General features: G+C 34.6%; 1 protein-coding gene across 1 annotated transcript; it reads right to left on the bottom strand.

Annotated features, from left to right (window-relative positions):
* Nucleotides 1-28,128: 28,128 nt before the first annotated feature.
* On the bottom strand, nt 28,129-109,463 carry LOC126979395 (uncharacterized). Its single transcript, XM_050828674.1, has 2 exons — nt 108,336-109,463; nt 28,129-29,959 (listed from the first exon to the last, which is right to left on the bottom strand). Exons 1-2 carry the CDS (start codon nt 109,060-109,062, stop codon nt 28,548-28,550), a joined length of 2,139 nt encoding a protein of 712 aa, XP_050684631.1. The 5' UTR covers nt 109,063-109,463; the 3' UTR covers nt 28,129-28,547.
* Between the last annotated feature and the right edge of the window lie 23,509 nt (nt 109,464-132,972).

The following is a 132,972-nucleotide window of genomic DNA, read 5'->3' as shown; positions in this document are numbered from 1 at the left end:
TTAAAGTGAAACTTTTATTACATCGTCTCAAACTTTTTCGTCTGTGTATTGCATGTAGCGTGACGGTCGGGCGGCGCCTATAGTTCGCATATTGGATGCAACTGCGTTCGGGTGGAAGAGTAGGTTCGAACTCCAGACACTTGATAATGGTTTTTTTTATTTTATGAAAATGTAAAGCATAATATATAAATTTGTTTTTTTTTCAATGCTGATATTAATACCTATGTTACTCTGTGAAAAAAGTTTCACTTGAATCGTGGTTTCATAAAACCACACAATTGCTTTTTCTTAATATTACGATTGTTCATCTTCTTGGGGGTGTTTATCTTTTGGTTCCACTGCCTTTATAATAATTCACATTTTATAATCTTGTAAGTTAATTTAAGTATTAAATATTAGGCCTCGGCAGGAATTGAACCCCTGAATCAGAGTCGACCGGCCGTGACATCAAATGACGTACCGTTATGCTTGTTACTAATACCGTACTATTATAATATATTGTACTCTAACATTTGCTTATTAATGCTGAATCACCGCAATGTTTGACAGACATGTTACTTTTATAGATATCATGGTTATTAAGAATTTACCAGTGGGAGGCTCCTTTGCACAGAAAGGCGGCTAGATTATGGGTACCACTACGGCGCCTATTTCTGGCGTGACGCAGTAATGTGTAAGCATTACTGTGTTTCGGTCTGAAGGCCGCCGTAGCTGGTGAAATTACTGGGCAAATGAGACTTAACATCTTATGTCTTAACGTGACGGGCGTAATTGTAGTGCCGCTCAGAATTTTTGGGTTTTTCAAGAATCCTGAGCGGCACTGCATTGTAATTGGTAGGGCGATTCAATTACAATCAGCTGAACGTCCTTCTCGGATCGTCCCTTATTTTCATAAAAAAAATTCAATAAAAAAAAAATGTGGTGTCGTGGGACACCAGGTAGGAACGAAGTTCCTTCGGCTAATGTAGAATCGACACAATTTGTAAAAAAAAATCGTGTTCAATTTTATGTAGGTTTTCTTGATTTTTCTCTTAAATTTTGCAGATTAGTTTTTATTTAACTACACGAAAGTATTTAGGTTTAGTTAATTCAGCATTTTAGGAAATAATAAGTTACGTAAAATAAAAAAAAAATCGTAATCCAATTTATCAATTAAAATAACAAAATATGTCTCTTTATTTTTGTTTGACAACATAAAATTACATAGAAATAGAAACGAAACGCCTGCGCACGTCTCATTTAACGGTTTTATTCCACGGACTTTGTCGTACGGTTTTACTATCACATTTTTTTCAGTTCGGTCCCGCAGCAAAATCCCTATCTCCTCCAAGCCTGCCGTAAGGAACTTCGTTCCAATAACTTCAGTTATTCGGGAATAAGACGTTTGAAATAAGGTTGGTATATCAGGGAGATTCAAATATATAATGAATTACTCGTTAAAGATGTTGTTATAATATTATATTTTTGATAATGTTATGAATGTACATTGGCACATATGTGAATGTGCTAGAAACTGTCATAACCATAATGTTAATACCAGGAACAGACAAACTTATAATGCCTACAACTCGGCTTAGTCGAGTTGGTAAGCCTTTTGTGGGGCGTTGTATGTGCTTTTACAACAAGATCCGCGATAATGTTCAAAACAAATGTTTTACGAAATTCAAGAGAATTGTTAAAAACGCTTGTGTGGCAGATATTTTTGAATGAGTATTACGAATTCTTTCTTTCTTTGCAAGCAAGGTTTAGTAGATTTTTTTATTATGTTATGATATATTTGTGATAAAGTGAAGGTCACTATAACATAAATGACTTTCTTAATGATACCACAGATTGGGAGTAGAGTGACCGCCCATAGGCTAATAAATTATTAATTTAATTGTACGATTTTCCATTGTAACCTTACTTTTATAAATAAGAAGTCCGCTGAGTTTGTTGCGCCTTCTCATATCTGTTTTGACTTTTGAATAAGTGATTTTGAATAAAAATATTTGAATTTGTGATTGTTTGATAATCAGCAGCGTAGTGGTGGCGCTGCAGTCGGTGGTGGCGGCTTGTTGGAGGTGGTAAGTGGTAACCCACAATGCAAGTAGAGCGAGCGAGTCGCGACACAGTTTCCAATAATTTGGAACTAGTAACGCTTTACTTGACCACCGACACAGCAATGTGGACTGGTGGTGTGACTGCTCACCGCCTGAATGTTGACATCAGGCGACATACAGCATATTACTGATTTCAGGCTTCTTTTAGATGCTACGTTAAATATTTTATGACTTTTGCCGTAACAACGACATCTATCGGCCACGGCTTGGACTAAATGTTTGCAAGAATAATCTTATCATGAAGTTAACGTGTGAAGCTAACGAAGTGTAAGTTAACAAAGCTTAATGATTGGTTGTATTAAAAAATAATGGTATTAAACATTAAATTGAATTACAGAAATAACCTAAGCCTCAGGCGTCTAATCCTTCTAAGATATAACCAATTCAAATTCAAATATTTTTATTCCAAATAGGATTTAAAATCACTTATTGAACGTCAAAAACTACCACCCATACCCATCAGACCACTACAAACACTATACTAACTTGACGGTGTAAACGTAAAGTTAATGGGGTCATATTATAATATTTCACATAGCTTTGCCCCGTCGTCTCACCCACGTATGATTACTTGCTGTAAATCTGAAAGCTGCACGGATTTTTAGGGAGCCAGTACTCTGTGAACTGCTAAATCACGTGGCGTTGCTTAGAGAGGTCGCTTCATCGTATATCTTCTACCTCATCTATGACGGGGCCTTTCGAAATGCCTGAAAACATGACTTAATAAATCGACTTAGCCGAGTAGTCGGCATAACAACTTTATGTTTGTTACTAGTGTCAACATCATGATTATCATAGTTTCCAGAAAATTCGCTAATGTGCCTCAGTAGATACATATACGTACATAACATCACCAAATATATAGAGAGGCAACAGACAACATTTTTTTTTATTTATTTATTGAAATACATATTTTATAAACAGTGAACAAATAACATTCATTTATCTCTTTAAATTTTTCCCTTAATGATTCTTTCGGACCTAGGTGATAAATAGCGCAAATAGACCACTTCTGCGGCACAAAGATGGTATTAATATCGGCTGCATTGCCCCATAACAATATACCATAGGACTGTATACTATAAAAATAACTAAAGAAAACTAGTCGCGAGTTACGCAGGCCCAACACGGCTAAATTGTGCACCCATTGTCTTTTAGATTTCTTTAGTTTAATTATGATATTGTTTAATCAGTCTAGTTTCAATTTATCTGTGAGTAACATTTAATATTGTTAAATGAAAGTGCTTTTTAGAAACTTAATTCCCGACGCCCGATACATAAATCGCGCCATACATATATTGTACTTATTAATTAATAACGTTGGTTTAGTAAACAACAATTACCAAACGAAATTAATTAAGTGGCAATCGCGTTAGATGGGCGCAGAGTGGTCTATCACTTGCAGCGGCTCCCAAGATCCGACACCTTTTGGCATTCTTATTTATTGTACACTTTGCGCAATGTACACGTCGACAAGGAGACCACCTTTTATCTAATTGTTGCAACAATTGAGACAAACAATAGTATGAGCTAGATCGGGCTTCACGCCGCGCTCTTGTTCTACAACAATTGTTCACCAAAATATTTACCTCCGGAGAGCTACTGGTATAAATTTGTTCTACCTGACATTCAAAATAAGATTTATGATTAGTAAACTTAGTTAAGAAGCGTTGACAAATATTCGAACCGTGGTCGACAGTGAAATAGATACAATATTCTAGTAATGCATTGGGATTGTTTGATAATTTTTATGTAATAGCGAAAATAATTACGTATCTAAATCGTATTAATGATAGATCGTCATATTCGCTTAAATGTTACTGCTTGTGGCGGAGACGTGGGACGGGTCGTTCCCTTCGCCGGCAGACTGTTACGAGAAGCTCTGCTTCAGATTCTTAAACGTTATTATTTTTTTTTATAAAATCGTTTATAAAATGCTCGCAAATGCCTTTATTTGTTTGCGGTGTGTGTGGATGATGTAGATACTTTTGTTTTGTATTAATTCCATTTAAAAAATGGCTTTATTATTATTATAATTTACATTTAGTATTTAGACTTACTAGTGTAAGGCATTAACGATTTGATGTTTGTTTATGTTTGTTGCATCACTTTACATATTATATTGTAATTGAAATGATTTGTAAAACGATGAAAATGTTAATCTTGATTTAAACGAGTGGCTATAAGTTTCTTGTACTTCTTCTCATTAGCTTAACTCTTTACAAAGTACTAGGTAGATTCAATAAGAATTTTTTTTTCACATTCATAAGTGTCATTTTCGTGACCTACATAGGTAAAGTGATTTTGATTTAATTTGATTTAATATATTTTATATGAGGAATTCTAAGTGTTTAAGTGAAGTGAATTTAAATAGTTAGCAACCAAATTGTCTTTAAAGTTGACATACATAACACTTCTATAAATTTGAAATTCCACTGCAGAATTCTGCTCCTAACTTTAATATTGACTACAAGACAAAAAGGGCACTATCTACTGACTAGTAAATATTTAAAAATACACTTTTAGGTTCATGCGAGTCCTTAATACTTAAAACTTAATATGTCAAGGCTGTTCCGATAGAAAAAATATTCAACAGTGTAATAACAAGTTGTGACGCGTAAATACACCTTTGCTATTAGTATATTGGCAGGCGTTAAGGTCCGCTAACTTAAAGCATTGCTAATACTCACTCTGTCTTCTTCTATTGACCTAAGTCAGAATGAGAAAAAACACTCCTTAACGGCTGTTTTAGGTTAGCGTACCATTATGAATATATAATATATAATATCTTGATCACACGCCAACAAACTTGGGATATTATGTCAAGAAATGAGGATTGTAACTGTGAGACCTTGCGACTCGCTAAATTTTGTTGAGTACTCTATATATTTCAGGTAGGTACACAGATCAAGGACACTAGGCTTAGAAATATCCGCGGTAAAGTTTATTGTATTAGGCTTAAATTACCGTGTGACGTGTTTTGATTGGGTATAATAATACAAATATATTTATTTAGTAAAAGAAAAATCATAAAAACTTACAATGGACCCGCACTGATTAAAGTTATGTATTTTAATTTTGATGACGTTTATTTTTACAGATTCAAGGGATCTGTAGACGTTAATATTTGTTGTTAAAGAATTCGAAATGTCGGTCAACGCTGTTATCTTTTTTTGTTTGCGGTATCAAGCCTATAATAATTAAATACGAAAAACTATTCAATAAGCGTTTGTTTTTTATATGAGCATTTTTTATTATAATAGGTATATCGATGTTAGTAAATGCTAATTCGTATTAAGTAAAACTAAAAAAAAAAAAAATTAAACTCAAAAAAATGAATCCCATGAAAAAGTTAATCACTATCTTAAGCTTTATAGTGTTTAAAGAGATAAACAAAATAAGATACAATAACACAAAACAATTATTTTTTCATTACAATATGAGTCCGATAACAAATAAAACCAACTAAATCAAACTATCAAAAGCTTAAAAATAGTTTTGTACTAGTGCCACCTATTGAAAGTTGGTGATACGTCTATAGCAAATTCAGCACACACAAGTTCTGTTCGCAAGCCTGTAAGACATAAAACAAGTAGTACTTAACAATTACAGATGGCGCTGAACACTTAAATATATCAAATTGAACAAAATACTTGGAAAAAATAATTGTCTATTATTATTTTATTGTTTTTTTTTAATTAAAATAAGGGACGAGACGAGCAGTACCTTCAGCTGATTGTAATTGATACGCCCTGCCCATTACAAGGCAGTGCCGCTCAGGATTCTTGAAAAACCTCAATCATTCTGAGCGGCACTACAATAATTGCGCTCTTCACCTTGAGACATATATTACTGGGCAAATGAGATGTTAAATCTCATTTGCCCAGTAATTTTACTTGCTAGGGCGCCATTCATACTGAACTTAAATTAAAATTATTATTATAAATATATGTAAGGACTTCACTTACTTGTTAAGATACATACATATATCACCGCACTCGCCGGCGAGTGCGAAGTCTCGTCAAACCTAGAGTCCACTGGACTAACAGATATATTAGATCGTTAGTGATCTTCTCTCCATCCAGCTTAGTGAGCAGGCGGTCCGAGGTTCGGGTCTCAGGCTTCGCTGTAAAAGCCTTCAGAGCTATCAGCACAGAGGAGGTTTTTAGTCGGTAGGGGGTGCTTACACCCGAACCCGACATATGGGCCCTAGCAAGTAAAATGTGTATGTACTTTACTCCTCTCGGAAAAAAAAACTTGTTAAGTTAAAATTTAGATTGCAAATTGCATTGTTACAAACTTTAATCCAGAACCAACATTTATTTTGTTTGAATATTTCCAACTAGATGGCTCTCACTTGGAAAATCCTGTTCTGTTAACTTACAGTAATAATTATCTTCTATAATAGGTAATTAAAAACAGCTACTTCTATTATTTCATATATATTATTGGCTTGAAGGTTAACGAACTTTGAACACCCAAAAATATGTTATATTTAAATATGCAATTAAAAAAGATCATGATGCAAAAACTACTTCAGTACCAAGTAGCTACAGAGCTATTTATAATTTATTAATTTTAAATGTAAGTCGTTATCTAATAGATTGATTTTATTCGTTTTTTACGATTCCGAAATAAATTACAATTTGAAGCCTTAATTATTGTCTGGTTTTTGCGGAAGAGATTATCAAACGAGCGTGAGAGTCATCCGATGTTAAGTGATCACCGCCGCCGCCCATACTCGGATTTCGTTCCGGTATTCTCCGATACTAGCACCAGCTGTCACCTGATAGACGTGAACACTTCAACAACACGAGGTTAAGAGGAAACATTTGTGGGCTTATTCCAAACGTTTGTTCTTGACTCTTTCTTCCTTGGTTCAATCAAAATTATTTACAATTCAGATGAATAGCATCTGTGTGTGTAAAGTAAAGTAAAGAAAAGTATTCATTTTTTCTTGACAACACAGAACATATCATATACATAGTAAGATAAAAAAATAAAAATAGGATGTCATGAAAAGGACACCAGCATATTTGGAATTGATATAAGGATGACCCCTATTCCAATACTGATTTTCAGTAGGTACCTACCAAGTTGTCTTGTTGACAGCAGCCGTAGACAACATGTTTCTTTTGTTATTGGTCTTTAAAGTGACCGTCTAAAAATAGTGTGTCTCTCTTTTTTTTGCTTTCTTTCATATTTTTGTTTTTGTAAGTACTAGAGTACTTCAGAAAGTGGTAGCAACGGCTTATAATATATTATAAAGGCTATAAGGCCGCAAACCAAAGACTATACTACTAGACAAGCTTTGTGGCCTTAAATAATTGCTCACTGAGTTTCGGTTCCGACGCCGCAACTCTTTTAGTCCACTGCGATCAACCAAGAAGACCAGTGCACTTTTGTAAGCCGTGAACATTGTTTACAACAAACTAACACCAATTATGTTTGAAGTGACCATTAAAACATTGTTATATTATTACATCTACGTTTGCAAGGCATATTTACCATGTCTGTTCCCCTCTCTGACCGTCCGCGCTACGCATACTACAATTGCGCTCGTCACCTGGAGACATAAGAATATATTCAGTCGTATTGCCCAGTAATTTTACTAGCTACGACGCCCTTCAGACCAAACTCAATAATGCTTACACAGTACTGCTTCACTGCAGAAAAAGGCGAGTCATTGGGATTATCTAAAAGCAAAATACTTCACACTTCAGTAAGTCACTTACCCATCTGTAAAACTAGCACACATTAACTTTTTTTTATCTCGCCGTAATGAGGAGAGTATTTGTCTATTAGAGTATTGTACGTAGGTCACGATCTGAAGGCATGTTTTCTACGTGCTGATTGAACGCTATCACTGCCTTTTCGAAATCAGTAAAAGTGAAACCTCTAATCAAATCTTTGATTTTGGGGAAAATACAGAAATCACAGGGTGCTAGGTCGGAAGCTAAAGATGACTTAGTTTTGTTGGACGTATGTGAAGAAGCGTCATGATGTAGGAGAACCCGGCTTTTTGGTTGTCTTTCGCGAACTTTTTTTAACACCCTGGGTAACAAAATGGTAGAATAACACTCGGCAGTAACACTCTTTTGATCTTCAATTGGAATTGTGGAGTTGGGACCCGTAGCTGAGAAAAAAAAGCAATAATTTTTTACCAACGTATCTCGCCTGCCTCACTTTTGTTGGCCTGTTCTCCTTTCCAAACAGCGAATCGGATCGAAACAATAAATGCACGTTTCGTCTCATGTGACAATGTCATAAACAGCATTAGAATATCCATGGTCGTACTTCATGAGGGATCCAACGACAACATAGTTTCCGAATTTTTAATACATCTTGTAAAATTTTCTGAATTTAGCTCATACTAATTCCCAGTAGTCCTCGAATTGTCTCATAGGTGAAATGAAATGAAATGAAATGAAATGAAATGAAATGATTTATTTGTATGAATCGTGGTAACATAGTTGTTAACAATTAATTGGTGTACAGCACAATTCGCCAATATATCGGCATACAAATATTTGATTGTCAATATTGGAATATCATATTTAATTTATACTTATACGTTCTTAATACACATTACATAGCTTTAATTCAATGAGATTATATAAAATAAACATTAGTTTGTAGGTACCTCTAAAAAATTACATTTGAATACTATTATTTTTGGCTAAAGAATTCTTTTAAACTATAAAAGCATTTATCTATTAGCCATAATTTTAATTTTTTATGCATTAATGTTTTAGACATCTCTCTAATATTCTTTGGAAGGTGGTTAAATACCCTAATACACATAACATTTGCGTTATTTTGATGAAGCGCTGTTCTACAGTATGGCATCAGAAGGCGAGTTGGATCTCTTAATCCTAATATGGAATAGTCCTTTGCTGGTTTAAAAAGTTCACCATGTTTTTTAATGAACATACAAATTTCTAATATATATAGACCAGTAAGCGTTAACAGACGGTGCTTTTTGAATAATGGTCTACACGATTCTAGAGGACTGACATTGCATAAAGCTCTTATACATTTTTTTTGTGCCAGAAAAACATTTGAAATATTAGTGGAGTTTCCCCATAGTATTAACCCGTACCGTAAAACTGACGAAATATAACCGTGGTATGCAGTAAGTGCAGCATTAAAGGATACAGTTTGTCTGAGCCTTCTTAAAGCGAAAACGAACTTATTTATTTTGCCTGCCACTGTATCACATTGAGCTTTCCAGTTACAATTGCAATCTAATATAATGCCTAAAAATTTTATTGTGTTTGTTTCTTTAATCGTTAGGTCACTGTGTGTTATATTTAGAGATTTATGTATTGTTTTATAATTAGAAAATTGTATATATTTAGTTTTTGTCATATTAGCGAATAAATTATTCTCATTAAACCATGTCAATATAGTTTCTAAATTTTTATTAATAGTCATATTATAATTATTTATCGCTTTATGCTCGTCAGGAATAATTATGGATATGTCATCTGCAAATAATACACAGTTATAGTCAACCACATCGGGTAAATCATTCAAATAAATTAAAAACAGTAAGGGTCCCATAAGACTTCCTTGAGGAACTCCAAATTTACTAATTAAATAGGGTGACTTGTATGTAGTCATCTCCAGTTTCTCATTTATGTTATTTATTTCTACAATTTGTTGTCTATCGGCTAAATAACTTTCAATCCATTTTAGAGCAGGGCCTCTTATACCATATTTTTCACATTTATATATTAAGATATGATGATCAACAAAATCGAATGCTTTTGACATATCAAAAAAGGTTGATATTACAGGTACTTTCTTGTTAATACATGTAGTTATTTCTTCTATTAAGTAATAAGCAGCCAAAGTAGTTGATTTGTTAGCTTGAAATCCAGTTTGTTCTTTTTTTATAATATTATGTTTATTTAGAAAATGCATTATTCTTACATACATTGCTTTTTCCATTATCTTTGAGAAAATAGATATAAGAGTAATTGGCCGATAATTATTGATATCGGTTTTAGTACCCTTTTTGAGTAAAGGCTTAATAACAGATAACTTTAAGCTTTCTGGAAAGACACCCTGTGAAAAGGATATATTAATTAAGTAAGTCAAAATATGAGAGATATTGTGCTTGCAGTGTTTGAGTATATGTGTAGATATGGAATCATAACCTGTTGCCTTTGTATTTTTAAGAGAATTTATTATCTTTATTACTTCGTTTTCGGAACATGGAGAGAGAAATATACTATTATTGATTGCATTTATTTTGTATTTATATTGATTATTCCAATTATGATTACAATTTTTAGTCAAATCAATAAAGGAATTATTAAATGTTTTTGCAATGTCTGATGGATTTGTTATATCAACGTCGTTATAATGAATTAGGTCAATACAATTTTTAGCTATCATATTATTATGACTACCTTTTTTCTTTATTATATCCCATGTAGCTTTAGTTTTATTTTTTGAGTTTTGTATATATTGATTATTTAGGTGTCTCTTAGAGCAGTCAATACAAGACCGTAATATTTTGCTATATTTTTTTAACTTTATCTTACTTTCATGAGACTTTGATTTGTAGTGATTAAATCTCAACTGTCTTTTCTTAATACAAGCTACCTTAATACCTTTTGATATCCATTTATTATTGCCAACATAATTGGACATTTTCTTATTATATATGGGAAAGCAAAGATCGTATAACAGGCAGAAAAAATCATGAAAATTTTTGAAGGCTGTATTGGCATTTGACTCATTTAATACATCGATCCAATTTAGAGATTGTAAGTACATATTAAATTTATGTATATTCTCTTGACAATAATCCCTAATTTTTATAGACCAATTTTTCGGTTTATTTATAAATATTTTCGGTAAACTTACTAGTTGGCATGATTCATGATCCGATAGAAAAAGCTTAATTACTTTGCCTTCCGCTGTAGGAATATTTGTCGCTATTATATCTAGGCATGCTTGTTGTCGAGTTGGTTCCGTTATATTTATATTAATATTGAAATTACTTAATAGATTTTGAAATAATTTTGATATCTGATTTTCTTTTAATATATCAATGTTAAAGTCTCCGGCTAGTATAATCTTTTTATTATTATTGATGGTTAATTTATGGAGAAGTAGTTCTAATTTTTCAAAAAATAAAGTAATATTTGAGTTTGGTGTCCTGTATATACAAACAATGTAGCAATTTATCGCTCTTACTTCAACAGCACAACATTCAAATATTTTTTCGGTTGAGTATTCAGTACACTGATCGAGAATCTTATAATCTAGAGATTTCTCCAATAAAATACAACTACCTCCTCGTCTTTCATTCAATCTACAAAACGTCGAAACGACATCATAATTTTGCAGTATGAGATTAGATTCTTCTCCCCTTTTTATAAAAGTTTCAGTAAGACAAATGATACTTATATCTACTTCTATTTCAGACAACGCTAGCTCAATCCATTCTAGCTTATTTAAAACACCAGCAATGTTTTGGTGCAAGAGATACATTTCCTTACATGGTTTATGGTCGAAAAAAATTAGCTTGTGTATTATTTTCTAGATTAATTGTTTGAGTCGCTTTATTACAATAGTTTTTAACTGACAATATCGTTTTATCATCTTGTGTAGACATTTCTTTTTGGTTTCTAACGCTTCTATTTTTGTATTTTAGTTTATTTAACCAATCCTTGCATACCAAAAATTCCTGTTTATAATGCTGACTTTCTAATTCGTTGTTGATGTTGTTGCAAACTTTATTAATATAATTATTTTTAGCATTATAGTATCCAGTATAATTTACATTTGAATTCAAATATTTACAATTTGGATATTGTTGACATATTTGTTTTAAATAGTTATTAATAAGAATTTCGTTAAGATGAGGATTTTTCACAATATTCAATATTATAATATCAGTACCTTTTAGGTAGCGTAGGAGGGCAGCAGTCTCAGACATAAATACGAACGGATTTCTATCGTGTTCGCCTAAACTAAGAATGAATTGGTCCGTTTGGCAAGTTTTTATTTTGAAACACGATTCGATTATATTTTCTGTACTGGCTGAAGGTTTTGTTTCTGCTGAGATTTCATATTTTGAAGTCAAATTAAACGTGGAGAGTCGAGAAGCCATACCCACACATTGTTTACCTCCAAAGATAAATAAACGTTTTTTCTTTTTGGGTTTATTTTCCTCATGTTGCATGGATGTCGACACACTTTTTTTAGGCTTGAGATGATTATCATAGGGATTTACAATATCAAAATCAATCCTACGTTTAGCTTTTAAAGTTCTAACTGATGAGAACTTTTTGAATTTCTTATTAGTGCTATTTTGGTCGGTGTATATATTCAAAGTAGTTATTTTTCTTTCCAGTTCACTAATTGTCTTCTTTAACAAATTGTTTTCTAAAATTAATTCTTCTATTTCTCTATTTGCCTTGTCTAATAAACATTGCAACGTGAGAATTTTTTCTTTGAAATCATCTAATTCGCAATATATTGTAGACAGGTCCGGTAAGCTTTTAATGTCTTCACTAGTGCTAGGTGATGTTTCTAAATAAAGGTCATCCATACTCTGATTCTGTTTCCGTTTGCGTAAAGTGATGTATTCTTTTTCCATAATTACTGTTTATCCAATTTAGAACTACCTTCATGAATTCACTTTATTTATTATCACAAAACCAAAGCTAAATTTAGTTAAGTATTAAACCTCGTGAGTGTTAGTTTCGTGCTAAAGTGGTTTATGCAAAATACATATCGGTGATAATTCGTTCAAATACACGTATAAATAATCAAAATATAATACTCTCACTATTGTCACACAGCCAATCCAAAATAATGTATGTGAACGTCGAAATCGTGTGTTGTTGCATTTATTCAATATTTAGTGTTAGAATCACTCGTAATGTATTTGTGATAACGTTTATTGTTGAAGCACGGAGTACTTTTAAAAATCAAGGTAACACAGATTTATTTCATTAAAATTTTTACAAACTTTTCTTTACTCGGAGATCGGAGACACCAACACGATAGGAGTGTTTATATGTTTATTCACTGATTTTAAAGCTTTGTCCACAATATATGTTGTTAGTCGCGTATGTATTATTTCACTGCACTTGTTTTTAATTGAGAAATTTATGTTATATGATTTTTAATATACAATAAATACGGAGTCAATGTTTACAGTGGCTCGCTGGCGCCCTCTTTTACTGCGCGAAGGTAATACACGGGTTTTTTTTTCAATTAGCCGCTTAACAGTAGACACAGTATTTTCGTTGACGGCAGTTGAAGGCATCCCTTCACGAAATTCGTCACGCAAAGAAACCCGACCTCTCTCAAATACAGCATACCATCGTCTCCCAGTGCTCAGGTAAGGTGCTTCTCTCCCAAAAGCATGTTGAATACGAGCGGCACAGTCTTGCGAGAGAGAGAACTTTTAAACTCATAAAAAGGTCATCGCTCTAAAATCTATTCGACTTAATTCCATTTTCATTGCATACGTAGAAGTTTGATGTGTGATAAAAAACAATTGACAAATGATTTCCCGCCATTTGTTTTTTTTTATTACTAAGAAGGTTGCAACGTTACAAAAAATGTAACGTTCGAAATTCAAATAGTTTCGATTTGCTAGCAGTGCAAAACTTTTAGTGTGCCCTATGTATTATACTAAGTTTATGACTAAGTTTATTATGTTTACACCGATCAAACTGGGAACATTTTACAGCAAATGTTAGTAAAATGGCTACGAAATGAATATTGATAATTGTTACAATAGTGAGTTATAAAATATTTAAAAGGCTGTAACGTTTACCTTGACCGGAAATAGAAGCGAGTCGATACCGGCTGCGGGCCACAACACACCGGCGTTACACAAGTGTGGCTCGAAGCCCAAATTGGCTTGATGTTATGTAAGTATGTAAGTGACACCATTTGGTAATCTATACATATAAATAAAATTGGAGTGTCTGTTTGTAATATTGAAATAACTGTTTTTTACTACATTTTAGAATGAATATATTATATACGGCACATGCACCAAAATAACATTTTTTTACTATTTTTGTCTGTCTGTTTGTTCCGGCTTATCTCTGAAATTGGACCGATTTTGACAGGACTTTTATTGGCAGGTAGCTGATGTAATAAGGAGTAACTTAGGCTACGTTTATTTAAAAAAAATCTTTTATTTTAGAAAAATAAAGTAATGTTGCAATGTCCAAGAAACGGTTTAACTCTAAAATAATTTATATGGCAAAACAACGTTTGCCGGGACAGCTAAGTACTTAATAAATTCCATGATATCAGTCACTGAGCTTTGTGTCGCATAGAAGATTGGTTGTTTTACAAGTGACGTTCTCACAGAGAATGAAAGAATATATCCCTACTTACCTACTAATACTATAAATGTGAATGTAAGTTTGTTTGAACCGAATCGATTTTGATGGAATTTAGTACTGAGATAGACTAGAGCTTGAAAAGGACACATAGGCTACATTTAATTGCGAAAAAATAAATGGAGGGGTTGAAATAGGGGATGGAAGTTTGTATGGAAAATCGTCATTATCGTAGATAAAACCATGAAACATTATATTTAGGCACTTGATAAGAAATAATTTATAAACATTTGTTCGAGCATTTTTGAAACTTTGACCTACATGGGGATGAAATAGGGGATTAAAGTTCACAGGGAAATACTATTAAAGAGACTGTCCACAATGACAAGGGATATGTGCTGTATTATAAAAGAGCGCTGCCAGCAGCGGAAAGAGCAGTTTGTATGTGTATTATTTGAAAAATATCCTAAAAGATAAAAAAAATTCTCAAAGTAACTATTCAAAACGGACGAAGTCGCGGGTAAAAGCTAGTAATATATAATATTCCTCTTTGGCGGTTTACATAAAATACAATTTATAATATATTGTTTTGCATGAGATATTTTTTTTTATGGAATAGGAGGACAAACGAGCGTACGGGTCATTTGGTGTTAAGTGATCACCGCCGCCCACATTCTCTTGCAACACCAGAGGAATCACAAGAGCGTTGCCGGCCTTTAAGGAAGGTGTACGCGCTTTTTTGAGATATTGCAAGTATTAATCCTATAGTTGATTAATAATACAGGAAAGCTTTTGCATTTATGTTTAAAATTTACAAAAGATTTTTGTATGCATATAGCATAATATTATCTTTAAATTGAATAAAAAGTTGATTTAAATAATTGACGATCTATATTGCCCAGTGCTACTGCACGATCCTGGAATAGTATCCTGGTAGATGCAAGCATTTGTGTGATGATTTTTTTTCCCACTGTTGATGGATATTCTTGTGCATATTAATTAGTTATTTACGTACGTATATATTTATAAATAACTAGTGGACCCGACAGACGTTGTCCTGTACACACATCTTAAATTTGAAAAATCCAGCCGGTACGAGGAGTCACTAACATACACATGAGCAGGAGAATTATATTATATGGACGGAATTGAGAATCGAAACCAATCTTTAATTCACTGCAACACACAAAAAATCATCAAAATCGGTCCAGCCGTTTAGGAGGTAGTTCAGTTACAACAGACGCACAATCGAAATAAGGGAAAAGTTATTTCGCATATAGTAGGCATAAACTTATAGATAATAAAATCTGTTCCGCTGTACTTATTGAATCGGTCTAGTGTAGATAACGAACTTTGATACATTTAAAAAAAATACGATGGGGCTGCGGCGGGAGGACACCGATTCCAAAAATAACAATAATCGTAACTAGTAGTATTCGATCACTCGAACGGTTGGCTGGGTGGAGTGGCGCTCGCACCGAACGCGAGGGGTCGCGAGTTCGAGTTCCGTATCGTTCATAAATTGTGTTCTCAATTTAAATTTGTGTTGATAGACAATGTCAGGTTAACATCAAAAAGAGGACTGCCAAAACCTACAAAATAGTAAAAAACAGCGAACAAAAGGATACAAATGTATTTTTATTAAATGTCAGTATACTGTGGAAATAAATGTCTTGAGATTTCATAATATAAAATGCGAAGAAACATTTTCCCCACCCGGCCCAGGTGTTTCGCAAGATTATTTGTGTGAAAGTGTGTCAATATTATTTATTATTACGATTTATTAAGTCTCAAAATTAACTGGGATTTCAATAAAAGTGTTAATATTACTTAAAAAATCTTTTCTTTCATATAACCTACTAAAATAGTATTAATTAATTAAATTTATACATTATCGTGTAATAATTTTAACTTAATAGAATTGTACGAAGTACCAATAACACTGGCAGCATTTCCGCACTGGATAGCTAGGCTGATCCGTTGACGAAATTTGTTTGTTACGCTTCCACTTCTAAACTACTGAACAGATTTTGATGAAATTTAATACAAAGATAGCTTGGAAAAGGGCATATGCTATCTTTAATTGCGAAAAAATAAATGGCAGGGGTTGAAATAGGGGATGGAAGTTTGTATGGGAATTCGTCATTTTCGGAGATAAAACCATGAAGCTTTGTATTTAGGCACTTGATAAGTAGGAATTTAAAAACATTTGTTCGAGAATTTTTGAAAGTTTGACAAACATGGGGATGTAATAGGATGTTAAAGTTCGTAGGGAAATACTATTAAAGAGACTGTCCACAATGATAGGAATATGTGCTGTATCATAGAAGAGCGCCACCGGCAACGGAAAGAGCAGTTTGTGTGTGTACTTTTTGAAAAGTATTCTAAAAAATAAAATAAAGTAACTAATCCACGCGGATGAAGTCACGAGTAAAAGGTAATACTAAATATAGATACTTACGGTACTCATAATAAACAATATCACATGCAAATCTCACCACTACGTCCATTGTTGTACTCGATTGTGACGACCTGTATAGCCGAGTGGTTAGTGATCCTACCTACTAAGCTAGAGGTCCCGGGTTCAAATCCCGGTAAGGTGCAAGCATTTATATGATGTTTGTTTCCGAATCATGGATGTTTATATGTATTTATGTATGATTAAGTAAGTATAATGTATTAAATATATCGTTGTCTTGCAACCCATAACACAGGCTATATATGCCTCACTTGGGGCAAGACAATTTGTGTCAAAAGTGTGTCAATATTATCTAATATATAAAATTCTCATGTCGCGGTGTTTGTAGTTAAACTCCTTCGAAATGGCTTGACTGATTCTCATGAAATTTTGAGTGCATATTGGGTAGGTCTGAGAATCGGACAACATTTATTTTTCATCCCCCTAAATGTTAAGGGTGGACCACGCCAATTTTTTTTTTAAATTCTTATGACATTTTTTTTAAATTTGTTGATTATGAGTCAGCATTAAAAAATACATACAACATCAAATGTTCACCCATCTACGATCAACAGTTACTTTTGTATCGCGATTTTATTATCGGCAATACAACGTTTGCTGGCTCAGCTAGAATTATATATGATTGTTGCCCGTTGGAATTTATTTGGCTTGTACATAACTTAACATAACATTAGGTGTAATGTTAAAGTGTCTCATATTTTAATTCATGCTTGTGACGGGGTGAATGAACTGGAAGGTCGTAACTTAGTATGTGGCACAAGTAACTCCCGCTTGACTTGCTCACAGCCTGTCGATACTTAATTACAGTTTCGTTTAACTAATCTATTTGTAAATTTGACGCAACATACCGTATTACAAATCAATTAGTTATCTCTGTTACGGTGTGATTCTGTTATCACCAGCGTCCAATGTAAAAGATATCCTCTTATAAGTTTATAACACACGGATCTGAGGTGTGGATTGGATTAGGATTTAGTACTGGGATGAGTAGATCAATATTTTATTTTGTCCATCCCTATATCTATTTTTATATTCCTAAAGATTCATTGCCTACAGAATATGGAGGACATGCCGGGACTACACAAGAAATTATTGATTACTGGCTCAATGAAGAAAACAGCTCCTGGTTTGAAGAGGAAATCCAATACGGCACTGATGAGAGCAAGAGACCGGGGAAACCAATGAATGCTGCAGACATGTTCGGTGTTGAGGGGTCCTTTCGGAAACTTGAAGTTGATTAAGAGATATTTATTAACTTTCACAACATTATAAATACATTAAATATATCACTATAAATGTAGCAAAAATAAATAAAAGTCTAATGATCGCTTTCGATACCCGATGTCTTATCTAAGATTATTTAGACTTACGAGAGGTCGCGGGTTCGAGTCCTCGCATCGTTCGTAAAACGTTGTTTTCAGTTTTATTTGTGTAATTTATCCCAGGAGTGAGGGTTATCACTTTAAAAACATAAAAAAATATTAGGAGTCCAGATTGAATGTTATCCGAACAATCATGTATCTACAATACAATATGGCATAAAAAGGCATAAAAGGCATTTATTTTCTCAAAATTGATTACTTTAGAATTCTTTCTGATGTCATTTCTAATATACCTAGATACTACTCCCGCTTCGGACACAAATGGCGCTCTGAGAGAGAAGAAGCGGCGCAAGAAACTTTCCTCTATGCCAATCTTTATTTGCAAATTCATATAAAATATAAAAAGTTTACCTGCCTGAATATTATGAGGTTTAATCAATAATAATAAAGGTATCCTTGCAAATGATAAACGGACATATTCTAAACAGTGTGATTTTCTTGACCTTTTTTTAATGTCACTTTAGCTCAGAATGATGTGTTAATATTGGTTGAGATTGAACCCTGAAACTGATAGCTCACAAAACGCAATGTGAAAAATAAAAAAAAAACTTCCTATGTTCAAAATTAAAGTACATAATAAATACTTACAGTAACGCTACGCAATGGCAATATGGAGATATTGTCAGCAGTTATTTGCAAACTTAATATATTTATCTACAGTTCGTAGATCCATTCATCGCAATAACCCGCTGGTCAGTCTATGCCATCAATATCGAATGGTGCAGAAGATATAATTGCTTTACCGAACACCAATACACCCGCATCTATTACGCACTATAGTTCATATATTAGTTTAGAGATAGCAAAAAGTAAGTAAGCTATAAAACAAAAACATAGAATGGAAAATGGAAAAGAAGGAGTCAGGTACCACTAGAAAATTGTATGAAGGAGAAGCTCTTGTCTGGCGTTCCCCAGTATCAACTCGAACCATTTGACCGCGTGCAACGTAGAGCTGCTCGAATTGTCAGGGATCCAGTGCTTTGAGAACGGCTCAAATAGCTAGCGTTGCGCAGAGACGTCGCTTCATTGGGTGTCATCTACCGAATTTATCACGGGGATTGTTCAGAAGAGCTGTTTCACTTGATTCCTGCCGCCGTATTCCAACTTCGCACGACACGCTACAAATTAGTATATCATCCCCACAATCTGGATTTCTGGCGTTCCGCCACAGTGTGGTTTTCAAGGAACTTTCTTCCACGTATGACTAAGCTGTGGAATGATCCTCCTTGTTCAGTGTTTCCACGTCGATACGAGATGGGTATATTTATAAAAAATCGCGGAAACCTTCCTTAAAGGTCGGAAACGTTGTTATCCAATAAAGAAGGGATTATGCCAGTGAAACAAGCTAATAAAATGTGTCATGACAACTAGAGTTTCGGAGAGTTATAGAGTAAGCCCATATGAAAGGCATAAAAGGCATTTATTTTCTGATCTTTTCTTAGATATTCATTCAAGGCACAGATTAAAGAACTCCCATTTAAAGCATGAATATTAAAATATTAAACCCTACTTGTTTACAGTTTGCAGTCTGTTGGCCCGTTACACTTGGTCACCGGAACAGGTGCTCCCCGCGCTCCTCACGCCATATGGTGGTTCAGTTATTGGTAATGAGGTGTAAGTAGCACAGCATGTGCGGTTAAACAGACGCCGATACCCAGTACTCGTACAACAATAATAACAATTATATTGACACACTTGGACACAAATTATCTTGCCCCAAACTAGGCATAAGCCTGTGATAAGGGTTGCAAGAATACGATATATTTAATACAACATTAATATACATAAATACATGTAAACATCCGTGACTCTGAAACAAACACACATATTTATCATAAATGTTTGCACCTCTAGCTCAGTAGGCAAGGTCACTAACCACTGGACTATATGGGTCCTCAATTATTGAACTGAATATTTGCACAGAGAAGTACATATCTTAGATCATTTATACGTCTAAATCATAGTTTCTCAAGCTTATTTTGCTCACCGCCCACTTTGAGAATATGTTTTTTTCTAGAGTATTTTCGTGTATTTTTTTGCCTTTTTAGACTATATTTTTTAATCTACCCACGCCCCATCTGCGCCATCTCAATGCCCCCTAATTTCTTTGGGTCTTCTACTGCCCCCCCGAAAGTCTCAAACGCCCACAAGGGGGCGTTATCGCCCACGTTGAGAACCTATGGTCTAGATAGACTATGACAGCTGTGAAAATGCCAAAAATAATTGAGCTTAGAACTAACCTCTATTTTGAGAAATGCACGAACACTAACACAAAGTGTGACACAAATCGCGAGTGTAAGACGTAGCTTGTCACGCACATTAAACTAATATTCCTGGCCTGTTTTTGTTATTATCGGTTTGCCAACAGCAGTATAAATTATCTAAGGTACATTAATATAGTATGCTCTCTTCTTCAATTAAAGGTGGTCTGAAAAATAAATAATAGTAATAAATAAAAATATTATTACCCTAAATTTTAAATATCCTATGTTGTGATTTGTTTTAGAGCAAGTCTTCAGAGCCTTACACTGGAAAGATAAGGGCTTCAACTTCACGGCAAAATTCTCTCACACCTCCGGTTTGAAGATGGTATTGTATTATTCTCAGAAGTACCAAGCGAAATGAATATAATGATAAACTCACTCAGCCACGAAAGTAAGAAAGTGGGCGTCAAAATAATTCAAGAGAAGACAAAAATAATGACTAATACAGAACAGGAACCAATGACTCTTAACGCAAAATTTACTGAATAAGTTGACGATTACATCTACCTAGGGCATCTAATATCATTCAAATCGTGCAATGAAAAAGAAATAGAACGTAGAACTAAAAGCACATGGAATAAATACTGGTCGAAAGATGAAAGAAATTTTAAATCAAAATTAGCTTAAAACAAACGCCATAGAGACCTGTTTAATGCCATGCCTCAGTTACGCCTGCCAGACAGAGACATGGCCTCTGACCGATAGAAACTTACAAAAAAAAAAAAAATGTCAGAGAGGAATTGAGAGAAGTTATATGAGATTACTAAGACTAAGAGACAAAATCAGTAATATAACAATATACATGAAAACCAAAGCATATATAACAATATAAAAGAAAACCATAGTCTTATCTGTTCTACGTTTTAAATGGAAATGGACTGGAGATATACAAAGAACAAAAGACGAAAGATGGTCCAAAGTAGTAATACCCTATGAATAGGAAAGGAAATCGAGGCAGACCTAATAAGAGATGCAGACATAGTAGAAACAGCAGGAAAGATGAGGACAAGAATTTCAAGGAACGAGTGGAAATATATGGAGAAGGCTTTTACCGTTAAAGGCCATGGTCAATAATAAATAACAATACTCTCAAATATTTTATTTAAAATACAGAAACATTAACACATAATAATAAAGACAATTTATAAGTAAATACCTAAATGTAAGGAAATAAAGCTCTGAATAAAATAAATAAAAATTTTTGCTCTGATTGTGTTGAGGTTATGAATAAATGAATTCAAGTCCGTCCACTCCACTCGATTTAAATGCTTTAATTTTCAATAATAAATTAGATAGGATGCAATTTATGATTGTCGTGCACAAAATCCAAAAATAATAATTAATATTTTTTTATTAACGAATAATTTGCCAAATAGGTTTCTTAAGAACAAAACATCTGAGTAAAAAATACCCACGGATTGAGAATATCCTCGTTTTATCAATAAACGACCATAGAGTAGGGAATAATATCTTCTACGAATATATCTATATAATATATATAATGAAAATGGTCTTTGTTTGAGGCTCTTTCACGCCTAAGCCACTGATCGTATCGACATGAAACTACCACCTTTCGATGCGATATTTATCCTAGATGGTCACAGTTTATGGTCACTTATTTTTTTATTGTATTTGTAATAAGATGAATAAAATTTAATTTATTTCCTTTAAAATTCGCCCAGCGAAGCGGGCGGGAACGACTAGTTTCCAATAAAGAATAACTATAACATAATTTTACACAGTAGATGGCCTTAATGGCATACTTATACAAAGAGATATAATTATTAATTCCGATAAAAATAAAAAGGAAATCTGGAAGCACTCACTTTAATCAGAAATCTAAATAACTTTAAATAAATATGCAGCCTATTAGCACCTTATTAAATATTTATAAGTAAAAAATCTGTTTTGACGAGAAAATATGTAGTTATCAGTAGATCTTATCAGAATTCGGTTAATTGCCGTAATACTGCGAGTTGGCACAGGAAAGAATTAGGGGAAAATAGGGTTAATCTAACTAAAGTTGATCTGGAAGAGAAAATGAATATTTTTTTTTTAGAATCTTTAGAATTATTTTTGATGTCATTTATAATATACTAGATACTACTACCGCTTCGGAAACAACTGGCGCTCTGAGATAGAATAAGCGGCGCAAGAAACTCTCCCAACATTCTTTTTTTTGCGCTCTTTTCAATAACATTGTACAGTCATTTCTATCGCTATAAAACAATCATAATCTAGTCCCAGGCTGTCCGATCACTTAGATATTCAGCTGTGGATTTACGACCGAGCCATTTTTTTTATAAAACATTTATATTTATTTATAGAGAATGCTTGAACAGTGGCTGGGACTTTATTATAAAAGTGTATACATTTACCCTTAAAGCTATTATGTATCTTATGAAGCCTACTAGATTAGTTATTATAATGAAATGATGAATTGTTTCTGAATTAAAAATCTTCTTTTCATTGATTGTCTCTAGTCGTAGATTTTCCCGTGGTAACATCGAAAGCCAAACGTGATAATCCTGTTCGTGTCCGCAAAGCCTCAGGGTAAAATAGTTTTTTTTTTTCACTTTGTGGTCTTTCATTTTTAATTCTGTGCGATAAATTAGGCCAAAGGGGTCTTTAAAAACTTCAGAGTGATTCGACGTGCCGCCGCAAACCGAAGAGCCAAACTGTATAAGCCCTGGATTTCCGACACTTCACGCAATACTAAGTTTTAATAGTTTTGATATTGGGTGCATCAGAACGGAGATCTATTTATCTGTTTTAACCGTTTTGAAATCGGTGCCAAACCAAATGTAATAATAGGTTGGTACCTACACTCGCCACGCGTGACTTTGAGTGGGATAGCTTCGTCTAGAACAAAACAACCCAAGCGGGCAGGTTGATAATTACAGTAAGTGAGCTGTTTATAATATTAAGATTTATTTTGTTTAGGGCTTGGGAATGACGACCTATCAATATGTAACACATATTAGAAATTGTATTTTATTAATATTCAAGGTTTGCATAAGAGGTTATTTTTTTCTTTAGTTTTGTTTGTTTGATGCATCACTTTACATATTAAATTATAATGGAAATGATTTGTATAACGATGGAAATGTAAATCTTGATTTAAAAGAGTGGCAATGAGTTTCTTGCTATTTCTTGTCATTAGCTCAACACTTTACGAAGTAGTAGTAGATTCAATGAGAAAAAATACTTTTTTTTTTCATTCATAAGTGTCATTTCCGTGATTAGACCTATCATTTATAGTTTTTGAAGTCTGTTTCTTTAAACGTAGTTTTTTGTTAATATTTAGACACAACAAAAAAGCCAAGAAATACTTTATCGAATATCTGCCTGTTCGTCTGTTTGTTCCTTTGTCTGAATGTCTGTCCGGAAAAAACGCAATAACAACTAAATAGATTTAATTTTTATTTTAATCACGCTCAATTCAGGTATAAATTTTGTCGCGGGCTAAAACTTTATATTATAAATGGGATCGGAGAGAGTGTGTGGGAAGCGTTAAGTATTGTGTCGTTCTAATGAAGATACCAAGTTTAATAATCTATTCAACCAGCATTATGTACGTAAGCTTTATGTCGGATTTTATAATTTTAGGCGCGGACTGACTAAGATTGTAAATGCTTCGACCAACCATACAATATTTGTATTGATCATGTGGCTAAGCTGCAAACGGGCATTTATTTCGGGGGGTGTTTTAGGGTGAAAAACGGTTTTTCTTGTTTAACTATGGGAAAAAGTAAAATGGCAAAGTTGTAGGTAATAAAAAGATCTACCATTTAACACTGCATCATTATCCTTTTTACATTTATAAATAGATTTGATTAATTGTAATCCATATCTTTGCTGCTACGAAATAACAGATATGAATTCTTTATGAAATGCCTTTTGATGGGCTTCAATTTTCCGAACATTTACCATTGTAATGTATATTTTTTTTGCACTATCGGAAAGTAAATATTTCAACGAATAGAAAGCACACAAACTTTTTGAAAAAAACTGATATTTTCGATTTAAAATTATGGTCCTTTTCGGATATTATAGTCAAAATAAGGTGAAACAATAAATATTTCAACTCAAATAAATTACAGTGTATTTGGGACAAAAAAGGTAACTTTTTACAATATTTCGTGATTTTTTTTTTGTAAAAGATAAAAATAATAAACCCAATACTTGGTTTTTTTGAAAAAAATGTATAAACAAAAGTTGTAGATCTTTATATTACCTACAACTTTGCCATTTATTTTTTTTGTCATAGGACTTGTAGTTTTGCCGGAAATCGGGATCAACCGTTATTTACCCTAAAACACCCCTTTTCCACTTCCCGAACTGAGATCGCCCGTAATTTATTTTTCCTTTCATTTATGTTATATTCTCCTCCTTTTCCAATGGGTTTCATCCTACTTTTCTCTTTTTTTTTTGGTTTCAAAAATTATCGACCCTGGTCTACCAATCCATAAGCGACTGCAGAATACCACCGTTGTGGCTAATTTATAACATAAAGCTGAGTAGACCTTTTGGTTCAAAGTTTATGTCAAAATAAACATCCTTTTTTTTCTTCTTCATTAAGTTAGAATAAGTGTTACCTGCATACAATTTACCTGAGTCCCGGGTTGCGGTGAATTATCTTGCCCCAGTGTACCCTCAACAATAATGGCCGCCGTTAAATACCAAAAATCTCGTTCAATCAACTGGTTCTCGCAGCGTAACCTGTTCTCCTGAATATTAATGCGATATTCTAAGTTGCTAATGCTGATGATGCTAACAGAAAACATCTTGAAGCATTTAAATATTATTCACCTTTATTTCTTAAAGTCAAAGTTAAATACAGTTTATTCAATAAGACTTAAACTAAGCACTTTTGAATCGTCAATTAAAATATGTCTTTTAAATTACCTTACCATATTATGTCCGTAAAAAGTTGAGCTCGTGAGAAGAACGTACAAGAAACTCAACGGCCACTCTTTTTAATCAAATAGAGTATTTTACAATGTCTGTAATATACATAACAAATTAATTTGTAAGGTGCTGCATATATGAGTCATGTTTAAATAATATAGGTTATTTTATAAAAAGTAATATAGAATTAACTGTATAAATATAAATTATCGTATATTGGGAGCATCAACCTTTAGAGCTTGATTGTGTTCTCATTATTTGTGTAAGAATGCTTCGTGAACATGATGGTCGTGATTACTGTCACACTTGGAAATTGCATCCAACAAATATAATTATTTATTAACTATAACAGGTCGACCTGGAACAACAAGCAGCACCCGTTCACGAGTTCAAGCATGGACCAGCCATCGTTTTAAAGCAACAAGTTGATGGCCCATCTACACCAGAGCGTTCACTCGGGTGAATGCTTCTTTTCTTTCATTCTGTATCCACACGGCTTCGCTGTATTGACACGACAAATTACCGACTCGTGCGCCTTGGTGCCACCTCGGATGGCTACAAGATAATGAACTTCTTTGCACAAGATGTCGGCTATATTATGGGTACCACAACGGTGCCTGTTTCCGTCGTGAAGCAGTAATGTGTAAGTAATTATTGTGTTTCGGTCTGAGGGGCGCCGGTAGCTAGTGCAATTACTGGGCAAATGAGACTTAACATCTTATGTCTCAAAGTGACGAATGTAAATGTAGTGCTGCTCAGAATTTTTGGGTTTTTCAAGAATCCTGAGCGGCACTGCTTTGTAATGGGCGCGAATCAATTACCATCAGCTAAACGTCCTGCTCGTCTCGTCCATTATTGTTATAAAAAAGTGTATGAGCTTCAAGTATATTGTTGCTAGAACGTTGCAACAAGCAGCAATGTGCCACCACTCGTGTGTGTCTTTCTTAAGAAAGCCGTAGCTGGTGGAACTAATGAGAGCCTCATTACATCTTATGTCTCAGTAACGAGTACAAAAAAAGAAATATCTCTTAATCATATTGCCATTAAGTTGTATGCTGTGCATTTTGATTGTTCTACTTGAATAACTCTCCACCATTACATTCCTGCTGATCTTCATCTGTAAGAATTAACATAAAATAGCAGAATCTCTAGTGTTCTCTGTCATCATATGTTTATTTTACTTCATGTACTGTGGGAGACAATGATGCAAAATGATATGTAACTTTTTAGTGTGGCATATTGACCACCCATATAGCCCAGCTAGAGGTCCCGTATTCGAATATCGGTAAGTGCAGACATTTATTTATATGTTTATATGTATTTATGTATGTTTAAGTAAGGATATTATCATTATTTCCATATAAAGATGTTTTTACTTCTGTCTTGCAGTACAATACAATACCATCGACATTTGGATGATTTATATAAATATGGAGCATTTTCGTGGTCCATAACCTGATTGTTTTTATATGGAATAGGAGGACAAACGAGCGTACGGGTCACCTGGTGTTAAGTGATCACCGCCGCCCACATTCTCTTGCAACACCAGAGGAATCACAGGAGCGTTGCCGGCCTTTAAGGAAGGTGTACGCACTTTTTTTGAAGGTACCCATGTCGTATCGTCCCTGAAACACCGCACAAGGAAGCTCATTCCACAGCTTTGTAGAACGAGGAAGAAAGCTCCTTGAAAACCGCACTTTGGAAGACCGCCATACATCCAGATGGTGGAGATGATATCCTAACTTGTGGCGTGTCGTGCGAAGGTGGAATTCGGCGGCAGGAATCAGGTTAAACAGCTCTTCGGAACACTCCCCGTGATAAATGCGGTAGAAGACACACAATGAAGCGACGTCTCTACGCAACGCCAAGTGATCCAGCCGTTCACCCCGAAAATTCGAGCTGCTCTGCGTTGCACGCGGTCAAATGGATCGAGCTGATACTGGGGTGCGCCAGACCAGAGATGACAGCAATACTCCATGTGAGGCCGAACCTGCGCTTTGTAGAGCGCTAGAATGTGGGCCGGCTTGAAGTATTGCCGTGCTCTATTCATGACGCCCAGCTTCTTCGAAGCCAATTTGGCTTTGCCCTCCACATAGCCACGGAATTGGCAATCGCTCGAGAGTTCGAGACCCAGTATTCCGGTACTAGGCGAGGCTTGGCTCGAAGATCGGTGATACGGCAAATGGGGTTTTTTTAGTGGTAAACGCGCAAACTTGAGTCGGCTGGGGGTTAAATTGGACAAGGTTCAACTTACCCCATTCCGCGACCTTCTCGAGAGAATTCGATAGAAGACACAAGTTTCTCCCAGCAGTGGTCGACTTTTTCCCGAGAGAGACCTGCATGGCCCGTGTATACGGCATCACCAGTGCTGTCGTCTGCATAGCAATGTATGTTGGCGGTATCCAACATATCATTGATATGCAGAAGAAACAGCGTGGGAGATAGCACATAGAGTTGGGGCACTCCAGCGTTCACGGACTTGGGATTCGAGCAATAATGGGTCCCCGACAATTCGAGCTGCTCTGCGTTGCACGCGGTCAAATGGATGGAGCTGATACTGGAAAAGTGCGAGATGGATTCACGAACTTTTTTAATTATAACTTCCTTCGCCCCATCGACGTTCTCGTCAGAATTTAAGGTCATATTTAAACAACAATACACTTTCCAAAATTTATTAAATGATTTTTTTCTACATTTGACTATACATGATCCAAGTTATAAATGTATAAATATGGAATGTGTACGTACAGACCGCGGTAAAAGGCCGATTATAATGATCTTACAATAGCAATAAATCTTCTTTGAATAGAATACTATATAGTCCTCTTATACACTTTGTACATTACAATCATCTAACAAAACTTTAATATACATACTTCAATCTTGTAAATCATTTAATTCATTTTATTAAAATCTCTTATCCACTTGCAACCACTCATAGTGTTGACATTAAAATCTTATGATTCAATATTTACAAAAAACATATTATATATTACATTATATATATTATTACAACGGACACGATGACTACGATGATATTCTAACTTTTATTATTTATAATACTTCATATTCAAAAATTACACCATTATAGTATTGCCAATAATGCTATCTTTTCCATCAAGAAGTTCAGAATATCCAGATTCATCACTACACGCACTGTCATTGTCACCGACAGTTTTAAACATGTCTGCTTCAGTGCTTGAGTTTAAACTTTCTATATCAGTTAAATTATCGATAAGAGATTCAAACTTTCCTTCTAAATTTGATATAGAACTTGGGTCAACTTTAAGCGGAGGATAAGTTGATCGTCGTCTGAAACCGTTGCGTTCTCCAATTGGTATGTGATTGATTTCATTTGGATGATCCATGCTTGGAAAATTATCCTCATTGCATACATCTTGGATGGAATTCGAATTTCTGATGCTTGCTCGCAATTTGGATTGGTTAAAAGATTGAACACACTCAAATGATGTTCGTTCTTCATCACTATCAATTTCTTTGTGTGCATCATCATGAAACCGCAATTGTAATGATGATGGTTCAGCGTCTGATGAGGTGACTGTGCTAGCTGTCTCACACCCAGAAGAAACAGATCCATCGTCACTGTCAGTGACGAGGTAGTTACTATCCTTATTACTGCATTGCGTACTATCATTATATCCAGCCGTTTCACCAATCGATTCTAAAGGCTTCACTTCAGCATCCAAGTGATTTTTATCAATATGACTAGTACCAATTTCTGCTTCTGATATTAGCTTACTCTCTTGTACTAGCAAGCTAATGATATTATCGGTAGTTGCGGCAATATATTCTTTTGATTCCTTCTCAACTCTTTTGATAACATTTTCTGGACAAGATAATTTTCGGGGTGATTTTATTTCTGATCGCCGTCTATCGAGTGTTTGCATGTCGCACATATCGAAATGATAGTCATCCCTTCCTTTATTTGTCTTCATTTCGGCTTCTTCTTCATCCTCTTCGGAACAAAGTTCTTCAATAGCACTCAGCTTCGGGGCTGATTTAGATCGTTCTAAAGGTGGCCTATAGTTTAACGCACCTACACTTAACATTATCTTTCTGCGAGGCATACTCGGATTATCGTACACGCTGTTCGCGAGGCTAAGCCTGGCATTTTGCTTGGAGATTCTATCTTTTTTGAATTCGACTAGGGCCTGTTTTAACTTAACTTGTAACTCCTCAGTAATTTGCTTGGATATTGATTCTTTGGTGCAAAGAACTGCGTGGCAACGTAGTTCATGTTTCAGTTTCTTTCCTTCGTGACGATAAACCCAACAAAAGAGTTTAGCGTAATGCGGCGGACTGTTGCAGTAGGTGATGCGGTGGGACCAGTATTCTGTGAGTCCGTGTTCTTTGGTAAAGCCTTTTAACCCCGAATTAGTGACGGAGAGTTTCATTATTACATCTGGTTTGGTGGATTGTTGATAATTGCGCCACAGGGTTGCCAGCGGCTTCTCGATACAGCCTTCACCTGAAATGAGAAAAATATATTAAACTTCAAGCTCATTGCCAAATAACGCGCGAATAATAAAAAAATAATGCTAATATTATAAAAGCTCTAATTAAAATTATGATCACTATAACTGAATTATTATTGGGATTGTCATAAATTTTGAGTTCAACATCAATTTTTATTGAGGGCAACTATGTGCGTAGGTCTATCACCAAACCCACTTGCAATATGTCATCTTGTATTACAATACAGATTTAACTCAGTCAACCAGCTATTCAGGAGAAGGTAAACTGCTATGACATGGATTACTGATATATTTACATATTCATCTATAATTGGAATTTATATTAATTGGTGCCATTTACTGAGTAATTTCAAGTACATGGGTACTATAAGGTTATTTCCCTGTATAATTTACATAACATTTTGGTGGGTTTACATTTTTATTAAAAATGATTAATATTATGTTGTTAATTCACGTATGGATAAAGCAGGGTCTTTGAACTTTGACAGTAACACATTGTATAAAATAAATTGTTGAGAAACTTGAGGGATGCATCAACATAATATATATTATAATTCTTATACAAAAAAAGGACACTGCATACAAGATACTTGAAGGTAAGTTTGGTTGTACTTGCATATCAGGACTATGGTTCTATTCACGATACCTACTGCTGACCTGTCTTCTCTTCAGTGCATATACTTAGTCTGGCCATAAATACTGTTACAATTAAAAATAAACAAAATATTACATTTAAATTTGGAATCTGTCATTTGTATATGATTGTTCATTGGGTTTTCTTATTTTGGCGCCAATACATTGTACAATATTTTGCGATATTAAAATGGAGTGGGGTGACAAAGAGAACTGAACCGAAGAGAACAAATCGCTGTGATTGCATAACACAAAGCAGGTATAGAGCCAAACACAATTTTTAAAACTCTCCATACGCTTGTTAGTGTAGTAAAATGTTTGTATACCGGGCTATTAATAGGTACAATGAGGCCTCCTCTATTTGTGACAGAAAAAGATCTAGCCATCCACGTAGTGTTCGTACTAAAAGGTGGTCAAAGCAGTAAGGGAAAGGATTTGAAGGAATCCTGTTCGAAAGAGACGTACTGGTCATTTCTCAACCGATAATTTAAAAAAGAATAGGGTGTTAAAATCTAAACAACTACTGATATGTACGCAAAAAAAAGTCACAGAAAATTTTTGTGATGATGAGATTTTTTTTTACAATTGAGCAACATTTTAACAAAAGAAATGACCGTATTTATGCTCAAAGCTTAAGCTTTGAAGGAAGCTTCCCAATTAGTCGACAGAGTGCAGAAGGAATTAAGTGATCAACTTGTGCGTAAATAATAAGGTTAAAGTTAATTTACTTGCTTTTGTGAATGTAACTAATCTGTGTAAGATTTTACGAAAAAAAATACTATTCTATACGTACATCTAGTACAAGTTAAATATGCTTATAATTTGTTTACTAGTGTCTACATAATATTCGAATACTATATGAGAATATAATACAAATACATGGTCAGATCGTTACAAGAAACTAATGCAAACGTAGGACTAGAAATAAATTTAATAAAGACTATGCATCTGCAACTGTACGGTGCACTTACTACTACAGCTCACAGCTCACTTACAACTCAGGATAAACAGTCAGTTTTGATAGAAAATATAACAAAATAGGTAAATGTCATATGGAAAATTTAAAAAGTAACAAAAGTGGCAATATGTTTGAAACCAAAGATAAATATGAGACACCCAGCCTTATACACTTTATGCATGCATACAACAGACATGGAATTTCACAATCAAAGCCAGTCATTAAATAACTACCTGCCAACGAATGTTGGAGCACAACATGCAAACAAACAAAGCTATGAAGTAAAACAACACAGGCCGCTCAAAAAAAAAAATAAAAAAAAACTGACTGTGGAAATGGAAAGCAGATTTAGACAAATGTCTCGATGGAAAAGGTTATAAAACCGCAGGTGAAAACTGAAATTGGTATCTTTGACTCCTCCAAATATAGAAAAGTAACAGTTATTTTATGACATTATTATGCTATATATAATACTGTACAACTGCGAAGAGCGTACGAGAAATAAAAGATTTATTGTTTTGTTTCATATTTGAATGTGGAATAAAAATCCTTGAACCACTTCAAATTATTGACCCTTGACTGAAATAGGGGTTCTACACTCAGCGCTCCACGCGAGTAGAAAGAAACCTATTGAGAGTCAGCGAAGCGGGACCCTGGCTGTATGTAGGAACTGTCTACCAGACCCATGAGGGTCATTGAATACGATAGAAGTGACCTTTTCTGTATTAATAAAAATGAATTATTAAAAATTTTGTCAAATCCAAATGTTTTGAGTTTTCTTTAGTGTTAATTCCGCCAATATTTGTCTTTTAAACAATTCGACACGTGTTTCGCGTCACACGAGGCATCCTCAGGAAGTGTTAAATCGCCAAAATCTGGCACGAGTCAAATCATAATACAACACAAGTCACGTCACATAAAAAAAAGGTTAAAAAGTACTGTTTTAAAAACGTATTATACTCTATACAGAACTCTCGTTATTAATTTTTGGAGCTACTTATTAAATAAAAGGCATAGAAAAGGCATAAAAGGTATTTATTTTCTCAAAATTGATTCATTTAGAGTTCTTTTTGAAGACATTTGTAACACTACCACCGCTCCGGAAACAAATGGCGCTCTGAGAGAGAAGAAGCGGCGCAAGAAACTCTCCAGAATTCTTTTTTTGCGCTCTTTTTAATAAAATATACAATATTGTATTGTCACTGTTATTGCTGTAATATAATCATAATACTAGTCCCAGGCTGTCCGATCACTTAGATATTCAGCTGTGGAAGAAGTAGAAGTATTTACGACAGAGCATTTTTTTTTTATAAAATATTTAAATTTATTTATAGATAATGCCTGAACAGTGACTGGGACTTTATTATAAAAGTGTATACATTAACCCTTAAAGCTATTAAATTGTATGTAATAAAATCGGTTTTATATAAACAATCAACTTCTATTTAGCCTTTAGTGATGGATTTTGCAATAAAGTTGAAACTTGAATGATATTTTTCAAGAACTTATTTTCAAGCAACAAATTAATTACCAGTTTTCAGAAAGCCTGTCCAATGATCAGCGTTTTTTAAAACAATTTTTAAAACTTTACCTTACCATTAAACAATTTAATTATATATAATATGTATTACTTGTGTTTTCATCCGACGGCCTAGCTAATCCATTTATTTGAAATATAAAATATTTTCAATATTGATATGGTCACATTAAGATGTTGTTAGGTTAGCTAATTACGTTATAAATTTAGACAGAAGGACCCTCAAGTAACTAAATAAATTGACTGACTTAGCATTACATGGATCTCACAACTGTTTACGGTCGAAGAACTGAGTTGCGAGACTTGGTTTTTTTACATGTTTTGATGGCATCTAGTAGTTGACTTAATAATAATATTTTTACTGTTCATATATTCAATAATGTAAGAACGCAAAGAATATTTAATTTGTCAAACTCGTTCTGGCTTTGACGTCATATTGTTAAGAAGTTGTCGTGCAGAATAATCTATTCCATTAAAATAATATTATTCTAAATGACTATATAACTGCGTATCTATCGTCCACACACATCCATAGATACATTATTTCTACGACTAACGTATGGATTATATGTATGTATGTATTGGCTACAGGATTGCTAAACATGACACTGAATGTTCCCCTTACAAGCAACTTCAAAAAGGGAGGAAATTCTCAATCCAATTGTATTTTTTACCGACTGCAAAAAAGGAGGAGGTTATGAATTCGACGGTATTATTTTATGTTTGTTACCTCAGAACTTTCGACTGGTTAAACCGATTTAGATTATTCTTTTTTTGTTTGAAAGCTGGTGCTTCCCGTGTCATCCCATTTCAATCAGTACACCAGAACAATTGGACCAGATCTGACTGAATGGCTTTCATGAGAATACCATAAAAGGTCTTAAATTTGCATTAAGTATGTGCGCGACGAAACGCGAAATGGACGAATAACTCAATATCACGCCAACCGATTTCCATTATTATTTTTACTGGAAAGGATATATAATGAATTTATTACAAAATTATTATTTATATTATCTAGTATCTCTCGTCTCGTTGAATTAGGCCGAATTTGGAATACATAAATAAATAGCGAAACAATTTAGATGACATTCACCATAAAGAGGCCTCAGATTGAATATCACATACACGCTCTACTAATAGGTACTATTAAAATGTAACATGGTAATCCAATAAAGACCGAAATAAATATTTATATAATGTAGTCAGTGGAAAGTGGCAGCCCTAGGGCGAGAAAGGCCCAAAAGGAAAACCGCAAATAAACCGAGCTCGCTAAAGCAAGCCTTATGAAACATTATATTAGAGTTCTACGTGTGTTGTCGCACCAGAATAGCACCAGCGCTGCTCTTCACGTGGGTGTCGTAGGAGGCGACTAAGGGATTCAAAGAACGGAAAAAGGATGGGCAGCAGCATTCTTCCGAGAATCACCAACTGCGATCGCCAACCCGCCTGTTAAGCGTGGCGATTATGGCAGAAACCCGCCCAAAATGAAAACAGACACTGTAAGGCTCCGGCCCCCAGTCCCCGGCTGCCCCGCTCGTGGTATCCACGGTAGCAGCCACATAAGCGATAAGGCAAGGGGGTGCTAAGAATAGATCTGGTCAAAATCACCGAAAATGAATGAGGACAGCGCAGAACCGGTCGTCATGGCAATGTTAGGGGGAGGCCTTTGTCAAGTAGTGGACGTCTTCCTTAAGAAAGACTAATATAGCCGATTTTTGAAATAAATTAGAATATAGCAGTAAAAAGAAATATAACAATCAGCATGGAAAATTGTCCCGCTACACTCGTCACCCCTACATTCGTATTAACGTCGAATAACGAACTGGTACACGACAAATGACCGCTGTTATGCAATGATAAGATGCAATATCTTGGTCAATGATGAGCGGTTCTTGTGCAATGCAGGAAATAATTCGTAATGTACATACATCATATTACAAGTAGCGTTATGTGGGATTGCTTGCACAAGTACTACTACCTCGTGCCCATCTCCCCTCGAACACTCACTTACAGTTCCACTATTATGATTTACAATCAGTTACTTGAAAGCTAACATGCGCGTCTTTTCCCGCGCGCGGTTATTTGAAGTCTTAGTATAAAGCGAGCGAGAAATTTATTATCAAAGTTCTAAAGCTCGCAGATATCATAGGACTGGGGAAATGACGCAATTCATATTTTATGCTTTAAATTATATTTAGCTGGAGGTCCACTAACTAGTAGCGGAATTAGTTCCAGAAGACAGAAACTATTTAACGATCGGAGGTGGCTTTAATTTATAAAAAAATTGCTCTGTCGTAAATCCTACTTCTCCACAGCTGAATATCTAAGTGATCCGACAGCTTGGGACTATGATATGATTATTTCTAGCAATAGCAATGACAGTACAATATTGTATATTTCTATTAAAAAGAGCGCTTGCTTGAAAATAAGTTCTTGAAAAATATCATTCAAGTTTCAACTTTATTGCAAAATCAATCACTAAAGGCTAAATAGAAGTTGATTGTTTATATAAAACCGCTGTCATTACATACAATTTAATAGCTTTAAGGGTTAATGTATACACTTTTATAATAATGTCCCAGTCACTGTTCAGGCATTATCTAATAATAAATTTAAATATTTTATATAAAAAAATGGCTGTGTCGTAAATACTACTACTCCACAGCTGAATATCTAAGTGATCCGACAGCCTGGGACTATGATATAATTATTTTATAGCAATAACAATGACAGTACAATATTGTATATTTTTATTAAAAAGAGCGCAAAAAAAAGAATGCTGGGAGACTTTCTTGCGCCACTTGAGAGAGAAGTCTCTCAGAGCGCCATTTGTTTCCGAAGCGGTAGTAGTATCTAGTATATTAGAAATGACACCAATTAGGTAAGGATAACTTGTAATTACAAGTTAGATGATACCGCATATCAAGTAGATAATAATCTGCTTATTGTCTCATAAAGTGATACTAATATGAACATTTATAAAACTTAGAATTGACTTTATTAACTAAGTTTGATGAGTGTTTTCGAAGATCAATGAATTCAAAAAGGCGTTACTCACATACCCTAAATTATTATTGATTATGTACACAAATTCGTGAATACACGGAAACATGAAAAATAAATCATAATTTTGGTAAATGTCGAATCCATTTTGACGTAAGTATGAACGCGCGGCCAATAACGACTAGTCAGTGAAAGCTGTTACCTACTTCCCAGTGCACGCCGGTCTGACAACCCTACGTGTACGGCCAGGAAACTAGCGGCCCATAATAAAAATAAGCAGATTAATAATTTGCCTCTTATAAATTGTATCGGGGGCAATGTTTATTGCAACATGAGTCAAATTTACTCAGCCGTGAATGACGGATTCGCGCCTCGAATCCAAGTATTATACTTGATTTTAAATAAAGAACCTCAGGCCAGGATTCAGTATTCATACTCTAACCCGCTACGCTGTGACCTTGAAAAACATATTAAATGATTATTTCCATTGTTTACAGAAAATTATGAACTCAGCTTTCGTTAATGTTAAATAAATTTTAACATACTTTGTGTCAGATGCTTAATCATTCATATAATATCTGGTTGTTTACAATATTACTAACGTAATGCCAATAGATTATTAAGCAAAAAAGTCTTCAATACACTTATTTAAATTAGGACAGCCACAAACCATTGGTATACATTGTAATTATTATCTGATAGTAAACAACATGTTACGCAATAATAAAAGAACCACTCCGTTAATGTAGAGATTTATGAAGTTCTTTATGGTAGCAATACACAACGTACTATTAAGTCGCGTATTTAGGAGCGCTATAAGGTGCGATAGTTGGGCAGTGGCGTACTCACTGTATATTTACGTTTGTGAGTAAATCTGTAGGCTTGGTCTGCATATTCTTTTATAAGTCAAAAACAGCTTTACAGATCTTGATGAAAACTGGTGTAGTAAGAAATTGTGACTATGCAAATATTATGTGCAGCTTAAATACGATGTTGCAATATAAGACTACCTGAAATATATCGGCCACAACAAGCTTTTATGATATTAAAACACCGTAACACATCAAGTCTGTAGGTATCAAATATAAAAAAATGTACGGGAAGTTGTTATAAAAAGTGACCAATATTATGTAATCCGAGCATGTTACCTGAAGCTCTGGCGGGTCAACGACACGAAGGCTCTCACGGACACTAGTGAAAGTTAGACCGCAATTAAAACTGTAACAGTATAATAAACCATTTGTTACGAAATAATCTTCCAAAGCTGATATTATTATCTATCACGTATCTATTATTATTTTTTATACAAGACGGCTCAAATGGTTAAGACTGGCGTCATGGGAAGTGATGAGGTTGCCGGCCTTTAAGGTGGAAGTATGCTCAATCCCTTAGTCGTTTCTATATTGGAGCCTGCCAATGTTCCTAAGATAAGTTCTCTGGTGATGCAAAACTTGCCACCAATATATCCATACCTAATGGGCCTCTTTTATCCTGCCTCGATAAAGAAACATTAAAACGCAAAAAGGCATTTATTTTCTCGAAATTGATTCATTTTCGAATTATTTTTGGTGTCATTTCTAATATACTAGATACTACTACCGCTTCGGAAACAAATGGCGCTCTGAGAGAGAAGAAGTGGCGCAAGAAAGTCTCGCAGCATTCTTTTTTTTGCGCTCTTTTTAATAAGACTATACAATATTGTACTATATATTACCAATTGGTATACAAACAATTTTTCAAGAATCCTGGGCGGCACTGCATTGTGATGGGTAGGGCGTATCAATTACCATCAGCGAAATATTAATTTATATATACATTTCTGGCTTACTTGTGTAAGGTATTCAGCGCTATTTAGTATTTAGCGTTTGAGTATTTTTGTTGCATAATTTTACACAATATATTGTACTTGAAATGATTGGTAAAACGATAATGCTGTAAATGTTGATTTAAATCAGTGGCAATGAGTTTCTTGCCACTTCTTTTCATTTAAGCTCAACCTCTGTGAAGTGGCGATAAATTTAAAAGAAAAGAAAACTTGACATTCACAAGTGTCATTTCCTTGACCTACATGAATAAACTGATTTTGATTTGATTATATATTATAACGTTTAGAATCAACATAAAATTTTTCCAAAAAATATGCGTCAGGTTATTCAAGGCGCCAACATTTTAATTTGCTGTCGTGTTTCTGCTCAATGATTGATATGCTAAGCCGATTTTGGAGGTCGATACTCCCCGACATGGCGTTCCCATTGTCGCGGCCGCGGCGCCTGGCTCGCTGGGATGCCATCGACCTCGAGAGCAAACCTTGACATCCTCACCCTGCTTACCACTTAAATATCTAAATGGTTATTTAAGATCTTCTTCATGAATAATACGACGTCCTGATCGTCACGTCCCTTATTTTCATTAAAAAATACCTAGGACTTTCATCTGAGAAAGTTAATCATAATAAATACATGTCATATCAAAATGGCTTTTTCATGGGAAAGGGCTAATGCACTTTATATGTAATAACAATAACTTATTACACTTAAAAACATAAGTTTACAGCAACTAGCTGCCGGTGTCACCTTTTAGGGAAATTATACTGTACCAGGTAGCTCCGCTCTTCCATTTCAGCAATGTGTTATTAAAAAAAAGTTTTATTGATATACTAGTGAAACAATAACAAAGTAATGAAATGAAGAAAAAATTACAATTTAAATGCAGCGACATAGCGTTACAAATATTATGAAAATAATTTAATTCTTTAAGATAAATAAATGTATCTAACCAAAATATTGACTACACCAGTCTTAATGCAGTTAATCTAAACATTTAAATAATATTTACAATCTGCCCCTTCTGCTATTTATTAATCCTAACAATATGTAACTGAATGCAATTACGTAATAGAAATTTGTAATTATTACAGCATCAAACCCCCCAACAAATTAGAAAAAAATATTTTAAAATTAAATAGTAATAATATGTTACTACATTATTAAATGAATCCCGACTCATTATTATATTATTACGTTTTCCAAAATAATCTAAACAATTAAAATTAAAGAGTCTAATTTTATATAATAACTAGCTGACCCGGCAAACGTTGTTTTGCCATATAAAGTATAATTCATGCGATAGTTTTATAAGTAATAAAATATTACCTATATTATAGCATGTACATCATTTTGTTCTATTGTCAATAGTTTTTGCAGCGCACGCAAAAATAGGTTTTCAATTTTACACCTTGTGTTACAAAATAGCAATTTTATTACGGATCCCTAATTTTGAAAAAAAAAAACATAGCCTTCCTCGATAAATGGACTACCCAACACTGAAAGAATCATTCAAATCGGACCAGTAGTACCAGAGATTAGCGCGTTCAAACAAACAAACAAACAAACAAACACTGCAGCTTTATAATATTAGTATAGATATGTATTACTTTTAATATAAACATTGTGTTTTTAATAAAAAAATATCAATTTATAGCCAATTTAATCTATATATATAGAGATTAATATGATGAAAATGGTCTTTGTTTGAGCCTCTTTCACGCCTAAACCACTGATCGTATCAACATGAAACTACCACCATTCGATGCAAAATTTAGCCTAGATGGATTATGGCTACTAATTTTTTTATTGTATTTGTAATGAGGTGAGTAAAATTTCATTTATTTCCTTTTAAAATTCGCCCAGCAAAGCGGGTGGGAACGGCTAGTTTAAAATTATAAAAGATTTTTAACATTTATATGGTCACTATGAGATTTTGTTAGGATAGCTAATTACATTATAACTTAATGCAAAAAACCTTTAAGTAGGGACTAAATAAATTGACCGACTTAGTATTACATAGATCTTACAACTTTTTACGGTAGAAGAACTGAGTTGCGAGAATTGTTTTTTTTACTAGTTATGTTTTTGATGGCATTACCATTAACTATAAAACCTTTGCTAAGACAGTGCCACTGGGAGGCTCTTTTGCACAGGATCCCGGCTAGATTATGGGTACCACATTGGCGACTATTTCTGCCGTGAAGCAGTAATGTGTAAGTATTACTGTGTTTCGGTCTGAAGGGCGCCGTAGCTGGTGAAATTACTGGGAAAATGAGACTTAACATCTTATGTCTCAAGGTGACGAGCGCATTTGTAGTGCAACTCATTTTTGGGGATTATCAAGAATCCTGAGCGGCATTGCATTGTAATGGGTAGGGCGGAACAATTACCATCACCTGAACGTCCTGCTCGTCTCGTCCCTTATTATCATAAAAAAAGACGGTACACAAACATTGCAGCATTCAAAATATCAACAAATACCTATTTAGTTTCGACAATTAAAACCAACAAGGAAACAATATTGCTTCCTGTCCTGCAAATTTTGTTAATTTCCGTAAACACTAAGCATAAAACGAGCGGGTAATTAGGAAAGGCTAAATAAGATGTAATATTGTCTGTGACACAAGTTGCATTTCCTGTGTTTGTTTGATTTATCTCACCACGCAAAGATGAGTGCTAACACAGCTTAAAAAAACATTTAATTTATCACTTATTTTGTATCTTTACATGTACTGGACATGTAGAATACAGATGGATTTTTTTATTAATTAAATATACTTTACTGAGCCAACCGTTCTAATGACGCATCGTTCATAAATCTTGTATGCTTTGTTCAACTCTCCGGTTGTGGCTACATCTACAGGATCTACTTTATAGTTGATAAGGCTATCAATGCAGTTGAGCAGGCGCTCAACCCCAATATTTATATATATGGAAATTGACTTGAGATGTCGCTCTTGCAAATCTAAACAATTTGTGTTATGTTTTGAAGTGATAGCCCTCACTTTTTGGATTAAGTAATTTTAAATACAAAATTTACTTTTAAATTAAAAAAAAAACAAAAACGGGTTCGTGTCCCGCATCGTTCATAAATTTTGTTTTCAAATTTTATTTATTTACTTCTGGGATTAATTACAATCCCGCAACCGATAGCCGATTAGAACTCCTGTACGCTGCGATTACGCTGTACTGTGTATTCTTTATATAGCCCTCAACGTCACACGGTTAATGTCACTGTCGATGTCATGACAGTTGCAGTGATTGTTAACACATACTCGGTTCAGACTAGATGTCAATACACTACAATCACTTTAAAACATAACAAATTATGAATATACTTTGTTCACGATAGTTAAAACCTATACGTGTGATGTTCAGTGAGTTTGCGAAACGTATATCAAGCATTTGTTGATCAAAAAAATATAGTATATGTGGAGTTGCTCCGACCTTTTCATGCAGGTAAAGATTTTTTTTTAAAGTTAAATATTTTGACATTGCCCAATATGTATATATTCGAAGCGTGTAAATTTGTAAAACAAAATAATCATTTATTTAAAAGGGCCATTGAATTGAATCCTCGTTCCATCAGATAACCGGATGGACTGCTTTATGGCCACTGTCAATTATTTAATCATCTACCTCTAGAAATAAAAAACTTACCACAGAAACAATTTACTGGACCCCTGTTTAAATGGTTAATCGACAAAAAAATTATAGTATTAAGGATTTTTAAATTTAAAGCAAACTTTTTGCATACTAATTTAAATTGGCTGAATAGAAGAGACTTCAAAAAATTTAAGATCTATAATATATACTATATGCGACGCAATAAATAAATTTCATTTCATTTCATTGTAACGTTTGCGAGAGTCTACAAAAGCTATCTACGACTAGGTACTCGTATAAAACTTAATGAATCTATATCATTTGCTGCACTTAGCTCATTCTTTCTCTGCTTGAAGTGCTCGCAGTAACGCCACTTTCCGCTTAAGCTGGTTTTATGATCAAACATGTTTGTTATGATTTCAAACTCTAAAGGTTGATGCTCAGATAATTTTTAAGTCTAGATAGTCTCTTGCTGTTAGACAGCAATATTAGTTTAGTGTGCGTGATAAGCTACGTCTTAAGTCGCATAAGATACATAATAGCTTTAAGGGTAAATGTATACACTTTTATAATAAAGTCCCAGCCACTGTTCAGGCATTATCTATAAATAAATTTAAATGTTTTATTAAAAAATGGCTCTGTCGTAAATCCTATTACTCCACAGCTGAATATCTAAGTGATCCGACAGCCGGGGACTAGATTATGATTATTTTATAGCAGTAGCAATGACAGACAATATTGTATATTTTTAATGAAAAGAGCGCAAAAAAAGAATGCTGGGAGAGTTTCTTGCGCCGCTTCTTCTCTCTCAGAGCGCCTTTTGTTTCCGCAGCGGTACTAGTATCTAGTATATTAGAAATGACACGAATTCTAAATGAATCAATTTTGAGAAAATAAATGCCTTTTATGCCTAACACTGGCGATTTGTATGACACTTTGTACTAGTGTACGTGAATAGCAATTCATGTTTGACGTTTTCACAACTATCATAGTCTATCTAGACGTATAAATGATCTGAGGGTTAATGTATCGAATATACGATAATTTTTATTGGTACAGTTAATTCCTTATTACTTTTTATGAAATAATTTATTCTATTTAAACACGACTCATATATTAGATGCAGCACCTTACAAACTAATTTGTTATGTATATTACAGCCATTGTAAAATACTCTATTTCATTGAATAGAGTGGCCGTTGAGTTTCTTGTATGTTCGTCTCACCAGGTTACTTTTTACGAACATGATATGGTAAGTTCAGTACTTTAAAAGAAATATTTGTAGTGACGTGTTCTCCTAGAGAACCTCCACACCTGTTTATGTATTTTTTTGGTCTAGCACTTCTGAAAGAAATTATATAACAATTCAGATCGGATGATAATTTTGTAAATATACAAAATATTATAATATTTTTGACTTATTTGCATACGAAAAGTATAATTTGGGTCCGACCTCTGGAACTTTACAGTAATAAGTATTTCACGGATAGCGACTGGGCCTGTAAATCCTTAATAAAATCATGTATTCCAGCTGTATTTGGGATTTTTGGAATGGTACAAAACTTACTACTAATATTCGAAATTTGAAAGTCTAAAATAAAAGAAATTACTATGTTACCTTATATTTCAATGGTATATCAATAAATATTTTGAATAAAATATTCTCTGCAATCTTGTGACCAAAAATCAGATTTTATCAAATAAATATCGAATACAATATCTTCTAGCATTTTTGTAATAATATAAAATTATAGACTTAGATAATTTATACGTCTGGATAGAGTCTGCTGTTAGACAAGCGATAAAAACAGGCCAGGAATATTAGTTTAGTGTGCGTGACAAGCTACGTCTAACACTTGCTATTTGTATGACACTCATTGTTAGTGTGCGTGAATTGCTCAAAATAGAGGTTAATTCTAAAGTCATTTTTTCAAAGACGTTTTCACAGCTGTCATAGTCTATCTAGAAGTCTAATGATCTAAGATAATAGATACATTATCCTTATTGAATAAATTTGTATATAAAAGTTAATTCAGTTGTTTTATTATACGCGAGACGCGACGCATAGAGCTAGCAATCTTGTATAATGTGTTTACCTCGGATACACCATTGCGTGATTGCTTTCCACAAACAATACAAGGCACTTTGTAAAAATGTTTATTTCATCATAGCTTTATTGTTCGAAATTGAATAAAACTGAAAGCCATAGAATGAATCTTCAAAGAGAATTTCATGGAAAGGAAATAATACATAAATTGTATTAGTCATAATACGATGCGTGGTGGTACTCACAACACCATGAAATCAGAACAGGCCTTTGATTGTTTGTACAAGGAGGGAAATTCAATTCCCTGTTTCAAATAAAAAAAACTTGTACCACCCACCAGTGGGAGGCTCCTTTGCACAGGATGCCGGCTAGATTATGGGTACCACAATGGCGCCTATTTCTGCCGTGAAGCAGTAATGTGTAAACATTATTGTGTTTCGGTCAGTAGGGCGCCGTAGCTAGTGAAATTACTGGGCAAATAAGACTTAATATCTTATGTCTGAAGGTGACGAGTTGTAGTGCCAATCAGAGTTTTGGGTTTTTCAAGAATCCTGAGCGGCACTGCATTGTAATGGGTAGGGCGTATCAATTACCATCACCTGAACTTCCTGCTCGTCTCGTCCCTTATTTTCGAATTGTTTTAAGACGAGTATTGGCGGAATAAACACTAAAGAAAACTAACAACGTTTGGATAATTATGGATTTCCGCAAACTAACGCCTACTTCAATATTTTTTTTTCATAAATAAATTTTCTGAAACCTTATATTATATTGTGAGTAGCACCACCCGTTCCTACAAGACGCTACATTGTAAATGTCACATGTTGACCTTCTGTGACCGTCCGACCGTCGAGGCACTCCGCAGAGCTTTCACCCTCGGAGCCGCAGACACGCGAACACTGATAACGAATCATCCTTGGAGTTATCTCCGTGTCATCTTCTGAGAGGTACTCGGTGAAGAAGCAATTTCAAGTTCGACAATTTATTGTTATATATATATGTACATATACGATATATCTTATATCTTTAAACGAGCAAATCTTGTATATATATATTATGTAATCTGAATTTCGAAAACGGCTCCATCGATTTTCATAAAATTTAGTGTACCTACAGGAGATTTCGGGGGCCATAAATCAATCTAGCTAAGATTCAATTTAAAATAATGTAGTTTTATCCATGTTTTAATGAGAAACAGCTACAATAACACTAGAATACAAAGGTAATTTCCACCACTACATACAAGACTGTAATAGCTCAGATGGGACATTGGATGATCCGGAGAGCAGAAGACTCCGGTTCGACTCCAGATGACCTATTACTTTTTTATTTTGTTCAAGTTTTGTACATTCTTAAAAATCCAAGCAAGACTCGGTCGTCCTGATCTTATTATCTTACGGCCATTTTTAATAACCTATCTACCCTTACTTTAACTTACGGATACATTGCTGTCACCGTTAAATGACAAGAACTTATCTATCCATAGTTATGTCCAATTATAGTCCAATGCTATCTGTCAATAGGTTATTGAAATGTAAGTAAGCGTAAAAAGAAAGATTTGTCTACGTCTAGTAAGTTAAACTAAGGATAGATGGGTTATTGAAAACAGCCGTAAATAGAGATTTGGCAGATAGAGTCTGCAGTTTCTTACACGATTATTAAACTATTATTTAATGTTAAGTTCCAAAGGTCAGTTAGTTTTAATTAACAATGGTCAATATCAATTTGTTTTAATTGAATCCTTGCACTTTTTCTCAATGAATGAATATGAGATTTGCATTAAAGTCAATAAACTCTTTCAATAACAATCATCTCATTGTCACTTTCATTATTTAATAGAGAGAGAGTTCACTTAATTCACTAAACGGGATATTATGCTGTTAAGTTACTTGACACAACCGGCTGAATGACCTGATGAGTTTTATTTGGATTTATGAAGATTGCAATGCGTCGTAATGTCTATCTGTCGGTTACAACTATTAATAGCATTAACATACATTTACCAGTGGGAGGCTTTGCACAGGATGCCGACCGGATTATGGATACCATAACGGTGCCTATTTCTACCGTGAAGCAGTAGTGTGTAAGCATTATTGTGTTTTTGGTCCGTAGCTAGTGAAATTACTGGGCAGTGGGAATTTTTGGGTTTTTCAAGAATCCTAAGCGGCACTGCATCATAATGGGCAGGGCGTATCAATTACCATATGCTGAACGTCCTGTTCGTCTTGTCCCTTATTGTTATAAAATATAATAACTAGTTACTGTGTTATTAACAATATTTCAAAATATAATTTTACTAGTTTGATGCCCGCGACTTCGTCTGCGTAGATAAAAGGTTTTTTAAAAATAATACGCAAGTTTGGAATTGAAGACAATCTCATGTCTTAATCCAGTTCCGGTTCCCGTTTTCGCTCCCGTTCCCAACATATTATATTAATATTATTTCGAGGAGGATTGCTATGGAAAACTAGACCTACAATTGGTGTAGTTATAGCTCATGGACGTGAATTTCAGTTTTTCACAAATCCCGCGGGGACCATGGATTTTTCCGGGATACAATGTAGCCTACGTCCTTTTCCAAGCTCTAGGCTGTCGCTGTAGCAAATTTAATCAAAAATGGTTCAGTGGCGTCCAGCGTAAAAGCGTAACAACTTATATTTACATTTATAATATTAGTAGGGATCATAATATTTAAACTGTTTAGATTTGAAAGAGCGACCACCCAAGTCAATTTCCTAGTAGGTTTGCAATTATTGGGGTTGAGCAGGTTATCAACTGTAAAGTGGATCCTGTAGATGGAGCCACAACCTGAGAGTTGAACAAGACATACAAGATTTACGAAGCATTCGTTACTCGCACGCTTGGCTTAGTTGGTAAGAGCACTCGGACGGAACCCGAGAGGCTGGGTTGGGGGTGGGTTCGAGCCCCGCATCCTTTATAAATTTTGGTTACAAATTAAATTTCTAAAATTATATTTAATTACTTAGCTATTATATTATTAACTATAAACCTGGACAATAATATTATCAAGAATATATTGAGAAGCAACAGTCAAGATGTTAATTTCTTTGAATATTGTTCTCAATGATTCTTTAGAACTTTGGTTATAAATAGCGCGAATAGCTATCTTCTGCAGCACAAATATTGTATTAATATCGGCAGAGTTGCTTCACAGCAATATACCATAGGACATAATACTATTGAAATAACTAAAGTAAACTCACTGCGCCGTACATATGTCAGTTAATTGTCTCAGCTTTTTAATCGCGTATGCTGCAGAACTAAGTCTGCTCGCCAATCCTTCAATAAATCGATCTTTAATAGATATCGACACGAGGAGATAAGCAAAAACTATAACAACTATATATTAATAAAATCACAAGATAAACCTCGGCATGGTGGAGCGCCGACGCCTCGACTCTATGCAGCTCATTAGATCGATATCATGTATGGCGGGTAATTAATTACACGCATCTGTGTTTCATTAATATCAATTTTCATTAGTATTCGGAGAATAAATTTTTCATTAAATCGCATGCTATAAACGAACTAGAAGTTACTTCTTAACGGTAGAGGTCAGAAACCATATACAAAGTCTATTAATGTCAGAACAACGTCTGTCAGGTCAGCTGGTATTATATATTAATAGACGACAATGTATCACTTGAGGGAAAACGCAATTCCTCCACTCGAGCATATTGAGGTGCTTGACTTCGCCTCGTGCTAAGGAATTGCATCCTCATTGTCACTAGTCAAGTTTCTTCTCTTGCCGAACAATAAACTCTAACGTTTAGCTTCTGAGAATTGTTTTGAGACGGTAACGTTTTCTAAATCGCGATATTAGTAACAAATTATATAGGTACCGACACGTTCTATTATTTTGTGAAAATTAGAATAATTTTACTAAGGTTTGCAAGATTTTTCATTAAGTAACTGAACCCTATGGAAGACTCAAAAACTTACCACAGAAACGATTTTCTACACTCCAGTTTAAATGGTTAATGGAAAAAAAATTATATACTGTGTTAAGGATTTTTTAAATTTTATGAAAATTTTTTACATGCTAAAATAATTTAGCCGAATAGAATACTCTACAATACATAAGGTATACTGTATTCGACGCAATAAATAAATTTCATTTAATGGATAATAAATTTAAAAAAGTTTTTTTCATATTATCATTAACATTTTAACTGCATTCAAAACACAGGACCAGCATTTGGTAAGTTTTAAGAGTTTTAAACCACCTTCACAGAAAATCAGTGTAATAAAGTACCCAAGTTGAATAATTTCCAGCTGTTACCTTAAGAAACGGGATGCACTGAATTGTAATATTACCTGAAACAATAACAAGAATATATTAAACATTGCAATAACTGACTGGTAGTAATACGGTTTGGATAAGACCGGGCTCGTTACGACATACAAACAGACAGGAGGATGCGATACGCAATTCTTAGGCATGTTTACGCAAATATGAGTTACATAGTAGTTACAATTAGTACAAATATCTTATGTAGAATTATTTTCAGCCAACTGTAGAATTTTGAAGATTTTTTTTTTCTTTGTTTTTTCGAAGTGAAAACTTATTTAGGGGTCGCGTCACCGACATGCTCATGACAGGCGCACGCAATAAATGTAAATATATATAGTTAGACACTTTTTGGATGGGTCTCATGAGTTCGCGTCACCGAAATGCTTATAGCAGTATATCTGTAGCTATACAGCTGCCGTATTGTGCAACATTAGTGCTGTGTATATCTTATAAGTGAAATGAAAATCATACAGTGCATTGTTGAAATAGTGTCTTTCTTTGATTATTATTAGTTTTAAAAATAATTTGAAATTAATAATTTCATTATTTTAAACCATTTTGTACTTTTATACTTCTATCGGCAGACTCTACAATTGCCAATTTTTTTATTGAAGAGGTAAACGAGATACATTCGGGTCACCTGATGGTATGTGATCAACGCAGACCGTTCTCTCTTATAGCAGAACAGAGTCATGCCGCAAGCATTGCCGATCTTGTAAAGCGTCGAATAATCGTAGATATTACTAGAAAATTGAAAACACTTTGGTACGTGGTGGCGAGAATCAAACCGATGGCTCCATGATGAGAGCCGATGGTTCTACCTATTTCACCATCGATACTTCTGTTTGTCATTAGTGACTGTCGTGGTCACAATACAGTGCCGCTCAGCATTCTCGAAAAACCCAAAAACTCTGAGCGGTACTACAATTGCGCTCGTCACCTTGAGACATAAGATGTTAAGTCTCATTTGCCCAGTTATTGCACTAGCTACGGCGCCCTTCAGACCGAAACACAGTAATGCTTACACATTACTGTTTCACGGCAGAAATAGGCACCGTTGTGGTACCCATAATATAGCCGTCATCCTATGCAAAGGAGCCTCCTTCTAGAACTTGTTACCAAAATAAGGAAGCGTCATTATTACACGTCGAAGTTAATTGAAAATACTATCACGAGTGATTAGATACACGTTGATAACCATACAGATATCTATTATGAACTAACATGAGTTGTGACAATATTGATGTATTCATTGTGGCATCTTTGATTGATTGTATTCGTACATGTTTGCGAAAATATTAAGGAAAACGTGTTCAAGCAAATCATAGAACAACACATTTTACAGTTAGAACCGAGTTAAAAACCCCTAAAAAAATGCTAAATTCAATCTCTCATCGTAAGATCTGAAGACTACTTTTTTTGAAGTAAAAGTTCTTTAGCGGCGTTGAGCACTTTTCTTGGGATGGGTATAAAATGTTACACTCGCGCCAGGACACGTGACCTGATCGAAAATTCGTAAGACAGTCTGAAATTATGGTTCATCCATTTTTGTTTTTTTAATGTCTCTTCCCGTATTTTCATAAAAAAAGTGCGCTTTAAATCTCAGCGTTAGAGCCTGAATAAGAATCTTAAATTCGTACACCGTGCAAATCCATGCAAAACTTGATAAATATATGGTCACGTTTTCACCTGAATATGTTAAGTTTTTAATAAGTCCAATAAATAAACTGATCACACCTAATTCCACTGAACTCAACGTGTGTGAGTAATTAGCACAGACGGTAAGCGTAGAGTTAATAGCGAATTATAACAAGAGTTAACTATTTATACAAAGTTGTCGATTATTACGAAATTGACGATAAAGTTACAGAACATCTTTATCTGAAAGCCGGTTTTGTCATAGCTCTGATGAAATCAAAGTCAAAACTACTTTATTGACATAAAATGAACAGATTTTACCACTGGGAGGCTCCTTTGCACAGAATGCCGGCTAGATAATGGGTACCACAACGGCATCTATTTCTGCCGTGAAGCAGTAATGTGTAAGCATCACTGTGTTTGTCGGTCTGAAGGGCGCCATAGCTATTGTAATTACTGGAAAAATGAGACTTAACATCTTATGTCTCAAGGTGACGAGCGCACTTGTAGTGCAGCTCAGAACTTTTGGGGTTTTTCAAGAATCCTGAGGGGCACTGCATTGTTATGGGCAGGGCGTATCATTTACCATCAGCGTCATGCTCGCATCGTCCCTTATTTTCATAATATAAACAGATTGCTCGTCAGCGACAATCACTAAAATAACATTTCAAATACATGCTAATTTTACAAAAGTTTACACATACATATTTTAAATATAATTCAATCTAGTAAAACAACACAAGGTTGAACCGTAAAATCCATAAAAATAACAACTATAATACCATTCAATTCCACATTGTAATATGGTTTACGTAATCTTCAATGCTGTAATAAGACTTTGACATGAGTCTGCGTTTAATAGTCTCGAACTCGCGACCTCTCGCGTTCCGTGCGAGCGGTCTTCCACTGGGCCGAGTGACGAAAAGTTCATAAATCTTACTATGGTTTTGTTCAACTCTGATTAGATAGGTGGTCAATCAAGTCCAAAAAGTCTGTCTTTGAGATATGACCACACAATTGATTCAAAGTTAAGCCCAAGAGCACCTCGGTATCTCAATGTTTAGTTTAAAGGTGTTAAGAACTCTATTGAAAATCACAAAATATGTTACACAAATAAAATTTTAAAAACAAAATTTTATGAACGATGCGGTATTCGAACCCACGACCTGCGGCGTTCATAAAATTTTGGTTTTAAAAAATTTTTGTGTACTAGTCCTAGAAGTGAGGGTTATCACTTTAAAAACATAACATATTGTTTAGATTTACAAGAGCGACATCTTTGAGGATGAGCAGGTTATCAACAGTAAAGTAGATCCTGTAGATGAAGCCACAACCTGAGAGTTGAACAAAGCAAACAGAATTTTGTAATGATGCGGTACTCGAACGGTTAGCTCAGTTGGTTAGAGCACCGGCACGGAACGCTGGAGGTCGTGGTTTCGAATCCCGCAACGTTCATAAAATTTTGTTTCTAAAATTTTATTTGTGTATTAATCCTAGAAGTGAGGGTTATCACTTTAAAAACATAACATATTGTTTACAAAATATGTTATGGAACAAAACAGTGTAAAACATAGTTATATGACAAATCTCACCACATACTGCTAATTATGCGGATAAAAAATTATATTGTGGCGTGCACTAAGTGCGAGACAGTCTAAACTTTTCGATGAAGTATGTGAAGTTATTGTAACTTGTTAGTTCGATGTGAATTATAATTATAAAAAACGTGAGCCCGACATTGTGTATTGTGCTCTAGTGCGGCCACGAAGCAAGCGGATTATTTATTTCATTAATCTACCTTTTTTCTTTACAATATGTGTGTTTATTTTGAGTACTTTTTTTTGTTTTTAAAGGTCAGCTATTGAGTCTGAACCTAACAAGTTTTGAGCCTGATAGGAAAAGGCCTTCTATCGAAAAGGCTTGTTTTTAATGAAATACACAAAATAATATATTTAAATATCATCAAACGATCCACATTATGTTGTGATTCCTATTTTAAAGCAAATTTAATATAAGTTTTGCTCCACTGTGGGTTTTCAGGAACTATCTTCCAAGATTCAAAAGAAAATTGCTTGAGAATAAACTACCTACCAAAATACATCTTATTCAGTATGACATCAGCTGTACTTTCCCTTAGGTTTTCAGCTGATGGTCATTGATACGCCCTGCCAATTACAATACAGTGCCGCTCAGGATTCTTGAAACACCCAAAAATTCTGAGCGGCAGTACAATTGCGCTCGTCACCTTGGGACATACGATTTTAAGTCTCATGTGCCCAGTAATTTTACTAGCTACGGCGCCCTTCAGACTTAAACACAAACATTACCTACTGCTTCACGGCAGAAATAGGCGCCGTTGTGGTACCCATAATCTAGCCGGCATCCTGTGCAAAAGAGCCTCCCGTTGGAAAAAAAACTGTTCAAATAACTTACTAACAGGTCCCCTATATGATCATATATCATTTTATCGCATACAAAATTAATTCTTATCGTCGTGTTACTATTGATTAAATGGTTTAGTGGCTCCACGTAACGCTTGTTGTCACAAAACGGATACAGGCGGCGCCGCACGCCGAACCATGATTCGTGACGTGACTTCCGTACTACTAAGCTTGGGGCACATAGGGACGACAAAAGACTTGTGTTACTCAATGTGCATACATACACACTAACACAGAATACCACCTTCTGGAGAGATATTTTTAATTTGATAGAATCATGCGGTTATGGAAAGCGAAATCAATAATAAATAATGCGTTTCAAATTTTGCATTTTCCTTTCACTTCCGCTTTCACTCAGCCGAATACTCTCCGTGATATATGCGAGAGAAGATGCATAGAGATTATACATCCCTACGCAACATGAAACCAATCAGTCATGATTGTCAATGAATCGATCCGGTCTTTGTTGTTTTCGTCAAATGGAGGAGCTGCTACTGTAGAACAATCTCTTTTTTTATGGAAAAGGGGGACAATCGACCGAAACTGGTGTTAAGTGATCACCGGCGCCCACATTCTCTTGCAACACCAGAGGAATCACTGGAGCGTTGCCGTATCATATCGACCCGGAAACACCGCACAAGGAAGCTCATTCCACAGCTTTGTAGTACAGTGAAAGAAAGCTCCTTGAAAACCGCACTGTGGAGGATCGCCACACATCCAGATGGTAGGGATGATATCCTTATTTGTGGCGTGTCGTGTGAAGGTGGAATTCGGTGGCAGGAATCAGGTGAAACAGCTGTTCGGATCACTCCCGTCATAAATGAGGTAGAAGGCACATGAAGACATATCTCCATGAGAGGCCGAATTTACACCTTACAGATTTGTTTGAAGTAAAGTTCTATCTCGTCATAACACACCAATCTTTGTAACGACCAGTTTGGACTTCGCTTTCAGGTACGGAAACGGAAACTACCGTCGCTCGAAGTAACAAGTAAAGGCTGTGGCAGTTAAGTGAGTGTTCTCAAATCGAGAGAGTTACTACAAAGGAGACTTTATTAACCATTGACAAAATTTTACCTGCCACGTGAGGTGAACTTGCGTAAGACACTGAATCGGTTCGATTTCATACAAAAGTTTGTTTCGGTTCTCATCTATGTTGGCGAGAGGTGCAATAGTAGCTGATTTGCAACATAATATCATTGACAAACAAAAGATATATAGTACTGCCACGGAGAAGTGCAGAATATCAGCGTATATGGTTTTTGAGGCTAAGCATGCATCGCCTACAACAACCTTAATGCTTCAATATGTGACCTATTTCCTTAATTTTTCGGATAGAAGGTTATTGACCCTTTTGACCCGATTAACCTATAAAGCCTCTCCTTTCGAATCAGCCGCTTCCATCTCTGAGGAATGACGTTTGGCACTAGAGTCAGACTGCAGAATAAGTGAAGTACAGGGTCTAGTTGGACGCCGAAGAGCCCAGGAGATCAGCTTTCTCTTTTGTGCCCTGGACCAGTGAGTCTTTGGGAGTATTCGTCTATATCCGATCAAAGAGCTAGACACAAGCGAGAAAACGAGGTTTTCTTTAAGCTCGCGTTCGGAAACTTAAATTCTGTATCTGTTATCTGATTTCTTGTGACATTACATAAAATTATTTATTCAAGTTTTTGTAATGTTGCCAATGTTACGTATTCTAGCCTAACAAAACAAAATGATTGCGGTTAAGAGAATTCACTTTAAAAATAACAAAAACGTGATCAGAAATACGTTATGTGAAGAATTAAGTCTTCCATTCAACAATATTGTCGGCAGTTATATTAACATATTCAATGATAAAATCTCACAACACGGAACTGGCATGTGGTCTCACGGTTACTTCATTCAGAGGTTTATATCACCTGAATGGCTTCGGAACTTCATTACTGCGAAGAATCTTTGACACAAAAAGGTGTGTGTCATACTTATGTATGCACGCAAGAAGTTATACTTCTTTGGCCTAACGAAGCAAAAATTATAAAAATGATTCCTCGTGCTATTCTACGTTTTTAGAGAAAACAATTTTGTAAAAATTTTGCAAAGATGGCTTTGAAAATTAATTGTTAAATAATGAATACGGCTGCATGGGCTTGAACCCTTTACCTGTCCTAATAATGGACGAAGAAACCAAAAAAAAAAAACGAATGACGCAGACGTCAGAATATTTTAGAAACCAACTTCAATCTGTTATTTTTGTGTTACAGTGATGCGAGCGCATCTTAAGATTTCACCCTCATAATTTTTTTATAATGCTCCAAAAGAAGTATAACTTCAAAAACATTATACTTTGCACAGATGATGAACAAAATCACCTAGCAGTAGGTTACATCATAGTATCATAACATTTGCATATTATTACTTAACCAAACTCTCAAGTAGGACACAGCGCATACCTCTCTGACCACAGATATTTTCCGTGTGTGTATGTATGTCAACAGTACTGTCGATGTGATCGCTATCACCATTTTTGCATGAGGTCAGAATTAATGTCCAAACATTGACTTACGTACGCCTTGCTTCTCGGATGCAGTCACGTAACTTGTTTACCAGACTTTGTACAAATGCTACACAATTACTTTATATGAGGTTATCACTTTTCGATGTTTTTTTTATAAAGCTCTGTTCACACTGAGGCGAATAACGCGCGGGACGCGGGACGGAAGTTGCTCGCGCCGATTGTATCAGCTAACTTGTGTGGACATGTTCAAATAGACGCGAGTAGTCGCTCAAGTTGAAGCGAAACAAGAGCGGGACGCCCGGCAGGATTGTTCGATCTCAAAATGCATGATGTTTCTCCACTGAAGAACCAAAAATGACACGCGGGAAGTCGCGTCAGTTTGAGAGGCTAAGCGATCGAGCGAATTATTCTAAAACGCGTCCCGAGCGTTATTCGCCTCAGTTTGAACAGAGCTTAATAAACACAGCGGGTTGTCTAGTACAATGCTCAAACGTAAACATAATATTTGTCATCGGAACATATTAGCTTCTTTTTTGCATTTGGAAATTATAATATTATTTAGTTTCTACTTTACTTAAGAGATGACTATGACATAGAGCGGGAGCGTATAGCGCTGTTAGTGAGGAGTAATATGCTCGCCCGCAGGTTTGCGCGAATCACAAATAATGTCAAAGTGTTATTATTTAAAGCATTCTGCCAGTCTTTTCACTCAAACAGCTTATAGGTGTCCTGTCCTATTCGCGCGGGGCTTATAGCCTTCTACGTGCCACATATAATAATGCGTTAAGGAGGCTGCTGGGGCTTCCGTGGCATTGTAGTGCTTCTGGAATATTTGCTGATGCATCTGTGGATGCTGATGGTTTTCATGCCATAGTTCGCAAGAAATCGATCTCTAAGCTGCAGCGTCTACGTGTAAGCAGTAACAGTATCCTAAACATGATTGCTGCCAGAGCTGACTGTTCCTTCCAGAAACACTGGATACAGTTAGCTCTAGGTTTATAAATATATTTGACAAATAATACTAACATAGTTCATGAGAAATATTGTTACTTATATGTATGGTGATCTCTCTGAATTAAATAAATAAAATAAAATAAAAATCTTTATAGTCTTTAGTGACTTACTAAAAGTCTTTTGCATTATTTGGATTATTATGAAACATAAAGTAATATTAAAAAATGTAAAGAATCCCAACCAAAATCAGTAACAAATTAAAACTAAAGTCAATATTAGTAGTAGAAAAATCATGCTCTATACAACGCCAGCGCGAACTCTACATCAAGTTGCAAAACAAGATATAAGTTTTTTTCTCAATTACCCTCCGAGTGCAAGTGAAATTCTGAATTGTTATTTGGAACATGTTCGGTGAAATCTCTTTTGGTTTGCAGAGTTAAGGAGATGCACGCGCTCCTCATGTCAATCGACTCTTGCGGAATTTTACAATTTACTTCCACAGAATATACAATTGAGTGTTTATTTTTCTGAATATTACATAATACCTGAAAACTGTTACAAACAATTTGGTTAGCGATGTTGAATGAATCAATGTTTATTATTGTGTATGGAATGAGTTCGCAAAATATCTTTATTTATTTACAATGAGTGGATTTATGCGTCTACTGTACTCCAAACTTATGTATTTTTGAACTGAAAACTTCTTTAACGGCGTTGAGCACTTTTCTTGGGATGGGTATAAAATTTTAAACTCGCGTGAGGACACGTGGCCTGATCAAAAATTAGTAAGACAGTCGTTGAAATCATGAAAGATTTATACTTGTAAATAATTATAGTTCGGCTATTTCAACTTAATGATCATACGGTAATTGGACAATGCGTCTTTTATATGTTTGAAACAGCTTTGAATGACAAAGTTTATATTTAGCTCTCATGTTAAACATTACGTTGAAGTTTTATTTTACTTTGAAATAAGACAATTGAGTCACGTTGTACATTTCTTACGTGAAATGAATATTAAGTTTCTTTTGTTACGAGAAAAGAGTGTATGCAATTCAATAATCTTATTTTTACCACTGCCAGCCGGGCATTCAAAACGGGCATTTGATTCATGAATAACAGTGAATAAAATTCTTGTTTAGTCACTGAGTGAATAAATCATTTTGAATTTGAAACAAGTGTGAATCTGAAAGTACCTACCTATAAGATGGTAAGCAATTTAAATTTATTAACGATGCCGGACTCGAACCCGCAACCTCTCACGTTCCCTGCGAGCGCTCTTTCCGTTGAGCTAACCGTTCGAGTGACGTATTGTTGATAAATATTGTTTGTATTGATCAACTCTCAGGTTGTGGATTCATCTACAAGATCTACTACTAAAAATATCCCTTCCAAATCTTACATGTACCGTTTCAAAACGAAACAACAAAATGTAACAGAACAGAACAGAAGAAGTCCAGCAACTGGTCTTTTTTTTATGAGAGAATTTATTGACGCACGTTTTGACAGTTCTGTTGTGAAACAATTTCATTATAACAACAAGGAGCATATAATATTATTGACGAGATCTTTAAAAAAACAGTATTTTATTTATAACTAACTGATACCCGCGACTTCGTCCGCGTACACGCTCGTAGTACTTGTAAAAAATCTTTGTTCCTTATGACAAAACTTAAGATTCATCGTTCATAAAAAAAATATTTTTAAATTTTATTTGAGATAAAATTAAGTTTATATTTTACCTCCTGAGAAAGTTGGAAAGATATAAAAATTCTAATTAGTTATTCATTTATACAAACTATTCTTTCAATTTGATTTCTCAACGACGGGGGACCCATCATTTCAATTCAATTCATTAGTCAGCTAGTATCTTAAATACATTAATTAAATATGAATCACTTGATTGTTACACCAAACTTTAATATTACTTACATTTGTATTTCAGTCTTTTATTATTATTATGTGTCCATTGAAAGTACAGTCACCATAAAAATTCTCGCATTCAATAGTTTTCGTGTATTATGAAATAAAACAGGCGGAGGTCATAAAGCTACAAGTGATTCATTGCGGTCTTTGCCATTTCATATGCTTGATATAATTAACCTGATGACATCTGCAGTGAGTCGTCTCTCGAATAAAGCATTTGTAACATGTAATAAGTCCAAATAACATTAAATGCTGTTTGCTACTTTTGAGGATATTCAATACAACTTCATATTTTGGAAAAACAAACATTAATCAAAAAACTTTTTTTCATTTAGTTCAAGAATCCAAATAAAGTTATTTAAACAGTTTGTTATGTTTCAAAGTGATAACCCTCACTTCTGGGATTAAAGTTATAACACAAATAAAATTTGAAAACAAAATTTTATGAACGATACATGACTCGATCACTGAAAAATGTCTGGCAAAAAACCAGAAAGTATATTGCGCGTTCATAGACTTGGAAAAGGCATATGATAGGGTGAAAAGAAAGGAATTATGGAAGGTCTTATCTATGTATGGGGTGGACAATTTTCTGATAAGGGCTCTGAAATCTCTGTACAGGGATTCTCAAGCCTGTGTTCGTGTTAATGGTGCCTATACGGGCTGGTTTGATATCTCCAAAGGTGTCAGACAGGGTTGTGTAGCGTCGCCTTGGTTGTTCAACCTATTCATGGATAGATGCATGAATGATGTGAGAGAAATGCAATGTGGAATCAATATGGAAGGGTTGTGTGTTAAGTGCCTCTTGTACGCCGATGATCAAGTCATTTTTTCATCATCGGTAAATGAGTTGCAACAAATGATTGACTGTTTGAACGGGAGCTTTAAAGAGAGAGGTTTGAAAGTAAATGCAAGAAAGACGAAAGTGATGGTATTTGAGAAGGATGAAAGGTTGACTGAGTGTACTATCACGATTGAAGGTGAAAGGGTAGAACAAGTTACAGAATTCGTATATTTGGGTAGCATGTTTACAAGAGACGGAAGATATGAAGGTGATATTGAAAGGAGAGTGACTGCGGGAAATTGTGTGAATGGAGCGCTGCATGCCTTTATAAACGGTAAGACTGTGCCAATAGAAGCGCGAATGGCTGTACATAATGGAGTGCTTGTCGCCACGTTAATGTATGGAAGTGAGAGTTGGGTATGGCAGAAGAAGCATAAAAGTAGAATTAACGCAGTTGAGATGCGATCACTGCGTAGTATGTGTGGGGTAAGACTGACTGATAGAATTCCGAATGCGGTAATACGAGCGCGCTGTGGTTTGAAAGAGGATGTTGTGACAAGGACTGAAAAAGGAATGCTTAAATGGTTTGGACACGTGGAGCGAATGAGTGAAGAAAGAATGACGCATCAAATATATAAGGCAAGTGTGTGTGGGCAAGCCGGTCGCGGGAGACCTCGTAGAACATTCGTCGATCAAATTGGGGACGTTTTGAGAAAAGGAGAGGTCCGAAGCACCCGCAACCGGCGAGCATGTATGAAAAGAGTAATGAATGTAGAGGAAGCGCGTGAGGTTTGTAAGGATAGAAGCAAATGGCATTCTATTGTCTCTGCCTACCCCGACGGGAACAAGGCGTGAGTATGTGTGTGTGTGTGTGTGTATACATGACTCGAACAGTTGGCTCAGTTGATAAGGGCGCGTGCACGGACCGCGAGAGATCGCGGGTTCCAGACCCGCATCGTTCATAAAAGTTATTTATTTCACCATCTACCACCACTTCTTTAAAGACGATCTTGAAGGTAACAAGTGGACAGAAACTCATTACCTCTCATTTAAATTAACATTTACAATGTCAAAGTGATGCAACAAGTATATTCAACTTACTTTGGGTAAGTTAAAAAAATGGCGGCCGTTTACCAGCATGGCTCTGTCGTAAATCCTACTAATACACAGCTGAATATCTAAGTGATCCAACAGCCTGGAACTAGATTATGATTATTTTATAGCAATTGCATTGACAGTACAATATTGTATATTTGATTATAAAAAGCGCAAAAAAAATGCTGGGAGAGTTTCTTGCGCAGTTTCTTCTCTCTCAGAGCGCATTTTTTTTCCAAAGCGGTAGTAGTGTCTAGTATATTAGAAATGACATCAAAAAGAATACTAAAGGAATCAGTTTTGAGAAAATAAGTGCCTTTTTTGCCTTTTTATGCCTTTTATCACTTCCCTTATAGAACATATAAACTATACCTGCTAGTAGCTAATCTATAGATACAAAATATGTTAATTTTGTATCTATATATAATATAATAATGGAAAATTAAAATAATAAAGATTGTGAATGTCACTCGAGCATCGTTAACTCGGCTCGCAGCGACCTTGGGGTCGATAATGTTAGTAATTAGTGAACCAGGAACCGAGCGATCAGCGCTGGGGACGAGTGATAAGTGACAAGTGACGAGCGACCACTGATCAGTTGGTTACATCCCGCGGCGTGACGCACTGCACCGGGACACCACCGACATACCAATCACTATTAGCAGCTACCTCGACAATTAGCTCGCCCGCTTGCTCAAACTGCTCAGCTAATGTTTATTCAATTCAATTTTCATTATTGCGAATTCGGGTAATGTACAGTATTATGTATAATAATACCTATTAACAAAATCGAAATACGAAGTTTCGGTAGACGGATCGTACATTTTCCTATTACGAAAGTGTTTCGGAGCCCAAGATCGATACGAAGTTCGCGATTAGACATTTTGTCTTTCGTTTACCTTATTCCCAAATTCACTTGAAACTTACATTTTCATTGTTTGACATTATTATGATTATTTATTGAAGTAGGCGTTACTTTGCGGAAATCCATAATTATTCAAATGATTTGAGTCTTCTTTAGTGTTAATTCCGCCAATATTTGTCTTTAAATAATTCGGACTCGTGCCTGATTTTGGCGAGACAACACGTCCTGAGGATGCCTCGTGTAGAGGCGAAACGCGTGTCGAATTGTTTAAAGACAAATATTGGCGGAATGAACACTAAAGAAGACTCAAATCATTTGTATAATTATTGTGATTGTAACTACTACTTCAATTTTTATAGTAATGTGTATAGTGCCGAGACGAAATCTATCCGTACTTTTCGGATCCGAAGTACTTTGGTAATAGGATTTAAATCGAAGTTCGTAGTTTCGTTGCGGACCAAAACTTCGGCTCTCGATTTTGGTAATAGACCTCCAGGTGTTGAACATATACGAGAATACAAGATCAGCCAAACTCTGCTTAGTTACAGCATGCAACATTAAAAAGCGTATTAATAAACTATTACATAATGTTCATAATCTTATCAGCTAAAATATTACATCAGCATTTCTAATTATCTACGCGTCTGAGAGTTAAGAAAAAAAAGAAAATTTATTTAATTAGGCGCTACTTTGCGGAAGTCCATACTTAATTATAAATAATAATATATATAAATATAATGTTTTTCGCAAGTGTTAATTCTGTTAATATTTGTTAGTCAACGCGAAGAATGTACCTCCCGCCGCCAGCACAGCCTAAGGCTCGGTATCCACCAAAGCGGAAAGGAGAGGTGTTTTGATAACCAATCAGATTTTGTTATTTCCACATCTCCTCTCCGCTTATCTTCAGTTGAAATGGATCCAGCGGAGAGGAGAGGAGAGGAGATGCTAGTAGGCGACCGGGCGGCCCGCACTTGCGAACCCTTTTCCCCGCTGGCTTCTCCCAGCACCTTACACACCCGAAAGCGTTGCTATAAACACAGCTCACATCTCCTGTCTGCTCTGGTGGATATAACCTGACAGCTTCGCGGCTTATCTCCCCTTCACTTTGGTGGATGCCGGGCCTTAGTCTTTATATGCGTCATTTTTTTTCGTAGTCCGATCCTTTAAAGACTCTTTCCATACACCAAAGTTTTAAAAAAAATATTAATGGATTTAAGCGAAATCCGCCTCAAATCAAAAATATTAATACTATCATGCCAGATGTGTTCTTTTTCATTGACTCCACATACCATATTATAAAATTGCACTTTATTTCCTATCATATAGACAAATAATAGGCCAATACTTTATGATTGAGCCTTGGCAGATGACTTATTATCTGGCTGCGTTTTTTATGGGCGTGGATAACACTATGGTATTTATGAAACGAGACGAATAGTGCGGAAATTAAAAAGCTTTCAGCCACACTCACTTGTACGTTCGGAGTTAATGTTGAATAGTTATTGTTTTTTTTTATGACAATAAGGGACGAGGCTCTTGATTCTTGAAAACCACAAAAATTCTGAGTGGCAATACAATTGCGCTCGTCACATTGAGACATAAGATGTTAAGTGTAATTTGTCCAGTAATTTCACTAGCTACTGCTATCGAAACACAGTAAATGCTTACACATTACTGCTTCACGGCAGAAATAGGCGCCGTTGTGGCCCATAATCTAGCCGGCATCCTGTGCAAAGGAGTCATAACCGATGAAAGAGTGATCGAAACACGAAATAAAAAATATCAATGAATGAATGTATTTCCCATTAAAAATAATATTAAATATGTTTTTTACTTACCTATTCTTACAAATTTTAGCCTTAATAACAAAATAGAAACAATTAATCAAAGTTACAAGTATTATTAGTGAAATTTTGTAATTAGCGTTAAGAATTTATTTATTTACTAGTTACTAACCTAGTTGTAGGTTTTCCGGAAAGAATAAAAATAAAATATATAAAGTATCAGACACTGAAAGCGTCAGCAAAATTAAAAAGAATATAAAATGATTGAAACGAGTTTCTCAATTTCACGAGACGATTCATTTAAATAAAAACTTGATCCGGAGTCGTTTTTGTTATTTCATCGACAATGTTCCAGGACACAGACGGCGCCTCGGAGATAACTGCCATCATTACTGATTAACGTTTTCTTTTCATTAATTTATCATTTAATGCATGGATTACAATAAATTATCCGACAGTATGGCAGACAGGGTTTTTGTTGTGATTGTACTAGACATCTCAAGCTTTTTAATAATCGGTAGTAGGTAACTTCGTGAGGGAAAGCGCAAGCAAGGTGGCCAGTTTCTTCGTTTCAAAGACGTCGTGAAGAGGCATATGAAGCGCTGTGACATAGAACCTGGGAGGAGCGCGCATCCCAACGGTCAGAATGGAGGCATCTCGTTCAGAGTAGCGTCAAAAAGTTTGAAGCTCAACGACGCAGCGACGAAGCGAACAAGAAGCGAGATGAACTAAAAGCTCAACCACAACTACAATTATGATAATGGTTCTTTAAAATGCGGCATATGTGGCAGGACCTTCGTTGCCAAGATTGGCTACGTCAGCCACGTTCGGGCACACCAACGATGCCCCCTAGTCCATTGCAGTCGCCGTGACCGTGTCGGTCAGGACATCATCATCATCATCAGTAGCTAACAAAAAGTGGGATGAGATCACTAAATAGTGCGTTTAGAAAATAATAAAAAATGCTGCCCAAAGTAAGTATTGTACGCCGACGAAGTCGCGAATAAAAGCTTGTATTGTATAAGTCTTAAATATTTGTTCTTGTCGTACGGAATCCTTGGTATGGCAGGCTCTCAGTTTGATACTGTGAGACTTGTGCGCCATTTCTATAAGAATAAAAAGTAAATTATTGGAAGGCCTTGCCCTTGACTACCTAAATCAATGTCTTAACATATCTACAATATATTTACTCTATGACGTGTTTCGATACACCTCTATAAGAGATAATTAAATATGTTCCTTTTGTTTTATTCAAGTTCATAACTTATAATCGATTAAAAAAGACGGACACTGTACAGCCAGTCATCATCGTCATCACGCTAACTTAACTCTACCAGTGGGAGGCTCCTTTGCACACGATGCGGGCTAGATTATGGGTACCACAACGACGCCTACTTCTACCGTGAAACAATAATGTGTAAATATTATTGTGTTTCGGTCAGAAGGGCTAGAAGCTAGTGAAATTATTGGGCAAACGAGACTTAACACCTTATGTTGAGACGAGTGCTGAACAAAATTTTTTTGGGATAGGATTTTAAAGAATCCTGAGTCACTACATCGTAATGGACAGGGCGTATCAATTACCATCCGCTGAACGTCCTGCTCATCTCGTCTCTTATTGTCATAAAAATAAATTGTACATAAAATGAAGCATTTAAAAACATGTACCTTAAATGATAAAAGTTCTATTTTAATGTGATATGGAAAAGTTCCATTATTTCGTTGAATTCAGTTATTTTTATATAAAATATCATGAGTGGATAGACCTGTTAGACTGGTAGCGTTCTTGTTATACCTGAGTGTTGACCGTACGATTGGAAATATACAACGACTATACCTACTCTGACAATGTTAGATGGATATACTATTTCAATTAAAATAATATGTCCAGATTTTTTGTGACTTAATAAAACTTTTAACATTCGAAATGGAACACATAATGAAAAAAATCTAGGAATCTAAAAAGCGGCCAAGTGCGAGTCGGACTCGCCCATGATGGGTTCCGTAGCAGCAAGTAAAAGAATATAAAAGTTCGTTGTAGATTTGATCGATGTTTTGAAACTTCAATATTATTTTTGAATACCTATCCACCACCACATACGTGTGGGTCAAACCCAAATATTATAATATTTTCTTGAGTTTCAGATCTAAGTAGAACCCCCAAAATTTATTGTTTGTTTTCTATTTTGTTTGAAAATCTGAATGCGGTTCACAGAACACTTCTACTTACCAAGTTTCAACAGTATAGTTCTTTAGTTTCAGAAAAAAGTGGCTGTGACATACGGACTGACAGACAGACAGACATGACAGATCTATAAGGGTTCCGTTTTTTGCCGTATGGCTAAGGAACCCTAAAAATGAAATATGATTTCGCTTCGCTCGCTCACTCAACTCTCGTCCTCGGCCTCGTCTAGTTTCATTCTCAGGGGGCAAACGGGCAATAAGTTGACGTCATGGGAAGTGGTGAGACTGGTTACCCATGGACATCTGCAACACCAGTGGTTAAGAGATGCCTTGCCGGGAGTATGCTTTAAGCTTGATGATTTGTTATGTTTTAAAGTGATAACTCTCACTTCTAGGATTAAGTACACAAAAAAAAATTGAAAACGAAGCACTTCGAACCAAGTTCGGGTTATCACTTCACACTCCATGACCCAGAAGTGATCACTTTAAAACATAACAAATTGTTTAACAGATTTGTATGAGCGACATCTCAAGTCAATTTCTTAATTTGTCAATATGGGTTGAGGTTATTAAGTGTAAAGTAGATCCTATAGATGATGCTCACAACATGAGAGTTGAAAAAGGCATACAAGTTTTATCAACGATACGTCACTCGAACGGTTGGCTCAGTTAAAAGAGCGCTCGCATGGAACGCGTGAGGTCGCGGGTTCGAGTCCCGCATCGTTCAGAATTTTTTTTAAGAAGATTTTTCAAATTTTTAAAAATTTATTGAAATTGGCGTTATTTTGCCGAAATCCATATTTATCCAAATATTTTGAGTTTCTTGAGTGTTAATTCCGCCAATATTCATCTTCAAATAATTCGACACGTGTTTCGCCTCTACACGATTCATCCTCAGGAGATATTGACTCACTAAACTCTGGCACGAGATTCGGCACTCTCTTTTTAAATTTCACTAATTTAAGGCAATTTTATATAAGCCTGATGGTTCGGCCCCTAATTGCAGCCGGTAATTGATTCCACAAAATTGCTGTCCGAGGCAATAAGTACGTTGCAAAACGCCTGATTCTAGAATGACAGACAGCACATGATCCTCATAATTAACTGTGAAGGATGATCAAGACGACAGAGCCACCGCACTAAACCTGCTTAAGAAACTTCTACGGCCTTGTATGTGCGTGGTGTCGTTTGTCGCTTCACTGATTTAAGTCACGCGCTGGTAGTCGGTCGCTGCTCACAATGCTGTGAAATTCTGACAGAACTGAGACAGGAAATCATCGTAAAGTACATCAGTGGTGATTACTTTAATTCCATACATTATAACTCAAACAGATAATAAGCTGTGCTTACCCGGGGCATCAAAAGAATAGGGAAGTCCCAGGCCCAAGGGTGTCGTAAGTGGCAAGTAAAGTAAAATTACCAGTAGATTATTGATACCACAAAGGTGCCTATTTGTAATGTGTAAGCATAATAGTGTTTCGTTCTGAGGGGCGCCGTAGCTAGTGGAATTACTGGGCAAATGAGACTTAACATCTTATGTCTCAAGGTGACGAGCGCAATAATTGTAGTGCCGCTCGTCTCGTCCCTTATTGTCACAAAAAAAAACTACTTTTAAAATTACTATTAACATATAGGTAGGAAACATGGTTGTGCAATACGTATTTTTTTTTATAAATTTCTGTTAAGAATTATTGTAACTATGTACCCTCTTTCTATAACAAACACCAAGATCTTTTAAAACACGTGTTAATCCTGCAGATCGGGTAAAGTTGACGACGTGACAACCATATCCTAGTCCGGAGTGCGGACACCGGAGGTCACGGTCGACCGCTCATTTCGATACGATATTGTCGGGAGGAAGGCTGAGATGGAACTTGTTTTACAAACCCTCACGTGTTCCGAGCTACTGATGCGCAACCATTTATTTAACCAGAAACACAACTGAAAATAAACCAAATAATAACCTAATAAGTGAAAGAGAAAGGTTACGTCTTTCTCTATGTATTGATGGCTGTTTAAAATTCAATTTTATTTTCTGCATTATTATAAGATTGTACCACTTAGTGGTAGTAGAACATAAGAACAATCTACAACTTTCAGGTGCTCCTAGAGGAAAATATTTTAAGTTAAATTTAAAATTACTTCATGATTCCACTAAAATAAGTAAGCTAAATATAGGCATAGACATGACACGCATATTGGAACTCGAATAGCAAGAAATACATCAAGTGTACCATTCCGTATGCAGCGAAGCGTGAAGATAAAGCTAGTTTGTGATTGTGAAGTTAACATTCAAACGTTGATTACAACACCACATTATATTTATATATTAACTGTGTTTATAAACACATTCCAGCCAGTAGAAGCTTGCCAAATCTCTATTATGAAACATCTGACTTAAGCATTGCATCTGATAAACAACATAATTATAGCTATCATAAACTGGCCGCCAATCTCTCATGTCCGACCTGTTTCCCCATTTCATGAATATTCAAATTCAAATTCAAATTCAAATATTTTTATTCAAAATAGGATTCAAAATCACTTAATGAACGTCAACCAAAAACTGCCACCCATTCAAAAGAGACCTCAGACACGAGAAGAATGGGCGCAAGAAACTCAGCGGGTTTTTTTTTTAAATATAAAAATATGGATTACAATGTGATATCGTACAATAAATATTTATTATTAAAGAGCCTGAAAATCGTTTATGCTATAGTAACCTTTCCCACACAAACGTTTTTTAACAATTCTTTTAAATTTCGTGACACATTTGTTTTGTACATTTTCTGGGATCATATTGTAGAAGCATATACATCGCCCAACAAAAGACTTACTAACTCGACTCAACCGAGTGGTAGGCATAACAAGATTATGTTTCATCCTATTATTAGCAAATAACAATTAACGCAACGGTAGATGTTAAATTAATAATATGGACAATTCTATAATACCTTTTGTAATGTCTGAGCCAGCTCCTTTTAGCAATAAATTACGCGACGAGCTTTTACTTACTTTCGATAACAAAGTGCTATCTTTAGAGCTATTTCTTTTACTGTTTTAATTTTATATTTAATGATGTTTTTTCTACCGATATAATTATGTGTGGTGTTATATTATATTGCTGATAAAGTTATTTCTATTAATATAATGCTATAATGGCTGAGAGTTGAAAGTGGCCAATTTGGAATCATTTTTACCAGTGGGAGGCTCCTTTGCACAGGAAACCGGCTAGATTATGGGTACTACAATGGCGCCTATTGCTACCGTGAAGCAATAATGTGTAAACATTACTGTGTTTCGGTCTAAAGGGCGCCGTAGCTGGTGAAATTACTGGGCAAATGAGACTTATCATCTTATGTCTCAAGGTGACGAGCGCAATTGTAGTGCCACTCAGAATTTTTGGGTTTTTCAAGAATCGTAAGCGGCACTGCATTGGAATGGGTAGGGCGTATCAACTAATACCTGAACGTCTTGCTCGTCTCGTCCCTTATTTTCATAAAAAAATATTTCATCTGTGATAGAGATCAACTCTGTCTTCATCATGTTATAGAAAAGGAGGTGAACCATGCGTACCTGAGAAAGGGTGACCACTGCCCCACATATTCTCTTGCAAGAATTAATTAACTGTTAACTGTACTATCCTCAGTATTTCCCGTAAAAAGCCAATAAAATGGGTCATGGTGGCAGCTGCCATGTACAGTAGAACTTGCAGAGCGGAGTGGTGTGTAGCTAGAGTTGCCAACCCTACGTTATTATTATATCCTACTGTATTAGAAGCCCGACTACTATATTTAAAAAAATACTATAATTAAAAATATAGCAGGTGAAACTACTTTTAAGTTGAATATTTTCTATTTCTAAAACGAATAACAGTGTTAATAATAATAGCGGTACTACAGTGGAAACTACTACAGATGGAAAACGGCAAGTTCTCAGTGATGCAGATTACACAAATATTTTAAAAATAATATCTATATTTTCTCATTTCTGTTATATAACAAATTTTGAGGTATGCGCAGTAGAGCCCGTCTAAATCTTAAAGTAGTAAAAAATATTATTTTAAGAAAGAAAGTATGTATGTACCTATCTATTTTTGGAACCTACTATATTTTTTTTTCATCTTTTCGTTGTCTACTATTTTTTGAGAGTAACAATTTCTTAACGACTATTTTTGACCGCCAAAGATCTGGCAACCCTACTTGGAGCCCCAGTCTATAATCTGTATTTAAGGCTGAGGACCGAGCCAATGGCCTTGAGTAGTCGAGAGGAGCTTGGTTATCTCTCCCATACAAGATAGTTTTAATTCGGAATTAGAAGCAATTTTAATTTATTACAAAAATAATACAATGTTCTTTACAAAACTAACAAAACTATGTCATGTTAAATAGTATTGGTGTACAATTAATAATTTTTCGTACAATTTTTATCTAGTTTGAATGATTAGTATGGCTGTAAAAATTGTACCAACTGTAAAAATTTGTGGTATTTTGGTGATTTTTTTAATAATTTTCTTCTCATATTCTGTAGATATATGATTATTTATGTTTAAATATAAGCTCTATATGTACCGTCAAGAAATGGTTTCAACTATGCGCTATTTTGGCGATTTCTTGGGATAGCAGCCTTAAGTGACACTCCGTTACGGTAACGGGACTATATCTTGGTTTGCTTTTATCATCAATAATTAAGTCATCGACTTGTAACAATTAACATTATCGTATAATAATAAAATTATAAAAGTTATCGTATTATGACGTTGTTAAATTAAAATACTGTAAGGTGACTAAGGGCATTTACCAGTGGGAGGGTCCTTCGCACCGGTACTATGGTGTTTCAGTATGAAGGGCGCCGTAGCTAGTGAAATTACTAGGCAAACGAGACTTAACATCTTCATCGCCGAACTGGCAGGCCGTATCAATTACCATCAGCTGAACGTCCCGCTCGTCTTGTCTTTTTTGAACATTTTCTGGGATCTTGTTGTAAAAGCATATACATCGCCCCACAAAAGACTTGCTAACTTGACTAAGTTTATGTCTGATCCTGTTGTTAACATTATGGTTATCACAGTTTCTAGGAAATTCACTTATGTGCCTATGAACATCATTACATTATCAAGAATATAATATTGAGAAGCAACAGTCAAGATGTTAATTTCTTTAAATTTTGCTCTCAATGATTCTTTAGGACCTAGGTTATAAATAGAAAGGGTATAATGAAATGGGTCCAATAATATGAGCACATGGTTACTTATGTGTCGGGTAGAAGTGTTTGTGAGTTATCTCCGACTGTTGCCGCTCTGCTGATGGCAACAGCATCTTTAGAAAGGCCGGCTGCCTATCTCGTATTATATTAATAACACGAGTACTGCCGCATTACGTTCGGAGAGAGTTTGTGAAGTTTGCGAACTAATAACACTTTCACCTCGTGTGTCGGTGATTCAATTTTAGTTTACACTATCGAAGTAAACTCTAGTGATGTTTCTAGTCGGTGTTTACTAATGTACTTTTATTTATAAAAATATTGATACAGCCGTGCTCGAGATGGCTTCTTGGGGCAAGTCGTTAACTTTCCTAAAATATAAGTTAAGAAACTTGTGGTGCCTGATAAATGTGCTCATCGACTCTTATTTGTAATTTTGTTTTATTTCAGTAATATAAATTTAAGAGTTGTAATACATTTTGTACAATCTTTTGATGTTGAGTGTATTTTTCTTTTTTGTTAAATTAATTAAGTAAGAAAAAAACGTTTTTGTAAAAATATAATGTGAAACGATGAAGATGAAAATATAGATTTAAAACAGTGGCAATGAGTAACTTGCCAACAATTTAATTTTGATTTTGAATAACATTTATCAGAAAAAAAGTCACCGGATTCTCCAACGACAATCCAAAGGAGTCTTCGCTTCACTGTATATACATACAAACATAAATCTTATTGAATAAATCATGTCACGTGAATTATAAATGTATTTATATAGTTCACAATAAATAGCAGTTAAATTAACAGTAGTTATTTAACGGCTGTTAATTAACTGTTACAATAAATTGTTCAATTTGTCCATATTCAACTTTGTTCATTCTGTTCAACTATGATCGGGATGCTTATATATGCACTCAAATCCCCGTTTACAGCCTTGAGTCTTATGTATTCAGGAATAAAGCCTGATTTTATTAAGCACTTTCGCCTTGGACGTCACTGTATTTATATGATGATGAGCGCACGCCCTTCCATATTTTTTCATTTTAATTCCAACTTTCAAGGATTTCTTTATCAAATACTAAAAACATCTCCATTACTAAAACGTTATCACACGCACACATCGTAAGCTCCCAATGAAATCATCGCATTAAGGTCGCGGTTATTGTCATTACAAGTGTCATGGCGATAGATTATACAATGAAGGCGACTTTTTGTTTGCAGCGATACAGAAAAACTTCTGTTGGTTTTTTTGTGCATTACGAAGTCTGTAGGCGTCGCGTCAGTAGAGACATTCCAAACTCCAAGGTGGGTCAGACACACGGCGCAGCATTCCGAGTCACTTGGTAGATAAGCTTCGATATCGAGGGTCACCGCACTCGACACTACGCTGATAAATATATATTATATGCTATGCCTTTTTTATGAAAGGAAGAAGACGAGCAGGGCGTTCAGCTGATGGTAATTGATACGCCTGCCTATTACATTGCAGTACCGCTCAGGATTTTTGAAAAAACCAAAAATAATTAATTGAATTAAGCATTTTTTTGCGGAAATTCATAATAATTCAAATGTTGTGACCCTTCTTGAGCGTAAATTCCGTCAAGATTGAAGACGTATCTTGGTGGTATTTATATTCAAGAAGGCTCACAACATTTCAATTTAACCCAAAAATTCTGAGCGGCACTACAATTGCGCCTGTCACGTTGAGTTAAGATGTCAAGTCTCGTTTGCTCTGTAATTTCACTGGCTACGGCGCCCTTCAGACCGAAACACAGTAATGCTTACACATTACTACTTCACGGCAGAATTAGGCGCCGTTGTGGTACCCATAATCTAGCCGGCATCCTGTGCAAAGGAGTCTCCCTAAGACTGGTAAAATGTTAGCTGCTGCCAAGCTGTACTTGCACTCTCCACAGGGTAATATTAAGGTTTCTGTGATGTACATACTAATCTATGTGACAGAGGCCTCCAAATACGTTTAAAATTCTTAGAGCTTGAGCACGGTCTTGTACACTTAAACATATGTTCAGCTTTAAGCCTACTATTAATTTTTTCTATCATACGATTGCACATAACGCTACTAAAAATTACAGTAATAGATTTACAATGTAAGATTTACCTATATCGTAGTATATTATTTGTAAAGTAAATATTTGAGTTGTTCTTAAGTTAATAAAGGTAAAAATATTAAAGTTGTGGAAATAACAATATTATATCAGATATATATAACTATTTAAAACATCCTATTGGACAGAATCTGTCCAAGTTTGGAAAATCTTAAATGGCGGGGTGCCATCACACTTTTATGACATCGCAAAAAAAACTAAAATCTAGAAACCCTTAATATTCGATATAGAATACGATATGGAATCATTCCATAAAATGTAAGAAAATCTATCAAAGACGCTCTTCGTCACAACACACAACTGTTCAGCACATAATATAATATTGACACACACAAGCAAATTATCTTGCCCCAAACTAGACATAGCCTGTACTATGGACATAAGACAACGATATATTTAATACAATATACTTACTTAAACATATGTACATAAATACTTATAAACATCCATGACTTGGCAACAAACATTCATATTCATCAAATGTTTGCACCTACCGGGATTCGACCCCGGGACCTCTAGTTAGTAGGCTGCAGTAGGTAGAGTCACTAACCAATAATGTAAACTGTACCTTATACTACGCATCTACAAGATTTATAAAACTGAAAGTATGACTGTTCCGCTTTCACGGCTATAGGAGCCAAGTGATTTAAATGTGACATTACATGTTATAACGATTAACACACATATAGTTATTTACGTAAATAGGAAGTAGATTAATAACTTTTTTATTTATTTAATTCAGAGAAACCTCCATGATATATGTATATAAGTAAATAATGTAAATGTGTAAGTAGCAATATTTCTTATGAACTACTAACTGTTAAACTTATTACGGTTGGGATAGTGATTGTCTAACGGCGGTTTTCAATAACCTATCTATCCTTTAGTTTAACTTACTAGGAGGTAGACAAATGTATCAATTTACGCTTACTTACATTTCAATAACCTATTGACATAAAGCATTGGCTATAACTATGTTGAACATAACTATGGATAGACAAGATCTTGTCATTAAACGGTGATTACAATGTTTCTGTAACAAGATATATGTTATTGAAAACGGCCGTAAAATATCAAACAATTGTCGTAAAATAAAACCTTAAAAATCATTTCATCTGTAGAGAATCAATTATCTACACTTTAAATCGGTATAAATAATATCGTGACTTGTACAATTGTATTTGACAGTTTCAGACACACAATAAGGGACGAGACATGCAGGATGCTCAGCTGATGGTAAAACGTCCTGCCCATTACAATACAGTGCCGCTCAGGATTATTGCAAAACCCAAAAATTCTTAGCGGCACTACAATTGCGCTCGTCATCTTGAGATATAAGTGGTTAAGTCTCATTTGCGCAGTAATTTCACTCACCACCTTTAGACATAAGATGTTAAGTCTCATTTGCCCAGTAATTTCACTAGCTACGGCGCCCTTCAGACCGAAATGCAATAATGTTTCTTATGCTTTACGGCAGAAATAGGCGCCGTTACCTATAATCTAGTCGACATCCTGTGCAAAGGAGTCTCCCATTGGTATATATATGGATTTATAACATATATGTAATTATGGATTGATAATTTAAGGTCCAGAACAGATGGAGTCACATAATCTATAAGCTATTATATATGTGCATAATATGTATCTGAGAGCGAACAAGGTTACACGGGTTGAGGTGATTAACCTGGAGCTTTCATTACAAAACGAAGCGTAAACGACAGTGGTCGTGTGAGACATAACCTGCATGCCTACCGAGCTACATAATATAATATTTACTTATCACAGAACAAGTTAGGCTTACTTACAGATCATCGCAACAAAATTCATATCATTTTTGTTATAGAGATTGCATGGTGTACCTTGTTGAATTGATAATACAATATTTTATTTATTTATCCAGGAATTTATGAAGCCCAAATGATAAATAGGTAACGAGCTCAGTTGTAGTGCCGCTCAGAATTTTTGGGGTTTATCAAGAATTTTTTTCAACGATCTCATAGCTGTCCTAGTCTATCTAGACGTCTAAATGATCTTAGGAGTTTTTTACATGCCTAATTTTTTTGTGCATTTCACGCGCGATAAGGGGCTGTGGTGATGTCCCAACGCTGAAATATCTTGTTCACTCTGAACTGGGTCAAGTGGCTCCTTGAAATTTCATCATAGATCTAGTATATTAGAAATGACATCAAAAATAATTCTAAAGCAATCAATTATCACTTTTTCAAAGACGTTTTCGCTAAAATACTATACGATAGTTGCAAACATTTGGATTCTTTTGGGGACTCACTCAAACCATTCCGTAGTAAAATTTTATTAAGTGATAAATTAAATAATTTGTAATATTAACAAAATATATTTATTTGAATGATTTCAATTTAGCGAACTACCTAGAACTATTTCATGATGTGTGATTTCATGTGATTTTTTTTTTCGGTAAAAAGTTCATACGTTTTTTAAATTATTTATAAGTACTTCATTTGTTTATACCATATAAATATTTGTAAGCTTCATAACAATTGCATGCTGTAACTGCCTTAAAATATAATGCATTTAGAATTAACTTTAGATTTAATATTCTATTGTAGCTTGAATTAATTTAATTATCACTGGTGGATTGAATAAATAAGTAAATAAATAAAATTTTGAGAATATAAATGCCTTTTATGCCTTTTAGAAGATAGTGACAGAAGATTGGGCGACCTTGCGCTATTTTGATGGTATCTTGCGAGATCGCGGAAAAGTATGGGTCGACCCTGGCATGAGGCATTGGTTCAGTGGTACTAATGACGACCCCCATTGGACAAATACCTCATGCTGCTTAGGCTATGGTAATGTAATTTATTTAATCAGATTATTACTGAAAAAATACGGGTTGCACTCCGGGAGTGCCGGCAGAAGTGATAACTTGAACATAACGTTGTGGATTTTTGAATGTTTTGGAATGGTTAGGGAATAATTTCGCACGAATTGCTTTATTTATCAGTATAAAAAGAAGTAGCATTTATGTGGTTAAATACAATATTCATTTATTGCGCTATCGTACACAAAACTGACAATTTATATTACATAAAAATTTAATACTTAAGAACTATTACATTTAATTTACATTAAAAAGCATATCTCTCAGAAAAATCACCTTTCATCCATAGTTATATACCTACTCTTAAGTATCATAAAATATTATAATCTATATATATAAAAATGAATTGCTGTTCGTTAGTCTCGCTAAAACTCGAGTACGGCTGGATCGATTTGGCTAATTTTGGTCTTGAATTATTCGTGGAAGTCCAGAGATGGTTTAAAAGGTGAATAAATATGGAAATGCTCGGAATGAAATAGAAACAACAATTTTGTTTTTCCTTTGATGTGTCCCGTCGTTCAGAAATCCAATTGAAAGCATAGTTTCAAATGAATAATTATTTAGATTTTTTATATCTTTCTAACTTTCTCAGGAGGGATAAAAGAATTTTAATTTTAGCTACCTATAGTTGATAGATAAACTACAGTTGTTAACTATCTATCAGATTATTTTTATGTAAATTCATAAATCTTCATTTAATATAAATTATGAACAGAACAACGTCTGTCGGGTCAGCTAGTTTTGAATATAAATATTTGAATGCAGAATAAATAAAGTATACCCAAGTTTTACGCAAGTTGCGGTGTTGAAAATCAGCCTTGTAGAATTTGTGAATACCAGTTGAAATGGGAGCGTCCATATTTTTGTAACCTCAACTGGTTTTATAACTATTTACATCCGAATGTAGACTTTATTCAATTCTAGACATATTATAATTTCGTCTGTCAATGATGTGGCCATTGGAATGACTGAATGTTTGACAAAAGTCAAACATCTTTGTAAATTATGACATCATAATGGTGGCGTACTTGTTAGTTAAGCAATTCCAAAGCTGGATTTTTCCCCTGTTGGTGTTGCACAAACAAATTAATATTTGAATTTATATAATCCAAGCAAAAAAGATAATCCGTGAATACATATTTGAAAAGTTTAGCTGATCTACGTCACACACGTCTGTGGTGATTCTAGTTAAGTCGAAAAGAAGTATCGCAAATACACGATGCATTACAGCTGTAACTATAAACTGCGAATAATCTTGCATACCCTTCCGCCTAAAATATGGTTGAGGGAGGCGATGGCTGGTCCATGCGTCATGCTCGTGAACGGACACTACTTGTGGTGGCTGGATGATCCTGTTACCTGAAACTCTGCTTCAGATTCTTAAAAGTTATTATATTTTTTTTATAATCGCTTATAAAATGCTCAAAAAATACCTTTATTTATTTACGGTGTGTGTGTATGATGCAGCTACTATGTACTCATTAACTTTTGTTTTGTATTAATTTACATTTACATTTTTGACTTTCTCGTGTTAGGCATTGACTATTTGACGTTTGAGTATTTTTGTTGCAGCTATATATTGTAATTGAAATGATTTGTAAAACTATGAAAATGTAAATGTAAGATTTAAAGAGTGGCAATGAGTTTCTTTCCACTTTCACGTTTTCATTAGCTCAAACCTTTACGAAGTGACGGTAAATTCAACTAATAAAATATATGGTTACAAAGTAAAATCGTACAATTTTCTTATTATTTAGTAGCCTGAGGGCGGTTGCTACATTCCCCATCGGTGGTATCATTAAGAAATTAATTTATGTTATAGTAACCACAGTTATGATCACACAAACGTTTTTTAACAATTCTTTTGAATATCGTAAAACATTTGTTTTGAACATTTTCTGGTATCTTGTTATAAAAGCATATAGATTGCCCCACAAAAGACGAACACGTTCCTGGTGTTAACATTATGGTTATGACAGTTTCTAGCAAATTCACCTATGTACCTATGTACATACATAACATTATCAACAAGAATTAAAAATCAAGATGGTGCATATCAAAATTAAAAAATATATTTCTTGCACAAATAAATATTAGCAATGCTAAATTAAAAATAGTAGCCCAGTAATGACATTCTTAACAGATTGGCATCTGATCTCGTCAGGAGAAACCACAATGAACCGAGATGAGTTTTCCGGGTCAAAATCGGAGTGACCTTTGTAACTTAATTATTGTACGGCAGCAATCAGTGAGTTAAATAATGTCTGTTTTATTTATATTCGAAGGTTGATGTTTTTGTCTAAGACAATAGCCTTCTGAAGTCACCGTTGATTTCCAATTTTGGTTTATAAAAATGTTATGTGTTTTGTGTGTGTTTTTAACCGATTTCAAAATAGGTGTTGTGTGTAATTTTATCTTTTTTTGTCTCATCGTTGCGTAGCTAAGGGATCGTTTTTTTAACCGACTTCCAAAAGGAGGAGGTTATCAATTCGATCGGTATTTTTTTTTATGTATGTACACCAATTACTCTGAGATTTATGATCCAATTTACGTAATTCTTGTTTTGTTTCATACGAAATAGATGCCATTTGGTCCCATAAAGTTTACGTAGTTTAGCCCAGTAGTTTTCATTTTATGAACAATTATATGAAATAAGAATGAAGACTTAAAACCTATCAATAGGTAGCACATACAAATAATAGTATTTTATTAAAAATAAAGGTAAAGTTTGCATAAGAGATAGAAAACCTCTAAACTGTATATGACTCTAAACGGTACATGTTGCTGGGATGACACATGATTTCAACCGCTATGAAAGACATTACTATCGCCTACCATATTTATGTTCTCCTGGTGTCTATGTATCAATACATTGTGGGCATGACGTCAGAATATATTAAGGTTTCCCGCGTGATACATAAGACAATATCTTCTTCAACGATGATCGCTTGGTACCAAAATACATTGAAATGCTTCTTATCTCATTTTCTCCCACGTTAAATCTTATGAATTTATGTGTCTGCCTCTTTTTACTGTCGCTTTAAATGATTTTTAGAGAGCGAGAATGTGTAAGCCTGTTTGTGTCTCTATCGTCTCGCTTTTTCGTTTCATCGAGTTTCAAATAACAACGAATGTAAAGAAGTTTCATAGAAATGACAATTTATATTACATTAAAAATTAAACACTTCAGAACTGTAACAACTAATTTACATTCAAAAGTTTGTCTCTCAGAAAAATCAACTTTCACCCATAATTTCAACTACTATCTTACGAATTATCGATCAGGCTGCGTCTCCTGACGCGAGTTTAACATTTTATACTCATACCAAGAAAGTCCGCAGTGCAATAATGTAAAAGTTCCTATAAAATACATTTGCTCTTTTACATTTCAAGCCAACAGTATTAGATTTGAGGGCTTGCAAGTGGTTTCAAAAGAGTAACCGTGATCATTAAGTATTCACAACCCGTACATGTGGTTAGATATCTGTGTCACATACCACGACGAGGTTATCTTTAAATATTTCATATTGATTTAGTAAATAATGGTGCTGTACCACTGTAAACAATATCTAGTTGATTCAATATCTTTATCATAAAAAAATACTAGAAAATTTCAAGTACGTATCTACTGAAACGAAATAAAATAGTATAGGATGAAGATGTAATAGATAAAACCATTTGTTTGTAAACAGGAACCTGCACTACGCGTTAACATTAATAATGCTTGAGGAAACCACGTCCTTCCGCTACTAACTCTAATTGTAGATAGAATAACTTTTTTGTAAGGCACTATCAACTAATAATATTTTAACACAATATTCAAATTCAAATATGTAATTTTACTATCATATCTTACTGCAGCAGGTCAGGTTCCAACCTAGTGTAAATTACTTGTTACAGTTATGAAGTGTTTAATGTACTATAAATTGTCATTTTTGTGAAACTTCTTTACAATCGTTGTTATTTGAAACTCGATGAAACGAAAAAGCGATATGATAGAAACACAAACAGGCTTACACATTATCGCTCATAAATCATTTAAAGCGACCGTAAAAGGAGAAGGACACATAAATTCATAAGATTTAACGTGAGAGAAAATGTGATAGAACATTTTACTGTGTTTTGGTACCAAGCGATCAATCTCTTCATTTTATTTCCCGTTCTTCTCAGGTCTGAGGCATACTTTTCGAATTGGTGGTAGTTTTTGACTTTTAATAAGTGTTGGAACCTGACCTACTGCAGCTGACTGCAACCTTAACGCTGTTTATTTAATAACGTTTTTGTTGCTTTTTGAACTTTTTGATCTAATTAAAGCTTTTATATATATTTCCTCAAAGCTTTTAAGCATGGAGTTACTTATCTGTTCTTCTCCCCATGTCAAAGCCCCTTTACGAACTGATGTAGCTTCATGATGTTTACGAAGTGGTGCTGCAATATGTTATGTAATTGTCACTCTAGATATATGTATATATATATTTAAAATGGTCTTTGTTTGAGGCTCAATTACGCCTAAACCACTAATCGTATCGACATGAAACTACCACCATTCGATGCGAAATTTATTCTAGATTGTTTATGGCTACTTATTTTTCCAATGAATTCCAATGTTCCTTCCTTTTAAAATTCGCTAAGTGAAACGGGCGGGAACGGCTAGTTCAATTATAAATGTAAGAATGCTATTTATTGTCACAGCTAGTAGATTGATTGACAGTAATTTTTGTCATCTCTAGAAGAGTAACTCACAATTCCATTTAAAAAGCAGGATTATATTTGAAATAAGGGAGGGTAGAAACATGATTTACTAATGATGAAAACTAGGAGTAAAAACCCTCAATACCTCATAAGTATCACGTAAGTATTAGAAGGATATGTTAATGGCTCACGGAAATGTAGAGAATTAGCAATCGCAAATAATTAGCATTCAGGGTGCGAGGTAGAGTCTGTTTCCGCGCCCTGAGAGGACAGGTCTTGCATCTCAATCAGAGGTGGAGCCAGCAGCAGTCAAGGCTACATCAAGATAACATTTTATTTAAAGCTGACTATACGTCTAGATAGAGTCTCTTGCTGTTAGAGAACCGATAAAAACAGGCCAGTAATATATTAGTTTAGTTTGCGTGACAAGCTACGTCTAACACTCGCGATTTGTTTGACACTTTGTGTTAGTGTGCGTTTTTTCACAGCTGTCATAGTCTATCTAGACGTATAACGGCCGTTTCCAAAATTTAGTCTATCTCTTATTTGAGAAAAAAATCGTAACTATCGTTGACTTTTCTGTCCCAATAAACTTATCGACGGTAACTCACCTTATCCGTACGCGCTGTTTGTCAATAGGTCGACGTATAGCTTACCAGCGATAGAAGTTTGTATGGAAATTGCAATTCACGCGTCCCAATATAATGCGATATGAATAACTTACCGGGTATATTGGGACAGCTTCAGATTATTGACAGCTAATTACAGACAGCAGAAGGTAGTAATTTATCTTTATCTGTAGATAGTATATTGGGAAGGGCAGTTAATGATCTAAGGTTTTATCTCATGGGAATGATGTATAGTTTTGTTATCTCATAACATCCATTCAATGCATTCAATAACAATTCTAACTTCTGTGACATTTTCTGATAGCTATCCTTGTTGTAGACGGCAAATACAGCCAGATTTTTATCATCGTCTATTAATTTCAGTATAAAAAACTAATTTTATTCATTACAGTAATTAAACTATAACATACCTCCTGGCTCAGACTTAATATCATTATTATTATTATATTAGAACAAACATTAAAAAAAACTGGTTTAACGTGTTTCCCTAACTGGTGTTAGCATTTGTTACTCATTTGATTATTATTACTAATTAATTAGTACAAGTACAATTAACTTCTTTTTTCATGGAACAAGTGTCCCTTATAACAGATTCAATATCCTAAAACTGTTGAATATTTTTTCACAATACATATATTAAGTTATTATATAATTTATAAACGGCAATTACTTTCGAATTAATAAACCGATTTTCACGCAGTTGTCAGTCGATCTATTCCAAAAAAACACATTTAGAAAATTATTCAAGCAAGTTTTCAAAAACATTATTTCTCTTCTAATTTATCTAAACCTCGGCCTTCCTGTTCCGACATAAGTAACTTTTATTTCTTTTGAAACAAAGACAAAATGAGGAAAGACAAATAAATATCGTGTTACCCTTGAAGTAAAAATCCAAAATCACGACCCAACAACAGGTTTGGCATAATTTATGAGTAAAGTATGTTTTGCATTACAATATAATATGTTAGCTTATTCCTTATTTCAACAGAGGCGATGAATAGGAAGTAGTTTTTTTTATATACATTCAGCTTGATGTGTTTACAAGCGCTACCAACGTCATGAACTGTCATAAGACATTTGTCATTTTTGACATTGTTTGACATTTTAAGTTCACGATATATGATTGATTAGATTAGACATCCCAATTAATTATAACATTTATTTAAGGACTTACTTTGTTAGTACTGTTTTATATAATTATAAATATAATTTTAGAAATAACTATAAAAGCATATTGATCTCTGGTTAACTTGATTCGTGTAAGTTAGTTGGCACTACTGTAGTGCAACAGTTGGTAGCATCATCACTGTGACGGTCGTGTCCTATATAAGCCAGAGCGAGACAACATTACATAATGTGAACTGTAAGGGGTAACGCTGCCCAAATTGTATTAAATTACAATAAATTATTTGTGGGAACTGTAAATTACAGATATTTCAATTTTAAGTGCGTTTAAATTACCAACCCCTTCTGCAGTCATTTATTTTAACTCTTCATTAATTGTTCTTTTATTGCTTTTAATGTTGTATTCTTAAGCCAAAAATTAGTTACGAAACGTTTTTTATCATGTGCCACAAATTAATTTATTACTTTAATGACTAATATTACAATAATATTGTATAACTACTTCAGAAAATATTATAATACTTAGGAGTTCATATAGAGCGATCTGAGCGAGTTGAGCATTTTTTGCTGTACAACTAAAGTTTGGAAATGAATTTATTGTTATCAATATTTAAATTAAAACTCCGACATTTTACGGGTCACCCTTCCGGCTTGTCCATTTATTATTGAAGTGAAAACTTCTTAAGCATCGTTGTGAATTGAAATTCGATGAAACGAAAAAACGACAATAAAAAAAGATTCATTAGATTTAACGTGGGAGAAAATGTAATAGGAAGCATTATACAGTGTTTCTTATGTTCGTGGTTGTCTTTGTGATTTTTTTTCTAAAATATTTATGTTAAAGTCTACACAAACAATCAGGAATGAATAATAAATATAATAAACAGGCTAAGATGGTTCCGTTAAAATGGGTTCAACATTAATAGGAAAGAAAAAAAGATATTATTAAGCTATCAGAGAAGAGAAAAAATTTCAAAAAAACCCGTTATAATGCTTTGAACTATTCTGGAAATCACGCCTCCCACGTTCATTTGAAAATAACAAATTGTCTATATTTGAAAGAGCGTTATCTCAAGTAAATTTTCTTATATTAATATAATATAATTGCGTTTTTAATTCCAAAAGTTATAATACCTAGTAATCATTTGTTTAAACTCATATATGGGTACCCACACGACTGGATTTCGGAAACCTAAGTTTCCCTAAGTTATATTCTCTTCTAATAATAAAAAAGAAAATCAATTATCATATATATTAAACAAATTAAATGATTAAAATCATTCAATTTGACCTTATACCGCACTTAGATCACACTTTGACGGCCATTTTCAATAACCTATCCTTAGTTTCACTTACTAGAGGTAGACAAATCTATCCTTTTACGCTTAACTTACATTTCAATAACCTTTCGACAGATAGCATTGGACTATAACTATATTTGACATAACTATGGATAGATAAGATCTTGACATAAAACAATGACAGCAATATCGGATATATTATAACTAGAGATACGTTATTGTAAACGGCCGTTATATCTATATCATTTGTAACAAATGAACAATTGGAAGGTAATAAGAACCCAGCTAATTTGAAACACGCATATATCAAAGTACATTTGTTTAAACATTGTGTATTTCAATTTGCGCTGCATTATTCAGGGTTAGCGAAATCGTTTTTAATTAAAGCATGAAGGGTATGATTTCATTGTATCAGTTGCAAGGACACGTATCGCATTATCGCTATTATTACTATACTAGCTTTTTCTCGCAACTTCGTCCACGTGCTATGGTTACTTTGGGCCACGGACTAATAAAAAAAGAAGGACTCCGCGCCGTGATATTAGCAAGTGAAGCACCTTTACGCTAGTGTGTGTGCAGTTAGGGGGTATACCAGTTACACAATTTTCTCTACCTTTAATAATCATATATCCACAAATACTTTTATAGTATTGTGTTTACATTTTTTCACAATGCACGATGGTATTTTTAAAATATTTTATTGCGACGCAAACTGATCTGTCACAGACGATAGCAAATCTCGTAATGGCGGCTGATTGGCTTATACTAATGTAAGTGTGTGCATGGGGTGTTTTGGTGCCTCACTGTTATGTAAGGTGACACGGAGTCCTTCTTTTTTTACTCGTCCGTGCTTTGGGCAGCATTTTATTTTAATATTTTACTTTCACTTTGCAAATAATACACGACAAACTGTTGTGGTTATTACATTTTTATAAGCTACCAACTATAGAACTTTCATCCCCCTTTTTCACCCCCCACAGGTGAAATATTTTAAAACGCTAGAATAAATATTTATTTATTTCTTATCAAGTGCCTAAATACAAATTTTCATGGTGTTATCTTCGATAATTACGATCTTTCATACAAATTTCCACCTCCAAGTTCAACCCCGCCTAGCCTTTTATTCGGGATAAAAGGTAGTACTAAATTTCATGAAAATCGGTTCGGTGGTTTAGGCGTGAAAGAGTAAAAAGGAAATTTACACTCACATACATAATATTAGTATATATTTTGCGGGTATCGAATGAGTCTGAGCTGTTACGCTCAGGTATGTAACTTTAGGTAAAGTCTAGAATCAGTTAGTGCAATATTTATCAGAATAATTGAGAAACATGTAAAATCATATTTTTGTATATATTGTAAATGTTATTACTTCTTGACAAAAACATACCTATTTCTATTTCGTATAATTAACCTCGCCTGATAAAGGTTTCACTTCTGTCGGGTGGCCTTGAACAGGCAATCCCTGATGACATCCCGATATCATTTGAGATCTGCTGTTAATTAATTTTCCGCGATAATATTCAAACCAAATTGATACATATAACATTATATAAACTAGTTTTAAAGTGGATTTACGACCGGATGTCGCGATACGGTTCATTAGATGGAGCGCGGTGATAAATACGTCTATCTGTGTTGATAGTTATTAGTATTCCAGCCTAGTACTGCTTCATTCATACATAAGTCCAAGGTCCTTAAAAAAATCACACAAAACCTTCAAGCGATTTTCTTCGATTCCTCTGGCTTTAACTTACATAATTTATATGTGAAGATAGAGTCTCTTGCTGTTGGACAACCGATAAAAACAGGCCAGCAATATTAGTTTAGTGTTCGTGACAAGCTACATCTTACACTCGCGACTTGTATGACACTTTGTGTCTGTGTGCGTCAATTGCTCGAAATAGAGGTCAATTCTAAAGTCTATTTTTTTCCTGTACTTTTACCTGTATAAATACCACTGGACTGTCTGTTCTATATGTTTGATAGCAAATTTTTAGTGCATATTTGAAGCGCCACTCGCGAGAGTCTAGAGAACTAATTCTGACTTAAAATACAAATGGTTGCGAAGGAACGTACAATACTCTGAAGTATTTTTGCATTTTGAATTAATTTCGTTCGTTTTATCTATACTTCAAGATTCAAAGTAACAAAGTACACAATTTTTGTTTGTAAATACTTTTCCACCATCTATCGATGTTTGCTGAGGTTGTTATCACTAGATTTAGTACCACAGACTCTCGCTATGTGACCAACAGCGCCTAAATGGTGAATATCAAACAGGCACAAAAGCACTTTGACAGCCGCCAGTCCAGTGGTATAAAGAAGAGGTTAGTGCAGCTGTCATAGTATATAAGCTCGGACTATAATGTCTACATATTTGGCCAAAATATATTTGTGGTTAAGATAGCAAAAGGATGGACATGAAAAACTCATAAATGTATCGCACATACCAGTTCTATATTTATTTTGTGTAGTAAGCTATTCTGTGGATGTTAATAACAAAATGCGTTTAACGGCCATCCCCAATATACTATCTATAAGAGATAAATTACTACCTTTTACTGCCATAATTTGCTGTCAATAATCTGAAGCTGTCCCAATATACCCGATAAGTCATTCTTATCGTCTTATATTGGGACGCGTGAATTTCCATATAAACTTCTTTCGCTGGTAAGTTATACGTCCTCCTATTGACAGACAGCGTACGGATAAGGTGAGTTACCGTCGATAGGTTTATTGGGACAGAAAAGTCATTGACAGTTACGATTTTTATCTCAAGTAGGCCACAACCGGAGATAGACTGAATATTGGGAACGGCCGTAAGTATACAACACGGTGATTGTTTATCATTGAACAAAACACTGATTAAGTAATGCTGCGCATAAACGTCACTGAGAACAATAAAGTAGTTGTTTTATTTGACGTTTGAACATTGTTTTGGATTGATTGGATATATTGCGTGGTTCTGTTTGTTTTCCAAATTCAAAACACAATAATTTTAGCGCTAATCAAAACATTTGTTGAATGCGAACTGTTCCTATTTCAATTGTGTATGAGATTCGATATACAAATCTGTTGAGACCCAATTCAACGCTACTGCTTTCCGATTAATTACGTCTATCATAATATTTAATAATAGCTGATGCCCGCGACTTCGTCCGCGTAGATAAAGTTTTAAAGTAATAAGCAAGTTTGGATTTGAAGAATATCTCATGTCCTAATCCAGTTCCGGGTTCCCGTTTTCGCTCCCGTTCCCAACATATTATATGAATCTTATTTCGAGGAAGATTGTTATGGTAAACTAAACCTACTATTGGCTTATATATATAGTTATAGCTCATCGACGTGAATTTCAGTTTTTCACAAATCCCGCGCGAACTATAGATTTTTCTGCAATAAAATTTATTAGCCTATGTTTTTTCCAAGCTCAAATCTATATCTGTAAAAAAATTCATCAAAATCCGTTCAGTAGTTTCGGCGTAAAAGCGTAACAAACAATCTTACATTAAAATTTATAATATTACTAAGGATTTTACGTATTTTCGCTGTTGGTGTGATGGTTATCAATGATCTTTTATAAAAACAAATTTCAATGGCAAATTTTATAGAATAGAGATACTTAACTCAGACCGTAGCTTGCTTACAGTGGGTAGCTAAGAGGTACAAAATGCTGGCAAATTGTTAAAGTGATTTAGTGTCATTAATTATCAACATGTTACATGATAAATTTTCAATAACAGCAAGCGTTTGATGTTTTAAAGATTATTGATTAGTCTTGGACCATTATATCTTATATATAAACGAGCAATTCTTGTATACACATACGAGTATAAATTAAATGAAATTGAAATTGAAAAAGATTTTAATGAAATACAGGTAGTTTCGGGGGCGAGAAATTGATCTAGCAATCAATAACATAAGAAAACAAAGGTAAATTTCGCCACTGTAAACAAGACTGTAATAGCTCAGATGGGACATTGGGTGATCCGGAAAGCAGACGACCCCGGTTCGAATCCAGATTATTAGTTATTTTTGTTCAAGTTTTGTACATTATTAAAAATCAGATATTAACAATTAATCTCGCTTCCGTATATTCTTTTGAAATTAAAACAGATTAAGTTTATCTCGAAAATGCTGTAACCTGGATTTTAATAACAGATAATACTTTCGCTATCAAAGAGCGAAGTGACCCGGAATGACCAGCGGCTAGTCCGAAATCCACTACGTTTTATGCAACTATTCACTTTCAAACTTAGCCGGATTATACTTCGTTGCCACTTTTTCAAGCTTAATATGTCAAAAGACTGCACGTTTCATACTAATCTAAATTTTATTTTTTATTGAGGCAATCCCGCCTCTTATTACGTAGTATTTACATCCTCTTTGTTCTCATACAACAAACACAAATCTAAAACGTCTTTGCACGTGAGTTATATACCAATAAAACTTAACATGAAATCATAAAAATATTAAAATCTCACAGATTTGTTATACTTTTCGTAAGATTGTAGATTCACTCTTAAAATTAATAAATAACTTTTAAAATCATATATTTGATCTCCAGCACCCCTTAATTATTATATCACAGGTCAAAGACTGACTTTGACCCCTTGCGATTGTATTGTTCCAGAAGATTTAAAAAAACGAAACTCTGATAAGATTACATCTGTGTTATATAATATTCGAGTAGGTATCTACATATTATAATATTTTGCCGAATTATTCTTAGGTGATTCAAAAATGGCAATTATGCTCTTCGAATTTATAAAAAATGCACATTCAGTGATTCTGTATAATGCATAGTATATTAATATCTGGACGAGCCTAGCCTTGCTCGGATTTTCTTATCTTTTCTTTTAAATCTTTTAAATAGTGGCTAAATTTACCTTTATATTCTCATGTTATTGTAGCTGTTTCTCATTAAAACATGGATAAAACTACATTTTTTAAAATTGAAACCTAGCTAGGACGAATTTTTGTCCCCGAAACTACCTGTATACTAAATTTTATTAAAATCGTTGGCGCCGTTTCCGAGTTTCAGAAAACATATATACAAGAATTGCTCGTTTAAAGATATAAGATATCCTTAGAGATTATGATATTTATATAATACATAAATTATGATAGTATACACCACCCGGGCAGGAATGATAAGATTCCTGCCTTCGTAATCATTTTTTTTTAATTCTTCTTTAGGATTTCTTAATTCAGTTTTCAGGATTCAGAAACTTTATTTATCACAAAAAGAATTACAAAATTCACTTACTGAGATAATAATATTCTAGTATCAGACAAAACAAAACACATATATGCTACATAAATTAATAATAGAACATAAATTAAAAATAATAACAAAAATAACATCTACTAAGTGATTGAAGTACCTACTTAAAGGGACCCACATATTTTATAATTTTTTTTAAATTTAATAACACAACTTAATTATACATATGATTCGTAAAAAGTTATCTAAGAGATGGTGAAAAACTCTTCAAAATCTGTTGCGAGGTTTAGGAGGAGTTCGCGGACATACAGACAACTGAAAGCAGTTTAATTTTAGACTATGTAAATTTTTCAAGTCCGTCTACTTTTGCAAGCAGCGTTTTTCCACTGTTAATAGATAATATAATAATTATAACCACGTGATAGATGTCGACAAGAATATCGTTCATGGCGAAACTAATGAATAATTAAACGGTTCAGTTATTTGCGACGAGCACTGCTGTGTGCTAACGTCAAGTTTATAAAGTAATACAGTATTGTTCGTATGGTATTTGTGACACTAGATTCTATTTTTAGATTAAGGATTGGCCTACGCTGCGCTCCAACTAGATATCGTACTACCTAAGAACAATAGCTTTTTTATTACGGTAACTATTAGATGCTTGTGTGCATCGCATCTTGACACTCAATGGCATCTTTCTAACTTTTGTAACATACGCTTCGTGTTATTTAACATTGAAATTGATAAAATACAAAATACTTACTGATGATATGTGATCCCAGTATCTTTCCTATTTCTTGTAGTATTATTTTTAACAAAGTTTTACTACGCAGCTCGGCATTCTAGTTTCAATTATTAGCAAAGTTTAACAGAACATGTGGCACGTCAACGTCACACATTGTTAGAGGTTGGCTCAAGTACGCCCACTTGGTCGTATTAATTGCCGCACTATGCGACTACGCCTGCGGTATCTAGATGCGAGCGCAGGGGAGACCAATACCTAATCTAAGATTCTATCATTAAATTTAATGGAGTCTGCCATAGACATACTAGAGTTTTCTTCTCCGACCAGCGAAGGTTGGCAGTCAGCTTTGTAAATTCAACTTTGTTCTTCGCGAGGTGAAATAGTTCTGCCACGCTCGCAATTTTTTTTCATAAAAATAAGAGACTCCCTGCCCATTACAATGCAGTGCCGCTCAGGATTCTTGAAAAACCCTAAAAATTCTGAACGGCACTACAACTGAGCACGTCACCTTGAGACATAAGATGTTAAGTCTCATTTGCCCAATAATTTCACTAGCTACGGCGCCCTTCAGACCGAAACACAGTAATACTTACATATTACTGCTTCACAACAAAATAGGCGCCGTTAACCATAACGGCGCCTATTTTGGGCACCAGCCCATAATCTAGCCGGCATCCAGTGCATAGGAGCCTCCCACTGTTCCTGTCCAGTCTCGGATGATGCGCAGGCAAGACATTTTTGTGCGATCTACGCCTCTTCCGTCCTGCTCGTCTCGTCCCTTATTTTCATAAAATAAAACGTGTAGCGTCATGGTAATAAAACAGTATTTTATGTAGTGTTTGACAAGCACTCAAGCGCGAGCAAAGAGGGCCCTAAGAAGCCCTTCAAAAATAACCTGTCTGACGGTTCGTAAGTCACGCTTTATAGGCTCAATAACGCAATATAAGCAACTTAAGTCTAAAAAGGTTAATTTACGTAATTTAATAAGTTTTTCTGAGATATTTTTTGGTTGCTATATCAAATATGTAATAATATTAAATAAATCCAGTGTCCTGATATTTGTTTCCAGTGAAATCCTAAACTAATGAACGGATTTTAATGGGGATTACTTCATGGAGTGCAGTTTAGTCCAACTTGAGAGATAGGATAGTTTTTATTTTGATTTGGGGCCTATGATTATTTTTACTTCCAATATTTGTTTTGTATAGACGCACAGATTGACAGTTCTACTGTGAAACAATTTTATTATAAAAACAGGGAGCATATTTTACAAAATAATTTTTGACGTTATGTAATATTGATAAATTCATAAAAAAACAGTATTTTATTTATTATGCACAGAACAACGTCACAACGTCAGCTAGTCTATACATATAAAAAAGTGGAGTGTCTGTTTGTAATATTGAAATAACCGTTTTTTACTACATGTATAATAAGAATACATATACGGTAAGTACACCAAAATAACATTTTTTTACAATTTTTATTTGTCAGTCTGTCTGTTTGTTCCGGCTAATCTCTGAAATGGCTGTACCGATTTTGACGGAGTAACTAAGGCTACGTTTATCTTAGAAAAAAAATATTTTAGAAAAATAAAGCAATGTTACAATGTCCAAGAAACGGTCTAACTCTTAATAAATAATTTGTATGGCAAAACAACGTTTGCCGGGTCAGCTAGTATGTAATAAAATTATCTCTATGTATCATATAATCCGTTTATTAATCACCTACATCAATAATTAGTTTTATTTATTACCAAAGTACTAAAGCGCAATATCTTTATATATATTAGTCGTGAACCGAAACTGAATGTCAGCTGTAAGGTCAAAGGTCAACATATTTTTTTTTATTCTACTAAAGAGTTAATTAAATAAAAACTCCAATGAGGTTTGACTCGTTATTCCGGTGATTTGTGTGTGTGTGTGTGTGTGTGTTTGTGTTATTGCGTGTGTGTGCTTGTTGTGAAGTAACTAAACAATTTATTATTTTTAAAACTGATTACCATCACTTCTGGATTTAATTACACAAATCAAATTCGGGGACAAAATTTATGAACGATCCGGGACTCAAAACCGCGACCTCTCGCGTTCCATGTGAGCGCTCTTTCCACTAAGACAACCGTTTGATTGACGTATCGTTGATAAATCTTGTTGTTTAACTCTCAGGTTGTGGCTTCATCTACAGGACCTACTTTACAGTTGATAACCTGCTCAAACCCAATATTTGCATATTAGTAAATTTACTTAAGATTTCGTTCTTTTAAATCTAAACTATCCGCTATGAGTAGGTCTCAACTATTATCTCACTTAAAATTCACTTTCATTTCTGGCCATTTTGCCGTTCAATTGTAGTTTAATAAGTCCAAGTCAAATAAACTTTATTCAATTAGGCTTAACCTAAGCGCTTTTAAATCGTCACTACAAATATGTATTTTAAATTACTGAATTTGCCATATAATGTTCGTAAAAAGTTGAGCTCGTGAGAAGAATATACAAGAAACTCAACGGCCACTCGTTTCAATCAAATAAGGTATTTTAAAATGGCTGTAATATACATAACAAATTAGTTTGTATGGTATCTGCATCCAATATATGAATCGTGTTTAAATAATATAAATTATTTTATATAAAGTAATAAATAATTAACTGTATAAATACGGATTATCGTATATTGAATGCGTCAACCTTTAGAGCTTAAATTCATTGTTTGTGTAAAGATGCTTATTAAATTGATAAAAATATACAATTATGTAATTTTACGCAATAAAATTAACTTTGAAAATCAAATTGAAACAAGTATTGTAGGTACTTCTGAAATTCCCACCATCAAATGACGCACACACTGATATATTGGGCTGCAAAAAAAAAGTGCGTGTGTACTTATGTATTCACGCAAGAAGTTATATTTCTTTGGCGTAACAAAGCAAAAATGCTTAAAATGATTTATTCCTCGTAATATTCTACGTTTTTAGAAAGAACAATATTGTAAAAATCTTGCAAAGATGGCTTTGACAATTAACTATTAAATAACGAATACGGCTGTATAGGCTGTAAGTAGTAAAGGGTTCACCTTTGCCTGTCCTAATAATTAACGAATGTCGCAAACGTCAGAAAATTGTAGGAACCAACTTCACCCTGTTACTTTTGTGTTACAGTGATGCGCGTGCATCTTAATATTTCACTCCCATAATTTTTTCATATCGCGCCTAAAGAAGTATAACTTCAAAAAATAAACAATAATTTGATACACTCGAAGCTATGCGCTATAGTTTGGCTCTACCAAGTTTGCTCCCCTAAAGCGGAAATGTTCTTTCTTACTCCCACATAGTCTGTCTCGCTCGTGTCTGTCCACATTCCGTCGTCTCTAAGCATGACTCCCACGGTCACGCATCAGGCTCCGTCAATCCGACCGCGGTCGCACCATCTCTATTACATCCGCGTAGAGTTTCATTTTGTCGTAAAAACATACAAAAATTTAGCCAACGACCAACGAATGGCTAGTGACCCTGCCTACTAAGCTTGAGGTCCCGGGTTCGAAACCCGGTAGGTGCAAACATTTATATGATGAATATATTTGTTTGTTTCTGAGTCATGGATGTTTATATGTATGTTTAAGTAAGTAAATTGTATTAAATATATCGTTGTCTCGCATAGAACAGGCTTAGCCTAGTTTGGGGCGATATAATTTTTGTATAAGTGGGTCAATATTATATTATATTATATTATTATTTGTCACTAGTTTCACCGTTACTTAGTAGATCTAGTATTGATATACTTTTGACGTATATTTATAAATTAGTCTTTATCCAGCAACAAGACACAAGATATGATTTTAAATTATTTCTGGTCGTATTTGCGATTTTAAAGAAATCTTTCACCAATACAGACTTATATTATCTATAATTCACCTTCAAAAAATTTGAGTCGTCGGTGAAAAATGAAAAATACAATTAAATGTAATCCGCGCGGGCGAAGTCACAGCATCGGACAATAATATACTGATACTGAATTTAAATAGGGTCTGTCCACCCATAGCTCATCACGTTCGGAACACAAGAGGTCACACAAGTACGTAGAACAACGTTTTTTTATGAAACGCTGATGGTAATTGATAGCCACTACCCATTTCAATATAGTGCCGCTCAGGATTCTTGAAAAACCCAAAAATTCTGAGCGACACTACAATTGCGCTCGACGCCTTGAGACATAAGATGTTAAGTCTCATTTGCCCAGTAATTTCACTAGCTGTGGAGCCCTTCAGACCGCAACACAGTAATGTTTACACATTATTGCTTCACGGCAGAAATAGGCACCGATGTGGACCCATAAACTAGCCGGCTTCCTGTGCAAAGGAGCTTCCCACGCTTAGCAGGTACCTATTTAGTGGAAACTTGTTCTGGATGATAACATAATCGAAATACTGGGAACCCACAGTAAACATGTTTAAAAGAATAAAAAATTGTATAAACAAACAGAGACTCCGGTAATCACTGTTTTATAGTTATATATACATATGAAATACAAGGAAATATTTTACAATAATAGCTGTTATATTATGCTAATAAATTCCACGTTTTCACATATATCGTATTTCACGTACACACACACATGCGCACAAACTGTTAAACAATGTGAAGATGCGTCCACACATTATATTACTTCACAATAAGGTGACGATATCATTAAATAGCGTGACAACTGTCCCAGTGTTGTGATGACGACATGGCAATGGTCATGTGCTTCTTTCTACAAATGTTAGATTATTATTATTATGATTTGGGGGTTAAAATGCACTTAACTCATAGGATCTATTGTGCCCCCTGTTTGCCTTACCGCACCTACCCTCAACTCAAAAGTTAAGGAAGAGTATTGAGGCTACTAACTAGGAAACGTGTTACTGTGCTGAGAATTAAATTATATCCTCGAGACGTATTACTTTTAAAATGTTAGATAGAAGTTAACAAACGGACAAACATAATAGGCAAATATCACTACATATAGCCGCGTCTACTACATAAAAACTACTGCACCGATTTTCATGCTGTTTTCACCAATGGATAGCGCGATTCTCGGGGAAGGTTGAATTATAAAAATTTTTGAGTTTTTGCCTAAATTTTTGTATACAATAACGATAATTTTTGGAGGTGTCGGAAAAAAATTGGCATCAGGGAGCATTCAACAAAAACGCTGTCTAAGCCCATTGAGTCATAATAAAATAATGTGTGGTGGAATTGTGTATCTGATATAGTTCTACAGAAAAGTCCGGGATGGTGTTTGTCTAACTCTTATGGATAACATACTATATCCATTTTAATACTTTACAAATTGGCAATTTAATGCGGTATTTAGTTTTAATCCAAGATGGCCGCCGCGAACAAATATAATTTAATAAAAATAATTTCCAAGGGGTGGGCTGCGATCGAATTCTTAATTATTAAATTGACCATTTATCGAATGAACAACAGCATATGTGCACTAAATAAATGAATGAATGTTTTAAAATATTAAAAAATCATTTTACATTGGCATTTCTTATCTAAATTATAATTAAGATATTAAGTTAACGAAGTCTAGTTCTTAATACCACAGACGAACAAAGATTTCAACATATTTAAGTCAACATAATGACGTCCAATTAAATTAATCATTTATATATTATAACACTAGGTTATGACTTTGATTGCGTGTTATTGAGAATAAATCAATCAAAAGAAAGAAGAATCAAATCAAGAAAAGGTACCATCGATGTAAACTGCATTAAATTTCATGCAATAGTTTTTGGGTGATATAAGTACAAACACACAGGCAACAGATCATGATTGTACACAATTATAGTGTGTTCTTTATATGTGGAACTAGATATAATAAAATTTATTCAAACAAAACAAATCTTATAACTATATTTACAATACTATGACTTCATAAAATTAAAACTATCATTACGAATATTATACTAAATAATAATAATAATATTAAAACATCTTTGTGCCGTTTGGTGTCGAGACACTTGGCCCGTCAGAGGTGCGGAGAATGTTCAAAATACTATCATTGCGCCTCAATAAGGTTACTGGAAACCCAAGCGCTGGCAAATATTTCGGTCAACGGATCAGCTTGCTATCCAAGGAGGAAATGCTGCCAATATTCTTCGTACGCTTCCACGTAATGATAGTTTTAATTATATGAAGTCATAGTATTGTAAAATATAGTATATATATATATATAAGATATAATATAATAAGATTTGGCAGTTAATATATTATCAGTTTTTGTATTTCTACATCTCATGAAAAAGTCTCAATATAAATGAATTTCTTTTATGATTAAAGATTATGCTAAAAACTATAAAGTTAATATGATAATTGAATTGACGCCTCTGAATAATCGCAACTTTTTGCACATACTTCAACATATTTATCTCATAAATATTACATGTAATTATATAATATAACATTGTTTAATTGGACTCTTTGTGTAACGCCAGTGGACTGTATACCGCGAACAATGGCCTTCAGTGTCTGCTCATGATGTACTCTACTTACAGGTTTTTGAAGTGAAAACTTCTTTAGCATCGTTGTGATTTGAATGTGATTTGAAGTCGATGAAACGAAAACACGCGACAGTAAAAAGAGACTAATGCACACTAATGAATTCATACGATTTAACGTACATGAAAATGAGATAGCAAGCATTATGCAGTGTTTTGGTACCAGGCGATCATAATTGAAGAAGAGATTGTCTTATGTATGATGAGAGTATACCTTAATATATTCTGACGTAACGCACGACGTATTACTACATAGACACCAGTAGAACATAAATATGGTAGCGGTGATAGTAATGTCTTTCATAGAGGTTGAAATCAAGTGTCATCGTAACAACATGTACCAGGACTTCATATGCAGTTTAGAGGTTCATGCACAATGCAGGTTTCACATCTGACATTTGTAAAGTACAAGTGTAAGCACGCAATTTTATAAGTATTTAAAAAATTTCAGCAACCTTGATCAAAATGATTTTCTCAAAAAGCACCAATCATTTTAAAACATTTCCGCACTATTAATTTCTGTTTTACTACTAAACAACGCAATATTTGTAATCTAAATTAAGGGTGGCAGTCTTAGACTATATTGTACAGAAACTTTACAACACTATCTTTATCTGATTTTCTTCTATCTTCTTCATTAAATTTAACTTGTTCTATCTTTAACTGATTTTCTTCCTGCGACACTTACGAAACTTGCTCCTTCACACTTTTAACACATTCAAAGTCAAAGTCAAATAAACTTTATTCAATTAGGCTTAAGCTAAGCGCTTTTGAATCGTTACTATAAATAATTCTTTTAAATTACTGAATCTACTCTACCAAATGTTCGGAAAAAGTAGAGATTAAACTACAAGTTTAATAAAATCATAAAAATAAATTGTTGTTTTTAAGTGATAACCCTCACTTATGGGATTAATCACACAAATAAAATTTGAAGTCACAACCTGAGAGTTGAACAAGATTTATCAACGATACCTCAGTCAAACAGTTGGCTCAGTTGAAAGAGCGCTCGCACGGAACGCGAGAGGTCGCGGGTTAGAGTCCCTCATTTCCTTTTCAAATTTTATTTGTGAAATCATATAAATATGCAAAAACAATGCGTTGTAATAAATAAACCAGTTTAATAAAACACAGACTTAAGTAGTCCATCTTGACAATAGACCATAGTAATAATAAACCATTAATTTTACATCTTATATCAATTAAGCGATTATTGGGGTTGTGGGTCATTCGAGTAAGCCCGCATTAATTATGACAAACTGGTGAGCTATTTATTACAATAGTAATGAGTTTCTGGCCGATAGCATATCATAAATAAGACAGATATTTGTTTTCAATACCTAGGTACTGCGCGTTTATGGGCATTTTGTATCAACAAATTAATAATATTAATAGATAGAGTACATTGTATTGTGTACTCGGATTCTTAGCAAGTTTATTTATTTTATTGATTTTAAAGGAACAAGCAGTCATATCTTAATATTTATAAATCCAGTGCCCTGATGTTTGTTTCCAGTGAACTCCTAAACTAATGAACGGATTTTAATGGGGATTACTTCATGGAGTGCAGTTTAGTCCAACTTAGGAGATTGGAGAGTTTTTTTTCGATTTGGGACCCGTAATTATTTTTATTTACAATATTTGTTCTGTATGGACATATTTTCTATGAGATAATTTATTGACGCACGGTTTGACAGTTCTGCTGTGAAACAATTTCATTATAACAACAGGGAGCGTATTTTACGAAATAATTCTTGATGTTATTATTGGCAATTTATAAAAAAAAACAGTATTTTATTTATTATGTACAGAACAACGTCTGTCGGGTCAGCTTGTACAGATATAATATGCAAATAATTAAACCTAATAGACCCATAAATTGCTTTACAAAAATAGAAAATTATAAGCTTAGAGAGGAAGGACTTTACTTTAGGAAGAGTATTAATTATACATATAACAGTGAATTATAACTATTTTTTGTTGTTTTTTATATTTAAAATATAATTTTGCCAACTTATTTTTTATATATACGTCACAATGAGTTTCATGGTAATAACAGCATGAACGATTTAAATACGCTCTTCTAGCAGAATTTGTGCGAGAATAGTTTATATAGAAGGAATTTTCTGAACGTGAAGAAATTCTGGGAACGAAATAGTTTATATTTGATAATAATGTTTCAGAGTCTAAATGGTAATTAATTATTTCGAAAAGAAAAACAGAGTCCAAATAGTTTTTATAAGCATTTTATAATAGCGTCTTTCTAATTTATTAATAAGATTTCTGGTTGAGGCGGTCTCGTAGTCAATGAAAATGTGCCCAGTGCGATATTCTAGTTTTTTTTATGAAAATAAGGGACGAGACGAGCAGGACGTTTAGCTGATGGTAATTCATACGCCCTGCCCATTAAAATGCAGTGCCGCTCAGGATTCTTGAAAAACCCCAAAAATTCTGAGCAGCACTACAACTGCGCTCGTCACATGGAGACATAAGATTTTAAGTCCCATTTGCCCAGTAATTTCATTAGCTACGGTGCCCTTCATACCGAAAGACAGTAATGCTTAGACATTAATGCTTCACGGCAGAAATAGGCGCCGTTGTGGTACCCATAATCTAGTCGGCATCCTGTGCAAAGGAGTCTCCCACTGGTAAAACTACTACGACTAGTTACTCATATTATAACTTCATGATCATTATCATCAGCCGGAAGACGTCCAATGCTGGACAAAGGCCACCCCCAAAGGTAACGCGACGATCGATCCTGCGTATAATACCAATTGATTATAACTTATTCTAAAATAGTTAACAATTTTGTCAATAATGCGGAGCTACTCGATAAAATATCTTTCACCGTACCTTCGAGGTATCCGCGTAAAAGTATTCATAATACACTTAGCAGACCACTCATAAATTCAAATTTAGGACTGAACTCCCAAATTATACTAATAATTACTCCCAATATATTTATAGCAATCTCCTGCACGTACATAAACATTATAATTTATACAGTAAAATAAGCGACAAACATAATTTGAACACCAGAAATAACTACAAGCTTATAGTACCCCCTACTAGGCTCTGTAAAATAAACAATTCTTTTGCATGCGATAGTATTAAATTTTACAATAAATTACCAAAAAGTGTATCTGAATTATCAACAAATAAATTTCAATCTTTTATTAAACGCAGACTTATGTCGAAGGCTTATTTCAGTATTGAAGATTACGTAAACGATATTACAATATGGAATTAAATAGTACCTATTATAGTTGTTTTTTATGGATTATATATGGTTCAGCTTTGTGTTGTTTCACTGGTTTGCATTGTTTTGAAAATATGTTTAAACTTTTATGTAATTAATATGTATGTATCTGAATTGTATTTTTTGTGATTGACGTTGACGAGCAGTCTTTTGATTTTATGTCAATAAAATATTCTGACTTTGACTTTGACTTTATCATAGCTGGTGAACAATATAACTTGCTTGTTAGAAAACACCCAAATGTAGATATATTCAATGACTCTCATGGCTCACTTAAGAATAAAATACTAACATACTTTTATGTCCTTACTATAAAGTAACTATAAATCCAGTAACTTAAATTAATTTTCACATTTACTTTTATTTGTACTTAGTTATAAAACCTTTTCTTTAAATAATTATTAGTCAATGCTGTGCATTTCTTTTATAGGTGTGCATATTAGAATTATAAATAATGTTAAGTTTATATTTGTAAATGTATTAATATGTATTGTGTTGAAGTGCCTAATAAAATAAATAAATTATAACTTGCTAATATAAAAATAGATTCGCTGTCCTATTTATAAAATGAATTTACAGGATATTTGCTTAGTTGCATTGATATGATGTCACCCACACCTGCTAAAAGCTTTTAGCTCCGCACACAACATTTATGTTCATATTCAAGTTATATTATGTCGTCAAACAGGTCCAGCCATCTACGTTCGCTAAGAGAAATACAAAACAATGTTTACTGGGAGACTCGACGTATCTCGTGTGAATTAAAATGTGTACGAAACAAATTATTATTCAGTTTATTTATTAGAGTGTTAATCTCATACAGGCACTCAAGATAGTTTAAAAACACAATATGGCACCACTGCTCGGCATGAAAACGTCAAAATACTTAGATCTCGTATTTTACAAGTTATCCATAATTGTCTAAATGTTATGTTTAATGATAGTTACGCTTAAATTTGTTAGTCAAACGTAAAACTATTTAACCATGTCGACACGTGTTTCGCTTCTACGCGAGGCATCCTCAGGAAATATTGACTCGACGAACTCTGGAACGACAGTTCTTCGGTGGAGGACGCGAATAAAGCCTAAATCTAAGTCGCGCGGGCGGGTGTTAGCGAATTCTACATTATGACTAACAAAATATCTTAGCGGAATGAAAACTTAAGAAAACTCCCAACAATTCAGATGTTCACGTATTATTAAATAGCTAATTAACGGGTAAATGAAGGCGTTATGTTAATCATGGTCAAATAGGAGTGAATTCTAAAACGTATAGAATGTTATGTTATTGACTTACGGCCGTTTTTAATAGCGTTTCTCTAGTTACGGATATATCCCTTTTTAATGACAAGATCTTATCTATCCATAGTTATGTCCAATATAGTTATAGGCCCATACTTTATGTTGGTGAAAACGGCCGTTCGATAAGTTATACGTCTAGATAGACTATGGCAGCTGTGAAAAATAGATTTTAGAACTAACCTTTATTTTGAGTAATTCACTCACACTAACACAGTGTCATACAAATCACGAGTATAAGACGTAGCTTGTCACGCACACTTAACTAATATTTCTGGCCTGTTTTTATTCTTTATTATAGTTGTTATTATTCTAACAGCAAGAGACTCTATCTAGACGTATAAATTATCTAAGATTATTGAGAAGGTACGTTCCCTCGAGTCTGGTAGAGAGTAGTGGTCTTATTAGTGGTTTGCAGAGCGCGTGCGGAACGAAAGTATTGCCTAGAATGTCGGCACTCCGCACTCGTGCCGCTATAACTGGAGCACATTGGCATTTCACAGCTAAATGTTATACTGTCGATATAGTAATAACATATTATTTAGTCAGTAATATTATTAGTCTATAAGTATAATATAAGAAATGTTGAGGTGCTGCGTGGAACTGCAACTAATTCTCCAGCCCTCACAAATAAAAAATGCTCAAACTTTGACTAACTAACCTTTAATTTGTACCAAAAATTATGGACGGCGCGGGATTCAAACCCACGCTTTTAGGGATACGCCCCAGCGCTTTTACCAACTAAGCTAATCGTTCTATGATCCGTTAATCTTTGTATGTTTGTTCAAATTTCTGGTTGTGGTGCATCTACAGGATTTACTATAGAGATAATAATATGCTCAACACCAGGAGCTATATAGGAAATTGACTTGAGATGTCACTCTTTTAAATGCAAGCTGTTTATTTTTTTAAGTGTTCTCCCGCACTTCTGTCTGGATCATCCATGAATTTTGACTCAAATTGTATATTTAATCCCCTTAAGTGGATCCCCTCTCACCTCGCTTCAGGGTTTCAAAATTGCACTGAAAAATAAAAGCTTTAATTTTTTTCTCTCATATATATACATATTTTAATTTTTAAACAAAATTTTATTGTGTTGTACTTAACTTTACTTAACGTACATTTCGGTGAACGCCCTAATTGAAGGTATTTTGAGATTTCAGATGTAAGTGGCAATATAAGTCATTAAAAACTCTATCTATTTAGATGCATTCTATATTCAATAACATCTCGGTTACTTAATATAAAAGTAGTCTCTTAATCGGTCCAGACGTTAGGAGATCACTAACATACGCAGGAGAATAATTATATATGGACTGTATTAAGAATCTAAAAAATCATCAAAATCGGTCCAGCCATTTAGGAGGTAGTTCAATTGTGAACCTAAACCATCCTCGATCCAATTGAACATACACAGAAAAATTCATTCAAGTCGGTCCAGCCGTTTAGGAGGAGTACATTGTCAACATACGTACAGAAGAATCATATACCTATACTAGCTGACCCAGCAAACGTTGTATTAAAAAAAATTTGGGGTATAAAAAGTAGATGCAACCGATTTTCAGACCTACCAAATTTATCGCTCTATACCAATTATTATTGTATTCGATTGCCATCTTGCAACCCTATAGCGGATTTGTGGATGGAGCAGAATAATATAAAAATCGCGATAAAAATAGTTATAGCTCGTAGAAGGGCGAACATTTGAAGTTGTATTTATTTTTCAATGCTGAATCATAAAAAGATAAAAACAAAAAAATACGTACAAAAAAAAATTAAGGGACCACCATTAACATTTAGGGGGATGAAAAATAGATAAATTGTCCCATTCTCCAACCTAGCCGATATGCACGCTAAGATTCATGAAAATCGGTCGAGCCGTTTCGGAGGAGTTCAATTACGTACACAGTGACACGAGAATTTTATATATTAGATATAAAGATAAGCAAAAATCGGGTCATGAATACTTCTTGATAATTTAATTCGAGCCAATAAAATCAGCCATGATTCTCGCAAGAAAACTCAATAAAACTATGTTTATTTGATAAAACATGTCCTTTGATAATAACTTTTATCAGTCTTCTTGATGTTAACATAAAATTAAATACTTGTTTATAATTTTATTCTTAATTTTCTCAGAACGGCTTGATAACTAAGTTTTGAACAATTCTAAAAAACTTAAATCTTTATGTTCGGGATTTACTTTAGATCATTTATACGTCTAGATAGACTACGACAGCTGTGAAAACGTCGAAAAAAAATATATTCTTTAGAACTACCCTCTATTTCGGGTAATTTACGCATACTAACGTAAAATGTCACACAATTCGCGACTGTAAGACGTAGCTTGTCACGCAAACTAATCTTATAATCCTGGCCTGTTTTTATCGGTTGTCTAACAGCAAGAGACTCTATCTAGACGTATAAATTATCTAAGGAAATTACCTAAAAAGATTTGTATTCTAGCACATATTACTACCCTCATTTTTTTTAATTATATTTTTCATACTGACATCAATAATTGAAAATGAAAGTCTTATCCAGAGGAGTGCCCAGAAGGGTTTATCGAGAGTTCGACTTAATTTACAAGATATATTCAAAGGAAGGATATCTCTATCAGGAAATTTATAAATTATTTTTATTGTATCTTTAAAAATTATAATCTACAAACATCTTTGAGAAACCTCCTTTGATGTTTAACTTATTTCATAACTAGCTTTTGCCCTCGACTTCGTCCGCGTTGAAGTGTTACTTTGGGTAATTTCTTTTATTTTTTAGGATACTTTCCAAATAATACACATACAAACAGCTCTTTCCGCTGCTGGCAGCGCTCTTCTATGATATAGCACATATCAATGTCACTGTGGAAAATATCAAGGATATATAATTTCTCTGTGAATCTTAATCTCCTATTTCATCCCCATGTATGTCAAAGTTTCAAAAATTCTAGAACAAATGTTTACAAATTATTTCTTATCAAGTGCCTAAATACTAAGTTTCATGGATTTATCTTCGATAATAACGAATTTCCATACAAACTGCCATCCCCTATTTCTATCCCTCCATTTATTCTTTTGCAATAAAAGCTAGCCTATGTCCTTTTTCAAGCTCTAGTCTATCTCTGTACTAAATTTTATTAAAATCAATTCAGTGGTTTAGGCGTGAAAGCGTAACAAACAAACATACATTCACATTTATAATATTAGTAGGGATTATACCAAGCATCTATATTTCGGATTTCGTTTATCATTCATTCATTTGAGAATTCATCCTTGTTTTTATACTCAAATTCAAATATTTTTATTCAAAATAGGAATCAAAATCACTTATTGAACGTCATAAACTATCACCCATTCAATAAAGACTGCCTCAGACTAGAGAAGAACGGGCGCAAGAAAATCAGCGGGCTTATCTTAAGCTTAATATATATACACTGGCCTTCAAAAGTAAGTATCACACTTTTAAAATTGGGATAACGTTTTAAGTTCACAAGATATACTTTCGAAATAAAAAGGACTCGAAAGAAAATTTAATTTTGTACATAAAAACTTTATAGTCGGTAACCTTCTTTTAAGAATTGGCTGAAAAAAAACTTCAAAAACAAAACCATTCCTTTTTCAAAGTGGACATTTCCGAATTACAATTTTACCTTTCACATTTTTCTTTCTGTTTTAAATGTTTTTCAAGATCGATGGGTCTTGTTTTAAAAATTTATGCTAAAAAGCACATAACATTTATTTATCATGCCTCTTTCAGTTGAAGAATGTGCTAGGATCATGGCTTTTCTGGAACTAGGCATCAGTATGCGTCGCACTGCATGAATGGTGGGTGTGACGGTACGAACGGTCCAAAAGGTAAAGCGAAGGTACGAAGAGACTGGACACCATTTGAGGAGACCTTGTAATGGCAGACCCAGGTGTACCAGTGCCCGAGATCGTTATATTATTTCCACTGTGTTAAGAAATCGCCACCAAAATGCAGTTGAAGTCCAGCAACAGCTACTGCAGACCCGGAAGGACTATATTAGTGACAGTACAGTGAGAAGAAGACTTGCTGAAGCAAATTTGAAACCCCGAAGACCAGCGAGTGGCCCAAAACTCGAGAGACAGCATCGAGTAGCGAGACTGCGATACGCCCGTGAACACATGCAGTGGGATGAAGAAGAATGGTCAAGAATTTTGTTTGCAGATGAGTCTCGATTCTCCCTTTACACTTCTGATGGAAGGCGAAGTGTTTACAGGCGACCTGGTGAGCGATACCTTCAAGCCTGCATCTCAGAAAGAGTCCAATATGGTGGAGGCAGTGTACATGTATGGGCTGGCATATCTTCAGAAGGTCGCACAGAGCTAGTAGCCATAGAAAATGGCACCCTCACTGGGCAAAGATATGCTCAAGAGATTCTCAATGAGTATGCAGGGCCGTATTTAGCAAATATGGGTGATGGATCGATGCTGATGCATGATAATGCCCGGCGACACACGGCTCATATCGTACAAGAGTATATTCAGGAGGTCGGTATCAGCGTGATGGCTTGGCCATCAAGAAGTCCTGATCTCAACCCGATTGGACACGCCTGGGATGAGCTTGGGAGGCTAGTCAGAAATCGCAGACCACCACCTACTACCCTCAGGGCACTAAAGCAGGCCCTGGTAGAAGAATGGGAGAATATTCCCCAACATCGGCTCCAAAACCTAGTGTTCAGTATGCCGAACCGGCTCGAAGCTGTAATCAGAGCTCGAGGAGGCAATACCAGTTATTAAAAATTAAATAACATGTAATACATTTTAGTTGAATTTTTTTACACTAAACTAAAAATGTCTATTTTCATTGTTTTATCTTTTTTAAGTTAAAAATGTTACTAATGTATAATTTTAGTTTCTAAGAATTAAAGCCTATAAAATTTGAAACAAAACGTTTTTAATCTTAAATCTCTACCTTCTATGGTTAAGAAAAAAAATTAATTTGAAAAGTGTGATACTTACTTTTGCAGGCCAGTGTAAATTATGTGACACGTTGTTTGTCCGCGATGAACTCCTAAACTAATGAACGGATTTTAATGGGGATTACTTCATGGAGTTCCAACTTGAGAAAGAGGATAGTTTTTATTTCGATTTAGGACCCATAATTATTTTTATTTCCAAGGAAATATTTTCTATGAGAGAGTTTATTGACGCACGGTTTGTCAGTTCTGCTGTGAAACAATTTCATTATAGTTAACAACAGGGAGCAAAGACGTTGTATACCAATGAAGTTGACGTCATTGTTCTATACATAATATAGAACGTTATTGACAGGGATATATTTTACAAAATAATTCTTGGTGTTATGAAATATTACTGACAAATTAATAAAAAAAAACAGTATTTTATTTATTATGCCCAGTACAACGTCTGTCGAGTCAGCTAGTTTATTATAAAAATATGGATTACAATGTAATATCGTACAATAAACATTTATAATTAATATATATTGTAAACGTGAAATATTGAAAACTTAAGGGTACGATACACGTCTCCAGCTCTAACTAATATTATATAACAAGGTGTTCGATTTTACAACTAATAATAAAATATTATACAAGTTCTAAATAACAAAATGACGTCACAAGGCCAACAACAATACCGACGGCGGCAGCGCTGCAATCGGACGACGCCATTTGCACCAAATATTTCATACAAAACGTAAACTATTGTTACTTCAAAAGGACTTACAAAAATCACTTCAACTTGTTACACCCGGTCTTACTCGCTGGCTTCAACATCAGTTTACACATAATTTAACTCATTTGAATTTTTAAATCATAATTTGTGTACTATATAATAAACAAGAATTAAGCGAATTTAACAAGTATGAATTAGTGTTATCATCATCATCATTATCATCAGCCGGAAGACGTCCACTGCTGGACAAAGGCCTTCCACGAAGATCGGTCCTGCGCTGCCCTCATCCAATGTATTCTGGCGATCTTGACCAGATCGTCAGTTCATCTCCTGGGGTGCCTTCCAACACTGCGTCTTCCGGTACGTGGTCGCCATTCGAGGACTTTACTGCCCCAACAGCCATCTGTCCGTCGAACTATGTGCCTGGCCCACTGCTACTTCAGTCACGCAATTTTTTGGACATTTCATGAATTAGTGTACTTGTGGGAAATAACCACTATTTATTCTCACGAACATATTTATGTAGTTTCCCCCGTTTTACCCGTATACTATATCATATACTAGAACCTACTCGGAACCACGCAGCATCTAATGGTACAAATTATTCCGATCAGTTTCGTAGTTTTATTAGTACAATATAGATTGTTGATATAGACTCTGACGTCACAGAAGCCTATTATTAAAAGAAGCCTAGAAATATATTGCCCAAAAAGAATATTCATATTTTGACTCCATAAGAATGTTTTTAACAATAATTTGATGTGTTTGAAAACTTTTAGGATGTTATTTACAACCTTAAGAATTTTAAAAAATCATGCATGGGTTTTGGGTGACTTTTCATAATGGATGTATACATATTTATTTATTTAAAATCGCTTATAAAATGCTCACAGAATGCCTTTATTTATTTATTTATGGTGTATGTGGATGATGCAGCTATTGTACTCAATAACTTTTGTATTAATTTACATTTACTTTTTTGACTTACTCGTGTAAGACATTGACTATTTGACGTTTGAGTGTGTTTGTTGCAACATTTTACATATTATATTGTAATTGAAATGATTTTTAAATCGATGTAAATCTTGATATAAAAGAGTGGCAATGAGTTTCTTGCTACTTCTTCTCATTAGCTCAACCCTTTACGAAGTAGAGGTAGATTCAATAAGAAAAATTTTTTTTTATTGACATTCTATTATAAGTGTCATTTCCGTGACCTACGTGAATAAACTGATTTTGATTTAATTTATCAGTATGTAGGTAACATTCTGATACACGAGTAAATCAACCGTTTAGTGACGCAGCTCTGACGATATAAGATCATGAAAGGATGATGGAGATTAATTATATTTTAGCAGAAACAACAATCGGATCACGAGCGTCGCTAATAGTCTGTTTAGATATAATTGTATTACTACAAAGAAGGATCGTTTGAAAGTCTCACGGCGCGGGCGATCTAAATCAAGACAACACAACCGTTTTGTTCGCACGCACCTTGAACTACATACATAATATACTAACAGATGGCCTCTACTGTACATCAGAACACAGACCCATTACGATGATGGTTATCAATGGGATGCAGATCTGTCTTTGGAGATTCTTGAGTCTCTATCTGACATTTAGAATGGAGTTCAAGGACTGTTGGTGTACCGACTGCCGTAAACCGACGTCGTGCTTACAAATCCGACAGTCCTCCGAATAATTTATTTAATTGATCTTAATTGTATTTTATAATGTAAATTTAAAAACATTTAGTTAAAATGAGTTGAAAAAATTATTGTAAGTAAATTTATTACATTTACTGATATGAATATATAAAAAAAAGTGTGTATGTACTTCTTTTGTATGCACGCAAGAAGTTATACTTCTTTGGACTAACGAAGCAAAATTAATTAAAATGATTTATTCCTCGTGCTATTCTACGTTTTTAGAATTAACAATTTTGTAAAAATCTTGCAAAGCTATCTTTGAAAATTAATTATTAAATAATGAATACGGCTGTATGGGCTTGAACCCTTTGCCTGTCCTAATAATGGACGAAGAAACCAAAAAATAATAATGAATAACGCAAACGTCAGAGAATTTTAGGAACCAACTTCAACCTGTTACTTTTGTGTTACAGTGATGCGCGTGCATCTTAAAATTTCACTCTGATCACTTTTTCATAACGCGCCTAAAGAAATATAACTTCAAAAGAAAGTTGGTGGTGGTATCCACAAACGTACATTATAATAATAAACGGCGCCTTGTGCTTAACTAGTTAGGTTAATATATTTATAATTTACTTTATGTATTTATTCGTATTTATGTTTATATTAATTTCCTGCGTATTTTATCTTTCTTTATAAGTAAAACCAATCGTTTTAATTAAACTTGTAACTTACTTATATATCTAAGGCTGTTCGGTCCCTGTGATTGAGAAAAAATAAAGAAATATCGTGAACCATGGTGACAGTCAAAATATTTCCCTCATTCCCTAACGTATTCAAATTCAAATATTTTTATTCAAAATAGGATGTGACATCACTTATTGAACGTCAAAAACTACCATCCATTCCAAAAAGAATGCCTCAGACCTGAAAAGAATGGGCGCAACAAACCCAGCGAGCTTTTTTTTTCTTCAAAAAATATGTTTTCAAAGTAATATTGTACAATTAAACTTATTATCTCCATTCCCAATCTGTGGAATCACTGGTATAGTAGTAGTATTATGTGTATATCTACTAAATAGATAAATATTTACAACAAGTAACATTCACTTTCATTTACTCTTAAATGTGCGAGCTATCCAATGTGAAAATAAAACTTTCGACTCATACAAATTTACGAACTGCAGAAACAGCAGCTGTGTTATTCATTTTACAGTTTACTGTTTGCTATATGACTAGTTCAACACATACTGTATTTAATGATAGCATTAATTATTTGTACAGATTTACAAAATCTGAGTCACTGTTATAACAGTTTAACCTATAAATGAAACACGCGTCTAAGCATAATGCTAAATATTGAAACGTGCTGTTATTTTGTAATGCTTCGATAAAATGTTGACGTAACCCAAGATCGAATCAGGTGTAACAATTTGTTTCGCCTGAAGTAACATTCAACAAACAATCTAAAAGTATTAACACAGCATTTGAATTATAAGATTTAGAAGTTATTCTGTTAGGACCTGCAGGGTGAAAGTGTTTAAACCATCATTAATTTCTTTTACATTTAGTATATTGGGTTTGTTGCGTAAGTATATTTTTACATATATACAAGGGTGTATACATGAATAAGCACTGTTTTAGACGATAAGGCTTAAGACGATAAAGACCGATTAGCAACATAAAACTAGAGAACTGTATAATACATGATAATGGTGTAAGTAGAAATCGTTATAAAACTCTAGACTAAATTACTATCATACTGCACGCGAACGAGTCGAACTATGTACTTATAGCAGGAAAATTATACGACTTAACGTAAGACAAAATAAATTTGTATTAAATTTTGTATCACGCACTGGATAAATGAACGAGTTAATTAAATTCGTTCCACTTTAAAATGCAAAGATAATGCTGCATTGTTTATAAACAGATAGAGACAACACTAACCTCTAGCCCAGCCGGTGAGGACGTTCCCGAGGTACGCCACCTTGTAGACGGGATCCGGTTCGCTGATGCGAACACTGTTGGTGCGCCTCAGCAGACGGCCCAAGCCGCGCGTCAGGCGGCTCACGGCACGGGTGGTGAAATCCTTGCCAGTGGCGACGTCCGCCAGGCAGACCTCGGCTGGCAAAATCGACTTTATGTGCTCCTTGTGACTGAGTAACCTTGGAATCGTCAGAGGAACTTTCTTTCGCTCTGGAGTTAAAGTTTTCGCTTGATCGACGCTGTACACGTTGCAGTTCTTCTTATAATGACTCTCTTTGGTGACACCTGTTGTGTCTGCAGACTTATCCAACATCTCCTCGCCGAATCTGCCATTCAGATTTTCTTTGAGAGAGTTATTGTTAAGACTATCTGTACTGTCACCGCTGTATCTACGTTCGACACCAGATCTACGCTTGATGAGAGATGAGTTTCTCAGAAGAATACTCGTTTCACTCGAACTTCTGTTTTTAAGTATGTGTACTTTTTTAACATGTAAAACTGAACTATCTAACTCATCTGCGCTCACTGTTCGCTCAGTCTTTCCTTCCTCGTCGAGGAATCGTACTCTCAGCCCATTGGCTTTTATATCTGTGTTCAATTTCTCTGCCTCCTGTGATCTCTCGCATTGATTTTTGGCACTGGCTACCAAGGAATGGCGTTCAGTTTCACTAAGCGCTCCGCGAGCCATTTTCCACGTCTGTATTTGTTTTCAAGCAGCGTTTTACATTCTGATCGGCGCAACAGGGTTCACTCACTAATCGGGAACTTTCTATGCAAGCACTAGTTCACAAGTACACTGAACCAGTCACTTCTTAACTTAACACACACAGTAGTACACTCCGCGTCGTGAATACACCGGCGCGGAATGCGGCACCCGGCACCGCGTACTTTTATGAACTCTTTGGTTTCGGGGAAGCGTCTACTCCACTGTTAATAACTGATAGCGGTGGCGAGGGTGGACTGTTGCGGCAAACAAATTGCGGCCACGTTATTGCGACACTGCGAACTTTACGATTGGACGCGGCGCGTGCGCCTCTGCGTACGCGTTGTTGAGGAGTGAAGCCGCACTCCGCACTCCGTAGTGTTGTGGTAGCGCTGAGCGCCGGGTGAGGGCACGGGGACTGAGGACAGGGCGGTCGCGGCCCGACTGTACCGGTATCCGTACTCCCTACTCAGTGCCGTGAAGTATGCACATTGCACACTATACAGTGAGGTGTCGTAGAGATGCTTCGACTTATGTAAGAGCGACGGAATATTCACAACACCTGGAACAATAACATGTATACATTTCTAAATATTCTTTAAAATGCTATTAATTGTGAAAAGTAAAGATTATTCAAAAATAATACTTAAGAATACTCTTATTTTATCGTTCTCTTATTTTAGAAGTTACAGGGAGGGGGGACACATATTTTACCACTTTGGAAGTGTCTCTCGCGCTATATATAACTATTCAGTTTAGAAAAACATGATATTAGAATTCTCTATATCATTTTTGAAATTATTAAATATAATAGAGTTAAAGTTCCGGGAGTAGGAATTATTTATTTAAAACTCCTCCCTTTTCAGGATATTTCTCAAAATATCAATAGTTTTTGAGTTGTTAACAAATGCTAACACATATTTTCAACATTTTTTTTAATAATTCCAAAGCGGATGATCCATCGCTCATATTTTAGGAGCTTTATCAATAATTAACACAATACTTTATCCATTATATATATATTTTAAACAAAGTTAAATATGTTCTAAAAATATTTATGATCGGTTGCGAAGAACTAAGGAAATGTCAACATAAAAACAAAATTTTACTTCAGTAAAATTTACTATGTGGATAGATACTTAATCACTTGCTCAGGTTACATTTTCAAGAATTGCTCTCAATTATAAAAACTAATATAGTTAATAGCTCATGTAATTAGTAGAACAGAACTATTTTGTTTAATTGCAGACTAATTCCTTGAATTTAATGCTAACTATATTAAGAAATATGTAACTATTTACAACATATTTTAATCCAGGAGAAATCGGCGCATAACTACGGAAAACTCTTCCACCTTAATTTTTCTATGTAATCCTCTTCAAATTGCGCTACTGATGATTTAAATGCATGTAGCCATGGAGAAACCCGTGCCATTATGTTTAACGGCCGTTTTCAATAACCTAACTATCCTCAGTTTATCTTCGTAGAGGTAGACAAATCTATCCTTTTACGCTTACTTACATTTCAACAACCTATCGACATAAAGCATTGGACTATAACTATATTGAACATAACTATGGATAGATATGATCTTGTCATTAAACGGTGACAGCAATGTATCCGTAACTACTCGTAGAGACGCGTTATTGAAAACCTAAACCAAAATTGTTTAAACAATTGCAAGGAATTGTTATTTTTCAACCAGAGAATAAATTTATATATTTTTTATTTAAAATTCAAATTAAAATGGTCCCAAGACTTTTCACGATAAAGTTAATATTTTTAGAGATATAACTTTTAAAGGTTTGAAAAATCTCAAATTTGGGTACTCAAGTTTGACTCATAAAAATATATTATATTGAAAAAAAATATATAAATAATATATTTTTTAATTACTTATACAATAGTTAATGCTATTCTTATTAGAAATTTTAAAAAAATCTTTGTTTACACCTGTTTTTAGGTTTCCGTATTTAACCTTTGTGGTTTTTTTAGATGCTAATTTGACCTAGTTTTATATAGGTATATGTAATATGATAAAAAAAAATGTTAATTTCGCGTGCTCATAAGTGTGCGTCGTTTGCCTTTAAGAAAACTTTTAACTTTGTCAAGATTGTTGAAGAGAGCAATGTTATTAATAATTTAATTGTCTACAATTTGATTACAACAAATTTTTTTCTGGAATGTATTTAAAATTACTTTGTTATGTAGCAATGTTTAATTAGACATGTCCGCGACGTGAACACACGGGGAGCACGTGGCGGTATTAATCACTATTGCCCAAGTTATTTACATAATATACTGTGGCTTGTGGAACTAGAGAACTAGTAAGTCCTCGTAATTGGACATATTGTTTCAGATCATCGTACATAATATTACCGCCATTTTACTGAATTGAGTACAATTACTAGTCCGTTCTTAAATTCATCTTTACTGTACGACTAAATATATCTGTCTTCTTACAGAGTAATATCTACAGTACGAGAGTGGCTTTTACAAAAGCTATGATGAAACCGAGAAAATTATCATTTCAAAATTAATATACCTTAATATATATATTTAATTATGTATATTTATTTATAACTATTTGCTTTATCTTTATTTTATATTAAATTTTATGAAGTTTCTTATTATAAGATATACTTTAAAGTTAGATAAATATTATTAGTTTTAGTTCTATTTCATTTATTATTAACATTAAATAAAATTATATATCAAACGGTAATCACTGCTTGGCTCTACACAAGATTTCCTAGTGAGCCATCCAGAGGAATTTAATAGATTAAAGGTGCCTCTTCGTTTCTGTTTTTGAGACTGACACTGACACATAAATAAATATTTAAATTAAAAAATTGATCGTCTGAAACTGAAACTAAAAGGTCAATTTGTTAACTGAAAGGTCAATAAATACTAAAACCTCAGATAATTTATACGTCTAGATAGACTATGACAGCTGTGAAAACGTCGAGAACATAGACTTTAGAAGCAACCTCTATTTTGAGCAATTCACGCACACTAACACAAAGTGTCATACAATTCGCGACTGTAAGACGTAGTTTGTCACGCACACTAAACTAATATTCCTGGCGTGTTTTTATTGGTTCTCTAACAGTAAGAGACTCTATCTAAACCTATAAGTTATCTAAGACTAAATCACCAAGAGTTTTTAAATATTATAGAAGAACAATATAACGTTTTTCTTCTTGCTGTCGCTAAAGTGCTTGTAGTGACCTAGTGGTCACCGTATAGTTACGGTTCTCTACCTAGATATCTACAGAATTCTTGCCACAGCTGGTGTTAAAAGCATCCACAGTGTTGGCACCGTATTGTATTTACTTTTAATTATTTAATTGCACACCAGCTATTATAGGCTTTAGCTTTGTGCTTTTCAATTCATTACCATTTCAACTCTCCTTCGCACAAGTACACAGCCGGTCCGAGGTTCAAGTCTCCTCAGGAGACGCCCTGTGAATGTTGTTAGTCTGTGCGACCTCCACGGCCCACGTCCTATGTCGCTGTAAAAGCCTTCAAAGCTTAGAGCGTAGAGGAGATTTTTAGTCGGTAGGGGGCGTACCTAACCACCAATAAATATAAAGCCTCATATCTCGGAAATGAGGCCAAATGTCTGGTAAACATAATAATTAAAAGTAAACTAAATTATAAATAAATGATAAAAATAACTTGTTAAAAGCATCAGCGCTATCATTTGCAACCCTTGTCCAATATGGTGATAAAGTCAGGCGTATATCATCCTCCCATCTCATCCTTGGCCCTCTTATGCCATCTCTGGGATACAAACTCGTAACTCTCTCGCTCTATTTTATTGTCGAACTGCGAAGCATGTGTAGCGAGGCAGCTTCATTTTTGGTGGTGTCTGTGACTTAGCTTTATTTATGGATATTAATCAAAAAAAAAAAATGTATACAGGTCAAGTTTTCTTTTCTTTTTACAATTACCGCCACTTCGCAAAAGGTTAAGCTTTGATGTTAAATAAACGTTCACAAAAAATCGTCCACTTTTTGCTCTTAATAGTGATTTTCATTATTATAACACAATGACGTCCTATCATTGTTATAACACTAGAAATAAGCGATTGCTTCTGACTAATTCTAGTAGGCCTCATAAGGTAAATGTATAACCTTTAAGGGTAAATGTATACACTTTTATAATAAAGTCCCAGCCACTGTTCAGGCATTATCTATAAATGAATTTAAATGTTTTATTAAAAAATGGCTCCGTCGTAAGTCCTATTGATCGTAGTACAATATTCTATATTTTTATTAAAAAGAGCGCAAAATAGAATGCTGGGAGAGTTTCTTGCGCCGCTTCTTCTCTCTCAGAGCGCCATTTGTTTCCGAAGCGGTAGTATTATCTAGTATATTAGAAATGACATCAAAAAGAATTTTAAAGGAATCAATATTGAGAAAATAAATGCCTTTTATGCTTTTTAAATAGAAGAAGTCGCAAGAAACCCATTGCCGTAACGCAAGAAAAATACTCAAACGTCAAATACATAAAAGTAATACTTAGCACGAGTAAGTCAAAAAAGTAAATGTAAATTAATACATAAAAAATAGAGCTATTAGGTAAAGCAGATGCATCAATCCACACACACCGTAAAAAATAAAGGAATTTTGTGAGATTTTTATAGGCGATTGTAAAAATTTAACAACTTTAATCATTCTATGAACTTGCATTTTCTATATACATTTTATGGCTACATTAATAGCTCCATAACGAAACAACCTAACTTTTATTCAGCTGTAGATTTTAACAGCAAAGTCCGGCTAAATGAAACTTATCGGAAATGGCGCACAAGTTTTTTTGTTGCCCGCGCCAAAGTCGAAGTCAAGATTACATAAAGCCAACTTCAAAGATATAATTTTAGTGATAAAAATCATATATTTAATAAATTTTGTGAATTATAAACAATTTGATAGTAATAAATGTTTTTCGTCTTAATTAGGGACACATGTCTTATTTATTCCAAAAATGTAAATGGATTTTCAGCGGCATAAAACCTCTTTATTGTTACAAAAAAAGAGTATTAAAATTAAAATATTCTGTTGACTCCATTGACTCTCATATAATTTGGAGTGAGGTACTAACTTAACTTTGTAGGGATAGCATTATGCACTACTGTGTTATATTATTACGAATATGTGTGTTGTAGTTCCGTTTATGGTCCTAATTACGATGTAATAAGGCTTACTTTATGAGGAAGTGTGTTGAAAATATTAATATAGAGAGAGGAGACAATTTAAAAATTGACGTTTACGTGAATGTTTTATAATATACTAACTTTTAACCGCGACTTCGTGCGCGTGCAATAGTTACTTTATAAGCTACCAACTATAGAATTTTCTTTCCCCTTTTTCATCCCCACACAGGTCTAAATTTAAAAAACGCTTGAACTAATATTTATTTCTTATCAAGTGCTTAAATACAAATTCTTATTGTGCTATCTTCGATAATGACGAACTTTCATACAAACTTCCACTCTCTATTTCAACCCCGCTATGCCTTTTATTCGCTATAAAAGGTATATCCTTTCCCAAGCTCTTGTCTATCTCTGTAATAAATTTATTCAAAATCGGTTGAGTAGTTTAGACGTGAAAGCACACACAAAACACACTTTTATAATATTAGTAGGAATAATACAAAATATTCTATAAAAAAGAAGAAATGCGGGGCTGCATGTAATGCATGCATGTCAATAACATCGGCAGCCTTTATCATGGTGGGCGGTTTTCGTTGAGGAATCCATGTCGTATGGAGCTGGCAAAATTTCGGAAGGAAGTTCATTTGATCGTATGCCGTGCGGGAAACTAAAATCTTAATAAATGTTAACGGAGGACGGTGCGGATTGTATTTGACATTGAGACGTGTGTGATACTCAAATTATGTAATGTTTTTTTTCTTTCGTTTTTATAATGCTAATATTAAATTGTTATTTTATTTGAGGAATTTACATTTGCAACGAACAACATAAGATTATTATCGTCGATTTTTTTGTTAAAGATAAAAATATTTGATCTATTACATAATTAGATTAATTATGCAGAAACAGAAGTTGTACATCTTTTTAATCCCTACAACTTTGCTCTATAACCTTTTTCGACAGGACTTCTAGTTCCGCCGGAAATTGAGATAAACCATTTTTTACCCTTAAACCTCACACTTCCACTTACCGACCTCATATCACCCGTAATATTTTTACTTTCATTTTTGTTATATTCTTCGGTTTCATCCTACTATTTCATCATTCATCCTATTTTTTTTTTTTCACTTTTTATCATTTTCAAAGACTGGTCTATAACTACACAAAAGAAAAGAAAATGTTGGGCAGAATAGTCCTCGATTGGCGACCACGTACTGGAAGACGCAGCGTTCCCCCACAAGATAATAATAATAATATTGACACACTTTTCACACAAATTATCTTGTCCCAACTTAAGCATATATAGCCTGTGTTATGGGTTACAAGACAATGATATATTTAATACAATATACTAACTTAAACATACATTTATTCATATAAACATACATAAATACATTTAAACATCCATGACTCGGGAACAAGCATCTATATTCATCATATAAATGCTTGCACCTACCGGGATTCGAACCCGGGACCTCTAGCTTAGTAGGTAGGATCGCTAACCACTCGGCTATACAGGTTGTCAAGATGGATCGTTGATCTGGTCGAGATCGACGGAATAACTTGGATGAGGGCAAGACCTATCGTCGTGAAGATCTTTGGGAGAGGCCTTTGTCCAGCACTGGACGTCTTCCGGCTGATGATGGTGATGATGCAAAGGAAATAGAGATGGTAGGTATAAGTACAGATCCTCGGTATGAATAACACAAATAAGAGAGAAATTAGTAATAATTCGTGAACTCATTGCGCGGGTTATCCGTTGATAAGCGATATCAGCGGTACAAGTCGACCACGTACTAATAATGTTTGATAGGAGCGCGCTTGGCCGAATGATGAGTATCTGCTTTTTTTGGTTTATTTTTGTGGAAATGGAAGACAAACGAGCGTACCAGGTGACCCACCTGGTGTTAAGTGATCACCGCCGCCAACATTATCTTTCAATACTAGAGAGTTGCCGGCTTTTAAGGAAGGTGTACGCGCTTTTTTTTAAGGTACCCATGTCGTATCGTCCCGGAAACACCAGACAAGGAAGCTCATTCCACAGCTTTATAGTACGTGGAAGAAAGCTCCTTGGAAACCGCACTATGGAGGACCGCCACACATCCAGATGGTGGGAATGATATCCTAATTTATGGCATGTCGTGTGAATCAGGTGAAACAGCTCTTTAGAACACTCTCCGTTGTCTGGGTCCGCGACAATTCGAGCTGCTCTGCGTTGCATGCCCTATTACCAAAACCGAAATACGAAGTTTCAGTTTCGGACTATTTTGTATTACGAAAGTGTTTGGGACCCGAAAATCGATACGACGTTCGGGATAAGACATTTTGTCTTTCGTTTACCTTATTCCCAAATTCACTTGCATTTACTTTTTCGTTGTTTGACATTATTATGATCGTAACTACAACTTTATTCTATATGGTTCAGAAACGAAATCCGTCCGCACCATTCGGATTCGAGGTACTTTGGTAATAGGATTTAATTTGAAGTTTGTCGATCTTTCGTTTCGGACCGAAACTTCGCCTATCGATTTTGGTAATAGACCTCCAGGAGCCCTATTCGGTAATTTTTTTTTGTTTAAGCTGTTATAAGTAAAAAAACTGTAAATTCATTTAATTATTATTATTAAATTAATAATTTAATTATGTATGGATTGTAATTTAATTTAATTGTGATTTAATTTTTAGCTTATAACATAATCGCGATTTAATTTTTAAAACATACATATTTTACTATTTAATGTACTTAATTCCTTTTTACATAAGAATATTGATTGCGCCTATAATTGAATTAGCACTCAACTTCTATATATTTTTTTGTATGTATTAGTGTATAATTTGTTGTTGGTGAATAAATAAATAAATTAGACATTTTGTTTACCTTATTCGCAAATTCACTTGACATTTATTTTTTCGTTTTTTGACATTGTTATGATCGTAACTACAATTAGTTATGTCTATGGTTCCGAAACGAAATCCGTCCGCACTATTCGGATCCGAAGTACTTTAATGATAGCATTTCATTCGAAGTTCGTTTCTCTTTTGTTTCGGACCGAAACTTCGGCTTTCGATTTTGGTAATAGACCTCAAGATCCGAATGTACAGCGAGTGAAGGAACCCTTAACCTGTGGGTTCTATTTCATTAACATTTTTTTAATTTTTTTCACGTCTTGCTATTTTTTTTCTTAAATAATTGTTATTTAAAGTAACTTTCATTGTTCAGCTCTACTAAAGCATTTAGGCGCTCTTAAGATTTGTCAGACCATGAGATATAGACAAAAATGTTTAAAAAATAAACGAATAAATGTGATCGAATTATTGATATTCCTGTTTAGGGCTGAATCATTTACTTCTCACAAAATCGATAATCATGTAATAATTAATTAATAATTAACCTACCATTATCAACATAATGGAATTTGAGTGAATTTGCTAGAAGCTGTCATAACCATAATGTTAACACTAGGAACAAACATAAACTTATAATGCCTACTACTCGGCTAAGTCGAGTTACTAAGTCTTTTATGGGGTGATGTATATGCTTTTACAACAAGATCCCAGAAAATGTTCAAAACAAATGTATTACGAAATTCATAAGTATTTTTAAAAGTCATTTGAGTGGTAAAGGTTACTATAACATAAATGACTTTTTTAATGATGCCACTGATTGGGAATAAAGCGACCGCCCTTAGGCCATTAGATAATACATTTTATTGTAGGAATTCACATTGTAACCATATTTTATTATTTATTATTTATTCATTATTTAATTATTTATTAAGAAGCTCTCTGAGTCTCTTGAAGAAAAACGGGCGTTCTTCTCAGCTCTGAGGCATACTTTTTCAAATGGGTGTGTTAGTTTTTGACTTTCAATAAGTGATTTCAAATCCTATTTTAAATAAAAATATTTGAATTTGAATAATAATAATATTAATTATTGCCTTCAAATAATGTTACGAAATCAACATGATATACAGATATACACTAACGGCCATATTCAATAACCTATCTATCCTTAGTTTAACTTACTAGAAGTAGACAAATCTATCCTTTTACGCTTACTTACATTTTAATAACCTATCGACATAAATCATTGGACTAACGGCCGTTTTCAATAACCTATCTATCCTTAGTTTAACTTACGGATACATTGCTGTCACCGTTTAATTACAAGATCTTATCTGTCCATAGTTATGTCCAATGCTATCTGTCAATACGTTATTGAAATGTAAGTAAGCGTTAAAGGTTAGATTTGTCTACGTCTAGTAAGTTAAACTAAGGATGGATAGGTTATCGAAAACGGCCGTAAAACTATATTTGACATAACTATGGTTAGATAAGATATTGTCATTAAACGGTGACAGCAGTGTATCCGTAACTAGAGATACGTTATTGAAAACGGCCGTTAGACAATGGGGAGTAGGCTTAGCTTATGCTGTTTGAAATAATATTTCACGAAGCACTGGTTTTCAGCCATCCCCAACTCCCTAAGGCTAAGGTGTAAGGTGGGATACAAAGTAAAGTAAATCAATTTAATAACAATATAACATTTATAATTTAAAGTAAATTCAAAGGTAAAATACGAAACAGCAAATTAATTTTATACTAAAAAAAGAATTTTGTATTTTTGAACAAGGAAAAATATCAGCCAAAGTTTCTAAATCCAGCGCAACGCTTATTAGGGTCATGCCCTTAGATTGTTGCACTTGACTGAGGCTAACGTCCGCGAACACCGATGTACAAGAACCCGACATATACAACTCCATACAAAAATTGTACTCTTTTGGATAATTTCAATGATTTTGTGACTCGTCCCAAAGCTTCTATGAACATAAATTTAAAGCAAAATGTTCACTTGGGCAGGCAATTTTCCATGCATCCTTAGAAGTTCCCAATATTGAATATATCTCTTACTTGAGATAAATATCGTAACTATCGTTGACTTTTCTGTCCCAATAAAATTATCGACGGTAACTCACCTTATACGTACATGGTGTCTGTCAATGGGACTACATTATGTATAGCTTACCAGCGATAGAAGTTTGAATGGAAATTGGGACAGCTTCAGATCATTGACAGCTAATTACGTACAGTAGAAGGTAGTAATTTATCTCTATCTCTAGATAGTATATTGGAAACTGCTGTTACACTTCCAGTGGGAGGCTCCTTTGCACAGGGTGCTAGCTAGATTATGGGTACCACAACGGCGCCTATTTCTGCCGTGAAGCAGAAATGTGTAAGCATTATTGTGTTTCGATCTGAAGGGCGCAATAGCTAGTGAAATTACTGGGCAAATGAGACTTAACATCTTATGTCTCTCAAGGTGACGAGCGCAGATGTGCAGTGAATTTTTGGGTTTTTCTAGAATCCTGAGCGGCACTGCATGTATAAATTACCATCAGCTAAACGTCCTGCTCGTCTCGAACCTTATTGTCATAAAAAAAGACAAAACGGACCGTTATAAGATATTAAGATCATACAAATGGCCGACACTGTGAAAATAATGTTGTAGTCTATGGTTTTACTTTTAAATAAAATGTCTATGACCGACGTAGTCTCCGGTTCCTGTCTTCTTCTTCTTTGGAATTCATTACGATCTAATAATACTTTATTTATTTATTTATTTATAGGACAACCAGTAGTTGTTACATTCTAATATGCTTAAAATATATCAAATATTAACAAATAATGAGTTGAATGTACAACAAATTAAGGTGTCACAACATGCACAGTCTTTGCTTCCGTGACACCAAGAAAACAATTATATAAAATAAAGCAAAAATTATAAAATCAAGATACGAATTTGAAAAGAAGGAAAAAAAAGAAGAAGATGAATATTAATCATATTTTGGCGGCTCACAATCTCGTAATATTTTTTTTAAAAGCAGGTAAAGAATCTTTAAAAATATCTACTTCACCACAGATGGAGTTATAAGTTCTTGATAGACGTGGTATGGGAGAAAATTGCTTAAGGTTAGTTTTGGCAAATGGCTGATGGAACAGGCCAGCTCCGACCTGCGCACGCCTTGGTACTCGGCGGGGAACTCGTAAGCTGATGGAGTGCACGAGTGATGGACTGTCGAACTGATTTCTAATTATTTTGTATAAAAATATTAGATCTTGCATTTGTCGTCGAACAGAAAGACTTTTCAAGTTAAAGTGTCTCAACTTATCGCAGTACGATGGCAATTGCTTATGTACCCCACAAGAAAAAGCAAGGTGCCATAAGAACCGTTTTTGAATGCGTTCAACTCTTAATTGGTGAATGTTGTATTGAGGAGACCAAACGATGCTACAGTATTCTAGATTATTGCGCACATAAGTCGGCCGTTCCCAATATACTATCTACAGATAGAAATAAATTTCTACCTTCTACTGTCAGTAATTAGCTGTCAATAAACTGAAGCTGTCCCAATATACCCAATAAGTCATTCTTATCACCCTATATTGGAACGCGTGAATTGCAATTTCCATACAAACTTCTATCGCTGCAGCTGGTAAGCTATACGTCATCCTATTGACAGACAGCGTGCACGGATAAGGTGAGTTACCGTCGATAAGTTTATTGGGACAGAAAAATCAATGATAGTTACGATTTTTATCTCAAGTAAGAGATAGACTACATATTGGGAACGACCGTATGTCAATTGATAAATTATAAAAAATTTATCTAGAGATAAAGACTTTATGTGATCCACGTCCCAATCATTAAACAGAGAAGATATAAAAGCTGGTAAGTATGATATATAAGAGTTCCATTGGAAGCAGATTCCGCCAAAATTAATCGGCAGTGACGCCTGGCAACAAGATATATCTGACAGTGAACAATTTAAGATTTTACTAAATTAATTATTTAATTCATTATAATGTTACACTTGAAACTATAAATTGTTCATAATTATTATGTATATCTATCAATTAACGCAAATTAAACCTTACTGCCTTTAACTAAGATTGAATTGACAAAATGTTAAAAAAAAGCGATGAAAATTTACGAGTTAATTGTTTATTCTAATTATTTCAACTCGCAACTTATTTCTTAACTTAATATTTACAACTCCATTTTAGTCAAATGAAACTCCTAACTTTTTGTGTCCTAGAAATACTTTTAGGACACAAAAACGGTCACAATGTTTGTAGTTTCTTGCTTTTATTTGTGATCATATTTTATGCAATGATAATTCTGAAGTATTCCAAATGTAAGGCATTCCGAACAAACCAATCACAAGCAAAATGCTTAGATCATCTATACGTCTAGATAACTTACATCTGTTTTGAGCAATTCACGAACACTAACTAATTTTATCGGTTGTCTAACAGCAAGAGACTCTATCTACGTACAAATTATCTAAGGCAAAATGTCCATTTGTAAACATTTTGCATATTCTTGTTAAATACTCATAACTTTATACCAACTTTATTTGAAGGACCGCAAGAGTTATGCAGTTTATATAGTACAAGTACAATAAAATTTGAAAAACAAAATTTTATTCACGATGCGGGACTCGAACGTACGACCTCTGGCGTTCCGTGCCAGTGCTCTAACCAACTGAGCTAACCGTTCGAGTGACGTATCGTCATAAAATCTTGTATGCTTTGTTAAACTCTCAGGTTGTGGCTTCATCTACAGGATCCACTTTATAGTTGATAACCTGCTCAACCCCAATATTTGCATATTAGGAAATCGACTTGAGATGTCGCTCTTGTAAATCTAAACAATTTGTTATGTTTCTAAAGTGATAACCCTCACTTCTAGGATTAATACACAAATAAAATTTGAAAAAAGCAATTGTGTGGTTTTATGAAACTTTTTTTCACAAAATAACATAGGTATTTATATCAAAAAGCAAAAAAAAACAAATTTATAAATTATGCTTTACAGTTTCATAAAAATTAAAAAAAACTTATCAATTGTATGGGGTTCGAACCTACTCTTCCACCCAAACGCAATTGCATCCAATATGCGAACTGTAGGCGCCGCCCGACCGTCACGCGACATGCAACACACAGACTAAAAAGTTTGAGACGATGTAATAAAAGTTTCACTTTAAAAACAAAATTTTATGAACGTTGCTGGACTAGAACCCATGACCTCTGGCGTTCCGTGCCAGTGCTGTAACCAACTGAGCTAACCGTTCGAGTGACGTATCGCCATTAAGTCTAAAAACTACCCACTAGTATTATAATTTTTATAAAATATTTGTATTATAATTTTTATTTAATATTTGTATTAGAAATTAGAAATGTATATAAGCTATACTTACCTAACTAACCTATTTTACTTACTTTATATTTACTGTACGCTTTAAGATGCAATTTTGCTACCCACTATTTAAAAATAGCCTGTAAGTTCCATTTAAGTGGAAATTCCTGGAACAATAAATGTCTTAAACCACAAGTCTTTGTTCAACTCTCATAGTACAAGTATAGCATCAATCACACGAACTGTTAATAAATAATAGTCTTTATTATGTTTATCGCTTCGTTGGCGCCTAAAGAAGAGCGGGTTCTTGTTAAAGCAATTACAGTGCTCGATAGTGATACATTAGCGGTTGGATAAGCAGTTAACTCTGTGCCGATCAATACCAGCCGAGCCTACCAGATCTCCGTACTGAAGGCTCTTGGTTTCATTACATTACGACTGACCGTACAATAATCTGCATAGAAAGTATTTAAAGATAGATATGTGATAGATTAGCGGCCGTTTTTAATAACCTATCTATCCTTAGTTTAACATACTAGAGGTAGACAAATCTATCCTTTTACGCTTATTTATATTTCACTAACCTATTGACAGATAGCATAGCTATATTGGACATGACTATGGATAGATAAGATATGTGACCGTTTAATGACAAGACATTAAACGGTCACATCAATGTATCCGTAAGTTAAACTAAGGATAGAAAGGTTATTGAAAACGGCCGTAGATAGAGTTAGTAGACGAGATAAAGTAAAGTAGAGAACATAAAGAGTCAGACAAAATTAAAAAACGCACCTAAGATGTGTCAAAAGCTAAAGTGGAAATGGACTGGACACATTTTGAGAGAAAAGATAGAGAAATGGACAAAGACCGTTTCAGAATCGTATCCAAGAGACGAGAAACGAAGGAAAGGTAGATAGATTAGAAGGTGGAAGAACGGTTTTAAAGTGATAGCAGGACCGGACTGGATGAGCGTCGCGTCGGAACTCGTATTCAAAAATCACTCGAAGTTTCGATGTATCAATCTTACTCGTCTAAGCTGAAAAAATCAACTGAAAGTCGATAATCGAATGTTTATTACAGGATTATAGCCCTCATCTGTCAATCTATCAATGACTGCACGTCTCATACAATCGAGGGGATCGCTTTCTTCATAGAGTTTCGCTAGGCTGTATTTCATTAATTAAGGTGCGGACTGACTAGGATTGTAAATGCTACAACCAACCCTACAATATTTGTGTTGATGACGTGGCTAAGCTGCAAATGGGCATTTATTTTACTGATTTTATTTTGTTTATTAAAAAAATTACGTATTGAATTGAAAAATTGTTCGGTTTAAGTTTTAGAAAAGTACTAATTCTATTAAATTCTATAAAAAAAGGATTTTGTTATAGCTGAAAATTTGGAGATTTTTGACTCCAAAGTTTATTTTTGCGACGCAACATCCAAATTTTTTATTGATATTTCAAATTATATATAAAAATATTCTATTCGATTCACAATTTTTTTTAAGTCGTTCTTTGTGCACTGTATTTTTTGCGATGGAATATTTTCATTGCGTTATGTTGTAATCGACTCTCTAAGAAACCAATTTTTGTGGATATTGAGATATGACCGCGCGTTAAGTCCGAACGCTGTACATAACATATATAGCTAAGGATATATACTTATTAAGTCTGGCAGAGAGAAACCGTGAAAAGATTTACTGGAGGCCACGATCTAATTAGCTTCGTGTGAACATATTTAACTGAATCTCTGGAAATAGATTCTCATTGGTATCCACCAATCTTAGATTATATCCTAACCTTACTTTCAATATTTAAGCTGTTCAATTTCATCGCATGATCCTCATTTTAATAAAAACCACTTCATTTAAATATTTACCAGGAAATTTAGAATCATGTATCTATATTTTTTTTGGAAATACTAAATAAAACAATATAAGAAAAACATTTTCAACGGACAACAACAGTCTTAATATTTTACTAGTGGGAGGTTACTTTGCACATGATGCCGGCTAGATTATGGGTACCACAACGGCGTTTTTTTTACCGTGAAGCAGTAATGTTGAAGCATTATTGTGATTTGGTAGGAAGGGCACCATAGCTAGTGAAATTACTGGGCAAATGAGACTAAGCATCTTATTTCTTAAGGTGACGAGCGCAATTGTGGCGCCCTTCAGAATTTTTGGGTTTTTCAATAATCCTGAGCGGTACTTCATTGTAATGGGCTGGGCGTATCAGTCACCATCAGTTCAGCTGTCCTGCTCGTCTCACCCCTTATTGTTATAAAAAATCTCATCCAAATATTTAAATAAAGGTGCTCAGTATCAACTCCGTAATTAGTTCTGAGAACAATAAGTGAAGTCATCCTACATTAAGTCCACCGCGACATCATGATGTTATCAAAAAACAGGACAAAAACTTAACGAAGACCCCAATAAACTCAACCTTGACGAAATTTAAAGGTTAAGGCATTAAAATTATTTTGTTATTATGCTATATTTAATAATTTGTATAAACAATAAATACTTATATAAAATTTGTTGTACTTTTTGCACGAAAAGTGTGATTCTAAATTGTTGAATTGCGTATTATAAAAATGACCTACATCTATCATTTGAAATAACTCGCGAAGTTAACATGACTGTATTTCTAAGGTATTCCGAAACATATTTGCATCGTTTGTACTTTGTTTAATAAAACGAATGCTGAAATAATTTAATTTACAGATAAACCTCAACCTTGGCCCAAACCGTATTCCTTATTACGCACGCGACACAATTAATGATACATATAGTATATTAAAATTAGCATTTATTATTCAAACAAAACAATTCTTATAACTATATTTACAATAATATGACTACATAAAATTAAAACTATCATGACGGGGAAGCGTACCAAGAATACTGGCAGCATTACCACGTTGGATAGCAAGGCTGATCCGTTGACCGAAATAGCTTTCAGCGCTTGGGTTTCCAGTAGCCTTATTGAGGCGCGAAGATAGTATTTTGAACATTCTCCGCGCCTCTGGGCCCCACGGGCCAAGTGTCTCGACACGAAACGGCACAAAGATGTATGACTCACTGAGACCAACATATTTGCGACGCTTACAGTCTTCGGCAGTCGAAGCAGTAGCCCCAGCACCAACTGACGTAACTTGGACATGTGAAGGAGCCAGAGTATCGACGCAAGTACCAGCGTTATTCCATCAGGACGCTTGCAATAGTATATAATATATACAATACCATATTTAGCCTCTCCTGGTATAGAACATGAGACTGGCAGGATACCAGCCTACCCACACTTTTCCACTAAACGAACAAAGCGCACTGGTTTATAAGTAAATACTAAACACATGCATTGCATTAAAAAGAGGTGATTAATAGCGTAGCAAATTGCTTCTTAGGTAATAATAATAATGAAACTATAAACCTTATAAAAATAGATACTAGAAGAGATAATATAACGCGAAAGAGTGAGGCTAAGAAGTATTATCACTTTTTGCAGGGATGTAGGCCGTCTTTGCATCTTGCTTGGGGATTATTTTGTGTTTCTATCAGTATCGGCCATCATATAAAAGTCAAGTTCAAATTTATTTAATGGTACCAACAGTTATGTTACATGATATAATTGGTTGGGACCTTCTTTTAGGTGATAAAACCTGTGTCAGGAGATCCCGCTCTTCCATATCTATAATAAAGTGTGCTTGCCTGTACAAATCATTTTGTTATGATTCTTCACCAATATCATTTTATGTATGTCTTGGTGCTTCAAGTCACAATGCGAAATTTTTACTTACACCAAAGACGCGGATTAAAGTTTTAAATTTAATTTTATTAGGATATACTAACTTATAGAAGAGTATAAACAATGAATGACGCAACAGATCAAAAATAATTAGAAGCGCGACAGATAGAATTACCTGGCGACGATTACGTCAATATCGAGAAAGTTCTATGAAAAACAGTCGCGCGCTCCATTGAACTGAAGTCGCGGTGAGATGGTGACGCGGAAATATACATAGTAATAGTTCGCCACCAATTTTCAATGTTTATATTTGTCCGGTTTGTGGTATTGCATTTCATTCCACTTTTTCACATAAATTTTCAATTATTTCTAGATTCGCTATTTTTATGTTACGTACATTCCAGCAACTACCTAATCAATCGTTTAACGAAAAGTTGCTTCGTCATAAATGGTAGGACCAGCAATTAAACTTACCTAGTGATGCAGGTCTCTAAATTCTAAATATGAGAGTATTAAAACAATCTTTAACTTACACGGACTCGAACCCACGACCTCTGGCGTTCCGTGCCAGTGCTCTAAAGAACTGAGCTAACCTTTCGAGTGACGCATCGTATATAAAATCTTGTATGCTTTATTCAACTCTCAGGTTGTGGCTTCATCTACAGGATCTACTTTACAGTTGATAACCTGCTCAACCCCAATATTTGCATATTAGGAAACGTTATCGAACGGTTAGCTCAGTTGGTTAGAGCACTGGCACGGAACGCCAAAGTTCGTTGGGATCGAGTCCTGCATCGTTCATAAAATTTTATTTGTGTATTAATTCTAGAAGGGAGGGTTATCACTTTGAAAAACATCACAAATTGTTAATCTTTAACTTAACTGTCATCATCATTACAGCCGGAAGACGTCGACTGCTGGACAAAGGCCTCCCCCAAATATCGCCATGACGATCGGTCCTGCGCTGACCTCATCCATCCTACTCCGGCGATCTTGACCAGATCGTCGGTTCATCTTGTGGGGGGCCTACCAACACTACGCCTTCCGGTACGTGATCGCCATTGGAGAACCTAACTGCCCCAACGGCAATCTGTCCACCGAGCTATGTGCCCTGCCCACTTCAGTTTCGCAATCATTTGGGCTATGTCAGTGACTTTGGATGCCCGATGAGCAGCAGCGAGCTTCCTCATAAGGCCCATAGTTAGCGACCACGTCTGTGTTCCGTATGTCATCACTGGCAACACACATTGGTTATAAACCTTCGTCTTCAGACACTGTAGTATTTTGGACAAGAAGATTTTACGGAGCTTCCCGAACGCTGCCCATCCGAGTTTGATTCGACGAGTGACCTCTTTCCCGAAACTTAACTGTGCTTTTCATAAATTACAATGGAAAGAAAAATGACTATAATCTACACATCCCTGTAACATATCTAAACAGTTTGTTATTTTTTAAAATGATAACACTCACTTATAGGATTAATTACACAAATGAAATTTGAAAACAAAAATTATGAACTATGCGGGACTCGAACCCGCGACCTCTCGCGTTCCATGCGAGTGCTTTTCCAACTGTTCGAGTGACGTATCGTTGTATGTCTTCTTCAACTCTCAGGTTGTGTTTTCAACTACAGGACCTACTTTACAGTTGATAAACTGCTCAACCCCAGTATTAGGAAATTGACTTGAGAATTCGCTATTTGAAATCTAAAAAAACTAAAAATATTGTTGAATAGTAGATCCTGTAGATTAAGCCACAAACTGAGAGTTGAACAAGACATACAAGATTTATCAACGATACGTCACTCGAACGGTTGGCTCAGTTGAAAGAGCACTCGCACGGAACGCGAGAGGTCGCGGGTTCTAGTCAGGGGAGCGTGTAGGGACACGTACGCACGGAGGACCAACGACCCACTTTCAGAGAACGCCTAAAGCAGTGAGCTTGTAACATGCCAACTTCACAACACTCCCCGTGATAAATGGGGTAGGAGTAGTCAAGACATCCTCATAATCCGGACATGTCCGCACTTTTAGACTCTAGTCCGGATTTTGTCCGATTCTCTAACTAGTCCGGATTTTATTTTTAATTAGATGTAATTAATAAAACTACATATTATATAATAAGTCTACGAGAAATGAAATTTTAATGAGATCAACTAAATAATTCGGACTTTTACCGAAATGTCAGGTTTTTGTCAGGACTTTTCAAATAACGTAATGGTGTTGTGAGGCAACGGCTCATGCACATCCCCAACATTAATTGTCAAGAGATGCGAAGGACTACAACTCTAGAAGGTATTCATTATATGCGGTCGGATAGCTCAAACTGATAATGATGCATGAAAATCTGGTGCTAGTTCATACTCAAAAGCACTCCGAAATGACCAGATTCTAGATGATCGCAGATGGCAAGGGGAATATTTTCGAAGAATGGTAATTCGATAAAGGGTTTTTATAATATCACTAGCTGACCCAGCAAACCTTGTATTGCTAATGCAATTTTAATAATTAATAATTAAAATTTTTGGGGTATAAAAAATAGATGCAATTGGTTGCATCTATTTTTTCTCATACCAACCAAATATATCGTATTACAATTATTGTATTCTATTGCCATCTTGCAACCCTATTGCGGATCTGTGGATGGAAAAGAATATTATAAAAATCTCGATACAAAAATAGGTGTTGATCGTAGATGGTTGAAAATTTAGGGTTGTATGTATTTTTTATGCTGTATCATAAAAAATTAAAAAAAAAAATTTTAAAAAATTTATGGGGTGGACCACCCTTAACATTTAGAGGGATGAAAAAGAGATGTTGTCCGATTCTCCACCCTAGCCGATATGCACGCTAAGATTCACGAAAATCGGTCGAGCCGTTCCGGGGGACTTCAATTACGTACACCGTGACACAAGAATTTTATATATTAGATGTAAGATAACAAGATTCAATTAACCCCATTCGGCGACCTTCGAGACAACTCGAGAAGAAACAATTTCCGTCCCACACACGTCGACGATTTCCCTTGAGGGCATGGATGTCGTGTAATAGCCTCCAGCCCTATCACCAGCAAAACAATGCCTTGTTTTTAAAGCAATTAACTGAATTATTATCACTCTCTTCTTCGATCACAAGGTATTTCTGTTAAAAGGTACGAAAAGTACGTTGTCAGTTGTATATAACTTAGTGTAAACTTTAATTTTAGAATAAAAATTTTCAATATTTTTTATGACAATAAGGGACAAGACGAGCAGGACGTTCAGCTGATGGTAAATGATACGATAAGATACCATTACAATGCAGTGCCGCTCAGGAATCTTCAGAAATCCAAGAATTCTGAACGGCATTACAATTAATGCGCTCGTCTCCTTGAGACATAAGATGTGGAGTCTCGTTTACCCAGTAATTTCAGACCGAAACACAATAATGCTTACACATTACTGCTTCACAGCAGAAATAGGCGCCGTTGTGGTCCCCATAATCTAGCCAGCATCCTGTGTAAAGGACTCCCACTGGTAAAATAACTGATAAAGTAGTCATTTGTAATATAAAAGCAGCTCACGGGGTTCTGAAATATGTTCTAGGAGTTACATACATGTACAGTTAATATTCAGACCGTTGATTCTATAATTTGTAAGTTTCTTGTTTAACTTACTAACATCGTATTAAATTTTATAATAAACCAAAAATCCCAAAATATAAGCATCTGCACCGAACTGTGATACGGGACTGACCCTCGGTTATAGCTGATTACGTCATCACCACTACTTGTCAAATATACTATTGTGGTGGCGTGCAATGAAATCTATATCATCATCATCAGCCGGAAGACGTCCACTGCTGGACAAAGCCCTCCCCCAAAGATCTCTACGACGACCGGTCCTGCGCTGCCCTCATCCAACGTATTCCGGCGATCTTGACCAGATCGTCGGTCCATCTTGTGGGAGGCCTATCACCACTGTCACCGACATAGCCCAAATGATTGTGAAACTGAAATCCATATATTTATATAAAAAATACCATGTTATATTTATTGATTTTTTAATGATGAATTCACTAGGTCGATGAATTTATAATACCTTAGTAAATTCCATGAAAGAAGTAAGCCTAAAATAAGATATTTATTTAAAAAAAGGAGTAGTTATTTGAAGATAAGATAACACCATGGTTATTCAAAACCAGCAAACGAACAACCGGCACAGAGTAGTTCATGGAAGGAAAATACTTCTGCTAAGCATCTATTTATTGGTACTGACCTGAAGGATGTTTTTACGAAAATAACGAAAGGGGCTGCGGTTGAGGAAATGTCATGTTTCACGGAAAAAACACCGTAAACATTAGACGTAACATACCTGAAAACTTAACGTGACCAAAGTGTGTAAGTAATACATAGGCTGCACTAAAAGTATCGGGAGTGGAATATTTTTCACTGTTCCCGTCATATTAAAATCTTTTTAATTGAAAACTCCTTGGCTTTAAAAATCGAATACCATTTATTTATTTATAAAAGATTCTCGGTCTTGTCACAAGGTCTTGTCAAACTTATTTAGTCGTTGAGAAAATGGAATTGACTCGAGAAAATTCTAGAGCGATGATTTATTATGACTTTCGAAGTGGTTTAACACAAAAATAGTCTGTTGACCGGATGATTTCTGCATTTGGTGATGAAGCCCCATCCAAAAATACAATTTATCGCTGGTTTGCTGAATTTCAACGTGGACGTGTCAAGCTCAGTGATGATCCCCGTCAAGGTCGTCCAAAACTGCAGTCACCAAAGAAAACGTTGATGCTGTGCGTAAGCTGATTGAGGAAGATCGACATGTGACATACCGCGAATTTCAGGCAACTTTAGACATAGGCATGAGTCAAATACAAATTATCTTGCATGATCAATTAGGTGTAAAAAAGTTGTTTTCCTGATGGATACCGCATTTGCTCTGTGAAGAGCAAAAAGCGGCTCGCGTTGCGTCGCGTCTGAACTCTCGAAAGATTCCACGCAGGATCCTCAAATGCTGTATACAACATCGTATCAGGTGAGAAATCCTGGATATACGCGTACGAACCCGAAACAAAAAACCAGTCATGAGTTTGGGTGTTCGAAAATGAGTTAAAGCCAACAAAAATTGTTCGTTCACGGAGTGTTGCAAAAAAATTGGTGGCCACGTTTGTCTCCAAAACCGGCCATGTTGCGACTATTCCTCTTGAGGGATAAAGAATGGTTAATGCAGAATGGTATGCTAGCATTTGTTTGCCACAGGAAGTTTCTGAACTCCGTAAAGAGAACTGCAACCGCCGCATCATCCTCCATCACGACAATGCGAGTTCTCACACCGCGCACAGAACAAAAGAGTTTTTAGAGCAAGAAAACATATAATTATTAGACCATCCGCCGTACAGCCCCGACCTAAGCCCTAATGATTTTTATACTTTCCCTAAAATAAAGAATAAAAGAGATTTTCATCACCTGAAGAAGCTGTGGACGCCTACAAAACGGCCATTTTGGAGACCCCAACTTCCGAATGGAATGGATGCTTCAATGATTGGTTCCATCGTATGGAAAAATGTGTCAAATTTCGCGGAGAATACTTCGAAAAGCAATAAAAACATTTTCAAATAATAATGTTGTGTCACTTCCTTGATTCCCGAAATTTTCAGTGCCGCCCTCGTAATAATTTTTTTTCTTTGGAAGGGGAGCACAAACGAGCGTACGGGTCACCTGGCGTTAAGTGATCACCGCCACCAACATTTAAATGGCATAAAAAAGAATAAAAGGCATTTATTTTCTCAAAATTGATTCATTTATAATTATTTTTGATGTCATTACTAATATACCAGATACTTTACTTGCAACATTAGAGGAATCACAGGAGCGTAGCGGGCCTTTAAGGAAGGTGTACGCGCTTTTTTTTGAAGATACATCTCGTATCGTCGCGGAAACACAGCACAAGGAAGAACTCAATAGCTTTTTGAAGTTATACTTCTTTAGGCGCGTTATGAAAAAATAATGAGTGTGAAATTTTAAGATGCGCGTGCATCAAAACGTAACAGGAAGCTGGTTCCTAAAATTTTCTGACGTTTGCGTCATTCGTTATTTTTTTTTTTGTTTCTTCGTCCATTATTAGGACAGGCAAAGGGTTCAAGCCCATACAGCCGTATACATTATTTAATAATTAATTGTCAAAGACATCTTTGCAAATTTTTACAAACTTGTCCTTTCTAAAAACGTAGAGTAGCACGTGATAAACGTAGAATAAATCATTTTAATGATTTTTGCTTCGTTAGGCCAAAGAAGTATAACTTCTTACATGCATACATAAGTACACACACACTTTTTTTTAGCTAACAACCAAGTAAAACACACAGATGGTCTAAATAGTAGGTACTTTTGTTTTTATTGAAGGTTAAAGTTGAAAATTATAAAACATTGATAATTGAGTTCGTCTCACCGTTAATAGCACACTTTGCAAGAAGCCGGTGGTCACCTTTGACATTAGTGAGAATGTCACTTCAACGTGTCGGGTAATTCCGTGTTGCCCATTGTTTAAACCACTAATTGGGACCGTGAACAACAAAGAGTTCGTAAAAATATTTTACACGCATATTGAATTATTAATATCACTGAGTAACCGTACTGCGTCATCCTCGTGCTCGAGACAAACAGGGCTTACTGCCGGGAGTGTGACGTCACTCCGCTCACTACCTCCATCCACAGGGCAAATCACACTCCTGTAACATACATGTTACAGGATCAAAAAATTCAAACGAGTTTTTTAAGATATCTAA

This window comes from Leptidea sinapis, chromosome 3, assembly GCF_905404315.1.
Source record: "Leptidea sinapis chromosome 3, ilLepSina1.1, whole genome shotgun sequence".
Classification (NCBI taxonomy): domain Eukaryota; kingdom Metazoa; phylum Arthropoda; class Insecta; order Lepidoptera; family Pieridae; genus Leptidea; species Leptidea sinapis.
This window is presented reverse-complemented; position numbering and strand designations above follow the sequence as displayed.

Bases quoted from the DNA above. Each gene is read 5' to 3' on its own strand.
- LOC126979395 (XM_050828674.1), bottom strand. From the start codon at position 109,062: ATGGCTCGCGGAGCGCTTAGTGAAACTGAACGCCATTCCTTGGTAGCC. The intron at 29,960-108,335 runs GTTAGTGTTGTC...TTCTCATTTCAG, and splicing joins CCTCACCGGCTGGGCTAGAG to GTGAAGGCTGTATCGAGAAG.